The sequence below is a fragment of the Neovison vison genome, chromosome 6 (genome assembly GCF_020171115.1).
Source record: "Neovison vison isolate M4711 chromosome 6, ASM_NN_V1, whole genome shotgun sequence".
Classification (NCBI taxonomy): Eukaryota; Metazoa; Chordata; class Mammalia; order Carnivora; family Mustelidae; genus Neogale; species Neogale vison.
Window position 1 is genome coordinate 107219582 of NC_058096.1, and position 137390 is coordinate 107356971.

General features: G+C 50.5%; 7 protein-coding genes, 2 non-coding genes and 1 pseudogene across 19 annotated transcripts in view; 7 read left to right on the forward strand and 3 right to left on the reverse strand.

Annotated features, from left to right (window-relative positions):
- The window catches only part of PSMD2 (proteasome 26S subunit ubiquitin receptor, non-ATPase 2), a 9510-nt gene extending 187 nt beyond the window's left edge, over positions 1-9323 (forward strand). The window contains exons 2-21 of the mRNA XM_044251903.1: positions 409-465; positions 821-985; positions 2092-2213; positions 2392-2616; positions 2896-3054; positions 3204-3348; positions 3540-3600; positions 3862-4008; positions 4622-4728; positions 4925-5052; positions 5278-5365; positions 6350-6512; positions 6620-6721; positions 6901-7046; positions 7301-7384; positions 7608-7776; positions 7865-7959; positions 8176-8302; positions 8725-8843; positions 8983-9323. Of these exons, the coding sequence (XP_044107838.1) occupies positions 409-465; positions 821-985; positions 2092-2213; positions 2392-2616; positions 2896-3054; positions 3204-3348; positions 3540-3600; positions 3862-4008; positions 4622-4728; positions 4925-5052; positions 5278-5365; positions 6350-6512; positions 6620-6721; positions 6901-7046; positions 7301-7384; positions 7608-7776; positions 7865-7959; positions 8176-8302; positions 8725-8843; positions 8983-9165 (2592 nt within the window). The 3' untranslated portion in view covers positions 9166-9323. The remainder of the gene's footprint in view (positions 1-408; positions 466-820; positions 986-2091; positions 2214-2391; positions 2617-2895; positions 3055-3203; positions 3349-3539; positions 3601-3861; positions 4009-4621; positions 4729-4924; positions 5053-5277; positions 5366-6349; positions 6513-6619; positions 6722-6900; positions 7047-7300; positions 7385-7607; positions 7777-7864; positions 7960-8175; positions 8303-8724; positions 8844-8982) is intronic.
- A 4263-nt stretch (positions 9324-13586) lies between these two features.
- Positions 13587-33327, forward strand: EIF4G1 (eukaryotic translation initiation factor 4 gamma 1). Of its 6 annotated transcripts, none has more exons than XM_044251904.1 (34): positions 13587-13702; positions 14523-14579; positions 14804-14897; positions 15197-15283; positions 15786-15806; positions 16384-16560; positions 16785-16884; positions 17973-18085; positions 18897-18989; positions 19194-19260; positions 19533-20363; positions 20646-20734; positions 20830-21016; positions 21356-21489; positions 21622-21783; positions 21951-22139; positions 22338-22535; positions 22757-22903; positions 23351-23587; positions 23778-23882; positions 23992-24151; positions 24355-24455; positions 25065-25167; positions 25410-25512; positions 25726-25958; positions 26305-26423; positions 26544-26716; positions 27247-27372; positions 27534-27615; positions 29342-29440; positions 29552-29686; positions 29790-29871; positions 30014-30154; positions 32699-33327. In XM_044251904.1, exons 3-34 carry the CDS (start codon positions 14838-14840, stop codon positions 32881-32883), a joined length of 4839 nt encoding a protein of 1612 aa, XP_044107839.1. In that variant the 5' UTR covers positions 13587-13702; positions 14523-14579; positions 14804-14837; the 3' UTR covers positions 32884-33327. The 6 variants fall into 6 exon arrangements, with proteins under 6 accessions (XP_044107839.1, XP_044107841.1, XP_044107842.1 ...); XM_044251906.1 differs by having other exon boundaries at positions 21954-22139; XM_044251907.1 differs by lacking the exon at positions 15786-15806.
- Positions 20420-20488, forward strand: LOC122911072. The gene has a single exon (XR_006385397.1). It is a non-coding gene; the product is annotated as a small nucleolar RNA SNORD66 (small nucleolar RNA).
- Positions 24201-24276, forward strand: LOC122911071. Its single transcript, XR_006385396.1, has one exon. It is a non-coding gene; the product is annotated as a small nucleolar RNA SNORD66 (small nucleolar RNA).
- A 637-nt stretch (positions 33328-33964) lies between the features above and the next one.
- Positions 33965-42790, forward strand: FAM131A (family with sequence similarity 131 member A). Of its 5 annotated transcripts, XM_044251915.1 has the most exons (7): positions 34077-34139; positions 35329-35389; positions 36386-36528; positions 38702-38795; positions 39261-39443; positions 39605-39721; positions 41043-42790. In XM_044251915.1, the coding sequence occupies exons 4-7, from the start codon at positions 38726-38728 to the stop codon at positions 41516-41518; spliced, it is 846 nt and encodes a 281-aa protein (XP_044107850.1). In that variant the 5' UTR covers positions 34077-34139; positions 35329-35389; positions 36386-36528; positions 38702-38725; the 3' UTR covers positions 41519-42790. The 5 variants fall into 5 exon arrangements, with proteins under 5 accessions (XP_044107849.1, XP_044107850.1, XP_044107851.1 ...); XM_044251914.1 differs by lacking the exon at positions 35329-35389 and having other exon boundaries at positions 33965-34139; XM_044251916.1 differs by lacking the exon at positions 36386-36528.
- CLCN2 (chloride voltage-gated channel 2) lies at positions 42739-56946 on the reverse strand. Of its 2 annotated transcripts, XM_044251910.1 has the most exons (24): positions 56739-56946; positions 54320-54476; positions 54036-54167; positions 53539-53667; positions 53319-53452; positions 53136-53213; positions 52968-53046; positions 52745-52870; positions 52561-52645; positions 52365-52466; positions 51204-51288; positions 50909-51064; positions 50453-50522; positions 50114-50224; positions 49675-49888; positions 49241-49374; positions 48818-48990; positions 48582-48696; positions 48305-48378; positions 48025-48084; positions 47835-47873; positions 47555-47659; positions 43454-43540; positions 42739-43322 (listed from the first exon to the last, which is right to left on the reverse strand). In XM_044251910.1, the coding sequence occupies exons 1-24, from the start codon at positions 56808-56810 to the stop codon at positions 43128-43130; spliced, it is 2712 nt and encodes a 903-aa protein (XP_044107845.1). In that variant the 5' UTR covers positions 56811-56946; the 3' UTR covers positions 42739-43127. The 2 variants fall into 2 exon arrangements, with proteins under 2 accessions (XP_044107845.1, XP_044107846.1); XM_044251911.1 differs by lacking the exons at positions 42739-43322; positions 43454-43540 and adding an exon at positions 43547-44677.
- A 1800-nt stretch (positions 56947-58746) lies between these two features.
- POLR2H (RNA polymerase II, I and III subunit H) lies at positions 58747-62127 on the forward strand. Its single transcript, XM_044251918.1, has 5 exons — positions 58747-59010; positions 59936-60019; positions 60103-60196; positions 60734-60817; positions 61759-62127. The coding sequence occupies exons 1-5, from the start codon at positions 58938-58940 to the stop codon at positions 61874-61876; spliced, it is 453 nt and encodes a 150-aa protein (XP_044107853.1). The 5' UTR covers positions 58747-58937; the 3' UTR covers positions 61877-62127.
- Positions 62128-65530: 3403 nt separating this feature from the next.
- Positions 65531-69200, reverse strand: THPO (thrombopoietin). The gene is made up of 5 exons (XM_044255123.1): positions 69115-69200; positions 68751-68878; positions 68365-68451; positions 66395-66562; positions 65531-66152 (listed from the first exon to the last, which is right to left on the reverse strand). Exons 1-5 carry the CDS (start codon positions 69125-69127, stop codon positions 65571-65573), a joined length of 978 nt encoding a protein of 325 aa, XP_044111058.1. The 5' UTR covers positions 69128-69200; the 3' UTR covers positions 65531-65570.
- A 3690-nt stretch (positions 69201-72890) lies between these two features.
- Positions 72891-81729, forward strand: CHRD (chordin). The gene is made up of 23 exons (XM_044255124.1): positions 72891-73038; positions 73287-73390; positions 73881-74010; positions 74160-74288; positions 74381-74480; positions 74604-74691; positions 75053-75194; positions 75309-75449; positions 75535-75617; positions 75694-75841; positions 75993-76099; positions 76223-76342; positions 76971-77127; positions 77451-77671; positions 78150-78263; positions 78586-78858; positions 78949-79042; positions 79158-79214; positions 79505-79608; positions 80062-80164; positions 80624-80778; positions 80949-81048; positions 81310-81729. The coding sequence occupies exons 1-23, from the start codon at positions 72891-72893 to the stop codon at positions 81360-81362; spliced, it is 2871 nt and encodes a 956-aa protein (XP_044111059.1). The 3' UTR covers positions 81363-81729.
- A 42144-nt stretch (positions 81730-123873) lies between these two features.
- On the reverse strand, positions 123874-125852 carry LOC122910113 (annotated as a pseudogene).
- Between the last annotated feature and the right edge of the window lie 11538 nt (positions 125853-137390).

A 137390-nucleotide genomic window follows, 5' to 3' on the forward strand; every position in this document is an offset into this window, starting at 1 on the left:
TGGGATCCGGCGGAGGAGGCCGCGGGGCTGAGTCACCGCGGCCCCGCAGGCCTTGGGCCCGACTCTAAACGGCCTCGCAGCGTCCGGGAGAGGGCGGATGGGGCGATCCTCGGGGCTCCTGGCACTCTCTGTCCCTCATCCTCATTTCGCGCTGTCGCCTCCGCCGACCCCATCTGCCCTCACCACCGACTCGTGAAGTGAGCCCGGGCTGGTCATTGTCACCGCTCTTTTTTAGTATGGCACTCAAGTGGTGTGGTCCAGCAGCCAAGGTGCCATTCCTGCTCTCTTTCTATGTCCACCTGGTCCCTCCTAAGGAGGCAGGTTCACTCTCTACCTGCCCCAGGGTGAATGGGAGGAGGATGTGTTTGGGATTTCTTCTCTTGATGAACTTCTTCCCCCAACCCTCAGTCTGAGGAGGACAAACAACTTCAGGATGAACTGGAGATGCTCGTGGAACGACTGGGGGTGAGTCATGATGTTGACAGGAGTGGGTACATATTCGGATCTTTCCTGCCTATTTGTTTTATTCCATTTTGGGGCAACAATTCCTATTTGAGGTATGAGGAAAGATGGATTGTTAGGGTTGCATTGTGTTGCTGTTGTGGGATAAGAGAATTACAAAAGATATTTCAAGCTACAGAAGTAGCTTTCTAATTCTACTCTTAACTGGGATCATTTGTTTCGTACCAGGCAATGAGAAGGGAGTTGGGGAATCACAGATGAATAAGACACAGTTACTCTCTTAGGGGAGTTGTTTGTTAAACACTTCTGTGTTATGACTTGAGAGATGTGACTCTCAGCTCTGACATCTCCTGATCAGGAGAAGGACACATCCCTGTACCGACCAGCCCTGGAGGAGCTGCGGAGGCAAATTCGATCTTCTACAACTTCCATGACTTCTGTACCCAAGCCTCTCAAATTTCTGCGTCCACACTATGGCAAACTGAAGGAAATCTATGAGAACATGGCCCCTGGGGAGAATAAGGTAAACTGTTTCAGAAGCTGGTGGAGGCCTAGCTTAGGAGTTCCTTTTCCTCTAGACTGTGGGGCTCATGGAGAGTCAGAGGAAGCCTAATAGACCTGAAATCCATGCTGGTTGAACTGAGCTGTCATAGTCAAAGTACGGACATAAGCGCTGACAGAAGGATTGCCTTCTTAGAATACACTGTTTTCTGCCATTTATGGTGGATCTTGGGTTTGTTTTTTTTTTTTAAAGTAATCTCCGTGCCGAGGGTGGGGCTTGAACTCAACGACTCCAAGATCAAGAGTCCCGTGCTGTACTGACTGAGCCAGCCAGACACCACTCATGATCTATTTTAAACTTATGTTTAACCTTGATTTTTGTTTCTTTTATATTCTGTGTACAGTCATTTGTTTTCTGTTTCAGTTTAGAAAACTTTGAACTAGAAAACTTGTTTTCTAGTTCAGTCACTTCTCTATTAATACAACAGTAATCCAGGAAATCTTCAGTCAACCTAGACAACTGCAACAGTCTCCTAATTGGCTGCTGCCTTTTTGTTCTTGATTTAGGTTGTTTTTCATATAGCAGTCACAGTGACCTTTTTAGACTGTGAAAATGTCTGCTTAAAACTTTTTAATAGTTCATAATTGCATCTAGAATAAAATTCAGAGTCTTCATTTTTCTTCATTCTCTCCTTGTTACCATTCTTCAGCCATATTGGTTTAAAAGGGAGATAGCAACATCAACCTTAGGGTTATCTTGAGGCTAGCTTAGATAAAATATGTAAATTTCTAATACTAAGTTGGGGGGATAATTACAACTTAATTTGGGAGATAGTGACCATAATCTTAACTCCATAATGTCCCACTCCCCTTAACCTGGATTTGACTTTAAAACACTGGTTTCTTTTTTTTTTATTTTTTTATTTTTTTATTTAAGATTTTATTTATTTTTTTGACGGAGAGAGAAATCACAAGTAGGCAGTTAGAGGGGGATGCAGGCTCCTTGCTGAGCAGAGAGCCTGATGTAGGGGCTCGATCCCAGGACCCTGAGATCATGACTTGAGCTGAAGGCAGAGGCTTAACCCACTGAGCCACCCAGGTGCACCTAAAGCACTGGTTTCTTTACAGCGTTTTGCTGCTGACATCATCTCTGTTTTGGCGATGACCATGAGTGGGGAACGTGAGTGCCTCAAGTATCGGCTGGTGGGTTCCCAGGAGGAATTGGCATCATGGGGTCACGAGTATGTCAGGTAAGACCTTTCCTTCTTAAGAATCCAAAGGGGTTCTGAGACATAATTCTGAGTTCTTTCTTGGAGTATCAGAGTATTGCATTTCCCAAACACTGAATTCCTTGGGTCACAGAAGTGCTTCCTGTGAAGCTGTGCCTGTGCCCCCTCCCCCCACAAATGATCTTGGTTCTATCCATAGGCATCTCGCAGGGGAAGTGGCTAAGGAGTGGCAGGAGCTGGATGATGCGGAAAAGACACAACGGGAACCGCTGCTGACCCTGGTGAAGGAGATTGTCCCCTACAATATGGCCCATAATGCAGAGCACGAGGCCTGTGACCTGCTCATGGAAATCGAGCAGGTGGATATGCTGGAGAAGGACATAGATGAGAATGCGTATGCAAAGGTCTGCCTCTATCTTACCAGGTGAGCGAGCATGGTGGGGCTGGGTGGAAGGCCTAGCCTCCTCAGCATTTCCCTCTCAGTTGTTCCTCCTTTGTTCTCTCAGCGCCATTAACTGCAGTTGATTTGTTGAGGTGTGTGAGCTTGTTGAGGAAGGAGACTTCGTTTCTCCCTAGTAGTCAAGCATCTAGCACAATTCCTAGTATATAGTAGGCATTCAGTATTTATTTTGGATAAGTGAATTAAACGTGGTAAATGAATGCGTGGAACTTCCTGACTGCTTTGTTATATCTCTCTCTGTAGTTGTGTGAATTACGTGCCTGAGCCTGAGAATTCTGCCCTGCTGCGCTGTGCATTGGGTGTGTTCCGAAAGTTCAGTCGCTTTCCTGAAGCTCTGAGATTGGCGTTGATGCTCAATGACATGGAGCTGGTAGAAGACATCTTCACCTCCTGCAAGGATGTGTATGTAGGAAGGAATCTGGCAAAGGAAGAGAGGAGCTCATGGATGAGGCATTTGCATGAAGAACTGGGACCTGTAGTTTCTGGTTAAGGCATGAGGGGCTTTTCTTAATGGATGGGGACTGAATAGATGTGATGGCTATCTCCCATAGGGTAGTACAGAAGCAGATGGCATTCATGCTTGGCCGACATGGGGTGTTTCTGGAGCTTAGTGAAGATGTGGAGGAGTATGAGGACCTGACAGAGATCATGTCCAATGTACAGCTCAACAGCAACTTCTTGGCATTAGCTCGGGAGGTGAGACTCTGCCCTTTTACATCAGGGCCTTTTTGTTTGTTTGTTTGTGGTTCTACCTGGCATTTCATGTCCCTGACTATAACTTTGACTAGACTCCCCTTGGTTAGAATTGGCCATTCAGTGGGATAGCAGAAGAGATGGTAGTGGGGAAATAGTGGGGGAGCAGTTGTGACTCTCTGACTTCCCTTCAGCTGGACATCATGGAGCCCAAAGTGCCTGATGACATCTATAAAACCCATCTAGAGAACAACAGTGAGTAGCCATCTCCATGTGTGTGAGGACTGGAGGATTCTTAATTATGTCCCTTGTATTTGGAGTGATGGCTTGGCCTAACATATTTATATATCCCATAGAGCTAAGAATTCACATGTACCTTTTCTCCAGGTCACTGTTGGGGGCAAAGATAGAGCATCCCAAGTGGCCAGTTTAGAGCCAGAGATCAGCTACCATGCTTTGTCTTTCTTGCCCTACTCTAAACCCTTTTTCCTTTCCTTTCCTCTCCCTCCTGTTCAGGGTTTGGGGGCAGTGGCTCTCAAGTGGACTCTGCCCGCATGAACCTGGCCTCTTCTTTCGTGAATGGCTTTGTGAATGCTGCTTTTGGCCAAGACAAGTTGCTGACTGATGATGGCAACAAATGGCTTTACAAGAACAAAGACCATGGTATAACTTTATTTCTACTTTATCTTTGTGTTGCTTTTTTTTTTTTTTTTAAAGATTTTATTTATTTATGTATTTGTCAGAGAGAGAGAGAGGGAGCACAAGCAGGCAGAGGCAGAGAGAGAAGCAGGCTCCCCGCTGACCAAGGAGCCCGATGTGGTACTCAATCCCAGGACCTTGGGATCATGACCGGAGCCGAAGGCAGTGGCTTAACCAACTGAACCACCCAGGCATTCCAATCTTAGTGTTGCTTTGATCATGTCTTTTTCTCTTTTTATTTTTTTCAAAAGATTTTTATTTATTTATTTATTTATTTAACAGAGATCACAAGTAGGCAGAGAGGCAGGCAGAGAGAGGGGGGAAGCAGGCTTCCCGCTGAGCAGAGAGCCCGATGTGGGGCTCAATCCCAGGACCCTGAGATTATGACCTGAGCCGAAGGCAGAGGCTTTAACCCACTGAGCCACCAGGCGCCCTGCTTTGATCATTTCTGTTATCCTTCTAGGTTCATGTGTTAATGTGACAGGGATCCCCAGGGCTGTATTTTTACAGAGCTCTTTGTAATAATTTTCTCAGGGTGGGGCCATTTTAAGACTAATAGTTTTTTTTCTTGGTATAGGAATGTTAAGTGCAGCTGCATCCCTTGGCATGATTCTGTTGTGGGATGTTGATGGTGGCCTCACCCAGATTGACAAGTACTTGTACTCCTCTGAGGACTATATCAAGGTTGGTCTGGGCATACCCCATTAATGGGGACATTCTCCTACCATGTTCTAGGGCCCTCTGGGCCTCCCTTTCATTGGTAAGGTCTACCTGGTTTTTAAGTCCAGTTAAGGTGGAAATTGCAACGAAGTCCACATTGTATCCATTGTGGAGGGGAAGGTCGAGTAGCCTGAGTGAAGAATCTGTTTGCATTTTGCAGTCAGGAGCCCTTCTAGCCTGTGGCATCGTGAACTCGGGGGTCCGGAATGAGTGTGACCCCGCTCTGGCACTGCTCTCAGACTATGTTCTTCACAACAGCAACACCATGAGACTTGGTTCCATCTTTGGGTAAAGCTTCTTGCTTCTTCTTGTAGTACTTGATTTGTAAGCTTTGTGAAAACAGGAACTGGGTCCTTTTCACCTTTGTATTGCCGAGGGCTATGACCCTGTCTATTGAATATTTGGCTCTTGGTGATTATTGAAATATTGAATAAACGACCAGTCCTCTTTTTGTTCTTTCCTTGTCCTGTCCTTTGTTGTGTGTCTGGGACTGCCTCTCCCTGGCTTTTGCAGGCTAGGCTTGGCTTATGCTGGCTCTAATCGTGAAGACGTTCTAACACTGCTACTGCCTGTGATGGGAGATTCCAAGTCTAGTATGGAGGTGAGGAGAGAATGTTGGACATTTAGGGGAGGTAGGGAAGGTGCTCTGAGACTTAGCACTCTCTGTGTAAGTAGTGAAAAAAGTGTGTGTGTGTGTACTGTGTGTTTATGGGGGTGTGTGTATCACTTCAGTGAAATCTTTTGGAGCTAGAATTTTAAACCTCATGTGGTATTGAGGCTAGAGAGGTAACATTTTGGTATTGAGTTCCAGCCCTTGGGGCCCGTGAGGAAGTAGTCAGACTAGAGTGGGGAGTAACTCAATTCAGCTTGGGGTGGCTGATTCGGTCTCACTCATTGTTTTTTTTATCGGCTAACCTAAAGCTTTCTTTCTTTTCTTTTTTTTTAAAGATACATTTATTTTAGAGAGGGTTCGTGAGTGGGGGAGGGGCAGAGGGAGAGACTCTTCAAGTTCAGGCAGACTCCCTGCTGAGCATGGAGCCCATCGCAGGGCTTGATCTCATGACTCATGAGATCATGACCTGAGGCCAAACCAAGTCTCAGACGCTTAACTAACTGAGCCACCCAGTCACCCCAACCTTAAATTTTCTTAATTATGCAGTCATTCTAGTGATAGGTACATATGGTATGGTGGCTAAAAGTACAGCTTCAGTCAGAAAGACCTCAGTTCAAATCATGCCACCTCTGCTTACAAGCAGTGTGATCTTGGACATGTAACTCAATTTCTTTAGGTTTCATTTTTCTCATCAATAAAAAACTAAAAACAGCAGGACCTGTTTCATGGGGTTGTTGTGAGGGTTAAATGTTAATAGTACGCAAAACAGTTGGTATAGTGGTTGATACATAGGAAATAGTCAGTGATTGGTTGCTTTTGTTACTTTGAGTTACCATCAGAAAGGGATTATTAACTAGTGTGGTTACAGTAGCCTGTAGGAATTGACTGCCTTGAATCAAGATAGATGCCTTGAATCAAGATAGATAAACAGCTACTTAATTACATGTATGATACTGATTTTCCTATTTCTAGGTGGCAGGTGTGACAGCTCTAGCCTGTGGAATGATAGCAGTGGGATCCTGTAATGGAGACGTCACTTCCACTATCCTTCAGACCATCATGGAGAAGTCAGAGACTGAGCTCAAGGACACCTATGCCCGTTGGCTTCCTCTTGGACTGGGCCTCAACCATCTGGGTGAGGGGATGTCTCTCTGGGCAAAGGCTGACAGTAACTGGATACAGCAGGGGGGCCTATGTGTCAAAAACTGTACTAGATGGGAGCACTCTTAATTTGTCCTACAGGCAAGGGCGAGGCCATTGAGGCAATCCTGGCGGCGCTGGAGGTTGTGTCTGAGCCATTCCGCAGTTTTGCCAACACGCTAGTGGATGTGTGTGCCTATGCAGGTCTGTGTCTCTGTGCTTCCCCAGGGACTGCTTATTTCTCTCTTGGACCTTCCTTCAGATTGATTCTTCTTCTCAGTTGTTCTGATCTGCTTTAGATTCTTTAGCTTGTTCAATTCTGGAATAAGCTTTCTTTTGGTGCCTTGTTTTTCTCCTTTGTCACCCTTACCACCATGCCGCAGGCTCTGGGAATGTACTGAAGGTACAGCAGCTGCTCCATATTTGTAGTGAACACTTTGACTCCAAGGAGAAAGAGGAAGACAAGGACAAGAAGGAAAAGAAGGATAAGGACAAGAAGGAAGCCCCTGCTGACATGGGAGCACATCAGGTTCTGTGGGCAGCTGGGCCCTCTCTGAGTTAGGCTCTGAGCAAAGATAAGTGTGTAGGGGTGCAGGAGAGCTGGGTTTGGGTTTATTTTAGCGCCCCTCTGGGTGGTGCTGTGTATTGAGATGACATGAGGCTGGGGTTTGTATGTGAGGCATAAGGATGAGCCCCTACAGCACAGCTTTTTCTTCTTAACACGGGACTTGAGTCAAGAGTGAATTTTTTGTTCCCCGAGCTTATTGGGTTCCTCAATCGCAGGGAGTGGCTGTGCTGGGGATTGCCCTTATTGCTATGGGGGAAGAGATCGGTGCAGAGATGGCACTACGAACCTTTGGCCACTTGGTGAGTATCGCATGGAGAAGATTGGAATATACTGGTTTTGGTGCCTGGAGATCCCCCAGAGGAGACTTTCCTGATGGGTTTTCTCTGGGGAGAAATAGTGTTTTTGCTATGCCTGTTCTCCAGAATTTGATCTAAGTCCCCCTTTTACCCATCAGTCTGTTCTTATAACTGAGTTTGTTGTACTGCTTTCTGTGATGCTTTTGGCATTGTCTTTTATTACCAGCTGAGATACGGGGAGCCTACACTCCGACGGGCTGTACCTTTAGCACTGGCCCTAATCTCTGTTTCAAATCCACGACTCAACATCCTGGATACCCTAAGCAAATTTTCTCATGATGCTGACCCAGAAGTTTCCTACAACTCCATCTTTGCCATGGGGATGGTGGGCAGTGGTGAGTATCGGTCAGAAAAAGATCAGAAATAGCTTGAAGGAATGTTTGAGACCTTTTTTTTCAACTCAGTAATGGTTAACATTTCCAGGTACCAATAATGCCCGTTTGGCTGCCATGCTGCGCCAGTTAGCCCAGTATCATGCCAAGGACCCCAACAACCTCTTCATGGTGCGCTTGGCACAGGTAAAGAATAGAACTCTTTTCCTTTGAGAGTACCAGGGGGACGTGTCCATGGTGATGGAAGGTGGGGGACATGTAGTGACATGAGGGGAACCTTGACTTTGGCTGGGAGGGAGGATGTGAGTGAGTTGTGGATTTCTATATGGCCAGGTTAGTTGACACCTCTTCAGATGTGACCCTTACTTCTCTTTCTCTCCCTCTCCGCCCCCCTTCCCCCAGGGCTTGACACATTTAGGGAAGGGCACACTCACCCTCTGCCCCTACCACAGTGACCGGCAGCTTATGAGTCAAGTGGCTGTGGCTGGACTGCTCACTGTGCTTGTCTCTTTCCTGGATGTCCGTAACAGTGAGTTCCTGTCAAGACTCCTATAGTGGCACGTGGCCCCATCTTCACCCTTACTTACCAGGGCCAGCTTCTAATTGTTAGGTCCCTACCACTCTGGGTTCCTGATGTTCTTTGGGCCTATGAAGGGCCTTATGAAATTAATCTCCCACATTTTTGTTCTGGCCCACAGAAATTGTTATTTTTTGAGGATGAAGAGCTGAGCCCAGTGTCTGTTCCTAAGTGATTGAGGGAAATTAATTATTAAGTTTGAAGTCTGTGGGCAGAATAAGATGGGAGTATCTCTGGTTTGTGGTACCATGTATGAGGGGAGGGGTGTGGGTTCAGCTGAACCACTGAGGGATTAAGAGTCAGGGCTGGAGTGGGAACCGAGATTTCAGGCCAGGCCTGCCTGGATGCATGTTTGTTCTCTGTTCTTCCTTCAGTAATCCTGGGCAAATCTCACTATGTATTGTACGGACTGGTGGCTGCCATGCAGCCCCGCATGCTGGTTACATTTGATGAGGAGCTGCGGCCGCTACCAGTGTCTGTCCGTGTGGGCCAGGTGAGGGGTTGAACGGATGGGAGGGCTCTCGAACTTGGAGAATGCACACGTACCTGCTTCTCTGAAACTGGTATGGGCAGTGGGGTATTGCTGCACTCCCATCTGCTACACCCACCCTTGCAATTTTCTCACCCTACAGGCAGTGGATGTGGTAGGCCAGGCCGGCAAGCCTAAGACTATCACGGGGTTCCAGACACACACAACCCCAGTACTGTTGGCCCACGGGGAGCGGGCAGAATTGGCCACTGAGGAGTTTCTTCCTGTCACCCCCATTCTGGAAGGTTTTGTTATACTTCGGAAGAACCCTAACTATGACCTCTAAGTGGCTGCCGGGGACTCTGAGCTGCCACTGTTAGGTCAGTGGACCATGTTCCGCCGCCAGCCGTGAACACTGCTCTAGACCTTTAGGGGAGTTGTTAACCTCCTCTTATTTTGTTACTGAGTGAGATAACTGTGTTGAATAAAGACCTTTATCCCCAAGGTCCCTCCGTGTGTGTTTTCTGGGGTATTGTGGCTGGAGGCCAGACCAGGGTGGGGAGTTGATGTGAGAAGCCATTGTTTATAGCAACCCTGAGTCTAGGCTAGCAGGGAGCCTGCCCTGAATGGAACAAATTAAACTCCTTGCCCTTTTCCTCTCTTTCCTAATTATCTTAAAATAGTGGTTCGTCTTTAGGGGCATGAACCCTTGAGAAGCTGATCAGTGTAATGGATCTTCTGATCTTCTTTCTAGGAGATGCATATACACAAATTTTAATACAAACTGTTACAGATAACTTTCTGAGGAGCTGTGGATACTATTCCCACCCCTAGTCCACCAATGCACACCCACCTCAAATTCATCATTCCCTGACTCAGGGCTGAGGATCCCTGTTCTAAGAAGCAGCAGTCAGTCAGTCTTTCTAACTTCTGTGCTACTGAATGAAAGATTTTTTTTTTTTTAAGATTTTATTTATTTATTTATTTGAGAGAGAGTGAGAGAGCACAAGAGTGGAGAGAGGGACAGAGGAAGAAGTAGATTCCCCACTGAGCATGAGCCCAATGCAGGGCTTGATTCTGGGACCCCCAGATCATGACCTTAGCCAAAGGCAGGTGCATAACTGACTGAGCCACCGAAGTGCCCTCGAAAGGGACATCATTGTCTCCTGTGATCCTCTTTCTCTTGGAAGGCTGCTGTTGGAGAGATTTGATCATGTTAAATTCTATGCTATCTTTGTAGAAGCTGGGTGCAACAAAGGTTGACCCTGACCTTCCTCTTAGTGTAGCAATGGGGAAAAGGAGTAGTCTCCTTCCTGGAATGCAATCACTTTCAATCTTCAGTGCTCCTTCCTGGTGAGGTTGGTATGAGTATAGCTATGCTGCCAGTTGGGGCCTGGACCCCTATGGATGCAGTACAGAAGAACATATGGCCCTGCCAGATAATCATAACTAACCAACACTTTCTGAGGGTTTAGCTTCTGAGCAGTGTCTGGCACTTAATAGGTCTTCTATAAATCTTGAAACATTCAGTGATCTCATAATAGCTTTAAGAGGTAGGTATAATGCCTATATTTTGGTAAGGAATATAAAGTTTGGAGAGAGGTTCAGTAACTTACTCAAGATCACATAGTAGTGGTAGAGCCAGGATTAGAGTCTAAGTTTGTTTGACTCCAAAGCCTATGCCCTTACAAAATTGATTCGTGTCTGTAGCCATGGAGCCTTTCAAGACCCCCTTGTAGTCCAAGGTCTTGGCTAGCTGGAGAATGGCAACTTTGGATTAGTGTCTCTGTTGTCTTATCTCTGTTCTTCTTTGGCAGTCTGTATAAAACCTGTATAAAAAGTTGAAGTACTAGACTTGGGAGTCAGGAGACCTGTCCAATCCCCTTAATGGGATTTTCTGTGTTCCTGAGCAAATCAGCATGTCTGGTGAGCCTCTGTTCCCTGTAAAATGGGGATATTGTAATTGCCTTCCTTGATATCCAATGGTGGTGATATAAAGATAATTTGAAGGGGTGCCTGGGTGGCTCAGTCAGTGGAATGTGTGACTCTTGATCTTGGGGCTGTGGGTTTGAGCCTCATGTTGGGTGTTGAGATCACTTAAAAATAATTTTTTTTTTTAAAGATTATTTACTGTAGAGACAAAGTGCATGGTGGGGAGGGACAGAGGAAGAGGGAGAGAGAAACCTAAGCAAAGTGAGCACTGAACATCAAACCTAACACAGGGCTCGATTTCATGACCCTGAGATCACAACTCAGCTGAAACCAAGAGGTGCCCCCAAAATAAAATCTTAAAACAGAAAAAAGACAAATTAGAAAGTGATTTGTAGGGATACCTGGCTGGCTCAGTTGATGGAGCATGCAACTCTTGAGTTGCTAGGTTGTGAGTTTGAGCCCCATGCTGGGTGTGGAGCCTACTTAAAAATTTAAAAAATTAAAAAAAAAAAATTAAAAAAATTTTAAAAAAGGAAAGTCATTTGTAAACTGTAAAACAGTCTAATTAAAATGATAATTCTTTTGCAAATCAGTGATTTTCCTTTAGAGTAAAATTTTCATAATGACTTAAACTTTCACATTCAGTCATTCATTCAGCAATAAGTATTAGTGGAGCGTTACTCTGCACTGAACATTAATTTGTGGGGATGCGAAGATCTCGCAAAAAAAAAAAACCAAAACCCTTTCCTTAAAAAGCTTACTAATGGAAAAGAAAACAATTATGATACATTGTTATTGATACTGTATTGGAGTGTGAAGAAGGTACCCTGGAATCATTGAAATAGAGCTTAAGTGCCTAGGTAGATCAGGGGAAAGTTTTGAGGGAGATGAGACCTGGAGGAAGAGGAGTTTGTCCAGAGGGAAAAGGTAGAATATCACTAAGGGAGTACTAAAGGAAGGTAGAAAAGCTATTTGTTTTCAGAAACCACGGCTAGTTTGCTTTGGCTAAGTGTGCAGGGCCAGGAAAAAGTGTAGTAGGAGATATAGTAAAAGAGACACAGACTCAGATCAGGTTTAGAAGAGCTTTGTTCTCAGAAATTGACTATTTCTCAATGGAGACCACTGAGTGAGAGTGGGAAAGTGGCATAAGTTATCTGGGTTAGGAAGCTCACCATGGAGGCTGGGAGACCAGGCAAAGGGAATAAATGCCTTCACTAGGGTATTAGAAGTGGGGAAGGGCGGAAGAAAGATTTTTTAAGTATAATAGGACTTGAATTTGATCCAAATACCAAGAGGACCTGGTGACTGATTAGAGGTAGTACATGGATGGGAAGGAATGTAGGATGAATCCTAGATTTCCAGGTTAGGCACTATTCATTGGAAAAGAATACACGGGCACCAACATGTATGGGGGTGAGGTGGAAGACTCCTGAGTTGGGAGAGATGATCTTTCTATCTGGGCATACACATTTTGGGGGGGGGCAGACACAATTTGAAATGCCTGTGGGATGATCAGGTGGAGATGTCTTTTAGGTGGTACCTTGTAACGAGTTTGAGAGAGAGGTTTCACTCAGTTGGCATGTAGGCAAGTAATATGTGTATATATATATATATATATATACTTTTTTAGTAGTCGATTTTTATATATTAGTTTGATTAGGAGAAAGAAATTAGAAGAGTAGAGAAAGGAGTCATACATGACAAAGTCACAGAACCAAAATGAAGAGTCAGAGAACACTAGATCTGCATTTTCATTCTCACTATGGTTCCTCCATGAATCTATTTTGCTCTCGGAGCTTCAGTTCCTCACATACACAATGGGAAGAATGCAGTTCGTTTTATAGGAAATTGTGAAGATTGAGATCACATCGGTCATATATATTAAGTGACCACGTTTTCGTTGGTATGGAGAAAATGTTTTCTTACTTTTGAGATTATATGTGTGCACATGAACACACCCACAGTGCACAAGAGGGTCTTTGCCAGGTACGTAGGCACTGTTTCAAGCCCTTTTCACAGGAATTAACCCCTTTAATCTTAATCTTTAATCCAATAGTGTGGAATTTTCATTGTGAGAGTACGGTGGTTAAAAGCTCAGACTGTGCCAAACTGCTTGGTTTCAAATCTTCCCATTTTACAACAGTTATTAAGTAGGTATGTAGCAAGTACATGCCGGGGAAGTAGCAGAGTTTGGATTAAAACCCAGGCTATTTGAGTATGTGAATTTGGCTGTGGCTCTAGGACGATTCCTCCTGGTGCCAAAAGTCTTTTGGCTGCACGGCAGGAATTTTGGGATTACTTCTTCCACCATTATTCTGAACTTTCCATGATTGACTTTTGTCCCTCCCACGTTAGTGGCTGATCTTTTAAGGCAAATTTTCTCGTACGAATTCCTTAGAATGTTTCAGTCCTTTTAGCTTAGTATTCAGTTTAATAGGTATTTCACTTTATTTTCAAAGGCTGCATAATTTTTATTTCTTTACGTATTCGTATCATGATTTATTTTGGCAGGACCGAGTCTTTAATTTCGGTATTCTCAACACGCTCCCCACCCCGCCCCGCCCCGTCCCGTCCCGTCCCGCCCCGCCCCGCCGCCGCCACCACTGGCCTAGTACTTAGTATGCACTCAATAAATGCCTGTTCAAAGAATGAATGAACTAAAAGAACAGCGGAACAGAGACGCAGAGGGGGGTCGGTCTGGAAGTTCCAAAGTTCGGGAGGGGACAAGGGGGCGGGCAATGACTGTCACATGACGAGGCGGGGCAAATCGTCTGTACTCCCCGGCGCCGAGCGCAGCTCCGCCCTCTGCGCCGGTCACGTGGGGGCGCCGGCTGCGCCTGCGGAGAAGCGGTGGCCGCCGAGCGGGATCTGTGCGGGGAGCCGGAAATGGTTGTGGACTACGTCTGTGCGGCTGCGTGGGGCTCGGCCGCGCGGACTGAAGGAGACTGAAGGTAAAGCCGCCATGTCCGGGCCCGACCCGGCCCCCCCACCCCCTCCCCCCGCATCCGCCGCCATCCGGGCCGGGACCGGCCGCCCTGCGCAGCCGCCCCGGCGCCCTGGCCCCGCGGCCCAAGCTCAGGCCCCGACCCGCCAGGGCCCGATCCCTGGCCCACGTGTGCCCGGCCTGGCCCGGCCTGACTGCTGGGTGGGGGTGGGGGAGCGCGGGGCCGGAATATGCGGTCCCCGTGGGCTGGTAGGGTGCCGGGTTCTCCGGCCGCGAAGTGCCACCTCGGCCTGACCCGAGGGGGCTCCGCGGGCGCAGGCACCGCGGCTCCCGGCCCACCGCCCCCTCCCCCCTTTGCGGCCCGGCCGCCGGGAAGTGACACGTTGTTCTTTGGCACTGGCCGGCGCTGCGCAGGGAGGGCGCAGGGGAGGGAGGCGGCAGCGGCGGGCAGGGAGGAGCCCCCGGCCCCGCCCGCCCTCCGGGCCGACCCTCACTTGCTAGGAACCGGCTCCTCTTCGGCCGCCGCCCGCCTGGCGTTTTACGGCCCGACTCCCGCCCTTCCTGGCCTCCACTCCTGGGCGGCGGCAGGCCTCCGTCTGGCCCCGTGAGGGTGCCCCCGCGGCCACCCGCAGCAGGCGTGCCTTGTGTGCCCCTGGGCCTGGCCCCCGAACCGGGTGTCCCCAGGTGGGGGGTGGGGACACCACGGCCGAAGCTGCTAGCTCCGTTTGTGATCCGGGAGCCTGGAGCCAGCGAGACCTGGAATTTCCGGTCTGGTTGGTCTTGGGCCCCGCGGAGCCAGGTTGATACCCCTCACCTCCCAACCCCAGGCCCTCGGATGCCCAGAACCTGTAGGCCGCACCGTGGACTTATTCTTAACCGAGGGGGTGAGTGAGGGGGCTGTTTCAGCAGACCAGGGGGGTGGTTGGAGGTGACGCGGGTTTGACAACGTGTTGGTGGGGAGGTAAGATGGCTCTTTTCTGCTCCTTCACCCCCTTCACTCCTCTGGGACTCTGTGTGGGACCCAGCCCTTGCTTCATCCCCTCCCCCACTCCCATTTGCCTTAAGCTTGGGTCCCTTCCCCTTTCCGACCTCCACTCTTTCCTAACAGGTGCTGGGGGGACCCTGATGTGGCACCAAATGAAATGAACAAAGCTCCACAGCCCACAGGCCCCCCACCTGCCCCATCCCCTGGACTCCCACAGGTAATTAGGGAGGAATTAGTAGAGACTGGGATGGGGGTGGGGGAGATCGGGCAGCTGGTCAGGAACAGGTTCCAACCTCTGGATTTTCCCACCCCCATCTGTGTCAGGGCAAAGTGCAGTTTCCTGCTGCCAAATTGAGACAGGGCCCCTGGGCTGTTCTCAGGGGCTGTCATGGGGAAGAGGGGGCATGTGGACTGCTGAAGCTCCTGCCACAGGTCTGCTCCCCTTACTTTACCAGCTTAGGTTTCTGCCCCACCCGGGTTTCCCCTCTTGCTGAACTCTGGTCTCCCCCCCTTCAGCCAGCGTTTCCCCCGGGGCAGACAGCACCGGTGGTGTTCAGTACGCCACAAGCGACACAAATGAACACGCCTTCTCAGCCCCGCCAGGTGAGGGGCTGTGGGGAGGGGAGTAGGGGGCCTGGGTGGGAGCCATGGAAAGTTTAGGCCAGTTTTGGGCCTAGGATGGAAACTCTGGAGGCCCTGTACCTGCCCCAATTTCCTGACAGTTGCTTTGTGTTCTTTCATGCGGCTCTGCACTTCGTGCTGTTGATTACTTACGGTGGGCAGCCCCTTGGGGAGTATGGAATCGGTGGGGGTGGCATTATTAGGGGTCCTGGTGCCTTGAGAATTGGGAGCAGTGCTTTGGGCCCTGCTGCCAACTCCTGTTTTCCTCTTTCCTCCTTTTGCTAGGGGGTTGTGAATGCTCCATTCCCCTTCCCTTCTTTCTTTTTGCACTATGGCGAGATAATCACTCCAGCTGGTTCTTGCCTTTCTCTGTTCCCTAAATTCTTCCTCACTAAGTGGGAGCATTCTTGTCCTGCTTCTTCATTTTTTCTCCCTCATCACCTTGGGGATAATTTTCTTCTTTCCTGTCCCCATGTGCTCTCAGGGAGGATTCAGGTCTCTGCAGGTAATACCCCTTTGCTAATCCTGGACCCTCTTGTGGTCTCGCCCTTAACCTCCACCCTAGTCCAGGGCTAGACACAGGGACCGGGTCTTCAGGGTGGGGACACGTCTGCTGTTAAGGTTCTCAGTCTGACGCCGAGTGATGCATGTTAGAGGCTAGATCTTGGCAGAGTGCATATCTGGGAACTGGGAGACTGTTGCATGTTAGTGGTTAGCTCCTCTGTACCTTAGGGTGGAGCAATGCATGCTGGGGAGTATGTTGCCCAAAAGGGCTTTACTTAGGCATGATGCATCTGGGTATTAGGGAGCCTTTGCAGAGGGGTAGCCTGGTAGAGGTGACATGAGAATGCACGGCAGTGAGGAAGTAAATATTCATGGAGTGCAAAGCGCATACCTGAATGTGGAGGTTACATGTGAGTACCAGGGGCCACTTAACCATCAGTTGGTCAAGTGAGTTAGGATTGGCCCTTGTGCTCCAGAGCCCCCAGTACTTCTCCCCAGATGAGAGACATTGTGGAGTGCCATTTTGCTGTCCCATTTCCTCCCTTCCCAACACCAACTGCCTTCCTTCCTCTTGACAGCACTTCTACCCCAGCCGGGCCCAGCCCCCAAGCAGTGCAGCCACCCGAGTGCAGAGTGCAGCCCCCGCCCGCCCTGGCCCAGCTGCCCATGTCTACCCTGCTGGATCCCAAGTAATGATGATCCCTTCCCAGATCTCCTACTCAGCCTCCCAAGGGGCCTACTACATCCCTGGACAGGTGAGGTTGGTGGCTTGGGGGCTGGAAGCCTCGGAACCTTAAACCCCAACCCTCCTCTCCCCTACCCTGACCTCCAGTCCCGTTTCTTCTGCAGTGGTGGGACTTCCTTCTCATCATTGCCCACAGTGTCTTGTCCTGTCATACCTTGCATTCTCTTTGTAGTCTGATACGGTACTCATAGCTCCCTCAACTCCTCTCCCCTCCTCCTCCCTCTTTCCCATCAGGGGCGTTCCACATATGTTGTCCCAACACAGCAGTATCCTGTACAGCCAGGAGCCCCAAGCTTCTATCCGGGTGCGAGCCCTACAGAGTTTGGGACTTACGGTAAGCAGAGGAGGGAGTGCGATGGGAGTGAGTCCCAGGGAGCATCTAAACTCACCCACGAATTCCTAGCCTCTTCCTAGGCTCATTCCTCGGTCTAAAAACGATAGAGTTAGTAGGTAGTAGGGATCGGTGCTTAATGTGAAACTGCTGTTGGGTGGAGGGGTGGGGGGACAGGGAGCATTTTATCCTGTTGGCGAGAGTTGGGAGTCCTCCCTGTGTCCAAGGCACAAGTTTGAGGGTCTCTTAGTAAGCATTCCCCGTGACACTTGTTCCATGGTTGGTGGGAGCCCATGTAACGTGGATTTGGGAGGTTTTGTAGCTGTTTTTCATTTATGTTCTAGGGAAGGATTAGTCTGTTCTTTATGGCAGTGGTTTCCAAAATTTTTTGATCATCTATCAGGAAAAATTTTGAGTATGTACCTCTAATACATGTATGTTTTTGTTTGTTTATACACATGCATCATTTAAACAACACACTTAATGTTGCTTGTTAAAAACAAGTGGAGATTACGGATGAGATTAAAGAACACATCCCATTTTGGAGACCATTGCTTTAAGGAATTAATTTTTCCACATCCTGGGCCTGGTTCATAATGTTACTCTTTGTTTCCTTGCCCCTTAGTAAAGGGCTGGAGACTGGAACTGAACTCAGGTTGAGTGGAACAGGGTTGGCAAATCTGTCTTTCTCAATCCCAGCCAAAGACCTGATTCTGTTTCAGGTTAAGTAGTTGCTGCTCCCTCAGAATACATGCGTGTATGTTGCTGGGGGTTGGGGGCATACATAATACCTTATAGGGTAGAAGTGAAATAAAAGTCCTGGTAGTGGTAACTGGTATGTGGTGGGGAAGGAGTGCCTGTCTACGAGGTGTATGTCAGTGTCAGGAATTCTTATAAACGCAGTTCAGACTGGTTCCCCAGCTTTGATAGACACCTAATTCCCTTGGGCAGGTGGGTGGGGCAGGGCAAGGGGCCGGCTGTGGGTGATGAGAGGTTCTGGGGATGGGAGGCGTTCAAGCAGTCGTTTGTATATGGCTGGGCCCTGACGCTGCCGCCATTCTTCCTTTCTGTGTCTCTCCCCCTCCCCCAAGCTGGCGCCTACTACCCAGCCCAGGGTGTGCAGCAGTTTCCCACTGGTGTCGCCCCCGCCCCAGTTTTGATGAACCAGCCACCCCAGATTGCTCCCAAGAGGGAGCGGAAGACCGTGAGTAGCAGCAAGGGGCTCTGGGACATCTGGGAGAGGGAGAATCAAGGTCAGGCACATTGTGGGTCAGGGAGCAGAAAGTTGAGGAAGGAGATCTTCAGCTGGGAGTGGTTAGAGAATGGAGATCTCTGAAGTGCTTAGTTTCTTTGTACGGACTAAGACTTCAGTGTAGAAGTGGCTCATGGGAGGACTGAAGAGGCTCCTGCGGGGGTTCCTTAGAGACCCAGGTTCTGGGGGTCCATAAGATCTATGTTTGGTTTTACGTTTCTGGTGGCTTGTCTTGGAAATCGTTTGTTTTCTGTGGCCCCACCCCCCACCTCCCAGTCCTGGAAGCTCTTGAGGCCTCCGCCTCTGCTCAATCCTCAAGCCCTGGGCGTGGTGCCCAGAATAGGGTGCCAGGGCTGGGGAAGCCGCTGAGTCACCCTGGCTCCACCCACTGGATCTGGGCCCTGCCCCCAGAGATCAGGCAGACTAGCCACAAGTGAGCTGTATGGGTGCTAGATGGGGGTCCTGGGCCCCATGGTGTGCAGCCAGTGACTTGGGGACTGCTGGTGGGGCAGGGCTGATGGAGGGAGGGGCATTGTGATGTACGGGGCTGCTCTGTGAGGTCAAGGGTCTCTTAGGGGTTGGGGGCCAGGGGAGGGAGTACAAGATGAGCTGGATGGGTTGACAGTAGAACTCATGGGGTTTCTGGCACCCACCCACCTTCCCAGTGGGGGGTGGGGGGTTGGCCTGGAGTCTTAGGAGTGGGGCAGGGTGGAGAGGTGGGCTCCTCCTGTTTCCTACTCATCCCGGAGCTTTCTTTCCCCAGATCCGAATTCGAGATCCAAACCAAGGAGGGAAGGATATCACAGAGGAGATCATGTCTGGGGCCCGCACCGCCTCCACACCCACCCCTCCCCAGGTATTGTCTGATCTTTGCGTGAGGCCCTGGCTAGGATGGCTGTTCTGACCTGGGTTGCCAAGTCTTTTGATCTTTTCTTTCAACTAAGGGATTTCTTTCCCTGTTTTCCTGGATTTTTAGGCAGAGTTAAAATAGCAATGGCTCTAGTAGAGAAGGGTTGTGGGCCTCTTCAGGGCAAATTTGGTAACCCTTTGTGTCCTGCAGACGGGAGGCGGTCTGGAGCCTCAAGCTAATGGGGAGACACCCCAGGTTGCTGTTGTTGTCCGGCCAGGTAAGTGAGCAGGTAGGGCAGAGCTTTTATGGGGACAAGGAGGGTGACAATTTCACATGCTGAGGAGGTGGAGTAACTTGACCTGGGTGCCAGAGAAGAATGGGTAGTGGGATTTTGCGAATGGACTAGATGTTGCGTGAGAGGGGGAAAGGCTAAGGTGGGATAAGATTGCAGGGGTGGGTGTTAGGCTGGGAATGTTTTGGCTGGGAGGAGGGGGGACAACATCAGTAAAGGCCTGCCTTTAATGACTCGTCTTCTTTCCTGTGGTGTAGATGATCGGTCCCAGGGAGCAATCATTGGGAGCCGGCCGGGCCTGCCTGGCCCAGAACACAGCCCTTCAGAATCCCAGCCTTCATCACCTTGTCCGACCCCATCACCACCCCCAATCTTGGAACCGGGGTCTGAGCCTAATCTCGCAGTCCTCTCTGTTCCTGGGGACACTGTGACAACAGGGATGATCCAGATGTCTGTAGAAGAATCCACCCCTCTGCCCCGTGAACCTGGGGAGCCATATTGCCTCTCTCCAGAACCCACTCCCCTCGCTGAACCCATACTGGAAGTAGAAGTGACACTTAGCAAACCGATTCCAGAGTCTGAGTTCTCTTCCAGTCCTCTCCAGGTTTCCACCCCCTCTGCATCTCACAAAGAGGAAATTCTTCCTGAACCAAATGGCTTGGTCCCATCTGAGGATCTGGAACCAGAGGTGGAGTCGAGCCCAGAGCTTGCTCCTCTCCCTCCCCAAGCTTGTCCCTCTGAATCCCCCGTGCCCATTGCTCCAACTGCCCAACCTGAGGAACTGCTCAACGGAGCCCCCTCGCCACCAGCTGTGGACTTAAGCCCAGTCAGTGAGCCGGAGGAGCAGGCCAAGGAGGTTCCCGCATCAGTGGCTTCCCCCACCGTCCTCTCTGCCATTCCGGCTATGGCTCCTCCAGCTACTTCCCCAGCTCAGGAGGAGGAAATGGAGGAAGAGGAGGAAGAGGAGGAAGAAGGAGAAGCAGGAGACACTGAGGGTCAGAAGGGAGGAGAGGAAATTCTTCCCCCGGAGAGCACCCCTGTTGCAGCCCACCTGTCGCAGAATTTGGAGGCAGCAGCCACCACCCAAGGTAAGGTGTGGCTGGATGATGGAGATGGGGTGGGCTGGAAAGCGTGCGTTTTTTTTCTTTATTGATGACCTCTCATTTGTGCCCACCATATCTGGGTCATAGAAGCCCTTGATGGAACCCAAGAGATAAAATTCCAAGATTAAGGAATTTTAAGTCTCAAGTGGTGTGATGGAAAGAGGAAATACTGTAGAGTAGTTGCTTTTTTCTTTTTTAATTTCCCCAGGGATTAGGGGTACTTCGTAAGTTATTCGTATTTTGTTACCCACTCCCCCCTCCAAACAGTGGCAGTGTCTGTGCCAAAGAGGAGACGGAAAATTAAGGAGCTCAATAAGAAGGAGGCTGTAGGCGACATTCTGGATGCCTTCAAGGAGGTAAGGGAGCCAGAAAGTAAGGGAGGAAAGAGGACAGAGTTTGGGTATGAACACTAGTCATACTGCAACCAAAACGGAATATCCTATGTTTACAGGTGAGCTCAGGAGTACCAGAAGTGGAGAATCAGCCTCCTGTGGGCACCAGTTCTGGTCCGGAGCCTGAGGGCAGTAGTGCACCACCGAGGCCCGAGGAAGCAGACGAGACCTGGGACTCAAAGGAAGACAAAATTCACAATGCAGAGAACATCCAGCCTGGGGAACAGAAGTATGAGTATAAGTCAGGTATGCTGGGGCGCATGGGTGGCTCAGTGGGTTAAGCATCTATCTTGGGCTCAGGTCATGATCCCAGGGTTTGAGATTGAGCCCTATATGGGCTCCCTGCTCAGTGGGGAGCCTGCTTCTTCCTCTCCCACTGCCCCTCCCCACCCCCCATGCTTTTTCTCTCTCTCTCTGCTCACTTGCACGTGTGCACGTGCGCACACTCTCTCAAATAAGTAAATAAACCTTAAAAAAAAAAAAAAAAAGTCTGATATCCTGAAAGAAAGGTTCAGAAGGGTTGGGTGCTGTTGCCAGGGCCCTGAGAGACAAAGGTATGATTGGTTCATCTCGTCTTCTTCGTAGATCAGTGGAAGCCTCTAAACCTTGAGGAGAAAAAGCGCTACGACCGTGAGTTCCTCCTTGGCTTTCAGTTCATCTTTGCCAGCATGCAGAAGCCGGAGGGATTGCCCCATATCAGCGATGTGGTGTTGGATAAGGTTGGTAGGCTTGAGGGGGAGGGTCTGTTCGGGCTTGCTGGCTGGCTGGCTGGCTGGGGGAGGGGCCTGAGGTCTCAAAGAGTAGTCAGGAGCCATAGCCTCTTTCTCACGCCTTCCCTGTCCCCTTTGCAGGCCAATAAAACACCACTGCGGTCAATGGACCCTCCTACTAAACTTCAAGGCATAAATTGTGGTCCAGACTTCACTCCTTCCTTTGCCAACCTTGGCCGACCAGCCCTCAGCAACCGTGGGCCCCCGAGGGGTGGTCCAGGTGGGGAGCTGCCCCGAGGGCCGGTGAGTGGGATTGGGCTAGAGGGACAGATGGTCAAGGGGGGTGAGGGGATGGCTCCCTTGTCCTGCTGAGGGGAGGGGGCATCTGCCCTGATACTGTGTGATAATAGCACTGTAAAGGGTTCTGCTGACTTGCTCTGTGTCTTCACTCGTCCTTACCCCTTGCTTAGCAGGCTGGTCTGGGACCCCGGCGCTCTCAGCAGGGCCCCCGAAAGGAACCCCGCAAGATCATTGCCACAGTGTTAATGACTGAAGATATAAAGTTGAACAAAGCAGAGAAAGCCTGGAAACCCAGCAGCAAGCGGACAGCCGCTGATAAGGATCGAGGGGAAGAGGATGCTGATGGCAGCAAAACCCAGGTACTGGCCAGTGCTGCTTTTGCTGTTTCTTCTCTTCAGCTCTGCTTTCTGAGCCAGCTCTGCCCTCTTTGTTTCTGTCATTCTTACCACTGGTGGCTACTTGAGTCCCATACCACCCTCTCTCATCTCTCCCACTCTCCCACCGACCTCTTCTGAGAACCTCACTGGATTCTGTGTCTTTTCTGTTCCCTCTCCCAGGACCTGTTCCGCAGGGTGCGCTCCATCCTGAATAAGCTGACACCCCAGATGTTCCAGCAGCTGATGAAGCAGGTGACGCAGCTGGCCATTGACACTGAGGAACGCCTCAAAGGGGTCATTGACCTTATCTTCGAGAAGGCCATTTCAGAGCCCAACTTCTCCGTGGCCTATGCCAACATGTGCCGCTGCCTCATGGCGGTTAGTTTCCGCTGTTACTAACCCTTGTGGTCTAGTCTCCTCCTTCTTTTCCTAAGACTTCTTGAGTTCAGCTTCTTGGTTCTCTTCCAGCCTGTGCTGTTGATGGCAGGCAGGAGGTGGCAGAGTGGGGGCCAAGGGTCTTCCTGGGTTAGGTAGCTAAAGACTCTGGGAGGGTCTGCCTGCTCGGGACCCATCTACATGTGATGTTCTCTGACGTACAGCTGAAAGTGCCCACTACAGAAAAGCCAACAGTGACTGTGAACTTCCGAAAACTGTTACTGAATCGATGTCAGAAAGAGTTTGAAAAAGACAAAGATGATGATGAAGTTTTTGAGAAGAAGCAAAAAGAGATGGATGAAGCTGCCACGGTGAGGAATGCACCAAGTGCTCTGCCCGCCTCTTGCTGCTCTGCTACGTGCTGGGGTGGAGGGTAAAAGGGGGCTGGGGGCGATGGTATTTTGGGGGCTTTTCTGCCTTAAGGCAGGAATGCTTGCTGCTAGGGTTGGGAATCCAGATAGTGGAGGAGAGAAGGATTTTATTTTTTAAATTTTTATTTATTTATTTATTTATTTATTTAAAGATTTTATTTGACAGAGAGATCACAAGTAGGCAGAGAGGCAGGCAGAGACAGAGGGGGAAGCTGGCTCCCTGTTGAGCAGAGGGCCCGATGCGGGGCTCGATCCCAGGACACTGAGATCATGACCTGAGCCGAAGGCAGCAGCCTAATCCACTGAGCCACCCAGGCGCCCCAAGAGAAGGGTTTTAATCCAATGTCTGGGTACCTCTCTCATGGATTTCTGTCTTATAACTGGCAGGCAGAGGAACGGGGACGCCTGAAGGAAGAGTTGGAAGAGGCTCGAGACATAGCCCGGCGGCGCTCGCTAGGGAATATTAAATTTATTGGCGAGTTGTTTAAGCTGAAGATGTTAACAGAGGCGATAATGCATGACTGTGTGGTCAAGTTACTTAAGAACCATGACGAAGAGTCCCTTGAATGCCTTTGTCGTTTGCTCACTACCATTGGCAAAGATTTGGACTTTGAAAAAGCCAAGGTAGGGGTCCTGGGATGTGGAGTGGGACGGCTGAAGTGCCTGGGGTCTGCTGTTGGCTCACCAGCTCCTTGCTGGGCTGCTGTGTGGCCGCCAAACCCCAGTGATGGAGCTGAGGGTCTGAGGAGGGGCCGGGCCTGTCGCCGGGGGGATATATTACCGGTTTCTGACCTGATCCCTTGGTCTCTTCTAGCCCCGAATGGATCAGTATTTCAACCAGATGGAAAAAATCATTAAGGAAAAGAAGACTTCATCCCGAATCCGCTTTATGCTGCAAGATGTGCTGGATCTGCGACGGGTGTGTGTCCTTTCCTTCCCACTGCCGGTCTGCTTCCTGTACATGGTGCCCCGGTTCCCGACATTGCTTCAGATACGGTGACCTTGTGACTGGTCTTCTGTCCCCGCAGAGCAATTGGGTGCCACGCCGTGGGGACCAGGGTCCCAAGACTATTGACCAGATTCACAAGGAGGCTGAGATGGAGGAGCACTGGGAACATGTAAAAGTGCAACAGCTGATGGCCAAGGGCAGCGACAAGCGTCGGGGTGGCCCTCCAGGCCCACCCATTAGTGAGTTTGAGGCTCAGATTAAGGAGGGGGCAGAGTGAGGGGTTATGCTTTCCACTGATGACTTCCTGTTAGTGCCACGTGTCTGGGCCACTGAGACCACATGATGGAACTGAGGATCTGAGGAAGAGGGGCTGGGGGCGGCCCCAGGTGATAGGGTGCTAGGAGGTACTCATTATTGCAATATGCTCTTCTCTTTGTCCCAGGCCGTGGCCTCCCACTTGTGGATGATGGTGGCTGGAACACAGTCCCCATCAGCAAGGGCAGCCGCCCTATTGACACCTCACGACTCACCAAGATCACGAAGGTAGGGGGGTGTATTGGAGAGGGTGATGGTGGCCGTGGGAGGGTAAAGAGTGATCAGACAGGCACTGAGCCTAGGTTTGGATCTTGGTGCCCTCACTCTTTGAAGTTGGAAAGGTGGCCACTGAATTTTTCCTCTTGGACTAACTGTTAGCTTGCTAGAGACAGGACTGCCAACTCAAGGGGGTGTATTCACGTTTGTCTGAGCCAGTGATCAGCAAACTCAGAGTGCAAATCCGGCCTATTTCTTGCTTCTCTATATTCCACAGCTAACAGGTGGCCTTTACGGGTTTTTAATGGTTGAAAAGAATAAAGTAGATGATATTATGTATTATAAAGTTACACAGAATGTCAATTTCAGTGTCCTTGGTTTTATTAGAATACAACCATAATCATTCTCCTTAAGTATTATCTGTGACCACCTTTGTGCTATAGTGGCTGAGTGGAATAGTTGAAATAGAAACTGTATGGCCTGCAGAGCCTAAGGTATTTACTATTTGGCCTTTTACAGGAAAAGTTTGCCAGGCTCTTGGTCTAGGCTGTTTGCTACTGTGTAGCAGTGGGCTTTGGCCAGATCAGATTCATGACTTCTCCATTCCATTTCCTTCCTCAGCCTGGCTCCATTGATTCTAACAACCAGCTCTTTGCACCTGGAGGACGATTGAGCTGGGGCAAGGGCAGCAGTGGGGGCTCAGGAGCCAAGCCCTCCGATGCAGGTATGGAGGCCACTGTAGAGAGTTGGGTGACTGTTAATCCTCTTTCTTGAGGGCAGAGCCCTGGTTGTAGGGGAGGCTTTTGGTATAGTGTGGTTAGGTAATAACAGGAGGTCTGTGCTTGGGACTAGGGACTGAAAGAACTGTTCGTGTGGGGAGTAGGACCAAATGTCCTAAAGTGCGAGTAGGAGATAGAGTGGAAGAAAGTAGGAAGAGAGTTTGATCTGGGCTTTCTGCCTCCCCAGCATCAGAAGCTGCTCGTCCAGCTACTAGTACCTTGAACCGCTTCTCAGCCCTTCAACAAGCAGTACCTACAGAAAGCACAGATAGCAGACGTGTGGTACAGAGGTGAGGTTTCCTGGGTGCCTTTTTTTCATGCGGGGCGTACTGTGATTGGTCTTCGGTGGTTGCCATAGGAATTCTCACACCTGTAATGCTCAGCACCCCTAACTAAATTCGGGCACATTCCTGATGCTAGGAACTAGGCCCGATGATAGCTATATGAGGGGGCTTAGCCTAGGCAGTACAAGTGAGAGGTGACATGCCTGTTTTTTTCTCCAGGAGTAGCTTGAGTCGGGAAAGAGGTGAGAAAGCTGGGGACCGGGGAGACCGCCTAGACCGGAGTGAACGGGGAGGTGACCGTGGGGACCGGCTCGATCGCTCTCGGACACCTGCCACCAAGCGGAGCTTTAGCAAGGAAGTGGAGGAGCGGAGTAGAGAGCGGCCCTCCCAGCCTGAGGGACTGCGCAAGGCAGCTAGCCTGACAGAGGATCGGGACCGCGGGCGCGATGCCGGTAAGGGGCTGGGAGAGGAAGGGAAAGGTGTGGGTTTTGGACTAGCCAGTCTCCAATCTTCAGAGCTCCAGGCCTTTCTTGCTAGGAAAATTAGAACCAAAGAGTCTCCATGGGGCATCTGGGTGACTCATTCGGTTAAGTGTCTTGCCTTGGGCTTAGGTCATGATCCCAGGCTCCAAGGATCCTGCCCATGACCGGCTCCCTGCTCAGTAGGGAGTCTGCTTCTCTCTCTCTCGTTCTGCCCCTCCTCTGTTTCTCTGCTCTGTTTCTCACTTTTTCTCTCTCGAATAAATAAAGTCTTAAAAAGAAGAACTAAGGGTTCTCCAATCTGTTCTTCCCCCTGCAGTGAAGCGAGAAGCCACCCTGCCCCCGGTGAGCCCCCCAAAGGCTGCACTTTCCGAGGAAGAGCTGGAGAAGAAATCCAAGGCCATCATTGAGGAATACCTCCATCTCAATGACATGAAGGTGGGCAGTAGGTGGGGTCTGAGTGACAGCAGAGCGGGTGGGACATGTGCTGGTAGGCATGGAGCATGGGGCCGGGAGCAGACGGTGACTGCCCTCTCCCTCCTTCCTGCACCCCTGCAGGAGGCAGTGCAGTGCGTACAGGAGCTGGCCTCCCCATCCCTGCTCTTCATCTTTGTGCGGCATGGCATTGAGTCAACACTGGAGCGCAGCACCATCGCTCGGGAGCATATGGGGCGGCTGCTGCACCAGCTGCTCCTTGCCGGGCACCTCTCCACTGCTCAGTACTACCAAGGGTATGCCTTCTGAGGGCCTTCTACTTTGACATACCCACAGACTTCCCGCCTCTGTAGGACCCATGCAGCCTTGGATAAGAGTGGTTCCTCAGCCAGCCTGGTCAGCGTTACTTCCGGCAGGGGTAGGGTGTACTGTGCAAGGACAGAGTGTGCTATAGCTTGAGATAATTGCCCTATGTTTAGGAAGTGTTCTCAAGGGGCCCCACAGTTGATCCTTTAACAATGCCATGTTGCCCCAGAAGGAGAGTTGGGCCCCGGCTTGCCTTTGCTAGAAGGCCTTGGCCTTTTTTTTTTTAAAGATCTATTTTTATTTGAGAGAGAGAGGAGAAAGAGAGGGGGAAGGTGGGAGGAGGGGCAGAGCGAGAGGGAGAGAATCCTCGGGCAGAGTCCCCTCTGAGTGTAGAGCCTGCCACAGGGCTCTGCTCCGGAACCCCAAGGTATGACCTGAGCTAAAATCAGGGAATTGGACACTCAATTGACCCCTAGAATGGGTACCCCTAGAATGCCCTGACTTTGAATTCCATTTGCAGGCTGTATGAAATCTTAGAATTGGCTGAAGACATGGAAATTGACATCCCCCATGTATGGCTCTACCTAGCAGAACTCGTAACGCCCATTCTGCAGGAAGGTGGGATACCTATGGGGGAGCTTTTCAGGTAAGCCCTCTTTAGTGGGATTCAGGGGAGGTAAAAACAAGAAAGTTGGGGAAGGAGGCATATATGGCAGGTCCAATGCCTGGGTTTAGGGAGGGATGGGGTAGTGTACTGAGAGAGCTTTGGAGGCTATCCACACTCACTGTATTTTTCTTTCTCTTTAGGGAGATTACAAAACCTCTGAGACCCCTGGGCAAAGCTGCTTCCCTGTTGCTGGAGATTCTGGGGCTTCTGTGTAAAAGCATGGTAAGTGAGAGCCTTTGGGGGACATTTTGAAACTTCTCTTCCTGCCGCGTGGTTTTGGCCAGTTGCCGTGACCCTGATGCCTTATGGTCCTTTGGTGGGATGGGATTAATGGTGATGGTAGTGCTGTGTTGGGTACTGGGAAGAGGAAATGTTGAGGCTGGCACTCTCAGACCAGTTCCTGTCATGAGTTCTGGGCAAGACTAGAGGAGACTGGCAATCTAAGACCCTAAGTCCCTGATTGATTGAGTCATTCATTCAACTAGCATTTTTAAAAAATTTTTTTATTTTACTTTTTAAAAAAGATTTTTATTTATTTGACAGATCACAAGTAGGCAGAGAAGCAGGCAGAGAGAGAGGGGAGGGAAGCAGGCTCCCTGCTGAGCAGAGAGCCGGATGCGGGACTCGATCCCAGGACCCTGAGATCATGACCGGAGCCGAAGGCAGAGGCTTAACCCGCTGAGCCACCCAAGCGCCCTAGCATTTTTTTTTTTTTTTTTTTAAACATTTACCAACCACATACTAGACAATGGGAATACCACAGTGAATAAAACACAGTTAGGAAACGAGCTGGAAGAGAGAAGTAAGAAACGGCTTAATAAAAACAGTGTGAAATAAAATAGAATGGAGTGTCTTGAGTATTGTGAGGTTGCAAAGGAATGTCTCTTTGGTGATGTTCATGACGGAAAGCTTTCCCAGAAGGGTCCTGGAAACTGCTTTGTGAAAGTTGGTGGTGACAAGCAAATGTCATGGAGAGATGGAGAGACGGGAAAGGCAAGTGGGTAGGGCACTTTGTGGTTGCCAGAGCTGGGAAGAGCACTTTGAAGAGTTTAGCTGCCCCTGGGGCCTGGACAGATGAGACTTGAATGGAAAGGAATTGTTCTCTCAGCATCTTATTTATCCTTTTAGGTAGAAACCTGTATTCGGGTAGTTTGTGTTTTGAAAAAAGAGAGGCATATTGAACTATGAGTATTTCATTGAACCTTGGTACAGCATGTTGTAGGACATGTTATTGCTACACTGTTAAAACACTTAAGGTGGTTCGTTTAGATGTATCAATTGTGAGACCATTCAGTGGCATTAGGTTTAGCATCTTTAAAATTCAAACTACGATTGTCTTACTAAGGGTTGATGTCCTCATTCTGAGTATGTTTTGTTACAAACAGTAATAACGTTCAGAATCTTTTGTCCCCTCTCAAAATGGGCTCAGACTGTTTATGTGGGGATTGTGGGGGATATATCTGCTTCTCAAATTTTCTGGACCTGGTAACCAAAAAGGCATATTTGTTAGAACTTGTCCTCTCCTGTGAACATTTGTTTGCTTGGAATAATGAAAAACTAAGCTGTTTTAGAAAAAGAAACATAGAGGAGTGCGGAAGGCTCAAATGAGATTTTTGGATTTGGTTGTTTATACCTTTGTCAGTAAAGGTAATTCTATGAAAGCTGAATGACCTCTTCTGTAGAGGTTCTTAGGCTACCCTCCACACCCCGGGTTCTTAGCACTGGGGTAGATGATTTATGTCTTTGGGTGGACATATTATTTGGCTGATGTCTCTGTCCAGTACTCACCTGTAGGCATGGAGAGACTGTGCCTGTTTGGCACCTCTGTAACATCCTGAGCACCTAGTGGGCACCTGTTGGTTTTTCAGTAAATATTTGTTGGGTGACATTTGTGGAGCTAGGTGTTTGAGGGAGAGAAGGTTGTTGAATTGGTCTTTCATTTTTCCAGGGTCCCAAAAAGGTGGGGACGCTGTGGCAAGAGGCTGGACTCAGTTGGAAGGAATTTCTACCTGAAGGCCAGGATGTCAGTGCATTCGTCGCTGAACAGGTTTGTGCCTGAAGTTCGGCTAATTCTAGCATTTGGGACTGGCCATTCTTCTTCCTTTTCCCTCAGCACACTCACATGGTGCATTTACCTCCTGACTGGGTCTTTTTGTAGAAGGTGGAGTATACCTTGGCGGAAGAGTCAGAAGCTCCTGGCCAAAGGATGCTCTCTTCTGAGGAGCTGAGCAGGCAGCTGGAGAAGCTGCTAAAGGAGGGCAGCAGTAACCAGCGGGTGTTTGACTGGATAGAGGTAGGTTTCTCCTGGGAGAAATTGGAGGGAGGAATAAAGGAGAGGAGTTCTTCTTGGTGTGTGGGTAGAGAATTTATGGGCCATTTGTTTCTCTTCTGCACAGGCCAACCTGAGTGAGCAGCAGGTAGCATCCAACACACTAGTTCGAGCCCTCATGACAACTGTCTGCTATTCTGCAATTATCTGTAAGAAGAACCAGGGAGATGGTGGGGCAAGGGTGGGCCCAGCAGACAAATGGTGGGGGGGAGGTTTTTGTGTTTACCTCCTAGTTGTGGACCAGGCTGAGGGTGCATTAGTCCACTTAAACTCTTGTCTTCTTCCATGTAGTTGAGACGCCGCTCCGAGTGGATGTCGCGGTGCTGAAAGCGCGAGCGAAACTGCTCCAGAAATACCTGTGTGATGAGCAAAAGGAGCTGCAGGCGCTCTACGCCCTCCAGGCCCTTGTAGTGACCCTAGAACAGCCTGCCAGTAAGAGCCAGGCCGCAGGGCGTGGGGATGGGGGTGCTGCCAGAGAGTGGGGGGAGTCATGGAAAGGGCCTCAACCCAAGAAAGGGGGGTGGTCCCTGGAGAGCAAAATGCCCTGGTAGTTGATTTCTTCCCCCTGCACGGGTTTGTTTCCTTGCCTACAAATGGAAGGTGTTAAGACTCAGCTTTGAAGGCTAATTGCCATTTTTTGCTTAGCCAGCTTTTAGATGCTAGGAGCATGGAGGTGAGAAGTGATTACGATTTCTAAGGACCAAGTACTCTTGAGGCCTGGTGGGGGGGCGGAGAGGCTTTTCTTTCCTTGCCTCATTTAATTCGCACAACTATCATCCCCTTTTCCATATTGGGAGACTGAGATTTAGGTTAACATGCCTGAGAGTGTGCATTCGGCAAATAGGTATGTGCCAAGGTACTGGGACTTAGGCAGTAATTAAGTCAAGCTCGGTTCTTGTGTAGGCATGGAGTCTTAGCAGTGGTGATGAGTGTCGTTAGATGGGTCCTGCGGGGTGCTCTCCGGGGACACCTAGTGTAAGGGATAATGAGTAGGAACTGACAAACCAGCCCAATGACAAATGGGAGGGGGAGACTTGAAATGAAGGAATTGTGTGTAAAGGAAGGCCATGAGGCAGAAAGGACTTGACATAGCAGTAGTTGTGTGTGAGGCGAGATGGGGCTGGAGAGATAGACATGGGCCAGGTCCTGCAGGGCTGTCTAAGCCATGGGACAAATTTTGCCTTCAGCCTAAGGCTGGGAAAAAGGTTTGTGGGATTTTAAGTTTTTAGATCATCCTGGCCATTAGTAAGTAGAAGAGTGGTTTGGAATAGGGTGAATGTGAACATGGTAAGAGCAGTGAATTAGGAGCAGGTTGTGTTTTGGTGGCTCGAACTTATTGGTAGGGGAGCTGGGAGTTGTGTGGTTACAATTAAAACATAACACTGACGTGGCAGGAGAGGTCATAAGAGCGGGGAAGTTACAGGACTTCCAGGATGCTCTTTTTAGCAGGTGAGGGGATGGTGTGGTACCATTTGCCTGGGGGAATTAGGAATGTTGGATAATGAGTTTACAGTCCATGGGTGGAGGTGATCAGAGATGTCAGGTAGACAGCTGGGTATGGGAATTCATTTGGAAAGGAAGAAGTCAGGGTTGGTGGCCAGTCACCAGAGGATATGGGATTGCCTGAGGGAGAGTGGTGAGAGCCTGGGATAGAATGTTGAGGAAGTGGAGGACCCCCAGGTAGGGATTAGAGGAGGACAGGGCCCTATGAACAAAGTAATTTTAGGAGAGGGAAGTGGTCTGTAATATTAGGTGCTACTTGAGAGTTCCATAGGCGCAGACCTGAACATTTAGGGCCTTTGGAGTGTTAAAACATGGAGGCCATTCTGGCATAAACAGTATTTGGTAGAAGAGGGGGCAATGTGGATTGAAAAAAACTGAGTAATACCTGACTGAGACAGGAAGAAAGGAAAATAGCAAGTGTAGACAGAATCTTTGAGATTAGTTAATCTCGTCTAAAGACAAATCTCTTGTTTGGTTGTAAGAGATAGTGGTTGTAAAGGAGGCCTTTTGTGTTTAGATGGGAGGAACTTGGGCTCAGAAATAAAGGACAGGGTGGATAATTGGGTAGGTCCTCAGGGTGGGTGTGCATGGAATTTAGAACACAAGTTTGGGATAACTGCTCTGCTGCTGTAGGATGGGTCTGGGGAGCGGTGTTGTGGATTTGAGGGTGTGTGTACCCTGAGGAACATCCTGGCTTGCAGCTTCTCGTAGATGGCTGTAAGCATTTCATCTAGGCCTGGATTCCAGATCCGAGGCTTTTTGTATTCAGAAGAAAACGTGTTTGCTTCTTGGGCTCCCTGTGCTTTCGGAAAGTTTGGCAGTGCAGTGTGGGGTTACGGGATTGTTGTGTTCAGTGCTTCTAGGACAGGTGCTTGGGAAGGCTTAACTAGTAGCCAGGATGTGTGGAGAAAGAGAGTCAGAGAGCAAGGGGTGCTGGAGTTGAGCCTAAAGAAATTCGGTAGGAAGGGGACAAGAGAGGATGTTCCTGGCAAAGGATGCAACACATGTAAAAGTCTCAAGGCCAGAGAGGATTTGTATGTTCAGGATATGTGTGGAATATAAGAGGGAATTGGGATCTGAGTTTACCGGCATCTATAATGGGGGCCAGTGAACATTCCAGGTTATAAAGCCTTGACTTTGGTGAGTGATATATCTGGGACTTAATGTCATTCCTAATTTGAGGAGTACCAATTCTGTGTATAGTTTTTCCTTATTAAATATATCATGAGTGAAGCTGCTGAGGTGAAACTTGGGTAGGTTTGTAAGGTTTTGCTGTGACTCATTACCGTGCACCCTCTCTTAGAACATGAGAATAACATCTTGTTACAGACCCACCTAGTCACTCTGGGATGGTCAGACACAATTATCAGGATGGCAGCGCAGGCCCCTTGTTTTAACCGCGGAACTTCGGAGTGGAGTGGGGTGGCTGTGGGCAGCACTCCTTTTAACTGCTCTCGTCCTGCCTGCTTGCAGACCTGCTTCGGATGTTCTTTGACACGCTGTATGACGAGGATGTGGTGAAAGAGGATGCCTTCTACAGCTGGGAGAGTAGCAAGGACCCTGCTGAGCAACAGGGCAAGGGCGTGGCCCTTAAATCTGTCACAGCCTTCTTCAAGTGGCTTCGTGAGGCAGAGGAGGAGGAGTCTGACCACAACTGAGGGCGGGTGGGGCCGGGGACTTGGAGCCCCATGGACACTCGGATGGCCTGGCCAGCCGCCCGGACTGCAGGGGGGGCAGCAGCAGCGGCGGTGGCAATGGGTGCCTGTAGTGCGATGTGTCTGAGCTAATAAAATGGCTGAAGAGGCAGGATGGCGTGGGGCTGCCTGGGGCCCCCCCTCCAGGATGCTGCCAGGTGTCCCTCTCCTCCCCCTGGGGCACAGAGATATATTATATATAAAGTCTTGAAATTTGGTGTGTCTTGGTGGGGGGGGCACCACCGCCTGCCCCTGGGGTCCTTTTTTATTTTCTGAAAATCACTCATGGGACTGCCGTCCTCGCTGCTGGGGGCATATGCCCCAGCCCCTGCACCACCCCTGCTGCTGCCTGGGCAGGGGGAAGGGGGGGGCACGGTGCCTGTAATTATTAAACATGAATTCAATTAAGCTCACTGCCTCCCTGCTTTATGGCCTGCTCCCTCTGGAGAAGGGGTATGGATAGGTGGGCAGCCTCCTTTCCAGAGCTGGCGCTATAGCACTGTTCCCGGCAACCTGGCACCCCTCTTTTCTTTTCCCCTGTCCATGATTGTGGGGGGCTGTCGGAGGGTCACTGTCCGGGAGGGTTCACCCTTGAAACGGACATGGTTGGGGCGCCCTGTTGGTTAGTGGAGGAGAGACAAAGAGCTGTGGGGTGCTTCCAGAACACAATTGCTAGACTTACTGTCCTAGAAGGCTGTGATACAGGCCCCTGTGTATAGAGGCAGCTCTGCGTTTCAAGCTGTTAATAGCCAGAGAAGTCCTTTATGGCTTCAAGGTCTCATCTGTAAAAGAGAGTGGGCTGGATGCAAGGAGTCTGACCATCCCCACGCGGCGAGCCTGGCATCCGGGGCCCAGTGAGTTCCCGCCCACCCTTTTCCCTCAGGGTTGCTCCGCATTCGGGCCTGGGATGTGAGGACGAGGTGTTTCCGGGCTCGGCCCTAGGCCGCCCCTGCGTGGCTGTGACGTTTTCGCCCCGCCTGCCTTGGGTGGTGACGCGAATGACCACGCCCCCGCGCTGACGTCACCGGCCTGGTTCCCTCTCCGGGGAGCGACGGCGGACGCGCGGCTCCCACCCCCTCCCCTCTCACGGGTTCTCCCCTCCCCGGTGGCGGCCGCGGCCCGACCCTGTGGTAGGCGATGGCCCGGGCCCCGAGCGCGGGCTAGCGTGCCTGGGTGCCCGGCCATGGGCTGTATCGGCTCTCGGAGTCCGGCGGGTCAGGGTAAGAGGTGGAGGCCGGGCACGGGTTGGGGAATTGGGCTGCGGCTGCCGGGTGCGCGGGCCGCGGATGGGTGGGGGCCTTGAGGAGGGGGCCGGTGTCGGGAGAGGGAGGAGCCTGCACCCGGGAGGCGGGCCAGACAAGAGGAAGGAGAGGGCAGGAGCGGAGAGGGGGCCAAATCCACTCGGCTTCGCTGCCACGGCCTGTCTGCTTCTGGGCTTTGCAGGCTAGACTCGTGGGCTTTCCACCTGGATTCCCAACCCCAGGGTGGGGGGCTAGGAGGCGCACAGCCTTGGGAGGGGCAAGGTGTCCATGGCGACTGGCCTTCCACACCCACATACTCGTCGCCCCCACGGCCCACACCTCTCCTTTACTCTGCCCTGGGAGTGGCTCTGGTGGGAACCTGCCTCTCCTAGTTGTGTCCCAACCCCCTTAAGGGGGCAGTCTGCAAAGCCCGTCAAGCACCCCACTATGGAGTTTTTGGCTAAAAACTTAATCTCCTTCCTTCAGAGTCAGATGGCTGATGGAGGAGACTGAGGCCCCATTTGGGGCACCTGTGAGCTCCTGATCACCTTAACTGTTTCAGTTTCCTTCCCCCACTCCCAACAAAAACAAATCATCCTACCTTGAGAAAGAGGAGCTGAGAGAGAGGCCATTAGGGCTTCTTAAAACTGCTGATCCCTGCTGCTTGGGTCTTGGTTCCCATTGATGGTGGTGCACTCTGGGGCCTGGCCTCAGTCCTTTGCAGCTGAGGTCTACCAGCCTACTTTTCTTAAGTGTCATGTATTTCTCCAAGCCTGAGGCCAGGTGGGGAGTTGTGAGGTTGAGGGCTGGGTTTATAATGGGTCCTGGGCTTCCAGGGCAGGTGGTCGGTCATACAGGCCTTAGTGTGGTTGGTACTTGAGATTCTTTGGAGCTAAGTCTCTGACTGAGATTTGTGCTTTCCTTGGGTTCCCATGAGGAATTATGGGATTTGTAGTCCTAAATTAACCTCATGACTTTTTGAAGTTGAGAAGCTGCAGGCGGCTCTGATCCTTCTGGCCCTACTAAGGCTTGAAGTTCAGGAAGTCATTCCCTCCTGTAGTCAGGAGAGAGTTTTGCTGACCTCAGAAATGGCTTTGAGAGCCCTGATAAGGTACCAGCTGGGGGCCAGGGATGGCCTGTAACCTTGTATCTTCCTTCTGGTTGGTAGCGTTTCTGGGGACCACCAGCTGGCTGAGGCTCAGGGACAGAGACGGCTGCTCCAGCTAAAGGTCAGTTGTGATGTACATTGCCTGTTGGCACCGTCTAGGGGATGGGCCTCAGCTTCCTGAGCTCCAGAGAGCTCTGCTGGGCCCCTTGTACTCCCACCTCCTCAAAGCCAAGAGGAAGGAGTGTTCTCCTTATGTGACTAGGCACAGGTTCCAAGTGGGGAGGGGACTGGCTCAGCATCCGGAGCCAAAATAAGAATAGAACTGGGAGCTGAGCCTGGAGCGGTTCTGGGCTTTTGGTTCTCTGCATCAACACAGCCAGCATGCCTATGATTTCTGTGCTGGGCAAAATGTTTCTGTGGCAGCGTGAAGGACCTGGAGGACGATGGACTTGTCAGACAAGTCGCAGAGGTGAGACCAGCGACTGTAGATGTGATCTGGGAGGTGAGGGGAAGCTGAGGGATAGGGTCCTCAGGTGGCAAAAGGAAAATTACTCTGGCTTAGATATTGGGAACCAGGATGAAACAGGAACAACCAGGCTGGGGCCAGATAGGGCATCAGGAAAAAAGCTTTAGGCGACTGGGGTGAAAGAAAAAATGGGTTTTTCAGAAGAGAAAAGAGTTGCGTACCAGCTGATGCTGGCGAGAGGAAAGAACCAAGAGAAGGCAGGCACCAAGCCTGTAAAGGGTCCAAGGCGGTGGTGGGGAGGAGGATGGCGATGGTGGTGGAAGAACGCGGTGTGCTTTCCAAGAGGAATGGATAGGCCGAGAAACCCAAGACTGAGAATTTATGAAGTTTAGGTTTCATCCCTAGGGTTCTGATGGCAAAATATCTCCAGAGGAGGAAGGGGGCCCACTGGCTGCCACAAAGTGGCCCCAAGGGCCTGAAGGTCAGGAATGTGAAATAGGGGTTTTCAGAATTGTGGAGAGCACCAGGTGGTTGCTGGTATTCCGGGAGGTGGGGGATGGGTGAGGAGAAATGATATGGCAGCACCGGATGAAAATGGGGATTTTGGCAGAAGTGGGAGCCCAGGTGAACAGCCTTTCCCCCACCCCTCAGTGGCCTCGGACCCCGCTTGGGCTGTGGAGTGGATCGAACTTCCTCGGGGCCTCTCTCTATCTTCCTTGGGATCTGCTCGGACCCTCCGAGGCTGGAGCCGGTCCTCCCGCCCTTCCTCCGTGGACAGCCAGGACTTGCCAGAGGTGCTGGGCCCCTGGTATTGGTAGGGGGAAGGGGGGCCGCATTCACATGAAGGGGATCTGTATCCCCCACCCCCGCCTCGCCAGCCTGCTTCTGGCTCCCTTTTCCTGCGAGCGGAGGCGCTATCCGGCCGGCGGGGCCCCAAGACCGCCCCCGCGCCGGTCTGCTCTGCTCGGCGCGGTGCCAGCGGGCGGGCTTTGCTCCCGCCTTGGGCGCTGACGTCAGCGCATCCCAGGCCGTATCCCGGGAGACCCTGTTGCATGGTGATGGGTTGCCAGGGAGACACACACCTTTTCTCTGGGCCTGGGCCGCAGCTGCGCGGAGCGCCGGCACGGATGGCAGTGGCTGGGGGCAGTGAGGGGAGGGAGGGAGAACAAGCCAGGAAACACCCAGCAGGTGCTCCTCCCCCCCCCCCCCCCCCCCGGGCCTGGCCGGAAGCTAACGGCGCCACCCTGGGGCCCCTGTAAGCCAGGTACTGAGGCGGGGGTTGGGGGGGGAGCAGAGGGTGGGGCTGAGGTCGAGGGAGCAGGTGGAGCCCCTCTTGTGAGGGGTGGGAACCTGATCAGGAGAGCTAGGCAATTCCGGGGAGGGCACATGTGCCTCTGACTTCATTCATTCATTGAGGGAAACATTTGCAGGGCTTGCCAAAGAACACTGAACCAGGTGTGGGGTGGAGGTAGGAAGCCAGGTGAATCAGAGACAGGCCCTGCCATCCCAAGATCCCTCAGGAGAGATGCAAGGGCAGTGCTGGGGTGGGGGTGGGGGCTACTGAAGAAGAGACAGAGAAAGCTGGACTGAAAACCTAACAAGAGGTGACACTTGAGTCAGGCCTTAGACGGTAGGGAGCATTTTGTCAGACAAGGATGGCGTTCTTAGCCCAGGGGAGAGCTGGGTTCCTTTGCCTGGGAGGCAAGAGGGCTGTTTGCTGACAGGGAAGGTGGAAGTGGGTTTGTCCTGGGCAGAGGAGCTAGGTGGCAGATTCCAAGGCCTGGAAGGGGGCAGGAGGTTCAGAGTGGGCTCGCTCCTTCAGTGCCTGACTGTGAAGCTAGCACTTCACTGGACAGTGGAGGAGCCCAGAAAAGATTTTAAATAAGGACATGTGACCAATTGCACTCCGGGGAAGATTATTTGTTTACATTTATACTTTGCCTCATTCACTCAGCCTACGTATTTAGGAAGGTTACTCTGTACCAGGCCCTGTGCTAAACACTGGGGTCACCAAAAGAGACCAAATTCCTCTGAGAGCTAGAGACCAGTGAGGGGCACCAGTGACCAATAAGGAAACACACGAAGTAGACCAAGATTACACACACAGGGTATGTTCATAGAGTATGGTGACTTGTTACAGAGGGAGGATGGACAACTGGTACAGTAGCCAGGAAGACCCTGCTGAGGGTATGTTTCAGCCAAGACCCAAAAGATGAGAAAGAGCCAGCCAGCCCCAGGGGGAGGGAGGGGAACACTTACACAACATTCTAGGCTGAGAAAATCGCATGAATTGAGGGAGCTTGGGGGGGCCACAGCTGTGCTAATCTGGACATGGGGTATTGAGGGCTTGAGGGAGGGAGGGCAGTGAGAGTAGAAAGGATGAGCAAGCTTAGGGGAGAGTTGTTGGTAAATCTGACGTTAGGAGTCAGGCTGAAGGGGCCAATGGTTGGGTGATACAACGTTAGGAAGCAGGGCCCGATGTGGGAAAGGTACTGGGTTTGGTTTTGGTCATGCTGAGTCTGTGGCTATAGAAACAGCTAGAAGACTGAGATGTCTGAAGACTGAGAGGAGGAGAGGGGCAAAGAGGAGAGAACCTGAGGAAGTCCTTGATGGTGTAGCTTTCTCCCTTCCCCCTTTTTTTCCTTATCAAAAGCCCCACTCCATGGTTCTTGACTTCCCAACCTGCCTCCTTCCTCTGGGAGCTGGGAAGATGGGGCTGGGGGTGGCAGCTGCAGTTCTGCTCCTTCAGGTCAGCCCGAATCTCTGCTGCTCCTTGAGAGAACATGGCTTGCTGGCCCTGGCTTCTTACTGTCCCTCTTACATATCCCAGCAGCCACTGGCACATATGTGCTGTCCTGGCGTCTCTTCCCAGCTCCTGTATCCCCATGACACCTTGGGTGGGCTGTGGGCATGGAGGAGAATGCCGTGGTTGCTGGAGCACTGACCCTCTGCTGCTGTCAACCCAAGGTGAATGTTGGAGACACAGTCGCGATGCTGCCCAAGTCCCGGAGAGCCCTAACCATCCAGGAGATTGCTGCGCTGGCCAGATCCTCCCTGCATGGTACGCACCCATCTCCCATCCCTCTGGCCAGTTTGTCCTTCCTGCTTCCCTCCACCCCCCCTTTTTAAAAAGATTTTTATTATTTATTTGACAGAGACACAGCGAGAGAGGGAACACAAGCAGGGGGAATGGGAGAGGGAGAAGCAGGATCCCTGCCGAGCAGGGAGCCCAAAGCGGGGCTCGATCCCAGGACCCTGGGATCATGACCTGAGCCAAAGGCAGACAGACCTTTAACTGACTGAGCCACCCAAGCGCCCCTGTCCTTCCTGCTTCCTTTTGCACATACCCTTCAGGACTGTATCCTGTGAGCTCTAGCTGGGATCTCCCTCTTCCTCCCCTTCTTAGATGCAGCTCAGCTCCCTCTGCCCATCCAAAGGCACATGTGGACCCTAACTGCCACCACCCTTCCACATCCCTCCATGGCCTGTGCCCTTAGCAGGCTTCCTCCTCCTGCCCCACCCGCAGGTATTTCTCAGGTGGTGAAGGACCATGTGACCAAGCCCACCGCCATGGCGCAGGGCCGAGTGGCTCACCTCATTGAGTGGAAGGGCTGGAGCAAGCCAAGCGACTCCCCTGCTGCCCTGGAATCAGCCTTTTCCTCCTATTCAGACCTCAGCGAGGGCGAACAAGAGGCTCGCTTTGCGGCAGGTGGGGACGGGTCAGCCACATGTTTGTCATTGGGATGCTCTTCCCACAGCTCCATCTCTTCTCTCTCCTGTCTCCAACCTGAGCCCTGGTCTTAGTTCTTCAGCTAATTAATCCTGCTAATGAACCTTCTCTGCTGATAAATTCTTTGGCCTCCCTGACAGGCGTGGCTGAGCAGTTTGCCATTGCAGAAGCCAAGCTCCGGGCATGGTCTTCAGTGGACGGCGAGGACTCCACCGATGAATCCTATGATGAAGACTTTGCTGGAGGAACTGACTCAGGTGAGGGAGAGGCAAGCAAGGCCAGTACTCCCAGCTGGTGGGATGGGGGCACTGCCTGAGAGGCCTCGTGATTCAGAGCTCAGTCTTCCGAAGGGGAGGGTGGGGGCAGACCCTGTCCAGGCAGTCGTTGACCTTCCAGGGGGCAAGAGAGCTAGTCATGCTCATGGGTGAGCAGTCAGCAACTGCAAACCAAGTAGTTCCTTTTGCACACATGCTGAACCTTCTCTGCCCATCTGTGCTGTTGGGCCTCGTGGTCCAGAGACCTCGCTGACACCTTCTGGGCGACTACATCTCTTGGGGCGGTGGGGGGGGTCTGCTGTGCCTTGACTTTTTGTTTCGGGGGAGCCCTCTGGCAGCTGTGGCAGCACAGATGGACCGGCAATGTAGCACCTCCTAGGGCCTCGGCCCCAGGCAAACAGGAAGGCATGCTGGGCCCGGACTGCCCACAGGGCTCTGCTGGCTCAGGCTCAGCCTCCTTGAATTCCATCTGAGACCTGTCTCTGGGCTGTTCTCTGGGCCAGTGCTTGCAAAGGGGACCCTGCAGGGCTGTGCAGCTGTGCACGGCCCTCCTTTCATCTTCCAGTTCCTGGACCACATGGCTGACTTCTTCTGTAGCTTCTGGGCTCATGCCTCACAACACCGCCCCCATCCCTGTATGTCTTTGCCTTTGAAGACTGCCTCCACCAGCCTCCACCCGTCCAGCTAATTAACAGATTCTCCAGGGCCAATCCAGGAGAGCAGATTGGCAATACATTAGACCTCTGCTGTGGTCCAGAGGTGACTGATTTGGGTGCCTGAGGCCAAGACGGAGCCTTGAACCACAAATGTTCTTGTTTGATTGAGTTCCAGGTCTGCTTTGACCCCTGGTATAATGATAATAACTTAACATTTATCCAAGGCCACTGCTACCCCACATAGAACCTTTATGCAGATTAGAAAAAAGCACCTGTTTCTCTGGCAGGCACAGCCCCATGTTAGGCCTCGCTGCTGGGTGAGCAGAGTGTGGGCTGAACTCCAGTCCGCCACTCACTGCCTTGGACAGGTTTCCCTTGTGCGGGGAACCAGCAGCACCACCGTGTGTGGTATTTGTGCATTTATCGCCCTCTTACTGTATGCTATGTTCTTTTATATTGGATTCCCAAATTTATTATTAAGTTAACAGAGGCACTGAGAGGTTAAGTGACTTGCCCAAATCTACCCAGCTCCTACCCTTTGCCCCAAAACTAGTGGTGCCGAGGCTGGAGCAGGGAGAATGTGACTTCCAGGTGGGCCGACTGAACCAGGGCAAGTAGGACTATCTTCTTTTCTCTCTCCCCTACAGAGATGGCCGGACAGCTGCCTCTGGGGCCCCATCTCCAGGACCTCTTCACTGGCCACCGATTCTCCAGGCCTGTGCGCCAGGGCTCTGTGGAGCCTGAGAGCGACTGCTCGCAGACCGTGTCCCCAGAGACCCTGTGCTCCAGTCTGTGCAGCCTGGAGGATGGGTTGCTGGGCTCCCCAGCCCGCCTGGCCTCCCAGCTGCTGGGCGATGAGCTGCTCCTCGCCAAACTGCCCCCCAGCCGGGAAAGTGCCTTCCGTAGCCTGGGCCCATTGGAGGCCCAGGACTCACTCTACAACTCGCCCCTCATGGAGTCCTGCCTTTCCCCCGCCGAGGAGGAGCCAGCCCCCTGCAAGGACAGCCAGCCTCTCTGCCCGCCGCCGGTGGGCAGCTGGGAACAGCAGCGGCAAGCCTCTGATGTAGCTTCTTCTGGGGTGGTGTCCTTAGACGAGGATGAGGCCGAGCCGGAGGAACAGTGACCCAGATCATGCTTGGTGGTGGCATGTGGCTCCCGGCCACCGCTGGGGGCAGAGCCTCTGTGCCCAAGTGCGGGCGAGAGGCTTCCGGCAGAGCTCCAAAGCCTAGAGGGCTCCTGGGAGCGCTCACTCCTCCGTTGTGTGTTTTGCATGAAAGTGTTTGGAGAGGAGGCAGGGGCAGGTTGGGGGCGCATGTCCTGCCCCCACTCCTGGGGTTTGCCGGGGGTTGCCCGGGGCCCCTGGGGCATGGCTACAGCTGTGGCAGACAGTGATGTTCATGTTCTTAAATCAAAAACGCCACATACACATTTCCTCCTTGGATGATGTGAACCCCTAAGGGGGTGGTTGTGACTGGGCCTTGTGGGGTGGAACAGGAGGGAGCCCGGCGCCCCCGCCCCCTTCCCCATGCCTCTCTCTTCTCTGCTTCTCTCCACCTCTTAAGTCCATGTGCAGTGCTCGATAGAATTCCCCTACCCCAGGGTGGGCTGGCTCTTACCCTCCTGGAGCCTAGGCTTGAGCCGCCCCCCAAGGGCCCCTTGCCCAGCTGGGCTCGTGCTGTGCTTCGCCTCTCCATCATCTCTAAATCTTCTTCTTTTTCCTAAAAAAAGAGGGGTTTTGGTCTGTTCTTTCAGTCGGGGTGTTCTCTGGGAGGCACTGGATTGATGAAAGCATCTACTCTCCACCCTTTTCCTGGCCCCTTGTAGGATGTGTGGGCAGGGTCCCAGCGGCTCCCAGCCTATCTGGCTGCCCCATACCCCAGGTTCTCCTTAGAGCCGAGCTGGGAGGAGGAGTGGGTGGCCCTGGTTGCTGGGGAGCCGTAAGTGACGGCCATGTTCTTCTAGAGAGGACCACAAGGGGGCCATGCGGGTGGCTGGGCAGCTGTCTGCTGACGCCTGAGCCTGGCAGGAACTGTGCCAACAAGTGACAGTCATATGGGAGTGTCTCTCCTTGGGGAAGGAGGAGGGTAGTGCCTTTCTTGGCTGAATCCAAGGCCAAACTACAGTACCAAGGGCCTCTGCCCCAGCTAGGGTTTGATAACTGAGCAGTAGCAGCTCTGTGGGTCAGGTATTCCATAGACACTGAGCTCTGGAGCTGGATGGCTGTGGGGGCTGTGGGTGGCTGAAGAATTCGGAGCCTTGTAGGCTTTGGCAGGTGAGACGGCCCAAGGTAAGAACAAGAGCTGATGGGCACAGGCATTCTATACATAAGTGGCTCATTAGGTGTTTATTTTGTTCTATTTAAGAATTTGTTTTATTAAATTAATATAAAAATCTTTGTAAATCTCTATATACATCTGGTCATTGGAGGAGGTTCCAGTATAAACCCATCTTAGTTCTACCCTTTTCCCCCTCCAAGGGGGAGCAGGGGTCCAGTGCCTCCACCCATACCCTGCCGGGTGGATGCTGGTCTTCCTGCCCATGGAACACTTGCTGCAGGTGGGCACTCAGAGTCCGGGGAGGACGAACCGGGAGGAGCTTGGGACCCCCCAGGCCTGGAAGGGGGGCTAGGGCTCCAGCCCTTAGTGTAACCACCTCCTTTCCCACGGCAGAAGGAACAGGAGAGCTTCAGGATCAGCACGGCCACTGCCATCCCAGGCTGCCCATCTAAGGGTTCACTGGCACTTATCATCGCTGTCAGAAGGGCTCCCCTCCCGGGGGAGGCCATGATGGGAGTGGGGCCCCCAGAGTGCATGCACCTCCGTGGTCTCTGTGTCACTGCTGCTGGTGGCGCTGTCACGGAAGCTGGCAAGGGGCGGCCGCACTTTGACGCCCTGTGCTGTGACGGAGCCCTCAATTGCCTTCCGGAGCTGGAAGGGGGAGAGGGTCAGATGTGCAAACTCCAAGCTCCGTGCTCAGACTCCACCCCTCGGTGGGCTGGACGCAAGCCTGCATGCCTTTTCTGAAGCAGAAATGGTTTAGTGGCCACTGATCATCTCACCTCCTTTAAAGTGACAATCCCAATGAGTCTGCCGATACTGGTGACATAAGCATGGTCCACTCCCAGTAGTGAGAAGATGGTGTGAGTCTGTGGGGTCGGGAGAAAACACACTGGACATCACGCGCAAGGGGACGGTTTTAAATCACTGGCCAGAGCAGCCCAGGACAAGGTGGGGCTGGGGGAAGGAGGGGCACCCTAGATGGTGGGGGGATAGGAGAACCACCAGAGGGAAAAGAAGAATGAGAATGTTTCCACAGCCAAGCCTCAGAAACATGATAATGGTTATCTTTACGTTCCTTATGTTGATGAAGAAACAGAGGAAGGATTCTTCGTCCCATGTTAGAATAAAGGATGACGGAGGAGAGAACTGTCAAATATGACACCTAATGATTGGCCAGGCACTGCTAGGTCTTTCTGAAATCAGCAATTAATTTCAGTCCTGTTCCGAGACGTAAGGATGCTACCCATCCTGTGGGAGAGGCAGCACGAGCTCAGTGGTGAAGTGACTTCACAGCTCCAGAAGGAGCTTTCCCTCATGCTGCCAAAGGAGGAAGTGTGACATCAGTTCTGCACAGGTGTCCAGTCACAGAGTGTCCCTGCCCTTTAAGGCCATCAGCCCTAAACTCTGTGCCTCTCACCCCCACTTTAGTGGCTGACACATGCTTCCCATTTGCCTCCAGCTGGCTGGCTGTTGGAAGTGGCCCCTCTCCCTGGCTCTGACCGACTGTCGTGGGTGGAAGCACTCCATGTCTCACCTATAGTTCGGCTCTCCCAGGGCTGAGTAGCATCCCAGGTGCTGTTCAGACGGAGCCTGAAGTCCAGGGAAGCGACAGCCATCCACAGCCTCCCATGTCTTTCTTGGTTTGGGCTCTCCCCCCAACTTTCACATGTAATCCCCAACGGCTCAGAAATTATCAACCAGTTCCCCTTGTGTCCTAAGTAGATTTTCTTGGGCCAGATGTCTTGAACAACACTCTCCTGATACAGCACTTCCTGGAATTTAGGGCCTATCACTTATTACTGTGTTTTGAGTGTACTTGTAAGCTTCTTGGCTTAGTGTCTGAATCCAAATGGGCATTAATAACCCAGCTTTCAAGTACCAGTTACTCAGAACTCAGTATAACTGTCTGAAAGCTTTAAAAATATTTTCTTAAACAGTTACTAAATTTTTTTTTTAGTAACGGACTTCCAGAACTTAACTCTCCAGCTAAGGCATGACCGTACCTACAACAGAAGTTAGAAGTTCAGTGTTAGAACAGCTTCTCTGTGCTCCTTTAATACCTTTATCATAACTGTCCTATGGTTATTAGCAAATTCTTCCTCATATCTAACTTGAATCCTACGTGCTGCATGTTTCCTTTAATTTCCTCCTCTGACTTCAAAGGGAAATATACCATTATGAGATTTCTTGTCTTAATAATCCCCTAACTTTGTCTTCTTATGGTTTAATTATCCCTCTATCTTCTCCCAAGTATCCTATCAGATCATTCCCCTGAATTTTTCTTTTTTTTCCACAGCCCTAGTGAGAATGAGCTTCTGTCTTTTAGGTTTGCAAACCACTGGTCCCGGGCAGTCACCAAGCACTGCTGATTTGCTTTCGGAACATCTTGGCCATTCTCTCTGATGCCCTCACCATCCTTACCACAACATCCTCTTGAGTTCTGTTTTTGGTCTCCCTTCCCTCTAACTTGGCTCTGCCATCCTCTGAGCTTTCTCAAACTTGAATTAGAGCCCAGACTCCCCAGAATGGCTCACAAGACCCTTCCCAAAGCCATTCCAGCTGGTCTTTCCAGCCTCAGGTTCTGCCAGGCCCTCCAGCTTATAGCCTCACATATTCACTCATCTTTTTTCTCAAAACATTTATTTCTTATACACGTCAACCCTTCCTTCACTACACTACCTTTTAAAATGTATAAACAGTGATAGGAGACATTCCTTACATATACTCAACTCCTACTATGGCCAGCACTGGTCTAAATATCCTCTATCAAGTCCTTCCTCCAAAGAAAAACCTTTGACAGAGTACTGATCCCCCTCCTACTGACAAGGAAAGTGAAGCCCAGAGAAGCTAAGAAATTCACCGAGGCTACACAGCCAGCTTACACATGGTCAACTGAGGATTTGGGTAAAAGCCTGGCAGTAGCTTTGGCAACCTTGCCTCCCCCACTGCTTGCCTGCCTGCAGATGGCCTCAGAATGAAAGTGGCATATAGCTGGTAGGGCTGGTCTGCTCTAGTCTCCCTGCTTCCTAGTTTCCAATGAATTCTCTCTCCTCCTGAATGTTCTCCTCCTGAACTTGATTAGGCTACTACTGATTGATTCCTCAGGCCTGCAAGGACGTTTTGAATTCTAATCTTTTATGTTCTTATCGCGTCCAGTTCTTTGTACTTTTGTTAGTCGGTTCCTCAAAGGCTTCTTCTCTTCCTCTGATTTTTAAGTTTGTAACAAACACCTACTTTGTTCTTTTTCACTTAAATTTAATTAGACACCAGGAAGCCCATTGGAGGGCCTGCACATCTCGAGCTTGGGAACAGTGAACTGACAGGGGGAGGGACAACAACGTAGCCTTCTGAAAGAATCCTGGGACTGGGGCCAGGAAATCTGGGCTCTGGGCCTCATTCTGCTGTACTGACTCAGGCAAGGGACCTCCTCACTGCCTTAGTCTCCCCGGGTATTAATTAAAGTGGTTAAGTCCCCAGGCTTTTGGGTCAGGCCACCTTGGGTTCCAGTCCGATTGTGCTGCTTACCAGCTGTGTGACATTGGGCAACTTGCTCAATTTCTCTGCATCTCAATGTCCTCATCTATAAAAACTGGAATATCACAATATCTATTTCACAGTCTTGTTATGAGGATTAAATTAAACATGAAGAGCTGAGCAAGTGCCTGACACATAGCAGACACGAAAAAAAATGGCAACATTATTATCACCATCATCATCATGGGATATTTGAGGACTCAGCAGGATGACAGAAAAACTTTAGAGGTTTTAGGAAGAAAGGCTTTAAATAAAAACTCAGTATATTCTCAGGCCTATGGATTTTCCTGCAGTTGCGCTGTAGTTTCCCAGTTACTCTGATCTGAGATCTTTACCCAAAAGCTTATACATTCCTTTATTGCCTTTTGCTTTTTTTTTTTAATACCTTTTGCTTTTCTGTTTCTTTGTGCCCTGTGCTTTCTGGCCCAGCCCCTGCTTGTCTGAGATAGGCTGGCTCTTAGGCACAGTTTGTACCTCGGCTAGCTGCCGGGGCTGCAGATCTTGGGAGCCTTCCTCTGCTGCCTGTCGGCAGCCCCCATATCTTGGAGGCGTGCACGGTTTAAATCTGTCAACAATCGAGCTAAAATACTTGGGTTTTTACCCCAGCACCCTCCCGGGTTTGCCCGCATTCCCTTAGAAGCCTGCAGGTGCCTGCTGATGCAGTGGCTCCGTGCTGGTGAGACCCTACCCTCCAGTGTTGGCCTCTCCCTCCACCAACCTGTCTGCACTCAAGTTTTCTCCCCACTTCTGCAGGCTGTCTTGCCCTTCTCCTGAGCTAGCTTCCTGGTTCTCTACCAGTTTTCCTTTGGCCTACATTAAGTCAGACTTTCTGGGGTCTGACATTCCAAGCCCCCCACTAGGCGTTTCTCAACTTTGTTTATCTCTTCTCTGCAGTGTCCCCACCCCTACTTGGATGTTTGTTAGCTTGTTTATTGGATTTTCTTGTCCTGCTTGTTTCTCACCCATTTTTTTCAGCGTGGGTGTATCAGCCTTATTGGGTGCTGGCAGTCTCCCGCCTGGCTCTGACCCTAGCCTGGCCTTCTGGCTTCCACCCAGCTCAAACCCTGTCTTTGTTGCTGCTTTGGTCCAGAGTTCCCTGGGGGCAAGGCTGACCAGAGGAAAAATGATGCCTGGCTCCACAGTAGGCAGGAAAAGGCTAAGGGGCCCTGGCTCCCGGCCTCCCATCTTTTGAGGCAGTGTGTCTGAAAAACATCTCAGCAAAGAGCCTATCCTCTGCTGTCCTGTTTTCCCCCACTGGCCTGTGTCTAAAGCTGCGGGAGGACCTAGATCCCCCCCAACCCATGCTCCTGAGAGCCCAGGCCAGCCCCCGGGGCCCTGGCCCCTACCTTGTGCAAAGAGGTCCGTTCTACCAGCTGGAAGGGGGCAGGGTCAATTTTGCAGTCACTGAAGTTGACAGGTTCATCCAGCTGCTGTTCCTCCCACTCCAGAATCTGAGAGTATGAGACCAAGAGGATTAGGGCAAAGGTGCCAATATCTGCTCTCACCTCCCTGAAAGCAGGCCTGCCCCTTTTCCCATCCCATGGTCCCTCCCATGGGGACAGCGGCAATGATGATGACTACATACTCCCAGGCAGAATGAGGGTCCAGAGTCCAGTCACACCTTACCTCCTCAGGGCTCATCTCTCCTTCCAGGTCTGAGTCACTCTAGGAGAGAGGGAGGGAGGCTGGCAGCTAGTAGCTGGGGGGAGGTGGAGGAAGGTGTAACCTCCCACCCCAGCTTGGAGAGGCTGATGCCCTAGACCCCAGCCCTCCCTGGCTAGTGCTCCAGAGCTGCAGGAAGGAAGAGAGTGCTTACCGCCAGGGAGATTCGGACCCGCTTCAGCTTGCGCTTGTCACCTGATTCCGACTTCTCCAACTTTGTTAGAGCCAGAGAGAAGAGGAGTTGATGTTACAGGGAGGGAGGTGAGGGTAAGCGGCAGAGCTGAGAGGAAGGGCACGCAGCAGGGACAGAGCTGACGTCTGGGAGGGCAGAAGGGCAGGGAGAATGGAGGAAGGCTTTGCAGGGTAAATGGAGAGGTAGTCTCAGTGTCAGAGAGAGCTGGAAAGAAAGAGACAGAGAGACTCCAACCACTCACCTCTGAAGCAGCCTCGGGGGGTGGACTGCCACAGAAGAGGCTCCTGAGAGCGATGCCTGCCTGCTCCATGTTCCCTGTGTTCCCAAACACAAGGCGGGGGGGTGGGGTGGGGGTGGCAATGTCATCTCTGAGGGAGAGGACCAGCAGGAGGTGAGGAGGGCAAGAGGAGGGTGTCCAGGTTCTACCCCAGGCCTGTCTGGACAGCCTCTCACCTGGGCTGTGATCAAGTAAAATCTCAGGGTTGGGTTCTGGCTCTGCTGGTGGGAGGCAGGCTCACCTGTGGGACTCTCCCCAAGGTTCACGGTGTTGCTGGGCCCCCTCTTGAGAGCAGGTTTCAGGGGCTTGTGAGTGTCTCCCCGGGCTGCGGGGAAACCTGAGTCCTCTGTGTTCACCTACGAGGGCAAGGAAGGGGCTGGTGAAGGCTATGGCCCCAGATTGCCTCTATGTCGCCCTCCCAATCAGTCTACACCACATTTACAAAGTTTGTGTGCCTGTGGCTCTTTTCCTCCTCACCTGGAAGCGGACAGAGGCCTCAGGGCTGGGGGGACTTTCCTGATCAGGAGGTGGAGAGGTCTGGGCAGCCCGATGCTCTTGCGCATACTGCCGCCGGCGAGCTGGGCTCAGCTGGGCCGCCAGCAAAGCCACCACCTGTGAGCGCTCAATGGAGCCCAGGAGGATCATGGACTCTGGACAGAGCAGGAGCGAGGACTCAGTAGCTGGGCGGGAGGTCCTCCTACCCAACCCCCTGGCCTGCTTTCACACCCCCAGTGTGGCCTTGGACATAGGCCACATACCAGAGGGAACTTCTGGATGGCAAATGCTGGCCTGATCCCTTTGGAACCAAGGACACTGGTTCTGAGCTTCCTGCGCTCTCCCCCTTCCTGAGTGGCAACCCTGGGAGATGCCACTAGCACTGGGGTCCCCTCCTGCTCTCACCAGGGGACTCTACGAGGGCCAACATGCGGCCCTTGGTCCTGTGCAGAGCCAGCCGAAGGTCTCGGAAGGTACAGCTGAGGGCCACATAGGGAACGTCCCGTACCATGATGTCCTCCACTCGCATCCGGTATTGTCTGAGGACAGACGGGAGGCACTGGGTTTGTGCTCACGATGGGTAGGGTGGCCCAGAGCACTACATCCCAGGGCCTTAAAGAAGGCCCTAAAGCCTGCAGGGACAAGAGCTAAAAGGCAAGGAGTATGATCAAGTGGGGCCAGCCATGGCCTCCCCCACATTGTGGACGGGGCAGCTCTGGCCAGAAGGGAGCAGGACAGCTGGTCTTCCAGCTTCGCTGGCTGAGGATCTGGCTGGAGATGGGTCTGAGGGGTCCTCCCGACCCTCACCCGCACCCCCCTTGTCGCCCAGCCCTCCATACTGGTGGCGGCCCCAGCCCAGCTCAGGCAGATAGGGCAGTTTCTTGATCCGGATGATGCTGTCATAGAGTGAGGGCTGTAGGCTCTGGGCAACGGCGTTGGCCAGGATGACGGCGATCATGACGGGTAGGATGTGGGCGATCTGGCCCGTGAGCTCGAACACGATCACAGCCGTGGACACTGTGTGTGTCACTGCTCCTGCCAGGGCGGCCGCCCCTGGGGAGAGGCACCCTGAGTCTCCTCAGGGTGCCCAGGCTCCCAGAGGACCCTCCCTGCCCAGAGATGGTCCTCTGGGAGCTTCAGAGCCACCCAGTTACAGATCTGGGAACTGGCTTCTGCATCTGAGGGAAACCTGGTTTCTGCCAGCAGGGGGCACCAGAACCTCAGACACGGTGGCCAGGCCAGGGGTCTTCAAGACAGGTGGGGCTCCAGAGCACTCACCCACCACTGCATAGCCCCCAGGAACGATCCGGTAGGTGCTGCCGTCAGTGTGAATCCCGTCTGGGAACCAGGCAGCCATGCTTTCGCCCACCAGACGCCCGAATGCTGCTCCTTCAGGGAGGGGGGTGGGAAGAGAAACAGGTAGTGGAGGGGGAGGGTGGGGGGCACTAGGAAGAAAGAGGGTCAGAAGGTGGGGAAGGGGCCAGTGGGTCACTCAGTACAGGGGACAGTCAGGGGGGTGGGGGCTGGGGCTGGACCAAAACCCACTCCCAGGCAGAGAGGGGACGGTCGGCGGGTGGGAAGGGTGCAGGTAAGGACAATAGGCAGCTGAGGACTCACCAATGACAAAGACTGGCATGAAGGCCCCGCAGGGCACTGGGATGGTAGTGGCCAGCGCAGACATCCAGAACTGTGGGCAGTTGGCCGTTCAAACAGGCAGGAGTCCCCGCCAGGCCCCTGACAGCCCCTAGTTCCACCCTGAGGAGCCTACATTGCTTATTATCCATCAGGCACAAATTTCCAGCTCTCCCAGAATCCCCCAGAGGCGAAAGAAGGAGGAGGACTCCAGAACCAGATGGCTTAGGTTCAAATCTCACTCTGCCATCTCACTCTGGGCCAATTATGTAACCTCTTTGTGCCTGGACTTCCCATCTTTAGGACAGGGCTACTGACAGTTCCTTTCTCACAGTACTGTTGTGAGGTTTAAAAGGGATTACCATAAGGGAAATACTTAGAACACTGTCTGTCACCTGGCAAGCCCAGGTCAGCATTAGCAACGTACGTAAAGAGTCCTACCTTCATGAGAATGAAGACGACCAAGGTGAGGAAGACGTTGGCACGTGGCGGGCTCCAGGCCTGTGAGGTTCCTGGTGGCTCGAGGTCCTCCACCAATCCCTGGCGGACCCACGTCCGGTTGTCAAACAGGGTGACCAGAGTTTCTTTCTGAGAGAGCTACAGGGGAACAGGCGTGCCTCAGGCCGGCGGAGAGCCAGCATGAATGGTCTCTGACCCACAGGAGAGCAAAGGCTGTTGGGTTTAGAAGGGATATACCCCAAGGCAAAGCCCAAGTCTCTGTTCTGCCTGGATTTACCTGTCCGGCCATGAACTGTCCAAAGCCAGGGGGGAAGGTCAGAGTGGAGATGAGCAGGGTCACCAGAGCCGGGAAGAGCAGGCGTCTAGAGACGTGGGTTTCATAGCATCAAACTCGGGCGGTGTAACTACTACAGACTAGTGACAGTGGTGCCCTCACACACCTCAGGGATGACGTCACAGTGGAGTCCTGGCCCTCACACAGAAGCAAGCACACAGTTGTGAGAGAAGGTCCCCTTTGCTGTTCCTGGTGTGATGGCCCCAAGGGAGAGGGCTGTCTGGGTTCTTATCAACCCAAATGTCTCTCTGTCAGCTTGTAACTCCTCAGGTAGGCAGCAGAAAGGCCAATCCATCCCCCCCCACAGCCCTCTCTGGGACACCTCTGAGCTGTGACTCCTCCGCTGTTCTCAGGAGCCCCAGCTGAAGGGTGCAGGGTGCATCATGTGAGTGTGGAGAAGTTTCTGCCTCTGTCTCTCTTTCTGTGGTGACTTAGAGTGAAGGTGAGTGTTGGAGAGAGCTGGGGTCACTCATGAAGTTGACCAAAGGTACCAGAGGGAGCAAGTTCAGTGGGCTGCCCTTTCTCTGAAGGACATCAGTCCCAAGAGAAGTCACGTCTCAGGCCTCCCCACTCCTGATCCTCAAGGTCACAAATGAGAGAACTGCACTCTGAAGATTAAAAAAAAAACTCACCTACCTCCATGCTTCCACAGCGGGAATTAAGACTCAAACTCTCTCCAGGGAGCACTGCCATCTGGCCAGGCCAAAGCCAAGGGCCTAAGGAAGGCTTAGTCTTTTTTTTTTTTTTCTTAATATATACTTTTTAAAATTTTTATTTTTAAGTACTCTCTACACCCAATGTAAGGCTCAAACTTACAACCCTGAGATCAAGAGTGGTATGTTCTACTGACTGAGCCAGCCCGGCACCCCATGGAAGTCTTACTCTTTAATCTAAAGTGCCTCGACGAAAAATCCAGGAAGTGCCAATTCTGAAGTAACCTATAAAAAGCCAGAATGTTCAATCATCCTGGAAAACACTATTGGCTGCTGTTCTCAACCAAGTGCTAGCTCACCAGCACCTTTAACTGCTATCTGCCATCTCACGGGTCTCTGGCCAACCCCCCACCCCCAACCCAGAGAGGCCTAAAGCCCAGATCCAACTCACTTCTTCATGAGGAAGCGGTTGATGGTTTTCTGCTTCCGCATCACCTGCACAATCTTCCTGTTCAGGTAGACGAAGAGCGCTCCCCCAAAGCCACTGGCAATACTGGAGAGGGGAGAAGCACCAGAGTAAAGGGGGGGAGGTCTTCCCTCTTTCAGCTCCTCGTCCCTGATGCACCCTGGTTCCCTGAGCTCCTCACCCAATGACCGCAAAGGCTGGCAGCTCCTGGAGGTCGAAGGGGAAGTCAAGCCGGAACCGGGTTTTGAAGAGAGCCGTAATGGTCTCTGAAAGGAAAGCAGAGGTGCGGAGGGAGGCAGGTGTACTGTGTGGGCCCCTCTGGAGCCACCTCAGGGGATCCTCTCAACCCCCCGTTACCCCCCCACCTTCATCACGGTTCCAGACTGCCAAGACCCGGAAGATGAAGGCACTGAAGGTGGCAGCAAAGAAGCCTCGCCAGTAGTTCCGCACTGCGAAGAAGGTGGACGTGACCTCGATGCTGAACAGGACGCCTGCGTGGGTGGGGGGGCAAGGCACAGTGCCGCCTGAGGCCTGGGCCCAAGGAGGGTAGGCCAAGGGCAGGGCTGGGGGGCTTGCCCCACTGCCTACCTCCAATAGGTGCCGCAAAGCAGCAGCCTACACCCACGGCACAGGCGGCGGCCAGCATCTCTGTGTTCCGGGATTCATTCTGCCAAGAGCCGCGGTGGTGGGGATGGGTGTCAGCATGGCCCCCACAGCCCACCCTGTCCCTCTACCTTCTCCCAGGGTCCCCCTCACCTCATAGATGCCCCCGAAAAGGGAGAGGAACTTGCTGAGCAGGGCAGCACACATGCTAGCGATATGCACAAAAGGGCCCTGGTGGGTAGGGACAAGTGCTGAGTTGGTAAGGGACACACCCTGACCCTGGCCTGTTTTCTTCTCCCCCTGGGAGGGACTCCTTTAGGCCCAACCTGGGGTTACCTCTTTGCCAAGGGGCATTCCGCTGCCCAGGGCACAGGTTAGCCCAATGACCTTGGCAACAAAGGTCTTCAGGGTGAGGTATTCCTTCAGCACCACACCCCGCAAGATGGTCTTCATCTCAGGGATGCCGGAGCCTGCACAGGTGATGTCCCGGGAGAGTCACTTGATGTGGCCATTCCAGGACTTCTCCTCCCTGCCCTCCCCTTCTCTCCCACTGTACCAACAGCCTGAGGAGCCAGGATCTGTGTGAATCCAGCTGAGAAAGTGATGAGGACGATGGGGTAGGTGACCCAGGCCAGGTACTGGAGAAAGAGGCTGGTGTTCAAGCCCCGGGACATCCACTGTTGAGCTGCAGGGAGAAGATGAGCTACTGGACCTCAGGGGTACACACCCAGTCCCCACCTAGCTGCTGTGACATACTGATATGGCAAGCTATCCCAGGGAATGCCAATCGCAGAGAGCCTAGGCACAAGGGGTAGAGAGGGGACCCTAGAGAGCATTCATGGGGCCAAAGATCACAATAGGTAAGCTGGTCAGTTGGGGAGGGGAGGGAAATTGTGGCCTATGGGAGGGGCAGGGATGGTGCCTGAACAAGGGGCAATTAGGCTGGCTGGGGAAAGTGGTCAGGCACCAAGGAGCCAAACTACTTGGACAAGTGTGGCATGGAGGAAGCAGGTTGCTTCTTCCCATCTGCTGCCTGCCAGCCCTTGTCCTTACCCTGCAGACAGGCAGCGATGGCATAGTCCATGGCCCAGCTGACCAGAGCCATGAGGAGCCCCAGCAGGACCAGGAAGATCCAGTCTTCACCAACCCTGGACACCAGGAACTTATGGCAGCGTACGGAACAGACTGCGAGCAGGGCAGAGAAGAGTGGGCAGGCTAGCACCAAAGTGCTCCTACCTCTGCCCCCCTCCCAACCTGCCACCTCCCAGTGGGTAGCTCTATGGAACCCACCCCCCTAGGCACAGCAGCGAGGTCTCCTGCCCCAACCCAGGTCTCACTGCGGCATCGGGCGCAACGGCTCTGTCCATATTCCAGAAGCTCTGGAGGAGCCCGAGAGGAAGGTGGACCCCTCCAGGTCTCGGGCCCTCCCAGGCGAATCCGAGCAGCTTCCTCTTTGGCAAAGGCCCCAAGGTCCTGAGTATACCGGCCATACATCTGAGCAATGGGGAAGATGGGGGCATCAGCAGATGTGGGCTGAATGGGGACCACTGCATCAATTCCCCTTCTCCCAGCCACCACACTATATGCCTCCTTGACTTGAGGTGTGGAAACAATGCACACTGTGGACTGTGGGGGCTGTGTTGGCCAGACTGATGGGGACAGCCAAGGTACAGGGCACATTGCTGGGGGTGGCAGAATAATTGGTCCTCTTCTCCCAGGCCTGCCTGGGAGCATGGAGGAGGAGTGGGAGGGAAGTCCCCAGAGGAGGAAAAGATGGAAAAAACCTAAGGCAGTCCAAAAGTGGGAGGAGGGAAGGTCAGAGAATAAGGGATGGTCAAGGACAGAAGGGTAACAACAATGAGGGCCTCAGGGAGCTGGGGGCAGCTGAGTTGGGCCTAGGAGCAGGCGGGGCCTCAATCCTTATCACGTTCCTGCTGGGCTTCTAGCCTGTGACCAACACCGCTGCACCCTTCCCACCCACCCTAATCCTCTTGTCCCCATTCTCCACCCCTACCTCCCCCCAACTGGCCTCCCAGCCCAGCTGGGAGTGGAAAGTCTCTGGGTGGGTGGAGAGTGTTGGGTGGCCTTAGCCCCTACTCTGGAGCTGCCCTGAGTCCACTGGTGGGCTGGGGGGTGGCAGAAGCAGATGGCTGGGCTGTGACTGGGGATGCTGGGGTGCTGGGAGGGAGAGTCGCTGAGCCTCAGCTAGACCTGCCAAGCTGGGCGTGTGTTGGGGGGCGGGGAGGAGTAGATTCCGGCTGCCACCCGCAGAGCTTCGGGACACAAAGGGCTCCTGTTGGGGCTGGGGTTGGTGGGGGGGGGCGAGGGAGGGAAAGATAGAGACACACAGAGAGAGAGAGTGATAGAGAGGGAGGAGAGGGAAGCAGAGAGAGGAGAAAGGTAAAAGAGAGCCCAGAGGAAGAGGCAGAAAAGAGAAAAGAGGAGAGGAGAAAGGAAGAAGGAAGGAGGAAAAGAGAGAAAGAGAGTACAAAGAGGCAGGACACAGGGCATGAGGGGGAGGTGATAGGGTATGAGAGAAAGACAAAGGGATTAGAAGGAGAAGGGGGAGAGGCTGGAGCAGAGTGTTGGGAGAGAGCCTGACCCTGAGGTTTCGTTCCAGAGATAGAGACCAGGCGGAGGAGGTAGAGATGGGGCTGGTGCAACAGACAGACACCATTTCAGAGGTCAGGTGCCTGGCTTCCTTGCCCAAAGCCCCATTCTCAGCCAGTGCAGACTGATAGACACCTCCCCCACTAGCCAAGGCTTGCCCCTCTCCCCTTGCTCCACCCCTGCCCTTGCCACCTCTCCCTGTCATCATCCTGTTTCATCCAGTCTTTCTCATAACGGGCACCTCCCAGCCCCAGCTACAGCCCAGGACCTCTACTCCTGGAGACATTCCCTCCCTGCCTCCTTCCTGGGCAAATTCCAACCCAAGCTGGTAAATGTGGCCCACTCTCTTCCCTCGAGACCGGGTCCTCTGCCCTGTGACACAAGAAGGGGCAAAAGGCTTTGGAAACACTAAGTTACAAGGGCGCCCATAATCAGCTCACAGCCCCAGGACCCCTGCTTCTGAAGAGGTCAAGGGACACCCCTGAGGTGGGTGGGGGCTGGATACCCAGAGTCAGCATGGACAAAGGTCCCCATTCCCACACCCATTCCTGCTTGACACATCCTCCCTAAAGTTCCTGTACCCCGGGATGGCAGGTCACCTCTTCCCCGGAGAATCCGGAGGGGTTCCTGCCAATGCTGGGTTGCCAGCCCCCACAGGGGTAAGGGCTGGGGCTGGGTTTGGGTCTGAACATCTTTCTACACACTCTTGTTTCTACTTCCAGCATAGTGCCAAGCACTTAGTGGGGACAGAGGGAGTGTCTCGGATGGTGGAAACGGGAGGGAAAAGAGAACAAGTTCAAGGGTGAGTGGTGCTGGGAAGGGGGTAGTGGTGTGCTGAGACCTCAGCCCAGGTGGTGAGAGGGAGGAGCAAAGAAAACGCGTATGCTGGGGTGGTAAATGGAAGGACACCTGGGATAAGCACCTGATGGCCTTGTCCTCTGCAGTGCCCCCCGCCAGCCGCCTCGGTTGCATGCAGCTTTCTACCCTTTAGCCTTCCAGCCTCTCAGGCCCTCGAGCCTCAGTTTCCCCAGCTCAGAAGGCTAGGGCGGGGTTAGGGTAGCCCCCCCCCCCCCGGGCCTCGCGCTTCCAAGGGTAACCCGGAGCAACGGTCCCCGAGTGTGCTCCCGAGGGCTCGTCTCGGCTTACCAGGGTCTGCTCGTACTGCAGCGCCCGCGGCTCCATCCCTTCCGCCGCCGCCGCGGCCCCCGCGGCCGCCATCTCTGCCTACAGCCCTCTGGCCTCCCGCTGTGGCTCGGGCTCGGGCCCGGACTCCGATCCCAGCCCGCAGAGCCCCCACCAGCAGCCGTCCCGTCCCTGCCGCCCCGGCGGCCGAGTGCAGAGTGCGGCGGGTGCCGGGCGGGCGCTGCTGGCTCAGCCTCCGGCTCGCGTCCCCTCCTCGGCGGGCGGGCCGAGGGCGGTGCCCTCCGCGCCGCTCCGCCCGCCCGCCCATCCACTGGGGCCGGCCCAGCCGGGCGGGGGTCTGCGTTGGGGCCGCCTCCCGAACTGCCGGGAGGCGGAAGGGGGAGCTTGGAACGTGCTACCTGGTTCCCCCTCTGCGCGGAGGCCTGGGACTGAGAGGGGCGCTGGGGGCTAGAGTGGGGGCGGGGCCGCTGGCACGTGGAGGGGCCGAGCCCGGCCCGCGGCGCCGGGAGTCCGGGCTGGAGGGGCTGGAGGGGCTGGAGACGCCGGGGCGGTAGGGCCTGGGGCCGGGGCTGCAGGGCCGTCTAAATCAGGCTCTGGGCTCAGTCTCTCAGAGTGGAGCCCACTCTGGCTTCTCCCGAGGGGCCAGCGGCTCAGACGGGCCTGGCAAGGCCCCTCTGCTCTGTCGAGGGTGAGAAGCAAAGGTGTGTGTGGGGGGGGGGGGACCCAGGGGGCGTTCGCTAGGCCTAGAAGGCGGGGCCGAGGAGGTGATGCTCAGAACCGAGACGCTCGGTCTCTCTCATTCTCCTCCCTCCTCCTCCTCTTTTCCGCGGCTCCCTAGGAAGTCGCACCTGGAACAACCCGGCCCGCCGGGTGTTCCCGGGTGGAGGTGGGGAGGGAAAGTGAAGGGGTGAGGCTCGAGGGAAGAGATGTCTAGGTGCTGGCGAGGCCTCCTGGAAGGCGGGCGTGGGGGTACAGAGGTCGCTTTTTCCTGGCAGGGCCCAAGGAGAAACTCGAGTAGCTCCTGACGTCTCGCCACCATGGGGGAACAGAGGCGAACAGCCTGCTGGGGCTCTGCGTTCTCTCTCAGGGTCCGGAGGAGGATAGAGCAGAGGGTGGGGTGAGCACAGGGTGGATGGGCAATGTAGGAGCTAGTGCTGGGGGAGAGGCCAGTGCACAGGAAACAGGGAGTGTGCGGGACGACGCAGGACCAGGATGAAGGGGCATGTGGGAGGCAGAGGCAGTGCCAGAAAGGAGACAGTGTGAGAGGAGCCAGCACCCAAGAGGAAGGGGCAGTAGAAAGGAAGAGCCAGTGTCTGTGGGAGAGGACAGTGCCTGCATGAAGGAGCCCATAGACCAGCGTCCAGAGGGAGAAGGCAATGGTGCGGGAACAGGTAGTACCAAGCTGAAGGGGCAGTGCTCAGGAGGAGAGCAGTGCGATGGGGTTAATGCCAGGCTGAAGGGGCGGAGTGGAAGAGAGTAGGGCCCAGGGGAAGAGAGCAGGTAGGGAGGGTACAGTACCAGGGGAGGGGACAAGTGTAGGCTTTCCTCTTCCCCATAGTGACATCATGGCAAATTCCCAAACTGGACGGACCCGGCTCGGGTGACATCCAGCAGGGCCAAGCCGGTCAGGTCCTAGCCGGGCAAGGCCTCAGTGCCAACTGGGGGGGACTGGGCTCTGCGCCCTGCAGGGTCAGCGCGCTGGAGGCGGAGTTCTCTTCTGCCCGCCCCCGGCGCGGACTGTGCCCTCGCCGGGCACGCAGACCAGCAGGTTAAGGCTTGGGCCGGGTTTCTCTGGGCCAAGGATCAAGGCCCCCGTGCATTCCAGTCTTCCCGACCCGGACTCTCAAGAGGGCGCAGTAGAGCTTCGGCGTACAGCTAGAAACGGCGCCACCTCGGCCGGAGGTGGAACTAATCGTGTCCCCGCCCCTGGGGCGGAGTTATCCGGCCCTGAGACCCGCCCTAAACCCTGAGACCTCTAGGAAGGACTCATTCGGGGCGGAAGTTGGGAAGCCCCGAAAGGCAGGCGGCGGAAGTAGTGGCGTTGCTGAATGTCCGTGCGCATGCGTTGACCTAGTCCCTCGCTGCCGCTCTGTAGGCGCTGTCTTTCGCTTCTTCTGTCCTTTACTACAAGTGAGGGGGAGGGTGTACCCCTAGGCGTGGTCGCGCTCCCAATCCCTCTGCTGCTCTCGTGGTCACCCTAGCATGGCGGGCATCCTGTTTGAGGATATTTTTGATGTGAAAGACATTGACCCGGAGGGCAAGAAGTTTGACCGAGGTAAGGTGTCCGGAGACATAGGGGCGGTTTAGAGGAAGGGGGTAACCTCCTCGGGGACACGCCCCTGGGCCCCTTGTCCACCCACCCACGTGGCCTCCCCCTACCGGCAGTTCCTGATACAGGAATCTCCCTCAGGAGACCATGTATAGATGAGAACACGGAGACCCCGAAAGCGGCCTGGCTTCACACAGGCCGTACCGTGTGCCTGGATGGCCTTTTCTCATGGTGCTGGTAGACTGAGCATCTTTCTAATCGCTTCCACTCTGTGGTAGTCGCCGTACCGTGCACCTTACACACACTTTGTCCTATTACTTTCAGGAGCCAACATGAGGTAGTTGGTGTCTTACCCATTTTGTTCCGAGAAGTTAAGTAACCTACCCAAGGCTGCACAGTGAAATAGTCCGACTTCAGAGGCTATATTCTTGTATTGTCCTAAGAACCTTAGCTTAGAATTGACTGCTTGCTATACAGCTTTTTATTCTGTCCTTGATCACTAATCATTCCTCTTTGGTGTCTCTTCCTTTGCCTGGAGACCGAGATGTTCTTCAACACAAACACCAGTTCTTAGAGTCCTGGTAATCCACTCAGCACAGTATCTGGCACAGAAAGACAAAACCTTTGGATGAATGAATAACTTGCCCAAAGTCAGTTTATTTCTTAATCACCTAGGCAGGCCCAGAACCAGGATATTATTGATTGCCAGAGGACCTTTGATTCTTTTCTGGGATTCTGTCCACTTGCCATACTTTTCTCCCCTGTCCTCCTGGCATATGTCTGCACTTCTTTGGGAGCAGATGAGAGGCTAGTGGATGCAGACTGGGTTAGAATGAGTGTTCAGTTACATATAATCCTTCAAAGTGGGGTCTGCCAGGTCTGCCCTGGGCTTGGCAATTACCTATGTGGCTCTTTCCTTGCTTCCCTCCAGTGTCTCGACTACATTGTGAGAGTGAATCTTTCAAGATGGACCTGATCTTAGATGTAAACATTCAGATTTATCCTGTAGACTTGGGTAAGTATTGAACACAGACAATAGCAGGAAGCTTTTTTTCATTTCAGCTGTTCTTCAGTCTCAGAAAGTGCCATGATTTTCAGGTGACAAGTTCCGGTTGGTCATAGCCAGTACCTTATATGAAGATGGTACCCTGGATGATGGTGAATACAACCCCACAGATGATAGACCTTCCAGGTGAGGAAATGAAGAAGGGAGTACTTGAAATATGCCTGAGGACTAAGTAGATGAGTGGTATAGAAGGACCCTTATTTAATTTGTGGAATAAGTGATTATCAGTAGAATCTGAGCAACCGTAAGGAAATTGCAGTACTCAAGATTTCAGACAGCCAGGTGTTTATCCAGGGCAGTGATTACATGCTGTGGGTTGTAACTTACTGATGGCTGAAGAGATGACCACTCAGTGATCCAGGCTGTGTGAACCTTGCATCTTGGGAGAGAGTTTGGTGTAATGGAAAGGCTTTGGAGTTCCACTGAGTTCACATCTCAGGCTTACCACTTACTTGTTGAATAGCCTTAACCTCTTGTAGCCTCAGTTTCCCTGTCAGTAAAGTACAGATGGTCACACCTTGCTCATAGGGTGGCTGGGAGGACTAAATGGCATTGTGTTTGGAAAACATCTGTTAGAACGTTGACACTTAGTTACCGTTTTTAAAGGGCTTTTTATTATTGTTAACTACTTTGAAGAATAACCTTGCCACTGCTGTTCCACAGGGCTGACCAGTTTGAGTATGTAATGTATGGGAAAGTATACAGGATTGAGGGCGACGAAACTTCTACTGAAGCAGCAACTCGTCTGTAAGTGCCATGGTCTTGTGAGAACCCTTGCACCCCAGCCCTGTTCTGGTAATCTGAGCTCTGCTATGGAAATTTGCACCACGCTTCATGTTTCCTGGGTTTGGTCTTTCTCCCCAAGGCACCTCAGATCTAGGTGGGACCCAGAAAGAAACTGTTGTGGAATAGTTTCCAGTCAGAAATGTAGGCTGCTCACTCGGCCCTTTGTCAGGACCTCAGGGCCCAAGGGTCCAAATGAGAAACTGGTGATCTTGCTATGTGAAGGGCAAAGGAAGGTTGCTTCCCTAAGAACTAGATGCAGCAGTAAGGGATTAAACTGCTAGACTTTCTTGTTCTGTTTATTTGTGTGTGTTTTGCTATTCTACAATCCAGTCCCTACTTCTTTCGTTTCCCTGCCCAACTGTTTTCCCTTTTCTGTAAAATCTTATTAAAACAATATGTACCCTTTGTAAGAAATTTGAAAAGCAGAGACGTAATGTGAAGAAGCAAAAAAAGTCACCTATAATTCCATACCCAGAGGGAATCTTTTACATAAACATTTTTGAATATTCTAGTTTTTTCCTGTGTAATTTTTTCTTTGAGATTACCTTGTTTATTACAATGTTTTATTCTGCTCTTTTAGCTTTAAGTTATGTAAAACATTTCCCCTTGTCTGTTTAAAGCTTTTCCTAAACATTTTAATAGCTGCATAACATTCCAGTAAATGGATATATCTTAATTCATTTAACTATTTCTGTCATCCTGGGTGTGTAGCAATTTCCACTTTTTGTTGATAGAAAAGAACACCTCTTTGCACAAATCTTTGCCTTCATCCTTCTCTGAATTTTGGTTCCTAATGACAAACACTAGAAGAGTACCTCCTTTTCTTAAAAAAGGGATGGAGAGCCACTGGGTCACTGCCGCTCCAGAGCTTAAACTCATGAGACTGGGGCCTTCCATTTCAGCTCTGCCTACGTGTCCTATGGCGGCCTGCTCATGAGGCTGCAGGGTGATGCCAACAACCTGCATGGATTTGAAGTGGATTCCAGAGTTTATCTGCTGATGAAGAAACTGGCTTTCTGAAGCACACAGGAAGCCAACCTTGCTGCTTAGTCACTCAGGAGTTGGACATCCATTCAAGCCTGAGGAGCAGTTACTACTGACCATCTGTTCAGGAAAGGGCTGACTGAGTGGACGGCCACTGGGGGTGCATCTTTAGGTGGTCTGGACTCAGAGGACTCAACTTGCTTGTGAAAGACCCAATGGGAGAGCTTAAAACAAATCAGAAGTTGTTTTGTGTATATGATTTTTTAATTAAACTTTACTTTTTCAGACTCGTTTCCCCAGCTTAAAAAAAAAAAAATCTTTTCTATTACCCTAAAATCTTTTTTTTTTTTTTCCAATTTGTCTGTAGTATATTTCTGGCCCACAGCCAGATAATCACATGTCAATGTAGGATCTATTCTGGCCTTTTGGTATCTGGGTTTAGGGTTATCTCAGCCTCCTGGTTGCCTATCCTCATTTATTCTCTAATGTGATTTTCTATCTGGGAGAGAGAGTATTGTGCTTTTGGCTCTTGAGGGCACCCCAGGCCCGGAAGATACCACCCATTTGGCATAGAATTTTGAATTGGCAAGGAGCCCTGCTTGTGTCCTTCCAACACTTTCAGTCTCTTAGGAAGTCAGATCACGTTGATTTGAATGAGTCACTTGCATAGCCTGGAAATGTTCATTTTTGTGGAAGCTTTGGGTGGAGGCTTTTAGATACTGGATTGGGACCTGACTATGAAGAAAGTAGGAAGAGCAGATTTGGTGGTTGTAGGAACAGGGGAGTAGCTAAGTGTCTGCTCTGCGTTCCATTGGCGACCTGGAGGGAGGGTAAGTGGAGCGGGGCAGTGGTGGTGGTGGGAGGGCGTTCCTCACCAGTGACACTGAACAGGCAGCTGCTGCACAGACCAGTGAAGTGGACAGGGCAGCAATACCAATGAAGTTGGCAGTCTGGCACCAGTACCCAGGACAATGGAGCAGCCTGACTACAGTCACTAACTTAAGGGCAAGAACAAAATTGAGGAAGTGGTGATGCTTACTAGGACTCCAGCATATGAGGCTGGCTCTTCAGCCTGGCCTTTGTGGTCTCTGAGAAAGTATACTGGACTCTCATTTCCCCTGAGAAATTCAGGATAACAATCCAGAAAGATGGCAAGTGTGTATTAAGCAGTTCTCTCTTTTGATCTCCTGTCTTTGCCTCGGAGCTGGTCCCCCTGCTGGGATGCCCAGGGGTTTTTCCTTCCCCATCGTTTTCAGGTCTTTACATGAGGTGTTAGAAATTGTATTTAGGGAAATGGGTTGAAAATGAATGATCTCTGCAGGGGAGGAGGAAAAGGTATTTCTTCAGTTTACTATGGGGTGGGGGTAGAAGATACACTGGGGGTTGGGATGAATTTTTGTGGAACCCTAGAACTTTTACCTGGAGTTAGATTTTCGGGGGTGTCGGAGAAGGATGGATTTTGCTCAGAGTCTGAACCTAATTATAGTAATAGTTTGTGGGGTAGCATAGAGCACTATCCTGGCTGCCCTAGGGGCAGAAGAGAGAACTAGTGTTCAGTCGAATAGAGAGAAGGGTGTTCTGGTTCTAACAGGTTTTTTGCATTTTGTGGACAGGGTAGAAGGGGTAGAATCCACCTGAAGACATTTGGGGAAGGGTTGGGAACAGCTTAGTTCACACTGAAAAAGCCCATGAGTTATTTGCATTTGCCCTAAAGTAGGTCAAATGCCAATCCTGGAGGTACTTAGCTGGCTGTATACATCCTGCAGTTTTGCTGTCCTTGTCTCTCATCTGACTGGTGAGAACCCTGAAGCCTTTGCCTTTGGTCCCTTTGGCTCGTCTTGTCCCGGTTGCTGACTCTTTCATGGGCCACAACATTCTTCATTTGATCATTACATTTAGCCTAGGTTGGTATTTCAGTAAATTGCAATTTCCACTTACATTCCCCCTTGATGGCATGCTGGAGTTGGTAGTGTGGAAGAGCTATTCTCTCCCACGCAAAAACTGACACCCTCTGAAATGTGAACACTTTTGAGCTTTGTATATTTGTCGATTCCTTCTCCATGGTGACTGTTCTGTCAGTGATGGGAGAGGAGATGTCTAAACTGGTCACCCCATCCAGGAGCTTTGGTTTTCTCCTCAGAACTTTTTAATTGTTGGTGTATTTCCTCCCTCAGAACTTAGATATCTTTTCTAATAAACAGAATCACTGAATGATCTGTTGGACAGTGCACCACACTTGGGACTGTATGGGCTCTAGTCAGCCCAGGCTGTTTCTTCTTTTCTTGCTCACAGGCTGTGTGAGCATTGAATACGCCTGGCTTCTCTGAGCCTGATAGCATTCCAACCTGACAGAGGTGTGTGAGCACTATAAAAGGTAACCTACATAAGGCTCCTGGCACACTGGCTTTCATTCTTCTATTTTGGAATACCTTTAGTGGTCCTGGGGTATTTGTGGCAGTGTCTGGAACTCTGGGATCTTGGCTCTTTTACCTACCGGGTAGTTTTTCCTCTCTGGGGGGTTGGGGGAAAGGAAGAGGAAAAGGCTTCTGTGAGTTTTCCTGCAGGAGCCTCTGGAGGTAGGGTTGAACTTTGCCGTGGAATTTTTGCTTGGGGCCGTATAAACCTTTTCGTAAGCATCAGGGTGGCATTTATTTGCAAGGCCCCATAAGCCTGGGTTCTTCTCTAGAGAATCCTTAGCAGAGTTTATAGTGGTCACATAGGGCTGCTTTTTGGATACTGTGGACTTCTGGGAATTGGGAAATGAGGCTTCAACTTGTACTTGTCCCTCCCGCTGTGTGAGCCCTGGGAGAGTGACTCTTGCCACTTCCTGCACTTCCCCCTGACCTCCACAGGAGGGAGGCAGGAACCCGTGCCTGCTGAAGCTTCCCGCTGAGTTGCTGAAGCTCTCCCTGTTTGCTCAGCTGTCACATCCAGGTTTTGTCTTGACTGAACTGTCTGCACAGCCTTACCTGGGGTGTGAGGCTCTCCGAGGCTTCCTGTTAACATTTTTGGAGGGGAGGGAAGGGGGAGATCTATTGCTCCCTGAAGAACCTCTTTCCCTTGCTTTTCAGTTAGCTTTTGGGTGTTCTTATTTCTTCTTTATTTATTTAGGCTCAATTTTGTTGATTGTGTAGAGACAGCCTTTCTGAGAGACAACCTCACATTCATTTTTCAAGAGTCAGGATCTCCTAAGAAAAGGAGATCAGAGTCTCACTGAGAATGACAATAAAGGGGATAAAGAGACTGACCTTAGTTCTGAGTAGAAAACTGAAGTTCTTTTTCCCCTGTTTTTTGACATTAGCTTAGGGTCTATCTCCATTCAGAATTGTATGCAGAATCCTTTGCAGAATTGTATGAAAAAGAGCTCATAGAGAATTAGTAAGTTGTAAATTTGTGCAGAAAATAGACCAAAGATAACTAGCTACTCTGGTGAATATTATTGACAGTTTAAAAAAATAGCTTCTGAAGTTTTACAATATCCAGTGAAAAATGATCCCCTTTTCTGTCCCGTGTAGCCCCCTTTAGCAGGACTTTGGGTTTCAGGTGAAAGCAGGTAATCTGATATAACATGACTCCCAGGGCCTGGCTCCCAGAAAGGGAACTTTACATGGAGACAGTGCTGATGCTGGCAGGGCCAGAGTACCTTTCTCCTCCTGAGACAGATAGATTCTGGAAGGGAGGGTGGGCTGCAATTAGAAGAGGACTGGTCCAGTTGGGTGTGGCAGAAGGGTTAGGAGGGGGAGGTTGGAGCCGGCCCTGGAAGGGTGGGTGAGGTGGGTGAAGGAGAAGAGAGTGTGTATTGCCCAGTAGGAGGATGGGCTAGGGAAGGAGAATATCCAGGCCAGAGGTCAGGGGGCAGGGAGTCCATGCCTGAAGTTGCTGGAGGGATATCTGGGGCTCCTAGGGCTGTAGGTAAGGGTCCAGGAAAGAGTCCATGAGTTCCAATCAAGGGTCCGTGTGTCCTGTTTAGGTGTCCAGGCATTTGGTCTAGGGACCTGGAGGTCTGGTTCAGCAGACCAGGAATCTTGGCTCTGAATCTCTGCAGCCTCTTCAGAAGTCCAGAGCCAGTAGTTCTGGCGGAGACACTGGAGTTTGTCTCCAACAGTCCAGAAGTCCTGTTTGGGAGCTTGTGCAGTGTGAGGAATAGAGAGGTATTGCTTGGGACAGCTGTCGTGGGTAGGGCCTGCTTGGCACAGAGGGTGGGCCCTACTACAAGCAACAGGAAGCGCACCTTTCCTCGGAGCAGTTGTTGGAAGGTCAGGAATATGGCACTGGGATCCTTGTGAATTGTGGTCCTGCCCTGTGGAGGAAGCTGAGGGCAGAGGATGGGCCTGAGGCCAGAGACCTGGGCCAGGTATCATGCCTCCCTCGTTTCCAGGGAAAGATAAGGTGCCAGCACCCAGACTTTATGGCTGGAAGCGAGCACTCCTTAGTTGGCCAGCTGTGCTACCCTCATGATTCTCAGAATTCACCTTTCTGCCCTTAGGTCTCCTAAAGGGAAGGAGTCAGCAAAGGACAAGTTTCTATAGTCCCCTTGACTCAGGACTTACTTACCTGGGTTCCAAGGAGGCCCTGCAGGGCCCCAAGGAGGAGGCGGACCTGTCCAGAAAGCTGTCCCAGGAGGGATGAGAGGCAGGTGGGTCCCAGTTGGGTCCGTGCTGCCATTACTCCCTCCAGCAGAAGGGCTGCGGCTCCCAGAACGTCCTGTGCCTTGGTCTGCTCCTGCAAAAGAGACGGAAGGGAGACGCGGCCTGCTTCAAAGGGCATGCTAATAGCGGGTGGGGAGCCCGTAGGAGTAGCCAGCGGAATGAATCATAGGAGCTGAGAATTGGACAGGACCAAGGTCCCACCCAGCACAGGAATTCCTTCACAGTCTCCCGACAATTGGTCATCAGCCCCTGCTTGAATAACTCCAGTGTCCGGTAACCCAGCCTGGCCCTACATTTAATTTCAGTCAGAAAAGCGCCCCCCCCACCGCCCCGTACACTATGTTGGAATCTGTGCTATTACAGTTTTTAGCCTCTGGGTTCTAGTGTTGCCAATCTACTCTTTCTGCTACAAAATCCTAGGATCATATGATTTTGTAAAAATTGAACATAGAGATGAGACCATCCCAAAGATCATAAAGACGAAGGAAAGGGGTTTACTGATCAATGGCAGAGCTGGAACTGCAAGGGATCCCTAAGAACTGCCCTTTGTCCCTGGCCCAGGACCGCCCCCACCCCCAGAAGACCTGAGAGGAAAGAAAGGGGATTCTAGGGATCTTGAGGGTAGAAGAGCTCACCTTGCAAGGAGTGCTCCCTCCCAGGAGGTTTCCTGAGCCCCAGACTAAAGCAGGTCCAGCTATAGCACAAGACTTAACCACTTTTCTCCAAACTCATCAGATAGGCTTTTTTTTTTTTTTTTTTTTTTAGCCATTCCTCACATAACATGTTTTCTAACCTCTCTGTTCAGGTTGCTTCTTCCTTCTGGACACATGCTAGTTTCATATGGTCCCCCTGAATAAATTAGCATGTGTTTAGAGGAGGATATACAGTACTCAACTCCTTACTCTTAAGTCCAGGCCACTTAAAGGTTTTTAGGAATATTTCCACAGGGTGGGTGCTAAACACCTAAAGCCACCAAGAATCACTAGCTTTTCAAACAGCTGCTTTAATAGTGTTACCTGCTAAGTCTGAGCTTAGCTCAGTCCTCCCAGATCTTGCTCATAGTAAGTTCTAGGGCCAGAAGTTTATATAAGGGGAAGTGGGGGCATTGTGGCCTGGAAGCTGGAATAGGACCTTCCTTGATTACTTTGAGTAAATGTGGAATTTTTTGTATATCTCTGCTAAATTTTACCTTGTTTTTGATCTAGCCTTTCAGCAATGTGAAACTTGATTCTGTCTCTTGCTATTTTACCTCTGCTTCCCAGTTTTGTGTCATCTGAGTATGACAGACCAGTCTTACTTCTTCATGGCAGCTTAAGTTTGCACAGGAACAGGTCAAAAGCATGGCCATGAGAGACTTCTTCTTCTTCTTCTTCTTTTTTTTTTAAGGATCTTTTTAAAAGATCTTAAGATTTTAAAAAAATCTTTAAATATTTTTTTTTTTTTTTTAAGATTTACTTATCATTTGACAGAGAGAAAGAGATCATAGGTAGGCAGAGAGGCAGGCAGAGAGAAAGGGGGAAGCAGGTTCCCAGAAGAGCAGGGAGCCCGATGCGGGGCTCGATCCCAGGACCCTGGGAGATTGTGACCTGAGCTGAAGGCAGAGTCTTAACCCACTGAGCTGCCTGGGTGCCCCACCATGAGAGACTTCTATCTAGCTTTTCTGGGTGCTCAGCTTTGAATCCATTTTCACATACTGGGACCACAAGCCGTCATCCAGAGGATATCATTACAGTCGAATGTAGATTAGTTTAGGGTGGCCAAGCCAAAGGTGAGAGATTTTTAGGGAGCTCAGGGATTTTGAAGAAATTGTGGGAAACAGTAGAAAACTGATGAAAACAGGAGTTAGGGAAACCAAAGGAAGGATGGCTTTCTTACCTTCTGGGTTTTCCATTCTCCCAAGCTAAAGTCCACAGCAGGCAGCAGGACAGGTGTGGACAAAGGGTTAATGTCTGGACACTGGCTCTATTGAAAAAGATTGGTGGTGGGGTAGGGTGGAGAAGCTCAAATAAAGAAGGGGGGGTATGGTGACCCAGTGACTAGGATAGACTTCCATGAGTAATAGATATCCAGACCAGAGCTTTTAAAAGTAGACTAAATTGCAAATCGTCATCCTTGTCAAGGAGTGGTGATGGGGAGGTGGTGGTCTTACCAAGGACAATATGGGAAGAACAGTGATCAGATCAGGGAGTGGGAGGGAGTGATGGGAGTGAGGGTGTCTACCCAGGTAATGGATAGAGGGGAGAGTGCTGGGAGATTCTCACCAGTCTGCTGTGAAGGGCATGGGAGTCACGAAGCAGTTTATTTAGGAGACGGGGGTCACAGGCAGGAGGAGCCGGAAGGCACAGATCCAGTCTTGCATTTAGGAGAAGCATGACCACGAGGAGCAGTTCTGAGATGAGGAGAAGTGAGGTTGAAAGGGTGGATAAGGAAGAAATCATTGTCAGGTGGTAGTCCAGAAATTCCCAATTAGGACCCAGACCTGAAATCCAGGGAATTTACCTTTCAGAAGCCTTAATCCTGGTGGATTGGGTTCCCGCAGCCCTCCACCCTGGCAGCACATCTCCCTTCTCTTCTCTCATTAACCCTGCTTTGATTTGGCCTGAGATCCCGCAGGAGTTTTCTTACCAGTCAGCTCCATTCTGGCCAGGCTGTCTGGTAGGAGCGGCTCCCTGGATGGGGCCTCTCCCCTGAATCCTTCCTGGGGCCATGGAGGCGGCTTGGGCTCTGGCACTTCTTGCACGGTGGGGGCACAGGTGGGCTGAGGAAGAGGGTCTGGAATCTATCCTGCAAGTGCCAGGAATAATGAGCATTTAATCAGGTGTCAAGGAAAAGACTGCCTGGCTGGGGGAACAGCTGCTGGGAGGGCATGAGATGCGGACCAGCCTCAAACTGCTAATGCTCTGCCTGCTCCCAGGTCCTTGCGACTACAGGGTATGGTGTCTCCTCTTTGTCAGGGTTCCTCAGTGGACCAGATGTAGGGCTGCTGCCCCTGCCCCTGCTGAGAGAAGCAGGACAGAATATGGACACACACACACACACACACACACACACACACGTCGTAACTGGCCTCAAATTCTGAGCAACCGTAGTTGTTTGGTTGGAGAAAATCTGGGATGGGGAGAGGGAACCAGGAGTATTGTGGCATAAGCCTGGGAGGAGAGGTTCGAAAGTGGGAAATAGGGTCAGGATGAGGAGCTAGCAAACATGCAAAGCATTGAGGGGTAGCTGGGGGAATGGGGCTGAGGAGGGGACTTGGGGGAAAACAAAAAGGACTACTAGGGGTTGGTGATTGCAAGATTATGAGAAGGTGGTATGGGAGCAATTAACTGCTCGTTCTCTCTCCATTTACTTCCCCCCATAAGCCTCTTGAAGTTTTTCTTTGCACTCCCAGTTCTAAAATACTGGGTTATCTGAGGCAGAGAAAGGGGCTAACAGTCCTGGCACTTCCCACCTGAGGTAAAGTTGCCCAGCAATGGGCACCTGCTGAGTGAGACACCCACCTCTCATGGCTTACCTCGCCTTGGACACCGGTGTCACCATAACCATCCCCTAGCCCACATCTTCCTCCCTGCCCCCTTTGCAGACCCCTTCTAGTTCCTTCACAGGACCCCCCACATGGGCTCCTCCTTCTTTGACAAGTTGTGCAAAGAGGCCTGCACCTGATTCAATATTGGGATTTCCTGTAGGTCTGTCAACATGCATGAGCCCTCCTCCCACTACCCTCTCCTTAGGCCCAGCTTCCCCAGCCCCAAGATTCAGAGCCTTAAACTAACCAGGAGCAACTGGGTAAGAATGGAGATTGGGCCCGTGTCCAGTTTGATGCTACATGCCCTAAGCCCTAAACGCACCACCTTTCTTATCTTCTCCCTGGGCACATGTCCCCTTTCCTTAGGGCCAGCCAGAACAGTGCTATATTCCTCCAAGTCTGTGATCAGTCCCTCAGAACCCAGCACCCCACCCCCTACCACTGCTCAGTCCTGCTCAGTCCTGCTCCTCCCATTCTGGGAAGGCTACACTCTTCTCGACAAAGGTCAGTGCCTGTAGGTTCCAGTTTGCCTGCCCCTCCCCCAGCTGAAAGCCCAATTCCTCTTTCCTGTCCTTCCTACTCTCGATTAATTCCAAACTCTGCTTGCCACTCACCGGGTGGAGAAGGGCTCCAGGACCCAGGTGCACAGCAGGCAGCACTCTGGGGAGCCGATGGGTAGGAAGACACGTAGTGTTGGGGCACAGCCCCTCCACAGCAGTAGGGTCACAAGCCTGCCCCGGACACTTCTGTCCAATCAGAGAGCAGAGAGCCACCAGATACCGGCGAAGGCCGAAGGCCCCCGGAAGTGACGCCTTCTCCTCCCACCTGCACTGAACGTGGAACCCCTGCCTGGACCATGGTCCACTAGCAGAGCCCAGCTCCTCCACCCACACACACCACAGGAAGGATTTCAACAGGGAGATCCATCTTCTCCTAGGAGATGGGAAACCTGGGACCTGGCTGGGGGAGGAGATGGGAGGGGAACAGGTCTTTTTTCCCAGGAGAAATCTGGCAGGACGATTTTTGTTCCCACGTAAGAGGCACGGAGATCTGGTTCTGGTTTTAGATTGGTGTGTTTTACAGTTCCTGACCGGCCAAATTTCTTTTCCCTGGACAACACACCTGCTCCTGAGACCCCCTAGGGCTCTTGCTTTCCTGCCTTTCTCTCCTATAACCCTGTGGGGGTTGAGTCTTCGTCCCCCTTTCTCAGTGGGAATGTGGGTATTGCCTAAGTTGGGGAATGACCCTGTTATTGGTCAGTGTTATAGGAAAAGGGTTTGGACCATTTGAGAGGATTGCAAGGTGAGGGGGGCACGTAGGGGGTGGTTAGGCTGGGCTCAGGTGCCCCTCTGGGGGGGGGGTCAGTGGCTCAGACAGCTAACACCATTTACCTCTGTGCCTGAGCTCTCCTGAGCTTGCCCTTTCTCCCTCTTCCATCTCCTACCATTCCATATGTGACAAGAGGAATAACCAGGCCCATGTGTCCCTGTCTTAGGAAAGACAGCTGCTGAACCTCCCCCGCAAATACCTCCTGCTGGCCCCCCTCTTCCTTTGGCCCTGGTTCTAGTTCCTTTGCTTTCCCCTCAATCCCAGTCTCCTTACAGTCTCTGTCCTCAGGGGCCTCCTGGCCTGACCTTGTTCCCATCACCCCCCATCCTAGTTCTTCCCCTCCTGCTCCTCCTACCAAGGATGGGGCTGTCAGCTAAGGAGTATGGCCTAGATCCCGGAATTCTCCAGTTCAGCCAGACGAGATGCCTCCTAAGATTAGGAAGGAGGGTGCTGGGATGGCTGGGAGGATGGTGGGCTAATGGGTGTGGGAGGGGACAGGGAGGCAGTCATGACCAGGAAACCAAGACAAAGGAGGTTGGGGGTGGGATGGAGAGGCAGAGGGTCCCCAGGGTGAAGGGAAGAGGGTGAGGAAGAATGTCAGGGTGGGGACAATGATGGTTGGATGGGCCTGCAGATAGGTTACCGACAGGTTACCGTAGGGAGGGAAACACTGTCACAGACAGCAAGGGGACTCTGTTTCTGGCTAAGTCCCTGTCCTCGGGAACAGCAGATTGAGGGAAGACCTCAGAGAAGAGGTAGGGCCACAGGCCAGGCAGTGAGTGTGGGTAGTGTGGGGTTTGAGAGGTGCTGTGGGCCCACAGTAGGGGAGATCAGTTGATGGGCGTTTTCTCCACGTTGTCATCCTTAAAAGACAAGTCTTCATCTTTCCGGCAGGAACGGAGTACTAGCCCAGTGGCCGGCACAGGCCTCAGGCCCGGCCTCTGCCCCTCCCTGGCCTGGGGCTCCCGTCTTGGACGGGACACGCACCTCCTGGTGCAGCCGCCCTGTGGCCGCCAGCTGCGGGGGGCTCCAGACCCGCCTCTTCTCCCCTCTTCGCGCCCCCTGGTCCCTCCCCTCCCCCCTCCACTCCCCCTTCCCCTCCAGCCCCTCCCTCCTCCCCTGCCCCGTCCCAGCCCCTCCCTCCCCTCCCCCACTCGCGATCCGGGCCGCTGCTGCTGGGCCGGACCCCCCGGGCTCAGCCCGGCCCCTCGCCGAGCTGCCGCCGCCGCCCCGTTTGCTGAGGAGGAGGCCCCCGGCCGGGGCGCCAAGCGCGGGGCATAAAACGGGCCAGAGCTGGCGCCCAGGGCACTAGAGCCGCGTACGGCCCGGGTCAGCGCCCGCCCGCCCGCGCTCCTCCCGGCCGCTCCTCCCGCCCCTCCCGGCCCGGCGCCGACTCCCGCCGCCCGACGAACCCCTCGCCGCACTGCCCGGGCCCTGGCCCCGGCCCCCTCCCGCCGTACCGCCCCCGGCCCGGCCTCCTCCCACCTCCCTCCTCCCTCTCCTGCTCCCTCCTCCCTCCCGCCTCCCCAGCTGTCCCGTTCGCGTCATGCCGAGCCTCCCGGCCCCGCCGGCCCCGCTGCTGCTCCTGGGGCTGCTGCTGCTCGGCTGCCGACCGGCCCACGGCACCGGCCCCGAGTCCCCCGCGCTGCCCATCCGGCCCGAGAAGGAGCCGCTGCCCATTCGGGGAGCGGCAGGTAGGTGGGCGCCCCGGGGGACGCGCGGGCACAGAGTCCGGCTCGGGGCAGGTCTGCGCCCGCCCGGAGGGGGCGCCGGGAGCAGGTGGCTCAGCACGGCGGGCGGCCAGGAGGGTTGGGCTGGGGTCGCGAGGCGCGTCGTGGGGGGGGGGCTTGGTGGGGGGGGACCCAGGGCCCGGCCGGCAGCTCCCAGGGCTGGCACACCGCAGGAGCGGGACAGCGGCCGCCAGCCAAGCCCGTCCCCGCAGGCTGCTCCTTCGGCGGGAAGGTCTATGCCTTGGACGAGACGTGGCACCCGGACCTAGGGGAGCCCTTTGGGGTGATGCGCTGCGTGCTGTGCGCCTGCGAGGCGGTGAGTGAGCCCGAGTGCCGTGGCCGGGGCCTTTGCGGGTGGGGGAGCGCTGGGGTCCCGGGATGTCGGAGTGGAGTCGGAGCTGCTGTGAGACAACAGCGAGTCTGCTGCAAGTATTAGGGATATGTAGCTCTATGGAGATATATATCTATATATCCATATGTACTTTTTTCCTGGCAGAGAAAGTTGGGAGGAAGCCCCCCTTCAAGTCTCAGGTGCTGACTGCTATTGACCGCCCACTATGTGTCAGGCTCTTTTGCCAACGGTTTCTCTCTCACTGAACTCCTAGAATAATCCCGCTAGATACACACTATGACTTCCCCCATTTTCCAGATAGGGACCCTAAGGCCCAGAGCGGTTGGCAGTTTGTCTAGGGTCATGCGGCTTGTAAGAAGCAGAGTGGTCTGACTCCATGGGATGAACTTGCTCTCGTCCTGCCACCCTCCCCATCTGGCACTCCCTTGGTTTTCCCCGTCTTCCCCACAAGCAGCCTCAGTGGGGTCGCCGAGCAAGGGGTCCGGGCAGAGTCAGCTGCAAGAACATCAAACCCGAGTGTCCAGCCTTGGCCTGCGTGCAGCCTCGGCTGCTGCCAGGACACTGCTGCCAGACCTGCCCCCAGGGTAAGGCCCTGGTGAGGGGAGGGGAGGGGAGGGTGGCCGGGCAGTGATACTTGGTCCTGAGCCAGTGGCTGGGGCGGACAGAGCAGACGGACGGCCAACTGGCCCTCCTCGTGCCCAGCTGAAGCCCTGGTTTCCCACTCCGGGCTTAGAGCGCAGCAGTCCTGAGAAGCCGCCAACGGGCCTGGCCTTTGAGTATCCCCGGGACCCAGAGCACCGCAGCTACAGTGACCGCGGGGAGCCGGCCTCTGAGGATCGGGGGAGAGGAGATGGACACACGGGTAGGTGTGGGCCAGGCAGGAACTGGAACTATAGTTGCCCCCGCCCCGTGGCCGCAGCGGGTGACAAAACTCCAGACATCTTTTCCTCACAGACTTCGTGGCGCTGCTGACAGGACCTAGGTCGCAGGCCGTGGCAAGGGCCCGGGTGTCTCTGCTGCGCTCCGGTTTGCGTTTCTCCATCTCCTACAGACAGTGAGAAAGGGGAAGGTGGGAGGAGGGGTGAGCTGGGGACTGGGGAAGGAGAGTTGGGAAAGGCCGGTGGAGCAGTTCCTGGCCCAGGCTCAGAGCCCATGCTCACCGGACCCTCATTCCCAGGCTGGACCGCCCTACTCGAATCCGCTTCTCAGACTCTGCCGGCAGCGTCCTGTTTGAACACCCTGCTGCCCCCACTCAAGATGGCCTGGTGAGATGATGCCATTTACTAGTGCTTATCCAGTCTGGGCGCTGTACTGAGAACATGCTCTGCATTGTCTCTTTGGGTTCTCACTGCAGCCCCGTGAAAGGAAGGCACTGACATTATGATGCCCATTTTACAGATGAGGGAAACTGAGGCTCAGTAGCAGAATATGCTTTGCTCAAGGTCACAAGCTAGTAAGTCACTGAGCCAGGATTTGGACCCCAGCATCTGGCTCCAAGGCCCCTTCTTAAGCTTCCTAGGAGGGCACAGGGCTCCTTCGCATATTCCTTCTTCACCAGAGCTGGGTCTCTCAGCTGGCCTGTGTTGCGTAAGGTCTGAGTGGGGCCTTCTTGTCTCTCTGCTCCAGGTCTGTGGGGTGTGGCGGGCAGTGCCTCGGTTGTCTCTGCGGCTCCTTAGGGCAGAACAGCTGCATGTGGCGCTTGTGACACCCACTCACCCCTCGGGGGAGGTCTGGGGGCCTCTCATCCGGCACCGGGCCCTGGCTGCAGGTGAGGGGAGCACAGAGCCCCTGTGAAGTTCTGTATCTTCTGTATCCCCAGGAATAGAGTGGGCTGAGGAGGGGACTTCCTGATGGGCTCTCATGGTCCTTCCTTCTCTCCCAGAGACCTTCAGTGCCATCCTGACCCTAGAAGGCCCCCCACAGCCTGGCATAGGGGGCATCGCCCTCCTCACTCTCAGTGACACGGAGGACTCCTTGCATTTCTTGCTGCTTTTCCGTGGACTGCTGGAATCCAGGAGCGGGGGTGAGTGGGATGGGGCAGGCCATGTGAGGAGTGGAGGGAGAGCTCTGATCCCTCAGAGGCCTCCTCACATGTGTGGCCCTTGCAGGACCGGCCCAGGTGCCCTTGCAGCTCCAGATTCTACACCAGGGGCAGCTACTGCGAGAGCTCCAGGCCAATGCCTCAGTCCAGGTGAGTGAGGGTCTGGTTCTTGCTGCCACCTGCTCTGGCCCCTTGCCGCACCAGCCACACCTTGCTCTGTCCTCAGGAGCCAGGCTTTGCTGAGGTACTGCCCAACCTGACTGCCCAGGAGATGGACTGGCTGGTACTGGGGGAGCTCCAGATGGCCCTGGAGAGGGTGGGCATGCCGGGGCTGCGCATCAGTGGACACATTGCTGCCAGGCAGAGCTGCGATGGTGAGGCGGGGTGGGCCATGGCACCCCGGGCACACGCCACTGACAGGCACAGACACATGGCCAGGGTGGGTATGGGAGGAATCCTGGGGGCTGGGGAGGGATGAACGGCCGTGGGGCAAGCCAGCCTCCACCTTTCTGATCCCCCCTGCAGTCCTGCAAAGCGTCCTTTGTGGGGCTGACGCCCTGATCCCAGTTCAGACAGGGGCAGCCGGCTCAGCCAGGCTTACACTGCTGGGAAATGGCTCCCTGATCTACCAGGTAAGAGTCAGCAGCTGCCCAAGATGGAGGGCAGCAGGGCAGGGTGGGGCTTTGGCCTGCCCGGTTCAGACCTCCAGCCTTCTCTGCCACTCCAGTGTGCCCTCCCCTACTGTGCCCCCCCAGGTGCAGGTGGTAGGTACAGGCAGTGAGGTGGTGGCCTTGACCTTGGAGACCAAGCCTCAGCGGAGAAACCAGCGCACTGTCCTGTGCCACATGGCCGGACTCCAGCTGGGAGGACACACAGTGAGTGCTGTCTGCAGAGCCAGGCCGTGGGCTGTGCCCAGGAGCTAACAGCACAGGGGTGTGCAAAGCCAGGTTGGATGAGCAGGGAGGTTCAGAGTCAGTCATTCACTAACAGGTTTCTTTCATGGAAGTATTCATTCCCTGGGTGCATTTTTAGGGAGCCTCAGGCTAGGGACTGGGATACAAAGAAAATCAGATGTGCCCCTGTCCTCAGCCATGTCACATCAGATGGGAGGCAGAGTTGGCTAGGGAGATCATATCATTAGAGATGTGATAATGAGTGCCACTTACCGAGGCTTTCTCTGTGCCATATACAGCACTGATTGCCTTCCTTGTATGATTTTTGATCCTCATGGTTCCCATTTTACAGATGATGAAGTGAAGTATCAGAGAGGTTAAATAACTCTTTAAGACTTTTACATAGGTAAGAAGTGGCAGAGGAGGGACTCGAACCCGGGCTCACGAGGTGCTGATCCAGTTACGCATGTATGTTGCGTGTAACATGGGGCACAAAACATGGAAAGGCATTCAGAATCTCGGGCTTGTGTGAAAGCTGAGGAGGGCTTCATCTGGAACCTGGCAGGCTGTACCTAGGGCTCTCATCCTTCCCTACCCCTGCCCCTCGCAGGCTGTGGGTGTCTGCCCTGGACTCGGCGCCCGAGGGGCTCATATGCTGCTGCAGAATGAGCTGTTCCTGAACGTGGGCACCAAGGACTTCCCAGATGGAGAACTGCGGGGGCACGTGTCTGCCCTGCCTTATAGTGGACACAGCGCCCGCCATGAGAGTGAGTGCCCCAGGGCTTCACCTGCCCTCTGGTATCCTCAAATCTGGGACTTGGGTGCCAGGGGGCCAGAGCCTGGTGTGTCTTTCTCTGTGCCTGAGCCCCTGGCTGGCATCTGGAGAAGGTGGGGGTGTAGATGGTGCCCCTGCTGGGAGACCCTCTCCATGGCCAGGGCGCAGGGGTCTAAAACTTGCTGCCCCCCAGCCCTGAGCCTATGGACAGTGTCTGCCAACGTGTGGAATGAGCTTCAGGGGAAGACAGGGACGAAGGGAGTGGCTGCTCTAGGCTACCTCCTCATCGCTCACCTCTCCTCTGTCTGGATCCAGCACTGCCCGTGCCCCTGGCAGGAGCCCTGGTGTTACCTCCTGTGCAGAGCCAGGCAGCAGGACATGCCTGGCTCTCCCTGGACACCCATTGTCACCTGCACTATGAAGTGCTGCTGGCTGGGCTTGGTGGCTCCGAACAGGGCACTGTCACTGCCCACCTCCTCGGGCCTCCTGGAATGCCAGGGCCCCGGCGGCTGCTGAAGGGATTCTATGGCCCAGAGGTGAGGACCTGGTGGGGGATTGAAAAGATCTGCAGTTTTTTTTTTTTTTTTAAAGCATGGAGGGTTGTGCAGGCCTGTGGCTGGTGTGGGGGGTGGAGAGCATGTACCCTGGTATGGCAGAGCCGACCTGGGCTGGGAAGTCAGAAAGCCCTGGCTATGAGTTTGACTCAGCCTTTTAGTATCCATTCTCCTTCCTACGTCCCTCTCTGGCAGGATCTCTTGAACCTCCAGGGGAGCGGGTCCTCCCTGAATGGGGGTGGGCTGCGGGGACTTGGAGTCAGAGACCCCGCAGCCCACCCCCATTGAGGGGGACCTAGTCAGAGACCCGGCTTCTGAGCTCCACACCACCGCTAATGGGCTGCACTTCCCGGAAGACCTTATTTCACCTCCCCTTGTCTCAGTTTCTCATCTGTGAACTGAGAAGGGGAGGCATAGCTCCAGAGCGCCTTGTTCCCGCCCCCTCTCCTGTGTCTCGCAGGCCCAGGGCGTGGTGAAGGATTTGGAGCCTGAGCTGCTGCGGCTCCTGGCCCAGGGCAAGGCCTCCTTGCTGATCACCACCAAAGGGAGTCCCCAAGGGGAGCTCCGGGGGCAGGTGGGCAGGCAGCGTGGGCCGCTGGGGTGGGTCAGAGTTGGGCGGGCACTGTGTATTCTTGCCTGAGTCACTCACTCTCTCTGAGTCCTGGGGGTGGTGGTGTCACATTCCCAGGCTGGTTGGGAGGATGAAGCCTGACAAGTGTCAACGACAAGGCTGGCAGCAGCTTACCCTGTCCCTGGTTGCTGGGGGGAGATTTCTGGTGCTAATAGCATCTTCCCAGGGGTACTCAGAGGTCGAGGTGGCTTGGGCAGGTGGGCTGGCCGCCGGTGGAGATGCGAGGAGGAGCCCGGGCGCTTCCTCAACTCACCTCTCCTCCCAGGTGCACATCGCCAACCAGTGCGAGGTAGGCGGCCTGCGCCTGGCAGCTGAGGGGACTGAAGGAGCATGGGCGGCTGGGGCTCCCGATGCAGCAGCCCCGGCACTGCCCCCACTGCCTGCTGTCCTGGGCCCAGACACTCCCGCGCCAGCCAAACCAGGCAGCCCCGGGCGCCCGCGAGACCCCAACACCTGCTACTTTGAGGGGCAGCAGCGTCCCCATGGGGCTCGCTGGGCGCCTAACTATGACCCGCTCTGCTCGCTATGCACCTGCCAGGTAGGACGCAGCCAAGGGCGCACTGAGAGGTCTGGGTTCTGGGGCAAGCCAAGTCCCAGTCAGTCCCCCCACCCAACCCTCTCTTTGCAGAGACGCACAGTGATCTGTGACCCCGTGGTGTGCCCGCCGCTCAGCTGTCCCAGCCCGGTGCAGGCACTGGACCAGTGCTGCCCTGTGTGCCCGGGTGAGTGTCCCACCTGAGTGGAAGGGGTAGCGGAAGGTTCACCGTGAGGGATGAGGCCTCTGTGGAGGGAAGGGGTTAGCCATTCTTGGCCTTCACTATTTCTTTGGCCCCACAGAGAAACAAGATGTCAGAGACCTTCCTGGGCTCTCCCGGACCAGAGACCCCGGAGAGGGTGAGCTGGGAGTCTGGTGCAGGGATGGGGAAATCCAGTGGAGCTGATGGGTGGGACCAGGAGGGGTGCTAAAGAGTGAGAACATATATGGGAGTGAGTAGAGGGAGGCTGAGGGGCGCAGATTCCAAAGGACATCTGGCAGGCTTCATTAGAGTAGTTGGTTTGCAAGTGGGCCCTGGGGTCAGATTAGTGTGGGGTTGGCCCGAGACTCCAGCCTTGATTGTGGGCCCAGCCAATGAGCTCAGTACTCATGGCAGCTGGGCACTGTTCCCCCCCCCCACACCCTCCAGGCTGCTATTTTGATGGCGACCGGAGCTGGCGGGCAGCGGGTACCCGGTGGCACCCCGTCGTGCCCCCATTTGGCTTAATTAAGTGTGCTGTCTGCACCTGTAAGGTATGGCCGCCCAATCCTATCTGGTGCCATAACCCAGCAGGGGCTGTGGAGATGGGGAGGGGGCTGCTGAAAGAGGAAGGCCCAGCCTTGGTGAGGAAGGCTCAAAGATGAAAACACTAAGAAAAGTCCTTTGAGCTTGGAGAGTCAACTTCCTGCAGGAAAAGGGAAGGGCTGACATGGCGGTGAATTCTGGCCCTTCCCGCTGACTCGCTCCATAGAGCCCTGGCCTTTTCTGTACCTCCCTGAACTCCCCTTTCTATTCCTATAAGCAGATAGGGGAGTGGCTGCCTTGAGGGGCTGCCATGAGCATTTGCGTTCAGGTGTAGAAAGCACCAGTCCAGGCTTCTGAGGGAAGGGCCATGGAAATACGACATCTGAGGGATGGAAAAGGAGAGGGAGGAAGCAGGAGGCTCCCCTTCCTTTCTGACACTCTCCCTCAATGGATCCCTGCAGGGGGGCACTGGAGATGTCCACTGTGAGAAGGTGCAGTGTCCTCGGCTGGCCTGCGCCCAGCCGGTCCGTGCCAACCCCACTGACTGTTGCAAACAGTGTCCAGGTGAGGGGGTGGGCACTGGGGCTTTCCTTGGCAGGTGAGGTGCTTCACTGCCTTGTCCTGGGTGAGGGGGTGTGTGGTGAAGGTGGATGGAAGGGACTTCTCAGTTAATTCAGCATTTACTGAACCCTGCGTTGTGCCTAGCCTGGGGCCAGGGCTCTAAATGCGTTTGGAAAGAATGTGCATGGGTTTATTAGTGGGCTGTGATGGGTTCTGGTTACTGCCCCATCCATCCATCCTCCCTCCCTCCCTTCCCCACTTCAATCCAACTATCCAATCATCTATTCATCCTTCCCCCCATACATCCATCTTCTCATCTAAATTTGTCACCTACTAAGTACCAGAAACTGCTAGGTGTTGGAGAGTCAAAGACAAATAAAACCTGGGTGGTCCTTGCAGAACTCACATCTGCTGAGCTCTTCCTCCTTCCCTCCCTTTCTCTCTCTCTCTCCCTTCCAACAGTGGGGTCAGGGGCCCACCCCCAATTGGGGGACCCCATGCAGGCCGATGGGCCCCGGGGCTGCCGTTTTGCAGGGCAGTGGTTCCCAGAGAGCCAGAGCTGGCACCCCTCAGTGCCCCCCTTTGGGGAGATGAGCTGTATCACCTGCAGATGTGGGGTGAGTGGAGAGCGTGCCTTGTGTGAGGTGGGCAGGGAGGGCCTAGCCTAGAGTGGAGAGACCTTTCCGGGGAGGGCAGGCTCCTGGGAATGGGCTTCCCTGAAGAGGCTGAAGGCTGCTGTGTCCCTGTGCCCCTGGGTACCCTCAAAATCTGCTCTGTTGTGCACCAGGCAGGGGTGCCCCACTGTGAGCGGGATGACTGTTCATTGCCACTGTCCTGCGGTCCAGGGAAGGAGAGTCGCTGCTGCTCCCATTGTGCACCCCGGCGGCGTGAGTGAGGGGGCTGTTGGTGGGCCTGGGGAGGGAAGGCAGCACCCGCCCCCTGCCAGGGAGGGAAGGTGGCACCTGCCCCCCTGCCAGGAGCCATGCTATCTGCTTAACCAGTGCCCTTTCATTCTGCCACACGGCAGCCTTGTGGACTTGGTCTTGACTACTCTTTCTTTACAAATGAGATTTCTGAAGCCCAGAGGAATTAGACAGGTAGACTAAGGTCACAGAGCTCCAAAATTTACTCCCTTCTGTCTCCGGCAGCCCCAGAGACCAGGACAGTTCCAGAGCTGGCGAAAGAAGCCGAAGGCTCCTAGGGAGCAGCTGGAAGGCCGCCTGACCAAGAGGACGGGGCCTGGGCTAGGGGAAGGACTGGCGCCAAGGACCCTGCATTCTCCTATGGGAAACCCAGTGCCTTTGGCCCCTCTTTTCTGCCTCTTCTCCCTCCCCCCACTACCTCTGGTAACCACACCTCCACAAGGGGAAGGGGCAGCCAGGGCAGACCAAGGCCACAGCCACTCGGACTCCCGCCCTGTCACCCTCCAGCCTCTGCCTTGGAAACCCAACTCCTTTCTTTCTGTACAGAATGTCACTGGCTTGTTGGGATTTTTTAATTTATCCTCACTCAGCACCAAGGGTCCCCCCACTTCACTCCTGCTGCCCCTGAGCTGAGCAGAGTCATTATTGGAGATTTTTGTATTTATTAAAACTTATTATTATTATTATTTTTTTCCAGTCTCAGGGTAAAAGTCGTTTCTTTGTGACCAGGGACCTGAGTGGAGAAGGTCTGAGAGTGGGAGCCCTGGCTCCAGGGGCTTCCCTCTGAGTCTTGGGGAGCATGCAGAGATCAGAGAGGGAGAGGGTTGGTGCAGTCGCTGGCTGGCCCAGATGCCCCAGTGGAGCTTGGGGCTGTTGCTGAGATGGACCAGAGCCTCAAGAACTCAGGCAGACGCAAATGTGGTTTCCCTGGCCTACCCATAGATGGCATTTTGCTGACCCCGTGTTTAAAGTGGCTCCAAAGAGAGAAACAAAAGTACCACCAGCCTCTATCTTCTTTGTCTCAAGGGAGGCAGCCACGACCCTGTTGTTCTTTTCTGGAAATGAATTGTGTTCCAGACCAGTTTGGGGGCAAATCTGGATCAGAATGGACTGGAATCAGCCTGGCCTTGTTCTTGGCTGAGCTTATCTTGGGACCAAGTGCCGTAGAGTAGGATAGGACCCCTCCCCGCCACCTCCCCTTCCTGCCATCGGCAACCAGACATGCCTGCAGAGCTGGGGTGAGGGAACGAAGGGTATCAGGATAGAGAGCAAGCAATGTATGTATCTGCAGATCTATCTTCTATATAAACGATGCGGGGTAAGGTGAGTATGGCATTTTATGACCTAGTTGGGTATTGGGAAAGGGCGATCATAGCCTTCTTGTTCAGGGTGAGGCATGCCCTATGTGCTTAAGAAATTATTGTCTTCACCCAGGGAAGCTCCAGTTCTGTTAACTAGCTGAGTTACCGGACCTTCAGGAGTCCTTGTTTCCTTTCTGTAAAAGTGCTATCTCCCTCGCAGGATTCGATCAGAGCCTGTGACTCCCGCAGCTCTGTGCGTGGCGAACATTAGCAGGAAAGGCACTGTGTCTGAGGTAGGGTTCCTGGAGCTGGCCTGGAAGGCAGGGGTAAATCTGGGGAAGACTGTGGTTAAGGGTTTCAATTATGAGATATTCTGCTGAATGCCCAGGGGGTGGGGGAGGCTGTTGGGAGACGAAGGGACGATAAGGATGGGGGAAAACTGGTCTCAGGCAAGAGCCCTGGCTATCCCATGCTGTCCCAGATCCCCCTCACAGGGGGATTGTGAGGGTCAAATCGGGAAGACAAAGCAGCAGGGTTGGCATGGGCTGAACACAGGGAACAAAGCATGGGGCCAGGCGTGGTGGGATGGAGGGAAACGGATGTGCTGACGGTATTGTTCTCTGTGGAGAGGGAGTCTTGAGGAAAGAAAGGTTGAAAGGAAATTTTGATCCTTTGATTTGACATGAGTTTGCTACCGATGCTCACAAGACCCGAGGGTGGGCAGAGGCAGTGAACATCCATAGGGTGGCTCCATGGGCTTGCCCCAGGGACCCTGACCCGCATCAGGACTTCAGAGCCGTGTCACGGGTTGGCAGCCGGGGGCCCAGGCAGAGCAGTGTTCGCAGGCAGCAGTTCCTGAAGCACCCCTTCCATCATAGCCTGTGTTCTCCTCAAGCCTGGCTAGTCCCCAGGCCTTGCTGAGCCCCAGGAAGGTGGTGTGGTGACCACGGAAGGCCAGCCCTGTATCTGAGGAATGCCGCAGGCAGACGGGAAGCCCTGACCTGCAGAGACCTCAAGAGGGCACCCCAGCCATTCCCCTTTAGGCAACCGCACAGACTCAGAGCCCTTTGTCTTTCAAACTAGAACACCTGGGGAGAAGCCCATTTTCCTGGGTAGCCTGTGTCCGTGTTTCAGAACAGCTGCTGGTAGGATTTACAGTTTGATCTCTCACCATGGGTCAGTCAGGCCTTCTGCTTTGCTGAGGGTTTGACAGGGCCTCAGGGCTAACAAGAGATGAAGGTCGTACATGGTTGTGGGGTGGGGGGTGCTCTGCGTGGCCAGGGGAGGGATGGACGTGGTTTGGACACATCTGTTTTGTGAGGAGAAAAAGCCTTCATGGACAGCCTTCCACTTTTCCACTCTGACTTCCGCTTTCGACTGGACTTGAATGGTGGCTTGTGCCGGCTGTGGTGACACCATCTGGCATCTTTTTGTGTCACATCCAGATTTTGGGGTCAGGTGAGGAAAGCCCCTTGGAACTAGCGCATGGTGGCACTGCCGGCAGCTGCCGCTCCTCTCTGGGGCCAAGTCTCTGAGGAGTGTCCATGCAGATATTTGAATAATTAATGGTGATGACTTAGGAACCCAGTTTCTGAGCCCTGCCAGTGGACGCTTGAAGGTGTCTTGGTTCCCTGGAGGGCGGAGCAGCGCCTCCTGGGCATAGGGCGTCTGGGACCTACTCTCCTTCCATTTGGGCACCATTTCTGTGAAAGCCCTCATTCCAGAGAAGAACTGGTTGCCTTCAAAAAAGTTTCAGAACAACTGTTTTAATGCGTTCCACCTCTTTTTATGAAGATAATGGGAAACAGAAAAAATGTGACTCTTCTGACACAGTGAAAGTGGCAGAGGGGGAGGGTTCATAAGTCATAAAGTCGGGATGAGGAGGGAGCTCAGCGGGGTGGGCCAGAAGGGACCCAGTTTAGCTCATCATATTCTAGGTAGTCAGAGGCAGTGTGCGCAGGAAAAAAGCACAGAATACACATGGACTATCAGAAATGGATTGTTAAAGATGATGAAAGGATCGTATACCTGAAGCGGGTAGAATGTCGTGTACCAGTTACAATGCAGTTAAAAAGAAAACAACACACGGGGCAGGAATTCTGAAGGGACTGTGTAATGATTATGCTCTGAGGGTGGAACCGCACCCTTATGACCCTGTTGGTCTTTGATATGTGTTTCCATGAACCAAAGGAGCTGCCAGAATTACTTTTATTCATCACAGAAGTAAATCATTGGGAACAATCATGGTAACACATATACGTAAGGAAGAAAGAAAAAGTTGCCTGTTACAAAGAATTTTAACCCCTGGGTAACAACTTCTCTTTAAAAATCCCCCTGGGTGTTTTTTAAGTTTTAGTTTGCCCTGCCCCCTCCCTGGGTCCCATCCCTGCAGCACGTCTGTCCCCATTTGTGAAGTGACTGATGACTGTCCTTAACCCAGTGGAGGGTATTTATATGATGACCTCTGGAGCTGGAGCACAACTAAATTTGCACAAATAGGGAAAGCAGGAAATTGTATTCAAGGGAAATATGACCCTTTGCATTTAAAATGCCGGGGAGGCAAAAAAACCAGAAATTCTGAAAAAAATCCTCACCAACTCAGAGAACTTGGCAAATTGGCATTGGGTAATTTGATCTTCAGCAAATTGATTAGAGCCCACCAGTGGGGTCCCAGCTCCTCAGCAGATGGGTATTGAGTCGGTCTGAAGGCTATCCCATCCTCATGTGGGCAGCGGAGTTTGGCCAGTGGACCTGTCTCCTGGCTGGCCAGGGCCCCAGCTGTCCCTGGGGAGGAGTCATTCCCCATGTTTTCTTGTTCTCTTGCCTTGGCTGGGCTGGCTTCTTGGCTGAAACGTAGCCTCCTCCTCTTTTGGAGTGCCCTGTGCCTGGCTGACTCCTTGGTCCTCCTGCAGGGACAGAGACTCCTCACTCTTCATTTGTGTGGTGGGACCGGGGCGGTGGGGGAAGGGGGAAGGTAACAGGTAATAGTGGAAGGGGAGCTGCCAATGAGCACCCCACTGAGTCACTCTCCATGTGGCGGGGGGCGGATCTGCATCTGTGTTCAGCTTGGGTGCTAGGAAGATGGCTCTGCCACAGTCAGGTTCTTCCAGCTCTGTAGCTAGTGGACCAGCTGAGCCTGGCATGGCCGGTGAAGCAGCACTAGAGACTGGCACAGGTGGCCATGGCTGTGACTTTGTATACTCATGGCGAGGGCACCCTGGGGAGCCATGTTCACTGCCTGCTGCCGCTGTTACTCTTCCTGGTAGCTCTTGGTGGACTGGGTGCTGACTATTGAGGTCCTGGTCCGTTTTCAGGACCTCCTGACCAGCCCCTACGATAAGGGGTGATGAGGGAAGCAGGGGCGAGCTGAATCTTTTTGGATACTTTTGGGGAGCGGAGGGATGTGCATGTATGTATGTGGGCACACACACACACGCACACACACACACATGACTGAAGCGTGTTATGAGGGAGAGTGAAGCATCCATGCTGCATTTGTCATTTATGTCTGTGTTTGTTTGAAAACTGAATCTTCAGTTGCCTTTTGTTTCTCTTCCATTCTGCCTTCCATGGATCTAAAAAAGCGAGGAGCTCATTCTTTAAAACCCAGACCTTCTTAGTCCCTTCTGCCTGCTAACTGGTAGCAGTAGAGGTCTCTTCTTTGTAACGATCTGGACAGGGAGTCAGGGGACGGTAAGCAGCAACACAAGAGTCCACAGAGAAAGGAGGCCAGGGAGAAGCATCCCATGGAGAAGTAGCAGAAGGTCGTTAACTATGTATTCTATCTTACAAATAATCAATTTACTCACTCTTAAGTAGCTACTAATTGCATGCAAAAGGCACAAACTGATTCCTAGGGGTAGTTTCTTCCTACCATCCTCATTCCCCAGGCAACCAATCGGTCCCTTCCCCAGAGCCCTACTGTTGCCTATTTCTTGCATATGAGAAAGTCTTCTAAGAACACAGCTGTGTAAGATCCAAGTTTCAGTTGTTTGCGTTGTTGTGATACCGACCAGTACTTTTCAAACTTTAATGTGCATATGGATCGCCTGGGGACCTTGTTTAAATGCAGGTTCTGATTCTGGAGGTCTGCGGTGGGGCCTGGGATTCAGCATTGCTGACAAGCTCCCAGGCCGCACTTCTGTTTCTGCTGTTGGTCCAGAGCACTCTGCAAGTCGCAAGGATGTAGACGGGTCCATCAGGCTGCATTTTCAACAGTCTGCCCTGCTGCCACTGTCTCAGAGCACTTGATTCACTCAGCATCTTTCTTGTGCCGGTCACTGTTCTACGCACTGGGGACTCAGCAGGGAATTACACTAACAAAAAGCCCTGCCCGGGTGGAGTTTATAATCCAGTTGGGGAAGGCAGTCAACAAGTGCAATAAATGGGTCAAATATACAGTGCGCCAGAAGGAGATGGGAAATTTGTGCTATGGGAAAAAAATAGAGTAGGTGAAGGGAAAGTGTGGGAGGAAGCTCTGAGGGTTATTTGGATAAGGACGGTCGCAGAATGCTCTGGTGAGGTTGACATTTGAATAAAGACTTGAAAGAAGGGAAGGAATGAACCATGAGGCTATGTAAAGATTTTTATAAAATTATGAATGGAGCTAAGTTCCTTATCAGGAGAGGAGAAGGGAAGAGACCAGCCATAATTATGCAATACATGCGAAATCTATGTGTCTGTTGATCTTTAAACTCCAAGCGAAGGGGGATGCTGGGGGAAAAAAAAGGTCCCTTGGAATATTACAGAGAGAACTGGACCGCTACAAGAATGGAGGATAGGTTCTTTATACAATTGTATTAAATCTCTTCTAAGGCTTGACTTATATACTATGTAAAGGCGAGATAGGAGTTGAGTAAGAGTTAAAGAAATATCTATCAATAGGTACCATTAGGTCACATACATTCGTGGGTCAATTATGCCTGCGTGAGTTTGCTGACAAGATACCACCCACCCAGGCAGTGGCAAATCTGGAAAAGAAGGAAGAAGGGAGGAGGTTCTACTCAGGAAAGGAACCTCACAGTAAAATCTCTACCAAGCCAGAGGTTGTGATTTAAGCACATATTTTGTGGTTGGAAATGTTAGAGGCCAAAATGTCACATGAAACATAGAGAGGTTTCCAGGTTGGCAGACAAGGCAGGCTGGAGTTCGAAAGTCTCACTGAATGCCACCTAAAGAAGTTCCATGCCAGAAAACAGAAACGGGCTCCCGGAAACCCCGAGGAAAGGGGCCAATGTGAAAGAAGAGAGCAAAAGAAAGAGGGTGGGGTTGGGGGAGGGGGAGGGAGGTACCAGGTAGATTCCGCTTAGCAGGGCAGACTCCAGATGCTGGAGGACAAAAAGATGCCTCGTTCTCCCCCAGCAGCTCCAGCAGCTGGAATGAGACCAGAGCCAGCTGGTCCTCCCAGGGGAGTGAGGAGCCCACCTGGGGAGAGGGCTAGCACCTTTCCTTCCGACCACCCCCACCAGGTCCCAGGAGGTCTAACCCAGAGCTACTCTCAGGACTTATCGTCCTCCTCTCCCCTTGACACAAACATTACTGCACCTGCTGGCTGATGCTTGAAATCCTTTAGTCGATGTTTTTCTTTCCACGACTGGAAGATGGGAATTTTAAAATGCAAACGACTGGTTAAGGTATTAGGTCATCTGCTAGAGTCTAATCTTACCAGTCAACAAATACAAATGATTGTGGTCAGATCCTGTTCCTTTTTAACAAGGAGAGGGTTAGAAAAAAGGTAGAGGATGGATGACTGGAGGGTGGGGAGGGAGGGCAACAGGGACTTGATAGGCAGCCCTGGGTGGGGTGGGGACAGTGACAAGGGTGAGGGCTATTTACCTTTAGGTGCTCTGCGGAGGAACAGTTGCTGTGGGGGGGGAATTTCTGTCTTGCACATCTGTGCACTCTCCCCGCTTAGCGGGAACTTCGCCACTCAGACATATGATTCACATCAACTATGTTTTTCATGAGTTTTAGAGGCTTTTTTTTTTTTTTTTTTAGCAAGGCTGAGGTCATTACGAAGGAACTTTTTTCTCATAGATTCCAACTGAGGTACCAATGAAAGTGGCACCATCGGAGACCTTCAGAAGTGGCTTTTTTATTTTCCCTCCTTCCTCCAGAGATAGATGAATGAGGGGAATTCCTGACAGGATAAAACAAACAAACAAACAAAAGTAGTGTTTTATTTTTGTCTGGTTATAAATGTAATGATTCTTCCCTGGAAAAGTTTTGGCAAACTGAACAGTATAAAATGAAGGAAATTTAATGTCAGTTGCTTAATAAAATTAAAATGCCAACTCAGAAATAATCCTCATTTACCTTTGATTTTTTTTCCTTAATTTTTTTTTTCTGAACATTAGTAGACCATGATTTATTTGAGCGCCGCAGATGGTATTTCTAGTGAACCATCTTTTTAAATTATAAAAATAATGTTGCTTGAAGTAGAAAATTCGGTTAAAGAAAAGCCTGGGAAAAATCCTTTGTAGAGCCTACAGAGTTTTTTGGTCTTTTCTTCCTTGAATCTGTTTTGTTGAGTTTGCCCTGTGTTTATATTTTTATTTTTATTTATTTTTTTTAAATCTTTTTTTTAAAGATTTTATTTATTTGTCAGAGAGAGAGAGAGAGGGAGAGAGAGCGAGCACAGGCAGACAGAATGGCAGGGCAGGCAGAGGCAGAGGGAGAAGCAGCCTCCCCGCCGAGCAAGGAGCCCGATGTGGGACTTGATCCCAGGACGCTGGGATCATGACCTGAGCCAAAGGCAGCCGCTTAACCAACTGAGCCACCCAGGCGTCCCTGTTTATATTTTTATATCCCTCTTTTCTTCGCTTGGCCCTGTTATCACACATCTCATGAGCTTTGATTCGGATTGTCAGGCTTTTGAGACAATGCCGGTTTTTCCCCATCTGTGTGAAGCCGGAGCTGGTGGCTGAGGCTTGAGTGACATCTTGGTGGGACCAACTTGGCCCTCTTTTGCCTTTCAGGGTAAGGATGGGCAGCTACTTGAAGAAGGAATGAGTTGGGACACCTACATTGAACCACAGTGGGGGACGGGAGGCTGGGAGCTGTGAGGAGCTGGAGAGCGGCAGTGAGAGGGAGTCAGGATGTGAAGCTGGGGGAGGAGGCGCCGCTCCCCCTGAGGTCAGTCAGAAGCTGCTCCAAAGCCAGACCAGCTCTCTCCACATAGCTGTGGTTACCTTAATAGTTTGCAACATGTGTATTCATTTTGGTTGCCAAGAAGACTCAGCTGAGTGGATTTGGGCTCAGTAGATGACATTTCGTGAGGAGAAGGGAGGCACTTGTGGGGAGATGGCGTAGGGAGGAGGGACCTGCAGTGTAAGGAAAGTCCGCTCTGTTGATGACCCTTTTGGTCACTTGATCTCATTCACCTCAGCGTACTTGTTTGTGAAAACTTATCAGGAATACACAGTGAGTCTTGAACTAGCAGCAGCTAGGTATAGTGGCTTGAATCCGAGGCCTGGCATTTTCTGGCTGTGTGAACCTTGGGCAAGTCATTTGACATTGGACTGAGCCTCAGTCCTGCAAAATGGTGATAATAATGGCTAGCTCCCTGATCATTAAAAGGACTGTGGAAAGGTATGTAATGGGTTTGGCACAGAATTGACGCTGAGTGACAACACTGTGGCTGGATCTGATGGGTGTGAGAATCATCAGGGAGGTGTCAAGGGTTCCCTGTGTCCGAGAAAGGGTGAGCTTATTCTGGGGTGGAGGAAACTGAGTGCTCAGGTGTCCATTAAGTGAAGGGACAAAACTTACTACTGTGGGTGTGATCACAGCCTTTCCTCTGTCAAAGAGAGTCCTTCACAGCCGGCCTATTCCTCATTCCCCCTCCCAGCCCAGAGAGGCGGCATTCCTTCTCGCTGGGAGTGAGGCTAAGCCCATCTGCCTGATCACATGGTGGAGAAGCGGGGGTGCCGGGGGTGAAGGCTGCAGGGCTGGAGGTGGGAAGGGTTGAGAAGTGTGTGAGTACAGCAGAGCAGAGACTCTGACACGTCACTGTCAGCTGTGCTTACGGGTGGCCTTTCATAGTTTTCAAGGTGTGAATAAAAAATGGGATTCCTCTTTTGTGGTAGAAAATATTTAACATAAAATTGATCATTTTAGCCACTTTTAAGTGTACAATTCAGTGGTATTAAGTACACTCACAGTGTTGTACAACCGTCACCACTATTCACTTCCAGAACTTTTTCATCATCCCAAACAGAAGTTTTGTACCTGTTAAAAAATAACTCCCCATTTCACCCCCTAGTCCCTGATGACCTTAATTATACTTCTGTCTCTCTGGATTTGCCTATTCTGGGCACCTCGTAGAAGCGGAATTGTACAATATCTGCCTTCTGGGTGGGGCTTATCTCACTTAGCGTAAAATTTGAAAGATTTCCACTGCAGGTGTATTCCACATTTTGTTTATCTGTTCCCCTGTTGATGGATATTTGGGTTGTTTCCACCTTTTGGCTATTATGAATAATGCTGCTATGAGCTTTTGACGTACAGGTATCAGTCTGAGTCCCTGCTTTCGATTCTTTGAATAGCTAGCTAGCAGTGGAATTGCTGGGTCATATGATAATTTCTGTTTAACTTTGGAATTCCTTTTTAAGGGCCTCTGCTTGAGTATCTTTTGTCTTTATTCTATTTCTCAAATCCTTTCATTCTATTTCAGCCCCTCCCTTTCTTTATCTCAGGCCACTGATTTGTCTGAGACACCGGATTATTTGTCTCTGCAGAATGATCCGCAATCTAGATTTCTTTATTGCCTCCTCGTAGTGCCTTTTAGTTTGTTCCTCCATCCCCTATATTTCTCGTAAACTAAAAGCTAAGTACAGAGCCTTGATTGGATTATGGTTCAGGTTTTCCACAGGACTATTTCATAGGGGCGCTCTTTATTTCCCTTTTGGGTCGTATCCAGAGGCGTAAGTTGTATTTTTTTAAGCATAAATCTCTGAGCATGAACCTACCAGGTATCTGGGCTTGTTAGGATTTCGAGTTTTTGAAGCTGCACTTCATGGGAAAGGAGTATGGCCAGCAAGTCACTGTCAGTGGCAGCAGTGGTCCTCCTTCAGGGTCCCTGGGGAGAGTGTACCCTCTCCCACCCAAGCATCCTCAGGACCTGGCCTGGCCCAGGGCTCTGCACCCTGGATAGAAGGGGAGAGCGGGGAGGGGGTGGGCACACTCACCTCTGGGCTTTGTACACGGCAAATTCATTATGCTTCGTGAAAGGAGCCAGACTCAAAAGGCTACATACTGTATGCTTCTACATGTATGACATTCTAGAAGAGGCAAATTATACAGACAGAAAAGAGATCAGTGGTTCTCAGGGCCTAGGGCTAGGGGAGAGGTTGAGCACACAGAAATGCAGCAGAATTCTTTGGGGGGTGATAGAACAATTCTGTATCTTGATTGTGGGAATGTCGACTTGAATGTATACATTTGTTAAAACCTCTCAGAGTTGAAGACTTAGAAGGATGAACTTTATTTACCTATAGTTTAGGTAAATCATACTCTAATACGAATGGGAGGAAAAAATTGGTGGTGTAGAGACCACTTGTTATTTTTAGGTTGCCAATCAAATCCCCCAGCTCTCTTCACTCCTGGGAAGATCGCCTGGGTGATCATCCAGCTCAGAGATCACCCACTATCTCTGAGTTCTCTGCTCAGTCCGCTGTGCCGTCTGAAGGGACCACTTGTCCCTCTCTTTGGAACAGCTGTGACTGGGCAGAAGAGTTGGGCTCAATCAGCTGGATCCCTTCTCCTGGGGTTTTGAGTCATGAGAATATGTGACCAAAGGTTTGAGGCTAGTGGCAGGTGAGTTTCATTGTGTCAACAGCAGTAGCATGTGGACGGATGTTGGTGCCAAGACCTTGACACTCTTCTTACTGCTCTCCAGAACGTCCCTTCTTCTTCCTCCTTATCCTAGCAATTCCTGTTTTGCTTACAATGACAAGAGTTAGTTTGTTGTGTTTATACACAAATCAAGAAACTTGATGTACAAAGCGGGCAAGAGCAGGTAGAAATGAGAAGGAAGAAAGTAGAGGTAAAGATGGGAGAGAGAAACAAGAAGAGAAAGGTTAGTGGAGGTGGCAGAGTCGAGTAAGGAACCCAGGGCAAGCCCGTCAGTGCTGACCTGGGCTGGGAAGTCAGAAAGCCCTGGCTATGAGTTTGACTCAGCCTTTTAGTATCCATTCTCCTTCCTACATCCCTCTCTGGCAGGATCTCTTGAACCTCCAGGGGAGCGGGTCCTCCCTGAATGGGGGTGGGCTGCGGGGACTTGGAGTCAGAGACCCTGCAGCCCACCCCCATTGAGGGGGACCTAGTCAGAGACCCGGCTTCTGAGCTCCACACCACCGCTAATGGGCTGCACTTCCCGGAAGACCTTATTTCACCTCCCCTTGTCTCAGTTTCTCATCTGTGAACTGAGAAGGGGAGGCATAGCTCCAGAGCACCTTGTTCCCGCCCCCTCTCCTGTGTCTCGCAGGCCCAGGGCGTGGTGAAGGATCTGGAGCCTGAGCTGCTGCGGCTCCTGGCCCAGGGCATGGCCTCCCTGCTCACCACCACAAAGGGAAGCCCCCAAGGGGCAATGTGGCCCAGATACTGCTACATTGCAGGCAGTAGTATTGGACTCCCCAGCCATTGTGTTTCTTGAGCTGCTGGTAGGCTTGGAGCTTTGTTACATGCTCATTCTGTCCTTCCTGGCATGCTGTAAAGATACAACGAATAACAACGGCTGTCATTTATTAGGTGCCTGCCTGGTGCCATGCTTTCTGCATTCCAGCCACAATGCCCTGGGGTGGGTACTGTCATTCCCACCTTACAGAAGAGGAAACTGAGGCGTAGAGAGATTAGATAAGGCATACAAAGATACACTGTTCTTGAGTGGCTGAGCGAGAATTCTGTGGAACATGGGTTCAAGGCTCAGTTCAGTTTTAAGGAATTTCAGTGCCCAGGGTCCAGGCCTCCCCCGAGGAGGGCTTCACGGGGTCTCATACGGTTCCTGGCATTCTCTAGCACATTGTATCCGTTTCATTGTAGGTCTTCAAGATGTCTGCAAGGTATGGATCATGTGGAGGAGGAGTTCGGACCTGGGAGCTTTTCTGAAACACCTATGCCTGGCCCTGAGACCAGAGTCTCTAGGTAGGGGGAGAGGGTCCCGGCAGCAACGATTTTCAAAAGCTCCCCAGGGGCCCGTGCTGCAGGCAAAGGACGGGGAGAACAGCAGGACTTGGCGGTCTGGTCAGGAGCTGTGCTGGCTCTTCCTCAGTGCAGAGCCATCCTCCCAGCAGCCCGTCAGGGACGCATGCAGTAACCCGGGTATGCTGTGGTCATAAGCAACAGTCCCAGTCTGTTGCCTTGCCCTTGAGAAGACTGTCCTAGCGTGGTACTGGAGGACTCAGGGAGCTCCCACAGAAGGCTCCTACACACCCTGGGGCTTCTGGGCAAGGCTGTGGGTTGTTTGCTCAGTGTGCTGGGTCAGTTGCTATCCCCTGCCGAAGGTAGGGCCACGACCTTCTCCTTATCATGTTTCTCTAGGTGTCCTAGAGTCCAGGAGGGCAGTGCGTCTGTCCCAGTTAGGCTTGAGCAGCCCCCTGCCACTCAGCCTCCTGCTCCTCGGTTGCTGCATCCCCAGCCTCTCTGCTCTGTTGTCTTCTGTCTCCCACCTCCCCGCCATGGCTCCTTTCCCTGCTGGCTGCCAGTCACCTCTGACCTCTGGTCTCTGGCTCGCCATACCTGGCCTTTGGTGCCGGGTGCCCATGTGCAGAAGACACACCCTCACCCTCTGTCTTTGGGTCACGGGGCAATGCTTACTCTCCCACCCAGACCTAAGAGCGCCTTGTCACCTATCCCCAGGTCTCTGGGGTTCCCAATCCTCCTACTTCAGCTTAGCATTTGGAAGGGGAAGTATATGTATGTGTCCCATGGTTGAGTTCCTACTGGCGGCTTCTTCTCCCTGACCCCTGGCCCTGGTTTTACTTTGCAGTCCCTGGGATGAGGCATGCCTTCTCCTCTTTCAAACTCACCATCATGACCATTTCCTGAATGTTTACCATGGACGGAGGGGCACTTTAAGAGCTTAAGGCACATGAGGTCCTCTAAACAACCCCATGAGGTCGTTAGTATTAATCATCCCATCCCCCTTTGGCAGATGAGGAAAACCAGGTGCATAGAAGTGACTTTCTGAAGTAACACAGCTGAGTAGTTCCTCCTGATATACCCGCCCTCTGTGGTTATCTCAGATCCTTGCCAGCCAGCAGGAGGAGGGAAAACAGAACGTTCAGGAGCAGTCTCCCAGGCACCTTGATCTCACTATTGCCCCTGACCTTCTCACTATGCTGTGGGGTCTGGCCCACTTCTACCCTCCTGGTGACTTCTTTCCTGGGGTTCCACTTATGTGCCTCTGTTGTTATGGGATCTCTTTACCACCCACCCACCTGTGCATTACCCCCCATGTACACCCTAAATGCGATTAGAGTTCAAGTTATTTCCCATGGGGTGTCAAAAACCTCTTTCAATATCTCCGAGCATTTTTGTGACAATTTAGTTGGCACGAGGGTACCTACTGGGTGCTGTCCCTTAACTCCACAGGCCACAGCATGCATGTATGTGTGTGTGAGTGTGAGTGTGTGTGAGTGTGTGTGTAAGGTAAGAAGCCAAAATGTTCATAATCGTGATCTCTGAGTGTTGGGATTCTTGCTGAGAAACATCTGTTGTTTTTCTTTACACTTTTTGCTATACCAAATAAATAAATGTGATCTGGGAAAAAAATTTAAAGGCATATAAAGAAGGAAACTAAAATATTTACTTGTAATCTCAGAATCCATCAATAACTACCGTTGAGATTTTGGTATAACCATCTGGACTCTTTCTTACGTGCTGTAGGTGTATATAATTGGGGTGGTCTTGCTTTTCTGGTCACAAGGAGCAGAGACCATTCTCAGTAAGAAAGACCCAAAGGAATAGATGTGCTTGGGGGAAGGGGATTGCTAGGCCTCCTGAGGCTGTGAGGGGCCACATATAGCTCTGGACAGGGCTAGGCTCAGCTCACCTTGCTTGCCCAGACCTGACCCCTTCTCGTGACCGTGGGGGCACCTCTGTCAGCCCGCTCATTCCCCAGTTGCTCGCGGACATGTGGGGTAGGGCGTCCGCCAGCCGTCTTTGGCCCACACCTCTTTGCCCAGCAGGTGTGAGGTCCCAGCTACGTCAGCGGGTCTCCTGTGGGTGGATCTGGGGCCATGAGGGGAGGAATCCTCCTTTCCCTGGCCCTTCCCAGGGCCTTTGCACCTCTAATGGGGAAGAACTAGATCCAAACAGAGTCAAAAGGTGAAGAGAGAGACAAAGCCTGTCACATGGACACAGCTGCACCTGAAGCAAAGCCTTCTTTGGCTTCCCAGCAGATAAGCCAGAGTGTCCCTTTTCCTCCGGTTGGTTTGAACTGGGTTTCTGTCACTTGTTTCTGCATGAGACTTGACCAAAGCCCCTAATCTGGGTCCATCTGCTTCAGTTCCCTCTTTTGGATAGTGGTCTTTGCTGCCTTTCCAAGCACGGGGTGGTGTACCATTGCTGGGGTGTGGGAGGGTAGGGGGCAGTTATAAATACTCAGTCCCAGCCATGCTCAGAGACTCCCTGTCTGTGTGGGAGCCCCAACTCACTCCGGGGGAGTTCGGCTTGGGAATGGAGTCACACAGGGAAGCTGTTGGTGAACCACCTCTGTGGGGTGTGGAGAAGTAGGTGGGCAGAGGAATTTGCAGGCAAAGAGGGTCATTGTGAGCCAGGCAGGAACACTAGAGGTATTTGGTGGGGGACAAAGTGTCCTTATGCGATGGGCACATTTTTGTGTGGGCAGCAGTATCACTGATGCCTTGGTTTCTCTTGTCCTGCAGATGCCTGGGCCTGTCTTTCACTGTGGCCCCTTCCTCCTGTCCCCCTCCTCTGGGCCCTTCTGTCCCTTTCCTGGGCTCTTCCCCATCCACCGTTCTAACCCAGGCCCTGCCCAGTAGAGACCCTGCCTTCTGGGTTCTTATCATCTAGCAAGAGAGACTGGAGGTGTGCCTAAAGTCCATATTACCCGGAGCAGGAGTCATGAGGACAGCATGCGAGGTCCGTGGAGGTCTGGAGAAAGGCTCCCAGCTGGGGCAACAGAGCACACCTGGGAGGAGGTAGCATTTGAGCAGAGCCTGGGGGAATCTCTAAGTTGTAGACACTGCAAGTGAAGGGAGGACCCCAGAACCCTGGCATGGAAAGCTGCAAGTGGGGAGAGTGGGGTTGGAGAAGGGCTATGAGTTAGGCATATGAGGTTGGACAGACAGGCCATGGCTGCCTGGCTTGGAGGTAAACTGTCTTCTTGGCCAATACTGCCCTTAGGTGTGGGGAAGCAGCTCCCTGCCCCTAGTGGGGCCTCAGAGGGCCCAGTGATTTTGAATACCTTCCTCAGGATGTTTAACCCCTCCTTGGGTGTCTGGGATGGGAGTGGTGCCCGAGCTGGGACTAGACTTGTGTAGGTCATAGTATCCAGAAGCCTGTTCCCCTCTGAAGACCATGAGTAGCCAGAGCTTCCATCCTGGTAGACTCCATGCCAGGACCAGGATGCAAAGGATCCCTGGACCCTATACCTCTCCTTTGTGGTGTTTCTGATCCTCTGCTCCAGGTGTGGGGGAACCAGAGGCCCTGAAGAGCTCCAGAACTCATACCAATGGTGTTGTCCTACGGGCCCCTCTTCTAGGAGGGCAGCCTGCTGAGCAGATGGCCCCTGCTAGCCAGCACAGTATCTTTTTGTGGGATTCCATGAGTTTGAGTCATTGGGAAACAGGACAAATTCAAGGCTCTGGGCTACCGATGGTGAACTGCCTGCCCTCAGGCTCACCTGTCCAGCGGCTCCCCAGTCACAGGCCCTCCTCAGGGCTGCAGCACCCACATGTGGTGGGTGTCGCAGCAAATGTCCCCTGGGCTCTCTTCCAATGGCATCAGGGCATCACCCCAGCCCTCCCTCCGTGGCCTCTACATCCCATTTCACGCAGTCTTCTGGGTGTTACTCCTCTCCTCCAAGGACTTCGGTACTAGGTCACCACAAGGGGTCTTTCCCATGCAAGTCTTCACCTGCTGTAACAGTTATGGTGAGTGTGAATGAGACTCTTCTTTTCACTCTGGCCATGGGGCCCCTCACCTTGCCTTCCCATGGTCTGCAAAAGGTAGGGGTGTGGGCAATCGGAGAAAAGACAGGATTCTGGGAATTCAGTGAATATGGCCTAAAGAATTCTAGAGAAGTTATGGTCGCAAGATGTGCTTTTCTTGGTTATGCTATAAAGTTCCCACTGGTAAATGTAACATAATCTAAAAATTCATAGTTGCTCCTATTTTTTCTTTGCATACCCTGGGTGACACTCGTATTTGTGACCACGTTCCAGGAAGCACCATTCCAGCCTTTGAGAGAGTCACTGGAAGCCAGCTCTCGGGGCCGTGCTGTGGGTGATGCAGCGTCACGAGTGGTGACGGAGGGGGGATTAAATACGTGGGATTAGGGAATGGCAGAGGCAGGAAGGTTTATACTGTTTCAATATAAATGGCTTCTGAAGAGCCAAGGTGTTGAGGGCAATACCAGCTTTGCTATCTTTTCCTCCCAGTAAAATTCGTGAAGTTAGCCATGAATGACAACTTCTTTGACCATGAACTACATCAAGAGAAGGTTCCTGGGCTGGACAGGAGGATGGATATTATGGGGAATCTTCATGTACTCTGACCCGACAATAATCAGTATAGCTCACGTGGGCCCATGAACTTTGGTAATTCATTATACAATCAAACTGCTTACATCAACAGGGGATCCTTAAAAATTATTTGCCTAGAGTCTGCATACTGTAGGGGTGGTCCTGCCTTGGGGAGTACCTGAGAGACCGCAGGCCCTACCTCTCACCCCCGTGGGCCACTGCATTCATCTTGGCCTTGAACGGTCATTGCCCTCCCCCAGGATCCAAGGCCTGTGCCGTGCCTGTGTGCCTGCCTGGCCCCATGCACCGGGTGGACTGGGGGGAAGAGATGCATGATGGCATAAGAGACCTGGAGTGAAGGATGTAAAGGTCACAAGTCAGGAGGATGAGATTGGTGAGGAAGGCATGTGGTCAATATTCTTGTTCTCTGTTCAATGTCAATACTAGAACATTACTGGCTACAACCTCATCACATTCAGCCCCCTTTCTCTGGGAAACTCTCATTGTTGAGTGGTCCTGAGCCCTGGGCTGACTAGGGTTGGGGCTCAGGGATGGTGTGTGTGTGTGTGTGTGTGTGTGTGTTCACACCTGCAGACTGCAGCCCTGAGCTGATGTAGAGAATTTCCAGTTTACGTTGCCAGCAACAAGAAGGCAGACTTTTTTTTTTCTGGTATTCTTTCTGGGGCATAAATTGCAGCTGGTGATAAAATTTGTTCAATGTCTCTCGCTACTAAATCACATTGGACCACACAAATGCTTGGCCTGGGTAATCCTGGTAGACCTATGCCAGAGGGACGGGTGGATGGGGGGACATACATGCCGGGATGACCTGGCGGTATCATACAAATGGCCCGGAAACTGGCGTCTGTTTTCTCCTTTCCCTTAGTGATGACAGGAGTAGGTCACGATGAACAAGGGGCATTCCCTTTGGTACCCTGTGTTCAGAAAGACAATGTATGGCTCTGCGTGTCTTATTACCATACTGAAGAAAAAGTGCCATCATGACTGGGTCCAGCAGAGCATTAGGACCCTTGGTTATCTTACTAAGACTCTCCAAAAAGACAATGAAAGCTCTTCATTCTGTGTTTCTTTTGGACTTGTCCCTCTTTCCCAAAACCAAACACATTGGCTTTCTAGTTCAACCACATGGAAGGGCCTATACTTGCCAGGAAATGGCCTACTGAATGTGAAGTTTGGCCCAGTTTATTACCTGTGTCGGAATGCCTACCCTGACTTTTCTACTCTGGTTGGATTGGCCTTCTTGCTCTTTTCCAAACATGCTGGTCATATTCTCACCTCAGAGCCTTTGCATTCGCTTTTCTATCTGCCTGGAATGTTCCTCCCCCATGTCTCCACCTGGCCTGCCCCTCCTTCCATTGTCTTCCCTCAGATCCTACCTCTCTCTGGGTCATCACTGTCTATGTCCTCCACCCAAAGACCACCAGGAACCCATCTGCAGTGGAGCACACTGGATTTATGGCTGGTGGCAGTGAAGGAGAACACAGACCACGGGGCATGTGGGCTGCTTAGGATTGGGATGTCAGAAAGGGCCCATAGGGCTTGGGCTTGATTTTGTCTAGATTCATCACGGTCACAGAGTGGCCTTGTCTGATGTTGATGTTCTGTGAAATTGTTTATATTCAATAGGAGAACACCACAGCCTGGCTGTGAGTGCCAGGCCAAGATCCAGGAGCTGCTTTTCTCTTCATCATCCCTGAATCCCAGCACATGGAACGGAAACTGGAGGAGAGGACGGCAGGTGTGGAATAAAAACACATTGCATGAATGGCTGAAGTTTGTTTTTGGCAAGTTCTTATTCCCTAGTCAAGTGCCTAGTGGGAAGTCCCTCTTCGGGGAAGCCATCCCTGACTGTCCCAGGCTGGCCCCGATCTCTGCTCCTGCTGTACTCTGTGAGTCTCTTTAAAGCGGTTCTCAAAGAGTCCTACAGGGAGAGTGGGCAGGTCCTTGTTCCCACCCAGCTGTGAATGTTCTGAAGGCAGAAGTCATCTCTTTCCCTTTAGAGCCTTGGTGCCCAGCACAGGGCAGGTGCCTAATAATTTACAGACTGACCTGCTGTTTGCCCATCTTGGCTGTGCTGGAGTTGCGCATCTGGCTGAGGCTCCAGCATTCCATGTGTGTTCTCTGAGAGCATGTCTGCCGTCCCCTGAGTGGGAAATAGTTAACCAGGAGCCACCTAGGCACCAGCAGCCAGGGGTATGTTTGTGAGTTTGCGGTTCTCAGGGACAGCTTTAGGCTGGAGGACTTTGGCCCTTTTGTGAGGCCTCTGCAGCGTGGACTCCATCTGGGCCTGGCTCCTGCTCAAAAATCTCCCCCTTTCCTGCTACCCAAGACCCAGAGGAACCTGATCCAAGCCAGCAGGTCTCGGGAATGGGGTAGGAAAGAGCCATAAGAGTCCGGCACCTCCAAAACAGGGGCCTCAAAAGGGGATACAGAGAGTTGTCCGATTATCTGGTTCTATCCTCACGGCAACCCATTAAAGTGCATACAGTATTGTCCCCCTTTTTTTAAAAAAAGATTTTATTTATTTATGTGACAGACAGAGATCACAAGTAGACACAGAGGCAGGCAGAGAGAGAGGAAAGGAAGCAGGCTCCCCGCTGAGCAGAGAGTCTGATGCAAGGCTACATCCCAGGACCCAGTTAAAAAAAAAAAAAAAAAAAAAAAGGCCAGGGATCCATGTATAGGGATCATAACCTGAGCCGAAGGCAGAGGCTTTAACCCACTGAGCCATGCAGGCTCCCCTTACCCTTATTTTATAGATGAAGACATAGAGACACAGAGAGGTTAAATAAGTTGCCTGGAGACACACAGCTAGTAAGTGACAGAGGGGGTATTCAGAATCAGGTCCATCCAGTTCCCAAACTCGTGTTTTGGACTACTGCACAGACTGTATTCCCAGAGTCTTCTGTGTGGCCTTGATGTGGGGGTTCTGGACATTTGAGTGAAGGAACCCATTCAAAGAGCTCTCTAGACCCAGTATCCTCTAGAGTCAAAGTTCTGATACTCCAAAGGGTCAGGCAGGAAGTAGCCACCTTCACAGAACAGCCCTGAATAGGATGGGCTCTGTTCTGGCACAGTGCGGGAGACAGCAGAGAGAATTCCACTCTGGGGCTTACCTGAGATACTCGGGCTGCCTTTGTAGTCTCCACAGGTCCCAGGCCAGCTTGGATGGGATGTGGGTGGAAAACCTTAACTCCTGTGGGTATTTCCCTAGCTGCAGACACTGCAGCTTCCTCATGTGGCCACCAGGAAAAGGTTCCCCTTCAGTGGTCCACTGGTCCCAGGGCCACTCCCTATTGTTATCTCCAGGCCCGGTTCTGCTCTGAGGATGGAACCTCCTTCATCCTGAGGAAGAAATGTGTTCCTTCAGGACCACTAGTTTTCAGACAGTATCCCTAGCAAAGTTCATGTGTAAAAGCCTACTGCATTTTTATGAGATGATCTCTTTTCTTCCATTTAAAAGAGGGAGACATGGGACTTCTCTGTAGGTAGGGCGACAACGCAGCTCAGTTCTCAGTTTCTAGCCATGATGGCATGGTGAGTTCATGTTCTGGCCTACTCCCTCTGTTCTAAATACATAGAAATAATAAACAAAATAGAAAAAAAAAGATAAACAAAAGGATATACTTGAGTCCAAACCAAGTTGGATATCTCTGTATATCAGAATTAGATCAGAAATGCAAAGTGGTGAGTGAGGTTTGAGGGCCTGGTGGACCAGGGGTCTAGAAGCAGCCATAGCTGCCAGAGGCGTAGCTCCAATGAGCTCAAATGCTCCATGCAAGACGGAGAACAGCCAGGTTCCTTGAAACCAGGGGTGGGGTAAAACTCCCTCTGCTTGTGAAAAGAAGCAAGTTAAAAAAAAAAAAAAAAAAAGCCAGCTGTCCATGTATAGCCTGGGGCTTGAAATGTGGGAAGACTAAGACAGACTTTTGACTAGGAGCTGAGCCAAGCCACCCTCTGGCTATGTGCCTGGATCTGTGATCTCATACCACAACAGAGTGGGATCCTGAAATGCTATTATAGGACCTGGTTTTCAAATGGGCCTGGGGTCTCAGCTCAGGACAGAAACAGAGCAAAAATTTGAAGTAAAAACAAAATTAACAAAATTCTCCAGTTCACTGAGGTTGTAAACCAAAATTCATGAAAAAATACTTTTGGTGAGAAAAACAGTCAACAGAATCAACATTCTACATTAAATGATTTTTGTGGAAGTCTTATAAAGAATTGAAAATAATGTTTAGGATACTTAAAAAGGCAAATTAAGGCTCAGCATCTTTTGGAAATTACCAGGATATGAAGGAAGCAGATAGAAATGAAATGAGAATAAGTAGGTATAAAAGAGTTGATTAGAATCTTGGAAATCAAAACTTTGCTCACCAAAAAAATTAATTAATTAATAAAATAAACAACACAGTAGACAGAATAAACTGAAGACTAAACACAAAGAGAGATATAGTGGCTTAGAAGACTTTAAGAATTTACACTAATACTGTACACAGAAATAAGGCTTAAAAATATTTAAGAGCAGTTATGAAACATGAAGGATAGCTTGTAGGCAAGACAGCGTATGTCCAACAGGAGTTTCAGAAGAAGAAAATAAAGGAATCTCAGTGAAGCAGTATATGAGGAAGAAGTAGAAGAGAAATTTTCTTTGGAAAATTCCAGAAAATCAAAGGCAAAGAGAAAAAGACCTTGCGATAGACCTGAGAGAAAAGACAGATTACTTACAGAGGAACTCCTGGCCTCAGCCAAATCCAAGGCCAGAGCTGTTGGAGTCATTAACTTTGAAGTGCCAACCAGACTTTTATACCCAGCTAATTTATAGCTAAAATGAAAAGCGGAAAGAGACATTCCATTCATAAAAGTACAGACCTTCATTGAAGGAATTATTATAGGATGTTCTTCAAGAAGAAAAATAAACCCAGAGAGAAAAGAAAGAATACAAGAACAATGTTAAGTACAGAACTTGATAAAAATATGTTGATAAATCTAAATGAGCATAGATTGTAAACAAAAAACATTCTCATTTTTATTAAAGATAAGCATATTTTAAAAAGTTGCTTCACTCCCTAAGGATGGCCCCCAGTGATCCTTGTCTCCTGGTAGTCATGCCCTTGTGTTGTACCTCTCACACGGAGTGAGGCTGACCTGTGTGATCCATAGGATATCCCAGAACATATTGCTTATTGGATATCACAGGTGTGTGACATCTGAGGTTAAATGATGAAAGGCATTGCTGCGTCCACCTGGTTTCCTCTAGTCTCAGTTTCTCTGATGGAAGGCAGCTGCCATGTGGTAAGGGCCTCCAGGAAACTCCAAGGAGAGGTCTGTATGGTAAGGGCCTGAGGCCTTATGCTAACAATCAGCACAAATTGCCAGGTATGTTAGTGGACCATTTCCGAAGGGGGCTCTTCAGCCTCTGTCAGGCTTTCAGATGATTACAGCGTTGGCCATCCTAGGAGACATTCTGAGCCAGAACCACCTAGCTGAGCTCTTGAATTTCTGACTCACAAAAACTGAGTGAGATAACAAATGTTTGTTGTTATTTTAAGCTGATTAGCTTTGGGGGTTTTGTTGTACAACAATAGATGATTAAAACAGCTTAGAGTGAAAAATTGCAGCCCCCATCCCATCTTACCCTACCCCAGTTCCCAACCCCTAAAGGCAAACAGTTTTAACTCTTTAACTAGTATTTTGTTGTTATTTGCCTCTATTTATTTCTATGTATCTTATTTATATTTTTCTTATTTTTCATTTTGGTTTTTAATGAAATTTTAAGAAGAATTTATTTATGTATTTATTGAGAGAGAGAGAGAGAGTTGGGGAGGGTCTGAGGAAGAGGGAGAGAGAGAATCTCAAGCAGGCTCAGTGCTGAGCATAGAGCCTGACATGGGGTTTGATCCCATGACCCCATGTTCACCACTCAAGCTGAAACCAAGAGCCAAAACTCAATGGACTGAGCCATTTTTCATTGTATTGTATTGTACTGTATTGTATTTTTAAAAGATATTATTTATTTGAGAGAGGAGAGAGAGAGCGTGAGCAGAATGGAGGCGGGCAGAAGCTGAGGGAGAGGGAGAAGCAGACTCCTTGCTGAGCGGGAAGCCCAAAGCAGCGCTTGATCCCAGGACTCTGAGATCATAACCTGAGCTGAAGGCAGATGCTTAACTGACTGAGCCACCCAGGCATCCTATTTTTCCATTTTAGATACTACATATTGATTTCCTATTATGGAAGATGACGTTATTTTTCTCCCTCCCAAGTCCCCTACACCTTGCTGTGCAAGGTAATTCCTTCATACTTTTTAGTTTTTTAGTGCTTATACTGGTATAACCATATCAATACTATCTGTAAACCTTGTATTCTGTTACAGTAGCAATTCTTTTCTTGTATAACTTTTTGTTTTCTCTGGTGATAATAATGGTCTATCTTTTCATTTGTTTAGATTTCACGAGTGACTCATTTCCTCTCAACATGCCTGAACATGTCAGGTAATGTATGAACTTCCTCTTTTTCTTGGGGACATCTCCTAGAACAGTATGTTCTTCTGCTTCTGTCCGGGCTGGCTACACTCTAGGTCTGCTGTACAGCTGTCTTACTGGAACATCCGTTCCCTATCACCTTGGGGAATCCCTTAGCCTACATCCTGTGTCTTGTGTCTTCCTGTTTGTTGGGTTTAGTCCCTCATTTTGATGGAGCATATTCTCCGGTGGCCTTCTGACCAAGGGTGCATAAGACCTAAGCACGTTTTTTTGAGAGCTTTCTTCTCTAAAATGTCCAGTCCGGTCACACTTGAGTGACAGTTCAGCTGTAAATGTAATTCTGGGTCAGAAATAATTTTCTCAGAATTTGAAGACACTGCTCCTTTATCTTTTAGCTTCTGGTGTTACTGTTAAGAAATTCATTGCTATTTTGATTCCAGATTTAAAAAAAAAAAGATTTTATTAATTTGTTTGAGGGAGAGAGAGAGAGCACAAGCAGGTGGAGTGGCAGGCAGAGGGAGAGGGAGAAGCAGACTCCCTGCCCAGCACCCTGGGACCATGACCTGAGCCAAAGGCAGATGCTTAATGGACTGAGCCATCCAGGCACCCCGATTCCAGATTTTCTGTGTAGGATACTTTTTTCCCTCTGGAAAAATTCTAGGCTTTTTCTTTTATTCCTGTTGTTTTGATATGTAATGATTATAAACTTTGGTGAGGTCTTTTTAAAATTAATTGTCCTGAGAGCATGGAGACTTTTACTCTAAATATACATATTCTTTCTTCTTAGAAGTTGAATTAATTCTTTGATACTTTTCTCCTTGTAAATTTCTTATAATCTGGATATTGGATGTTCTGGATTGATCATTCAAAGATTTTATTTTTTCTCTCCTATTTTTAATCTTTCTCTCTTGCTTTCTCTGTTCTACTTCCATGGAGATTCCTTGGCTTTATTTTCAAAACTCCTGAATTTTTCATTTTTTTCTCTTATATTTTTATTACTTACTTATCTCTGCTTATCTCCCTAAGGATATTAATTAAGGATTTTAAAATTATTTATTTATTTTTTTTAAAAAAGATTTTATTTATTTATTTCACAAACAGAGATCACAAGTAGATAAGAGAGACAGGCAGAGAGAGTGTGGGGTGGGGAAGCAGGCTTTCCACTGAGCAAAGAGCCCGATGCGGGGCTCGATCCCAGGACTCTGGGATCATGACCTGAGCTGAAGGCAGAGGCTTTAACCTACTGAGCCACCCAGGCACCCCAAATTATGGATTTTTTATTTTTTATTTATTTTTGTTTTAAAGATTTTAGTTATGGATTTTTTATTTATTTGTCAGACAGAGATCTCAAATAGGTGAAAAGGCAGGCAGAGAGAGAGAAAGGAGGAAGCAGGCTCCCCACTGAGTAGAGAGCTCGATTTGGGGCTTGATCCCAGGAGCCTGGGATCATGACCTGAGCTGAAGGCAGAGGCTTTAACCCACTGAGCCACCCTAGCGCTCCTAATTATGGGTTTTTAAAGCAGCCCCCCCCCGTTCCCAATTGCCCTTATTTCCCCAAATTCCATTTATGTATGTATGTATGTATATGTCTTCACAGAGGAAGCTCAAATGTCTGGTAATCCTTGCTTGTCAATATCTAGGATAAAGCATTGAACAGCTGAATGGAGGCAATGTGTACATGGATGGGGCTTATCTGGGTGGGTTTCATTCTAGAATGTCTGGATGGGCCATTTTCCTATGGGCCCCCAAATGTCAATATGTAAATCTTTTCTCTGTGGTTGGGCAGATTCCCCAGAGAGGAAGTCTTCTAGATGTCAGCCTGCTTGCCATGTTCTGGGAGCCCACTGGGATAATCCCTCTCATACAGATTTTTAAACTAGTCATCCTATATTTAGTTGCACCCACATCCCTACTCTCAGGGACACCTACTGTCCACAGTTCCTAGGACTTTTCAGGATCATGCACACTGTTTCAGTTTGCTCCCGCATTTCCTATATGGTTGGCTTTGGTGTCAGCTTCTTCTAGCATATTGGGTTTGCTACTCAGATTTTCAGATTCCAAATTTTTTTAAAAGATTTTATTTATTTATTTGACACACAGAGAGATCACAAGTAGGCAGAGAGGCAGGCAGAGAGAGAGAGAGGAGGAAGTAGGCTCCCTGCTGAGCAGAGAGCCCCATGCGGGGCTCCATCCCAGGCCCTGAGATCATGACCTGAGCTGAAGGCAGAGGCTTAACCCACTGAGCCACCCAGGAACTCCAACAGATTCCAAATTATTGATGTCCTTTTGTTCCATACTTTTGTGATTCTATGCCCTTAAAAAAATAATTTTAGAAGGTTTTAAAATAGAGTTTTGGAAAGGAGCTGGGGTAACTGGAAATCTGCAACTTTTTTCTATAAATAATAGGTAAACTAAAACCTAAGCCTTCACTATTCAGTATGGTAGCTACTAGCCACATATGGTTACTGGGCAACTGAAATGTGGCTAGTTAAAAATGAGATGTATTACACTTACAATGCAATAGGCATTGGATTTCTGAGACTTAGTATGAATAAAAGAATATAAAATATATCATCAGTATGTTATAATATCGATTGCATATTGAAATTAAAGTATTTCAGAGATATTGAGTTAAATAAAATATATTAGTAACTTTTTTTTTAACTATGTAAAATGTGGCTTCTATGGGCACCAGAGTGGCTCAGTTGGTTAAGCATCTGCCTTTGGCTCAGGTCATGATTCCAGGGTCCTGGGATTGAGCCCACATTGGGCTCCCTGCTCAGTGGGGAGCCTGCTTCTCCCTCTCTCTCTGCTGCTTCCTCTGCTTGTGCTCTCTTGCTTTCTGTCAAATAAATAAATAAAATCTTTAAAATAAAATAAAATGTGGCTTCTATAAAATATAAAATTACATATATGGATTGTTTTTTATTTCTATACGAAAACTCTGTTCTAGATGACAAAATATTAAGGATGTGTGTAATAATCAGGTAAAGTGTGTAAATGTTCTTGGGCGCCTGGGTGGCTCAGTGGGTTAAGCCGCTGCCTTCGGCTCGGGTCATGATCTCGGGGTCCTGGGATCGAGTCCCGCATCGGGCTCTCTGCTTGGCGGGGAGCCTGCTTCCTCCTCTCTCTCTCTGCCTGCCTCTCTGCCTACTTGTGATCTCTCTCTGTCAAATAAATAAATAAAATCTTTAAAAAAAAAAAAAAGTGTGTAAATGTTCTTGATGTACAGGAAGAAGAAAATGGAAAAACTTTAGATTTGTTAGAATACATTATGATTAGATATAAAAATTAAGAATTAAAGATGACCTGAAAGAATTAAAATACAATATATATCTTCCAAACAAAAGAAGAAAAATAAGAGAATATAAAAAACTTCATCAGTCTAGCAGAAAACAACAAAAATTATTGAAGTGGAAAAGGAGAAAAAGTTATTAAACAGAAACAAAATAAAATGATATTAATACATTAAAATACTTAGGTAACCACTTTTTATATAAACAGATTAAGTTGACCAATTAAATTCAGAAATGATCAGAATGGGTAAAAGCTGATGAACCAAACATATGCTGTTTATAAGACTCATGTCAAAACAGAACCAAATAGAAAGGTTAAAAATAATATGATGAGAAAACATGTACTGTGCAAATATTATTCTAAATATTATTAGCATGGTGTAGCCATGCTAATATCAGACAAAATAAAGGCAAAGAGCACAAATAGTGAAGGAATAAAAGGACATTATTTTTCCCTATTATACAATAAGGAAAGAAACAATTAACCAGGCAGAAATGACTATCATGAACCTCTATGCTCTTAACAGTACAGCAAAGATTGATGGAATTATGAAGAGAAATGAACACATTTCATAACAGTATATCTTATTTTATTTTATTTTGGTTTTGTTTTTGCTTTTCTTTTTCTAAATTTTTTTTAAAAGATTTTATTTATTTATTTGACAGACAGAGATCACAAGTAGGCAGAGAGACAGGCAGAGACAGAGGAAGAAGCAGGCTCCCTGCTGATCAGAGAGCCCGATGCGGGGCTCGATCCCAGGACCCTGGGATCATGACCAGAGCTGAAGGCAGAGGCTTAACCCACTGAGCCACCCAGGCGCCCCATCTTTTTCTAAATATAATTTTTTGTTATTTTTTCCTCTTTCTTTTTTATTCATAACAGGAGATTTGAATACATTTGCTTCATCTGTTAGGCAAAAATCTAGTAAGTGTATGGATGATTTTCCCACAAAATTATTAAGCTTAACTTAATATGTGCAACAAACTTAAAGCATATATATTCTTAAGGTACTCATGGAAAAATTATGAACTAATAACTGCATACCCACACGAGAGAAGATGTCAGTCAACATCATGCAAATTGTGTTCCTTGTAAATTAAAGTAAATCAGAGATTAATGATAAAAAATAGTATGAGGGACGCCTGGGTGGCGCAGTTGGTTGGACGACTGCCTTCGGCTCAGGGCGTGATCCTGGAGTCCCGGGATCGAGTCCCACATCAGGCTCCCAGCTCCATGGGGAGTCTGCTTTGCTCTCTGACCTTCTCCTCGCTCATGCTCTCTCTCACACTCTCTCTCTCTCAAATAAATAAATAAAATCTTTAAAAAAAAAATAGTATGAGATCTCTCACATGTTTAGAACTATAAAAAGTCACTCCTAAATAAATGAGTTAAGATACCACAATGGAAATGACCAAATATTCAGAAGTAAATGATAACAAAAGTACTACATGTCAAACCTTATAGGATAAAACAGAAGTATTTCTAAATTTTAAGGCATTTATACAAATGACAGATTTAGAATTAATTAAGCAATTGGTATAATGAGCTAGAAGAGTATAACAGAGTTAACCTAAGGAGAGTGGGGAGAATAGTAAAAAATAACGGAAGTTAATGAAATAGAAAACAAAGAAACAAAACCCAAATTGTGGGTCATTAGAAAAGAAAAAAATAACAAAAAGATAAACTTTCAGCAAGACTTGTCAAGGAAGAAGAGGAAACAGTCACAAATAGACAATATTAGAAACAAAAATTGGCATAACCAAAAATAGAAATTTTAAAAAGTAGTGGGAGAGGGTAGAATAACTTTATGTCAATGGAAGTGAAAACATGGAGGAAATGGACACTTTTTGAAAAAAATGTGAATAATCTTCAGCACCACATCAAAAACATATGATGTATTACATGCTGGTTAACTGAACATAATAAAAAAATGTGAACATCAAACTTGACCCAAGAAGAAATAGAAAGTTTGAAATAACCAATAATAATTATATATTAATCAAACATTTCCCCCTTCAAAAGACATGAATTATACAGGAAGGTTTCCCTGAAGCTTCAAAGAACTGCTTCAGAGAATTAAACCAGGGATTTTAATTTTTGAGGTAATTATATTCTTGATACTAACCGAACAAGGTGGGGTTAAGAAAAGAAAATGATAAACCAATCTCACTGGTGGCCAACCTCCAAGATGGTTCCCAATGACCTTCACTCCCGGTCTTCATATCTTTCTGTAGTACTCCACCACCCTGAATCATGGCTTGTCTGTGCATCCACAGGACATGATGGAAGTGACAGTGTGTAACTTTGGAGGCTAGTTCATAAAAAAAACCTAAAAACATTCCAGTCTCTCTGCCTTGAGAAAGTTCGTGTCATGAACATATTCAAATATCCCTATAGAGAGAGCCACACAGTGAGGAACTGAGACTTTTGCCAACAGCCAGCACCAATTTGCTGTTCATGTGTGTGGGTCATCTTAGAAGTGGATCCTCCAGCCATAGTCAAAACTTCAGATGACGGCAGCACTGGCCAACCATCTTAACTGCAACCTCATGAGAGACCCCCAAGACAGAACCACTGGCTAAGTTGTTCCCATATTCCTGAGCCACAGAAACTGAGAGATAGTAAGTGCTTATTGTTTTAATAAGTTAGTTTGAAATAACGGCTATGCAATGACACAGAACTGATATCATCACTTAAGCACCTGGATGAAAAGGTCATAAATAAAATACTAGGAAGATGAATTAAGTATAGTTAGAGTTTATCCCAGAACGTAAGAATGTTTAACCTAGGAGAGTTTATTAATGTGATTTGCTGTATTAAAAAATTAAAGGAGATAATATACAACTGTCTTAATAGATGCAGAGAAAATTTGATAAATTTGATAAAATTTTATACCCATTCATGATCAAACTTACCAAATTGGGAATAGAAGGATGCTATTTGAACATGATAAAAGTTATCCACCAATAATCCACAGCAAGTATACTCACATGGCAAAATTTCAGAAGCATTTCTTGTAAACTCAGGAATAAAACAAAGGTGCTGGCTCTCATCACTCCTTTTCCACATTGGAGAACCTAACTTATGCAACAGTAAAAGCAAAAAAAAGAAGAGGTGTAAGAATTGAAAAGGAAGAAATGCCAAGTATTCTCTTTTACAGACGGCAGTTGTCTACATAGATAATTCAAAAATAATTTACAGGTAAACTATTAGAAGTATTAAATGAATTCATCAATATTGTTGAACACGGGGTCAACAGAGAAAAATTACTGGTCTTCTTGTTCATCAGTCATGACCATTAGAAAATGTAATGGGAAAAAGATCTCATTCATAGTGGAGATACAGTATGAAGTACCCAGTGATTAATCCAACGGAAGACAGGAGAATTTTTATGGAGGAAATTATAAAGCATTGTGGGAAGAATACAAAAGAAGACCTGAAAATAAACGAAGAGACTTATGTTCATGGATCTGAAGACTCAGTGTCCTAAATATTCCAATGTCTCCCAAATAATCTATAAATTCAACCAAATTTCCATTAAAATCCCAATGAAGTTTTTTTTATGTACTTGACAAACCCATCTTAAAATTCATACGAAGAACAAGAACTAGATAATTTTGGAAAAGAACACAAGGAGGTGGGATGGAAGGAAGGCTTAACCTAGACTTAGTGGTGTTACAAGGGAATAGTAATTAGAGAGTGGGGTGGTGATCAGAACAGAGAGCCCAGGAAGAGACCCACGCACATATGGAAATACTAGCTGGCATTTCAAATCCACAGGAGAAAGAAATTACTTTTAAAAATAAGTAATGCTTGGAAAATTGATTATCCATACAGAAAAACATCAAATTAGATTCCTAGTCCCATACTCCAAAATAAATAACCAGAAAGCGCATCTTTAAAACTTTTAGAAGAAATATGGAGAGTTCTTTACGACCGTTGGGCAGGTAATGATTTCTTAAATAGGAGACAAAAATAAATCATAAAAGGAATGAATCACATTTTACCTGTTTTAAATAAACAACGTCTTTTTGGGGCCCCTGGGTGGCTCGGAGGGTTAAGTGTCCGACTCTTTGATTTCGGCTCAGTTCAAGAGCTCAGGGTTGTGGGATCCAGCCCCACCTCAGGCTCCATGCTGGGAGTGGAGCCTGCTTGAGATTCTATTTCTCCCTCTCCCTCTGCCCCTCCCCCTTTCTCCCTCTTGCTAAAACAAACAACAAACAAACATTGTCTTTTCAAAAAAGACATCTTAAATAAACTCAAAGATAAGCCTGAGGTGGGGGGTGTGGGAGGTGGGTGGGGTGGGCGGGGAAGGTATTTGCCACACAAAGAACTGACAAAAAATTAGTATCTAGAATTTGTAAAGACAGCCTACAAATCATATAGGAAAGAGATCAACAATACAACAGAAAAATATGCCTAGAATATGAAGAGGCAATGAAGAGAAGAGGAGATCTGAATGGACAACTTCACTAGTAAGTGAGGAAATAAAAATTTAAACTACCTGAGATGCCATTACACACCCAGTAGATTGACAACAATAAAAAAGGGATACTACATGTATTTACCAGGATGTAGAGGACATAAACAGAAATTCTCACAGGCTGCTGGAGGGAGAGTAAACTGGTGTGATCACTTTGAAGAACAATTTGGCAATGTCTAATAAACTTCATATGTGCTTGTCCTTCAGCTGTTCAATTTCTAGAGAAATCCTCACGTGCGCACAGGGAGAAATGTATAATACATGGGTGAGAATTCATTACAACATTGCTCATATTAGGGAAAAAATGGAAATCGTCTGTGTATCCATCAACGGGAGAACGAATAAATAAAGGCGATACTACAGAGTAGCGAAAATGCTACATGTATCAACATGGAAAAATCTCAAAAATGTAACGCTGAGGAAAAAAATCCCACTTTATCAAATGACATACAGAGTGTGATAAATTTTACATGAAATTGAAAACATGGATATTATATATAGTTACACATATATATTATAGAGTATAAACATATAAGGGAAAGATAAATATCAGAATTCCGTAGAACTGGGGATTGGGGTCTTGAAAGTAAGATATGTTAGTGTCTGTACTTCTCTGTTGGAACTGTTACAGTAAAAAATCACAATAATACAGATCTACGTGACTGTTGGTTCAGATTGGATGACTCCAGAGTTCCTTGTGTGTGCGTATTTCATGATGCTGGGGCTCTCCCCTAAATCCTGAGCTCTCTCAGGGGTATTGTCTTTTTCCTTTTTTATATTCCTCAGGCCTAGCATAGAGTCGATGTTGAACTGTTTGTTGACGGACTGACTGACTGATGGACTGAATGTGTAAAAGGAGAAAGAGGGGAGTGCGAAAGGAGGAAGGTTGGGAGGAGGATGGATGGAGAGACCAAGACAATGCTTTGACTGCTTGCATCTGATGTGGTCTCCTGTGGAGAGAAGTAGCTCGACTTCAGAAAAGCCAGGGATAGGAAGGAACCCAGTCGGACTTGAGGCATGACTGGAGGGAAAAGCCAAGGATGTTTCCCAAGCCGCTCCCCGGGGGGATGGGGCTGGTGAGTCACCACCTGACATTTGATGTGTCTAGAAAGGGCTCCCTGAAGGACACATCGATTTGAGAAGGTGTTGCGTTTAATGTTAGACAGTGTTGTGAGACCTCCAGGCATAATTATCCAGTTTGTACTAGGATATCTGGGTCTATGGCTTAGAAGTGAGGCCAAGAGGGCCACAGCGTGGATTTAGTTGTGTAGGAGAAAGACAGCGCATAGTGTGACAGTGTATATAGGCTTCCCTGGGGAAGACCCGAAGAATGAGGAGGCCTGGTGGCTGCAGACAGACCTTTGGGAGGACCAAACATGTAAGGACTGAGTAGAGAGAAAGAATCCAGGCAGGGAGGCTGAGACGAGTCCAGAGAAAGGAGTGAACAGGAGAGGTGAGGCAGTAAGTTTAGGAAAGAGAGTGGGTCAGATAAGGAAGAAGGATCTGGGAAGATAAAAACTGAATAGGGTCCTTTGAATTTGGTGAAAGAAGGATAATTGTGGTCATTGGGGAGGTGGAGGGGACACAGATTGCACTGTATCCTAGCCACGGTGAGCTGGTAGTGAGCAAATACGGAGACAATCTCGGAGCCCACTTTTCCCAGGTGCCTGGACTTGAAGGGTGGGGAGAGACAGGTCACCGAAATCACAGGCTGGGTTGGGGTTTGGACAGAGTTGCCTCTGAATAAACTCAGGGAGGGAATCTGAAGAGAGAGAGAGGTTTAACGTGTAGGAGAGAGGGAGTCATAATTAATGAATCAAGGATTCAGTAGAAATGTAGGAATGAGGGGTGCCTGGGTAGCTCAGTGGGTTAAGGCCTCTGCCTTCGGCTCAGGTCATGATCTCAGGGTCCTGGGATCGAGCCCCGTATCGGCTCTCTGCTCAGCGGGGAGCCTGCTTCCCCCTCTCTCTCTGCCCGCCTCTCTGCCTACTTGTGATCTCTGTCAAATAAATAAATTAAATCTTAAAAAAAAAAAAAGAACTGTAGGAATGTACTAATACTAATAACAATAATACTAATTGGTACTAGAAATACTGATACTAGCAAACATTTATAGAATACCTAATACATGCAAGATGCTATTCTAAGTGCTTAACATAACTCTAACTCATTTAATGCTTACAGCAATTCTGTGAGGGAGGTACGATCATGACCCCATTTCACAGATGAGGGAACTGAGGCACTGGAAGGCCAAACCATTTCATTACCATTTCTTGAGCTATTTTTATTTATCAGTAGTATTGCTGTTGACCACAGTTCTGTAATATATTAATAGGTCAGTTCTACATAGTAGGTTTAGTAAGAACACAGAGGCAGTAAGGACACAGCAGGAGAGTTCCCCTTGGTCTCTGATTTTAGGGAGAAGTGGGGGGAGGGGGATGTGGACACAGGGGTGGGTGTGGATATCGAGGAGAGAAGTCAACAGGAGTTCAAGGCAGGTCAGGCCAATGGGCTCGATTTCTTTGGCAAAGTAGAGGAGGAACACATTTGTTGTGGAAAACACAGGTAACAATAAAATAAGAATCCCAAGGCCTTGCTGTAACTACTTCAGGCATTTCGTTGTGTTTCCTTCCAAAATGTTTTCTAAGCATACGTATACAGGCTTAAATACATATCTGGGGGAAGCCAGTCCTTTCTTCTGATGAGGAGAATAAGAGTCAAAATAAACACACCCAACAGAATCCAAACCCTGTAATTTTGGAGTTACAATCAGAACAGTTCTGTAAAGAGTAGATAGCGGTTTGACCTCTCTCCCCTCGCCTGGGAAATCTCCCTACAGGTTTTTAGTGATGTGAGCCCCAGCTAGCCCCTCTTCTGGCATGCCCAGGTTTGTGGCTAGAAGAAGCCAGGCTGACTTGCACTGAGTATTGGAAGGTCACCTCTGCAGGAAGGCAGCAGAAATGCTGATCTGCGGATCGTTTCCTTGGAGAAATGTTTCAGACCTAAGTATGAATTAAGCTTAATCTTAGTGGCAGAGTAACATACCTATTACGAGCCAATTGCATGTAGAAACAAAGACAAAACAATATTTATACGCGTGGTTTTGTTTTGTTTTGTTTCAAGGTGGATTGCCCTAGTTTAAGTGTGTGTGTGTGTGTGTGTGTGTGACTTTACTTAATGAGGAAGTATCAAAACAGATTCTGGCTTCAGGGATGTAGTCCCCAACAGATGTGAGGGTGAGATTGAATGGGGCTTCCTGGAATCACCAAAGGGAGCATCCAACTGATGGATGCCCAGTGAGTGGCCCAGTTGTCTGGGGCAATGGCCCTGGGTATGATAATCCCATTTGTATCTGGAGGGTGTAGAAGACTGGCCAACAGATCCCTGGCAGAGGACCGAGGGGCAATGAAGGTGAGTGGCTCTGAATCTAGGAAGTGGAAGGGGCTGGACCATGTCCCGACCCTACACTTTGGGTCAGCCTGAGGATAAGTAAGGAGAGTGATCAATGGAGCCCAGCACCCAAACTGCACATTTCCAGCTGGTCCTTCAGAAGTCCTTGTTCAAGCAAGAAGGCCGCTTTTATGTCCATCCATCCATCCATCCACCCATCCATCCATCCGTCTTTCTTTCTTTCTTTTCTCTCTCTCTTTCTTTCTGATAAGATTTCATTTATTTATTTGAGAGAGAGACAATGAAAGAATGAGTGGGGGGAGGGGCAGAGAGAGAAGCAGGCTCTCCGCTGAGCAGGGAGCCTGATGCAGGGCTCGAGCCCAGGACCCTGGGATCATGACCTGAGCCAACGGTGGACCCTTAACTGGCTGAGCCTCCCAGGTGCCCAAGAAGTCTGCTTTGATATAGGTAGCATCCTGCTCTACATAGTCCTCACTGAATACTATACTGTAAATATCTTTCCATATTATTCAGTGCTCTATGTCATGGTGTTCAGTCACCACTTCATTGCGGGTGGACAGTGGCTTAGGAGCTAACCCCCTGCCCTGGAAACTCCCAACAGACTGAACCTCCTTGGAGACCAAATGAAGCCCATCCTGGGAGGTGGCCCGGGCTGTCTCCTCCTGCTCCTATAAGGACCAGCTAAGTCAGTCCCGCCAACGCTTGCCTCTCAACACCTTCTGTGTGGTTCCGGACCACCTGTTGAAGTCCCAGCATGCCTGGCTCTGAGTCTCAGGGAATCACTGAGAAAAGGAGGCCCAAGCAAACTGAGAAAACACTGAGGCAGAGGCATGGCTGAGATCCCAGCACAGAGCCCCGTCCTCCCGCAGTTACAGTCTTGGCTGAGCTGGGCCCTTTCCTTACAGTGTTTGGCTTGGATGCTAGACTAGGTGAGTCAGCTCTCCCGGCTCCCTACTTCGAGTCAAAGTCACATTGAGATGGGGTAGTTGCCAGATCAGTACAATTACCGGTCTCTCCCACAACCCAAGTCCTCCCAGCCCTCTCTCTGAAACTAGGTCCCAGAATGTGTCCTGTGGGGATGGGCGCGGGGCCAGGCCACAGGAGCTGACCTCCACCAGCTCTATGGTAGATAGGAGCCTCTGGTGGTGACTTGGGGCCTGGGGCCTAGATGAAGGAAACACTCCCCTCTGTGTCTCCAAATCCTTCATCTGGGCTTGGGCTTGGGGCCAGTGAGCACACACCTCCCAGATGACACCGGTCAGAACTGGTTGTCCATCACGGACTGCTGGGGTGACCTTGGCGTTCCATTTTTAAGCCCTAGAGATGAGTTTTCCTCATCTTTAAAATGGAAAATGCTCTCTGTACTTAAGAACATAAAGAAACAATGTATAGAAATGTAACAGGGCCTTTAAAACTAAAATTTTCATAAGGCACTGATATATATTATGGTGGTGAAAATCCAAAGTGGGATGCCAAGTCACCCCATGGAGAGATTTTTCTAAGGAAATAGCAAGACTCTGTCCCAAGACTTTTGAAACCCCCTGTTCACATTGAGAGTCTGAGAAGGTAGAGATAGAGGAGGCGGGAGCATTTCCTTGAAGAAAGCTGGTCGGGCTGCCATCTTGGACACCGTGAGTTCCTGGTCCCACAGCTCAGATCTAGGGAGGGTGAGTGTCGGCAGCGGTGCTATTCCAAGAGCCGAATGTGTGACCCCTGCAGCAGAGGGGGGGGGGGATTGCCCCGGCTCTGGTCCCACCTGGGAGATCTGGAAGGTGCTCTCACTAGCTGCTTTGGTAGGGCAGCTGTTATCATGTGGAGACCAGCCTACTACTCAGAGTTCTGGGGAATGCAACAAGCATGGGCTACAGGAACTAGCTAAAGGCTGGAGCTGCATGCCTGGGGGCTGAGGAAAGGGTCTCAGATGACCCCCAGAAATGAGGCTGAACTTCAGACACATCCCCGGGTTTGAGAGAGCTCCTGGAGAAAGAGCCGAGTGGGGAGGCTCAGGGGAGGGCATTCAAGCACTGGGTGAGAGAGAGGCAGAGCTTAACATCTGTCTGGCAAAAAAGCCTGAAGTCAATATACAGCTGTTGCTGCCCCTTCCCCGACGGCTCCCAGAGCCCGCCAGCAGTCGTAGCCATGGCAACTGGCTAGGGAGGCCGCTGGAAAAAGAGAGAAGAAGCCAAGTTCTCTACGTTGTCCCCACGTTAGGCTCCCAGCTGGGCAGGCCCGGGCTGGGGGAGGAGAGCACAGAAGGTAAAAATAAGTCCAGGGTTTTGATGAATACCTGGCATTAGCATTCTCGTTTCTGAACTGAGTCTGTGTTTGCAACCCAAAGTGACCACGGACCCTCTCCTAAGAAGGAAAACATCGGGCCTGCTGGAGTTGTCATCCAGGCGGAAGGGTCCCTCCCGGAAGGCTCTTGGTGCAAGGAAACAGCACACCAGTCATTTAGGGCTCTGAGCACAGTGGTTGGCCGTGGGACACACACAGCCATCCCCCCCTTCCCCACTCACTCATGGGATGGTCTCTGGTGCACCGGGCTTTCTGGCCTGGACACACCTCTCCAGCTCGTATGTTATGCCTGAAGCAGGCTGTCAGAATGTCAGGGCCAACTTCTCTTGGCGAAAGCCAGTTCTTGCCACCCATTATCTTGAGCCTACCTCCCTAGAAGAAAGATGGCCATCTTCCTGGGGGCGAGCACATGAAGTGTTTTTCCTATTGCCCAGATGGGGGCAGTGCTGCTCAGAGTCCTGCATGCACAGAGCAGCCAGGCTGACTAATTAACCTGGGCCATTAGGTCTTATAAAGTCCTCACAGGCAGACTTAAAGTCCCTGCCCCACTGGTTGCTCATGTGTAAAACAATTTAATAATAGTGTGCATCTCACAGAGTTGAGAGTATGAAAGGAAATCGTGCATTTGATGGAATCCTAGGAAATACCTAACATTCGATCGTTTCTTACTGTCCAAAAATGGCAATTTCAGATGGTTCGCCCTAATATGTAAACAATATTTTGTGAACTCTAAATTGTTAGTTATTGTGTTAAACAAAACAGAAGCCTTCCATCCATGTTCCCTAATGAATCTCTAGAATTCTGTTTGCAGGACTGGCTCAAAGGCCAGCCGGCCCACAGACAGCTCGAAATTAGCCACTGTGCAAGATCTCCTGGTACCCCGAGGGCTCCCTCTTGCTCCTTGGTCTCAGCGCAAACACTGGTACAGACCACAGGCCCTTCCCACCCCAAACACAACACCCTCCTATGATCATATTTAGAAGGTTCACTGCCTTGTGTCCAACTACATGGACATTTATTGTATCACCCTGCTTAGGGCTCTGGGTAGCTTCTCAGGTCGGAGGACTTGAGCTTTTCAGGTCTGACGAACACTCCTCCATTTTTTTTTTTTTTTTAAGATTTTATTTATTTGTTTGACAGAGAGAAATCACAAGTAGATGGAGAGGCAGGCAGAGAGAGAGAGAGGGAAGCAGGCTCCCCGCTGAGCAGAGAGCCAGACGCGGGACTCAATCCCAGGACCCTGAGATCATGACCCGAGCCGAAGGCAGCGGCTTAACCCACCGAGCCACCCAGGCTCCCCTCCTCCATTTTTTTTTTAAAGTATCTCGCATCAGATTGAAAAAATCTGACTAGATTAAAATGAGAAACTTTTGTATCAAGACCCCCCCCCACTATAAATAGAATAGAAAAATGATTCAGGGGGGTGAAGGGTGGGTGGAGAGGATGAGTGAAGGTGGTCAAAACGTACTGACTTCCAGCTATAAATAAGTCACTGGGATGTCACGTACGGCAGAGCCACCATAATTAATACTGAACTGCCTATTTGAAAGCTGCTAAGAGAGTAGATCTTGGAAGTTCCCAACACAAGAAAAAAATATTTGTAACTGTGTGATGACAGATATTAACTAGGCCTAGGGTGGTGATCAGTTTACAATATATAAATATCAAATCACTAATTGTATACCTGAATCTAATATAATGTTGTATGACAGTAATGGCTCAAAAAAAAAAAAAAGATTCAAAAAGACAAATAATGGAAGAGGAATCCTGAATGGCCAATAGGCTATGAAAGGATGGTCAAACTTACTAGAAATCAGGGCCATGCAAATACAAACTTTGATGAGGTGTGATTTCTCATCCATCAGACCAGTAAAATTAAAGTGTGAAAATATTAAGTCTTGGTGAGATTGACAGAAAATGGGGACAGCCATATGCTGCTTGTTGGAGTATAAATTGAGGAGCTATTTGACAGAATCTAGTAGAATTGGGCTTGTGTATATCGAATCACCCTACATTTCTACTTCTAGATGTAGGCTTGGAAAATTCTCACCCATGTATAAAGCACATATCATTGCATTGTTTCATTGTTGCATGATAGTACAAATTTGGAGCTACTCCATAAATCCATTTATAAATAAAGTACTCTTTTTAAAAATGTGGTATAGTCAGTAATACAAGGAAATATTCTATAGCCATCCAAGAGAATTAACTGGAGAGGGCTAAAACATACTGCTGAGTGAAAAACAGCGTACTGCAGAAACTCAGGTACATATACTATCATTTAAGTAAAATTAAAGCCGACAAGAACCTCATATATTTTGTATATATAAAATGGGCTGGAAAGAAACAGACAAATTCATGATGGTGATGGCTGCCCTCTGGAGCAAAGAGGGGGCAGGGAATTGATGTCAGAAGGACCATCAGCTTTATCTTTGGTTTTATTTCTTTGAAGGAATTACTTGAAGCACATTTGGTAAAAAAAAGCGGGAGTTGTCAGTACTGACTGATGGGAACACAGTATCACAGTATTTTCTGCTCCATTTTGCAGTTTTAACATTTCTTTAAAAATTCCCCTCTTGGGGTGCCTGGGTGGCTTAAGTGTCTACCTTCTGCTCAGGTCCTGAGATGGAGCCCTGCTCGGTGGGGAGCCTGCTTCTCCCACTCCCACTCCTCCTGCTTGTGTTCGCTTTCTCCCCATGTCTCTCTCTGTCAAATAAATAGATAAAATTAAAAAATAAATAAATAAAAACTCCCCTCTCTTCTGTTTTCTTCCTCTGGAACATCTATGAGAGGGATACTAGAGTTTCAAATTCTATTGTCCCGATCTCTGAAATAGATTAATTTGCATTTTTCTTCTCTTCTTCCAGAAGAATCCCTCAGCCCAAATTTTCCAGTACAGTAGTTCTTGTAAACGGTAATTATTTTGTTATCAGCTCACTGGCTTAATTTTTTATTTCTTTTGCTGCATTTTTTTCTTATTAAGAATTCTCATTGGTTCCTTTCCCTCACAGCTTGTCTACTCTTATTTCTTGGATGCCAGACCCTCACTTATTCCTCTGAGGATCTGAATTATATTTAAGTCTTGCTAAGATGACACTTTGCTCCTGTTAAGTTCTTTTTTATCGTCTTTTCTTCTTTCACAGTGCTGGCCTTACTCAAATGTTTGCTGACTGTTGCCCTAGGTAGCTGGTGGCCTTTGGGGTTGAGAGGCCATATTGGGCTCTGTGTGGGGCAGCAAGGCGAAGGGGAGGGTGGGACCTGGGAACAGGGTGTGGCAGAGGCTGGTCTGGTGGGTGTGGGCACTCTGGTTTCTGGCAGGCGTGGCACAATGCCTAGTCTCTCTGACCCAAGCCCGGATACATCAAGTTGCCTGGAGGGAGATGCGTGAGTGTCTGACTGGCTGTGATTGTATTTATGTGGGCAGGGGTTGGTTTATAGAGACCAAACACTGCTCTTCTCCGAAGTTCCCCTTTTGAGTTGACCTGGTTCCCTTTCTCTGGCATGGTGCTCTCCTTTCCACGTTCTGTTCTGTGTTTTCCTTCTTCCAAATGACCCCATCAGGCATTCTCCAGCTTCTGATCCCTCAAGGGACCCTTTCATGGCTGTGAGTTGCAGATTAAAAAGAATATCTTGTCTTTCATTTCTTAGGAATGTATCTTATTTATGGTCCACCATCTGTGACTCTCAAGCTGAGAAAGAGAGCTTAGGGTTAGCCCTGCGGATTTGGGAGTCATTTGAATAACAGAAAGCTTGAAGCAGAGGAGGGAAAAAGATTACTCAGAACCTGTGCACCCAGAGAGGAAAAGCCAGCCAAGGAGAGAATTTAGGAAGTTATCCCTACTTACCAAGTTAGGATAAAATAAGGAATCGAGGGGAAGGAGACTGGGAGAAGGGCAGAGGTGGGTGAAGGATGAAGCCTGCAGGGGGTCGCAGGATCCGCACTGAGAAAAGGTCCAAGAGCAGCCCTGGGGTTGCCAGGGCCTCCGTAAACTGCCTTCCCAGAGGGGCGGGGCCAAAGCTAGCAGGAGCTGGGGCGGGGCGGGGCTAAAGCTAGCAGGAGCCGGGGCGGGGCGGGGCTGGGTGAGGGCTAAGCTCAGGTCCCCGAGGTGGAGGGCGACGGGCTGAGTGGAGGGGGACTTGCCAAGGTGAAAACCAGCCCGGAGGGGGCTCTGGTGGACCTTGGGAAACGTCCTCCATGGACCTGAGGGCTCCTGATACCCACATGTTCGTAATCTGTCCTTTTTATAGGAAGCGGATGGAATTAGCAGAGTGGATAATTGTTTCTATTTGTAATGTGTATAGCAAGAAGTATACTGGAAATATTGTGCTTCCCCATTACAAATCCATCTTTGTTTAGGAGGAGTCTTTACTTTTTTAGTTTTCATGAATAGGGGACATGTTTCCATTTGACTTTGAATGATGCAAGAAATACACTATCAGGTGTCACAATTTTTGCCCTGGGAAAAGTAGTACCAGGTGTAGTAATACTTTCTGTTCTTGGAGCAGGTATATGGCTGCTGTTCAGAGCTTGATCATGCTCTCCAGAAAAGACTCCTTTCTGTTTACTGTCACCAGAAGAACCATCCAAACTCTGAGATGCACAACTGATTTGGCACAGGGCCAGATTGGTGGGGTTAGTATCTGGGTACTGCTTGGTACCGTGAGAGAACATTTAGGGTGTATGAATCCTGTGACTGGACATTGAGTCTTGAAACTGTCTCCTCATTGCTACGAAAGGACATTACTGCCCAGCCCAAAGAGGAGAGTCCTGTCTGATTTGGGCAGATTATTGAAATTGAAGGAACGATGGGGCAGAAAAGGGGAAATTTAAAACAAGATCCTAGGGGCACCTGGGTGACTCGTGGGTTAAAGCCTCTGCCTTCGGCTCAGGTCATGATCCCAGGGTCCTGGGATCAAGCCCCACATCGGGCTGTCTGCTCAGCAGGGAGCCTGCTTCTCCCTTTCTCTCTGCCTGCCTCTATGCCTACTTGTGATCTCCGTCTGTCAAATAAATAAATAAAATCTTTAAAAAGAGAATAAAACAAGATCCTAAACACAAGGTTCCAAGAGGGAAAGCAGGGCAGGTATAGTGGACATTAGGGGTTCTTCTTTAACTTTTGAAAAATTCAGATATAGTTGACACGTAACATTATATTAGTTTCAAGTGTACAACAGGATTCAATATTTGTATGTACTGTGAAATGATCACCACAAGCAGTCTAATTAACATCCATAACTACACACACAATTGTGTGTGTTCGTGTATGTGATGGGAACTTTCAAGATCTACTCTTAGCAACTTTCAAGTATTCAAGACAATGTTATTCCCTATCGTCACCACGCTGTACATGTCATCCCCATGATTCATTTAGTTTATAGTTGGAAGTTTGTACTTTTTAACTCCTCACCTCTTTTCCCCGCTCTGGGAGTTCTTTTTTTAAACAAACAGCTTTATTGAGGTGTAACAGATAATCAATAAACTTCATAGTTAAAGTGTACAATTTGATAAGTTTTTTTTTTCTTTTCAGTTTAGTCTGAATAAAATCCAGCATAAATGTATTATTTAGTTCTGTTAATAATGGCTCAGTGTCTTTGTTCTGACAGCTTCCTAAAGACAAACCACAGTCTGAAAAGTTGTCATTTTGGGCTTAAACTGCCCTGAAAGAAGAGACAGTGAAACTTGCCTTTTTGTTTTTATTTCCGAGTCTCCAGATCTTGCAAAGCCACTTTCTCTGACTGACGGGGAGCCGTAGCAGCTGATCCAATTTGAAACAGACATGGTTAAAATGATATCAGCCAAGCTTAGTGATCTGGAGGTCCCCGCTTATCTTCATGGTATCAACTGCTGATGACGCTTAAAGGCGGTGGTAAAAATAAAAAAGTTGGCGTCCATTTACAGACACTCTGAAATATAAGTGCTCACAAAGAATTTCCACCTTGAATGACTGGTCCGGGATGAATGGAAAGTAAGGGATGGCTGACTGTTCCTCAGATACACAAGAATTTTTGTATTTTGAACACAGCTTTGCGTCCAATTGCCACATTGGCAGGAGGGTCTTCCGAGTCACCAGAGGTCAGTCTGATGGCAAAGCTCTCCGGCTTGAGGTCTACAATGCCCACCACCAACACCTTCTTGGCTGGTCTCATGCTCCTTTAATGTGCCCACAAAATGGAACTAACAGTCGTGGGAAGTACCACAATCTCTTACTGGAGAGCCCAAGGAGTTGTTTAAATGCCCATCATCTAGTTTTACTACTGCATCACCGTGGGTCACAGATCAGGCCAGCCTCTTGCACTGGGACACTTGGTGGAGAAGGGAGGGAGGGCAGCCCGGAGGAGGCAGGGGATGTGGGACAAGGAGCATGGGCAGGCGGGGATCCAAGGCAGTCCTGAGCAGGGTTGGGGAGAATTCAGACACTTGGTACAGCGTTTGGTAGAAGGCGGCCTTCTAATTTTAGGTATTCAGATAGATCTATCTATCTTTCTATTGGGGTATCACATTGTCATTTTAATTTGCATTTCAGGTGGAGTTCTTTCAATTTACGGTTTCACAAACATAATGAGAAAGCTAAGTTGAGAATTATTCTGCCCAGTTGCTCTAAGAATAAACAGAAATGCTTAAGAAGCATAAATAATGAATGAGCTCTAATAACTATTCTGAATCTTTCCTCTTTAAGCACTGGCTCCCATAGGAAGCTAGCTGAGGCCTAAGAGGAATAAATCTACTTGGTCACGTGTAACTCTGTCTTCCCTCTGCTCCAGGGGCCCTGCTCTGCTTTTCTGTGCTCTGAGAATTTCTCCAGCCTCTGAAGGAGTCAGAAGGAACCTTCTGCCACACCCAGGTTTTTATGATTACAAGTAGAATTTGAGCATTTTGCTCAATGTTTAGGATTAAGGACAATTATCATGAACTAACTTTTTTTTTTTACTTTAGGCAATAGCTCATAACCTCATTTGGGTCTTGGCTTCTTTTCTTTCTTTCTTTCTTTTTTGTTTTTTATTAAAGATTTTTGTTTATTTATTTGACAGACAGAGATCACAGGTAGGCAGAGAGGCAGGCAGAGAGAGAGGAGGAAGCAGGCTCCCTGCTGAGCAGAGAGCCTGATGCTGGATGCTGGCCTTGATCCCAGGATCCTGAGATCATGACCCGAGCCAAAGGCAGAGGTTTTAACCCACTGAGCTACCCAGGCGCCCAAGGGTTTTGGCTTCTTTTGAGCACCAGAGAGGAAGTCAGGAGACGAGAAAGTAAGGAGGGATGCCTGGATCCAGCTCTAGCTAATGCTGTTGGACGGATACGTGCAATGCTGGAAGACAGGGAGGGGTTTTCCCTTTCAGTTATCCTATTCAAAATGTGAGTGGCAAGGATTGCCACTGGTGGTGGAAAGAAACGCTGGAAAACAGAGTAGGGGTCTGGGGATCAAAGTCCTGTGGACCTTCTGTCTGCCCTAGAGCTTTCAGCAATTCAAGTCACTACATCCTGTCTCCTGTTTGAGGCAGTATGGGTTGAGCCTTGGCACCAGCAGCTGAAATCACCCCAGCAGGTCTGGGGGGTGAGCTGTAGAGCACAGTGTGCCTTCTTCCTCCCAGAGAGCCAGCTTGCACCTAAGCGGTTGCCTCCAGGCACACCTGCTGCTACCACCTCTGGCCCTGCTCCTTTAGTGGTATTGGGAGGAGATGGAGCTTCCGGGGCCTGGGACACTTTCCCAGCACAGTAGAGCCCAGGGTAATGGATGATCAGTCTGGGAGTTAGGTGTCCCATGAGACTGTCCATGCCTCGGCCACCCGTTGGCTTGGGGGGAGGCTGGCAATGTGAGTACTCTGCCTCTGAGGCACGTGCCCCCGTCAGCTGTCAGCATGGGCCCCTGACCCCAGCTCTGCAGCCCACACAGCAGCAGGAGGGTGCAGGCCCTCTCTGGAGCACCAGGCCTGCTCCCAGGGGCTTGTGGACCCGCCTGGCTCTTCTCTGACTCAGCAGGCAGGGCCCCAGGTTAGGGCAATACTTTCACACCCCGACTTCACCCCCTTCCTCAGCCCCGAGCTTTCCTCCAGCCTGGGCAGCAGAAGGATGCCCGGGTGGACTTGGCAGGACTCCATGGACGGGACTCGACAGTACTTACTATCACTTCTCACTGCTCCAACTGGAGCGCCAGGTTGCACGGACCCAAACCCAGGCTCACCACCTTTCACAGCCAAGGTCCCGACCCTGCTGGAGCCCTTGGGCAGCCGCCTTTCCTCAGGTCTTTGGGTGTCTCCAAGGGCAGGGGTGTGGCTAAGTGCCTGGCCGTGGTGCGCTCCGCAGGGGTGCTGTTTCCTTCTGAGCCTTCATTCTGTGGCTGGGTGGGCCCTTACGCCTCTGGCCAGGCTGCCCACGCCCATGCCCGCAGCACACGCCTCTGCTGCATTCCAAGGGCCTCTTCAGGCCACAGCTGCCCCTGCCCCCCAGGGCAGCCGCTGGGCACCGACGTCTGCCCCGCGCGCCCCGCGCGCCCCGCGCATTACTCTGACCGCTGATGGAAAGAGCCTCGCCCGCGGCTGCTGTCTTCCTGTGGGTGAGTGCTTGCTGGGGCTCCAAACGAAGTTTTGTAGATTGTGCATTGTCCACTGTCCAAGAAGTCCACTGTCCAAAAAGACGACTTTTTTTTTTGGTCTTGATGTAGCTTCCTGAGGCCAGGAGGACTGAGCTGGTGTGTATTCAACTATCTGGGGTCATGAATATTGCACCCTGAGCCACTACCAACCTTTGGGGGTCATTTCCAGCCTGGTTTGCTCTTCCCGTCTTTTTCACCATCATGGGAAATTCTCTCTGAGGCGACCTATTTCCTCGGCACATTTTAGCATTTGTCAGCCATTGTGCCCTGTCTGAAATTGTCCGCAGATGTTTAAGCCTCCACCTTAGTAAACAATGATAATATAAAAACACATATTTTTGTATGTGCTTTTACATATATGGCAGTACATATACACATACACACATGCACACACAGATACACAGATGTGTGAGTCAGGATTCCCAGAAAAATAGAACCAGTGGTGTTATATATATACATATGGTACATACACACCCTCCCCATATACAGCATACTGTGTACCATACCTGTATACTATATACTATTCTATACTGTATTATGGCATATGTATACTGTACATACTGTATATGTGTATATGTATGTGTGTGTGTATATATATATAGCGAGAGATTTATTATAAAAAATTGGCTCCTTGGGGGGCGCCTGTGTGGCTCAGTGGGTTAAGCCGCTGCCTTCGGCTTAGGTCATGGTCTCGGGGTCCTGGGATCGAGTCCCGCATCGGGCTCTCTGCTAGGCGGGGAACCTGCTTCCCTCTCTCTTTCTCTGCCTGCCTCTCCGTCTACTTGTGATTTCTCTCTGTCAGATAAATAAATAAAATCTTTAAAAAAAAAATTGGCTCCTTGGATTATGGATGCTGAGAAATCCCATGCAAACTGGAGAGACAGCAGGTGGTGTAGTTTCAGTCCATGTCTGAAGGCTTGAGAACCAGGAGCATCAATGGTGTAAGTCCCAGTCTCGGACAGGAGAAGACAGATGCCCCAGCTCAACAGACTGAGTGTGAATTCTTCCTTCTTTTTGTTCTATTTAGGCCCTTCGCGGATGGGATGAGGCCCAGCCACATCGGGGAGGGCAATCAGCTTTACGCAGCCTGCTGGCTGAAAGGCTGATCTCACCCTCCCGGACATACCCAGACTAATGTTTAACCAAATTTCTGAGTGCTGGTAGCCCAGTCAGACACATAAAAATTAACCATTACAAGCCTCTCATCCTTCATGTTAAATAGATCTTTTTGGAGGAGAGATGTCAGATGACTCTTGATCTATGTATGCATTTTCCGGACCAGTCAGCAACTGTGCTGTACTGTCCTGATGTAAATGTAGGGGCTTTAACATTAGGGAGTTGGGATCATGCTAACCATTCAATTTTTTTCATCTTTTCTTCTTTCTGAACTCATTTATTTCTCACAACTCATGACCTCACCAAATATGATTTTCATTTAAATTACAAATTACTTTTCATTAAAATTAGAAAGCATATAACTTTCCACTCTAAATATAAAAACCTGTCATTACACACAGGACTATAAGGAACACAGACATCCAGTGTTCAATTATCTTTCTTGCTAACCTTCTCAATTACTGCTTAATTGTTCATGGTTTGCACAAAGCTAGAGTGGATTAAATCATCCCTTCCATCAGAAAGCGAATGCTCTCAATACCTTTCTGGGCCTTTAATTAAATATGTCAACACACATACATGTTGCCTCAATTCTAATCATCCTAGAAAAAGTAATACAAATAATAATGGCAATTATTACATGCTAAGGCACTGTTCTAAGCACTTTGCATATTTATCAACTAACTTAATCTTTACAACAACCCATCTGATGCCCATTTCATGGGTGAGGAAGCAAAGCCCAGAGTAGTAACTTGCCCGAGGTTACTGGTTAATATGGACTTCACCTTGGCTACTGTCTGCTAATTCTAAGGGAGGGCTTCCCATACCTAGCATCTGTTTACTTCTGCATCTTTCCCCCTCTGCAAGAACAGAAAAAGAAAGAACATAGCTGCAAATATGCTACATAAACTGGTACTCATTTTTCAGTCACAATCTGTCTTTCTCTTTCAAGTTTTCCTTCTGAGAAACTCCTGAGCCCACTTTAGGAGTGACCCCCATATAACGCTTTGTCACTTGGTGTCCTCTGGTGCAAGGATGTCCTGAGGCCTTGTCACTCCCCGAGGCTGGGAACCAAACCTTGGTGAGTGAGCTCCTTGGGATGTCACAGAGGCACATCCTTGGGGACCCTCCGTCTGGAAGAGGGCACAGTTGGGGGCCACTGGGAAGGCAGCCAGGAGGATTCCCGAATGGGAAGGGTGTGACCTGTTTGCATGTTGGGCTCTTGGTTGCAGTGATTAATCATGAAAGGAGAGCACGGATCCCTGTAGATATTAAGAACCATGAGGCTGGTGAGAGGCTGGGCATGTCTTTGGGTCAGCACGAGTGGTGGTGGGGCCACTGATGCTTGGTTTCTTTTGCCCTGAAAGGCCAGGACCTGTCCTTCTGCATGGGCCCCTGGCTGTACACTCCCTTTCCCCAACTCTGAGCAAGGCCCTGCCTGGAATGGACACTGTCTTTGGGTTCTTGACATCTGGCAAAGGATACCAGTAAGGACATACCCACAACACAGAGCTGGGAGTGGAGAGGACAATGTGGGAAGCCAGTACAGATTGGGGACAGAAATACTCGAAGTGGGGAAAATCAGCAGAGAGGCACCATTTGAATTGGGTCTTGAAGGTTAGACGTGGCAAGCAGAGGGAGGGCCCTGGGGTGGGAAATCACAGGAGTGTGGGCTCAGTAAGGCTGAAGAAAGGAGAACAGTGGGCAGAGGGAGAGGCTAGACAGGCATGTCTGGGCAGCCTGAGGAGGCCTTACCTGTTGGACTACCCATTTCTATAGGGCCAAGAGCCCCACAGCCCAGGGCTAAGTGATGGTCTGGACAGGGGCTAAACAACTGAGCTGGGCCCCTCACCCCACCCCAGGCAATGCCCAGCAGTCTCTTCTAGGGCCTATTTCCCGTGTTGTCTCTTGAATTTATGCATTAGGTGGTCAGAGGAGGACGAGGGATGTCTAATGGTGTGAGGGACCTGGGACGGAGCGGGAGAAGAGACCTTAGGTTGTGGGGAAGAGGGAATTGGTGGAGAAAGATAAAGCACATGGGCCAGTATCTTTTGGGAGAAGGTGAGCAGCTAAAAGAGATGACCATCCTGGAAAGCAGGGCATCGTCCTAAGCTACTCCCTTCTTTCATCCCCCAATCTGTCAGTCATTCTTCCATTCGTTTCTACCTCTTGCCAACAAGGTAGTGCAGCTTTAGCTCCACTGAATTCTGTGTAGTTTTTGAGAACATTCCCATGCTTTGCATTGTACCGGTCTGGGAACACTTGGTTCCCTCCATCTGCAAAATCCCCTCCCACCTTACCATCTTGGTAAACTCCTACCCAACACCACTTTATGAACAGGAGAGATGGCTCCATGCTTTGATGGCACCCTGAACAGGCTTGCACAGAAACAGCTCTCAGATGGTCTCACCACCGTCTGTGTGGCTGCCTGCAGATGTTCCTGTCAGCTCTTCGAGAAAACACTCACTGCCCCTCTGCCAAGAGCATGGTGAGCTGACAGCTTCAGCTGTAGCCTCCTTCAGAATCAACCTCGGGCTTCAGCTGAGACCACATTCTTTTCAGGTGGTGTTATAAGGCCGGCCGTTTTGGCGCTAAGGCTAGCCTTCTGGAATGGGCAAGCCTGGGCTCCAGAGCTTCCCACCAGGCAGGCTGAGACCCGAGCAGGTCTGCACTGTAGCTGGGAGTTCTCCCCACCCTCTCTGGCGTCTGCTGCCTTCTTCTCATAAGTCCTCTGCCCCAGTGAGACGCTGGCACTCCTAGTTCCAACTCAGCATCCATTTCCAGGGAGGGTCTGAGTAAATAAGATGGAGTTTAGGGACCAATCACCCGAACACCCAGTTGGCAATGAGGGCCACATCCCAGGTGTTAGGTGAGTATGGACAGGCCAGCATGAGCTGGTGGTCCGTGTTTAACATTTCACAGGTGAGATGCATGGATGGGGAAGAATGATCCCCTTATTGGGATGATTCAGGCACTTGGAGGGTATGCAGAGGAAAATCATATATATGTAACTGATAGATATATGTTATAGGTAAAATATTTATAAGTATATACACACATGTGGATAAGTGGAAAGAGATAGTTGCATTGGTGGCCTACAGGTACATAATGAAAATCTGAGAATGGTTAACAAATGAAAACCAAGTGGAAGAGCCAGAAGGTGTCTTTGACATCTTACAAAGAATCCGTCATCTCACATGGTTGGTAAAGGAAAAAGCTGAAAATGAAGCCCAGGAGTTAAAAGGCAGAGTGGCTGAGCACCAAAGATGCTTGAATGCTCAGCCAATGAAGATCTGTAGGACCCTGACATATGGGATGGGGACTTCTAGGTGGATATTCTGGAAGATTCTGAATCCCGGAAATTCTCTGGCCCTCAGAGCCTAGAGAGGTGGCTCACCGGTTACATCAGAACTGTGAGTCCCCAGCCCTATGTGGGGAGACAATACCAAGGTCTTCCCCCTTACATAAGGCAACAAGGATCCCCAATTTTTTTCCACCTCTAACTCCTTTCCTGACTGCCAGCCGGCATGAAGTCATGGCATAATTTGACTGGGGACATGCTGGCCTGATGGAGGAAGGGGACTAGAGCCCAAAGGAGTCGGGAGATGTGGTTCACATATACCGGTGGGGCTGGGAGTGCTTGTGGGCCTGAATTTGTGGAGAGTTGCTGGACTGGGTGAGGGAGCTACAAGACACAGGACTTCACCCACTGGCAGACCCCAGGAGAAGGTGTAAGTTCATTGCTAGGATGACTTCTCGAAGTCAGGTAAAGGCTGTAGCTCAGGTTGAGGGAGGTTGAAATGTTTGAATTGCCAGGAAAGATAGTAGAGGAAGGGGCCGAAAGGCTCAGGGAAATGAGCAGGCACTCAGGAATGGATGTAGTATGTTAGGCGAGAGGATTGTATTCTCAAGGGAGACTGAAGAACACACCATTCACCAAGGCCATGACTAAGTTACTCACTGGGGTCCCTCCCCTGCAGGCCAGGACTGATGCCAAAAGAGGCAGGCAGAGAACCTGGATCACTGAAGTTATGGCTGTAACGATGGAAAGTTCAGTGTGACAGTCATGGAGGTCTGATCTTTGGAGAGTTATACGAGGGTCAAAAGAACACCATTTCCTTAGTAGAAAATAAGTGGGCACCCAAAAGTGTTTTGTACGTATATATGCGTGAGTCATCAAAGGAGACTAAAAATGAATGAGTGGGAGACTAACAGTGGTTACCCCAATAAAAAGTCATGATGTCTTGCCAGGTTACTGGACCTGAGCCAGTTTTCAGACCGAGAACCTGTTGACCAAAGAGGTGGCTGGAACACCTGGGAGAGTCCCACAGTATCCTGGCAAGTGTGAACTTTAACCATTCCTGGTCCTTCCCCAAAGGAATCTACATTTATTATGGTAATTACCCCCTGGGGAAAGGATAATATTCAGACATTTCAAGGACTGTTGTATATAGGGTCTGAATTAATGCTGATTCAGAGACCTGAAATGTTATCATGGTCCCACGTTAGTATAAGGGCACCTGGAATCCTTGCCAAAGACCCAACTTACAGTGGCTTTATTGTGTCCACAGACCCATCTGGTGATCTATGTAATTGAGATTGGCATTCTTGGCAGCTGGAGTAAGCTTGGCACTGGAGCCTTGCCCTGTGGCATAAAAGCTACCAGAATGGTGAAGGTCAAATGCAAGTCTCTGAAACTGCCCCCTACCCTTCAGCCAGAATAGTAAGTCGAAAGCAATGTCTATCACATCCTGAAGGAAAAGGCAGAAATTAGTGCCATGCTTAAAAATCAGAAGGAGGCAGAGAAGGTGGTCCTTGTCTTAGTTCTCCTTAAATCAGCAGTCTGGTCTCTAGGGAAATGAGATGGATTCTGGAGAAGGTATACAGCCTACTGAAAACTCGGGCAAATGGTAACCCCAGTCACAGCTCTCCTGTCAGAGGTGGTGTATTTGCTGGAGCAGATTCCTAAAGGTCTCGGGTACAACGGATGCAGCCGCCAATTTAGCAAATAGATTTTTAGCTATCGCTGTCAGAAAAGGTCAGCAGTAATGTGCATGCGTACGGAATGGGCAATAATGTTCATTTACAGTTGGTCCGTCTGTTCATCCCTTCACCTTTTGTCTTCACATAGTCTGAAGAGATCTGGACTGTCTAGATATTTAACAAAACATCACATTGATCCCCAGTGTGCATGATATTATACTGATCAAGCCGGATGAGCAGGAGATGACTAGGGCTCTTGGTGAGATTCATGTGACCCACTGGGTGGGGGAGAATAAACTCCCCAGAGATTTAAGGACCTGCCTCATCACTAAAAATGCTAGAGGGCCAGTGATCAGTGGTGCGCCGAGAGAGTTCCTCTGAAGTAAAGACAAATGATTGCATCTTGTCCCGCATACCACAGAGAAAAAAGCACAGCACCTCGTGGGTGGGTTTCTTTGGGTTCTGGAGGCAACAGACTCCACTCCTGGCATATACTATTCTAGCCCATATACCGCGCAACACGAAAGGATGCCAGTTTCGAGTGGACCCCAGAGTGGTCAACAAGTCTGCAGCAGGTGCGGGCTGCAGCGCATGTGCCCTGCCGCTTGGGCCACGTGACCAGGCAGACCCAATGGTGTCGGAGGTATGGGTGGTGGGAAGAGCTGCCAAAGGAAGTCTTTGCCAGCCCCCGTGGGAGAATATAGCAAGTTGGGGCTCTAGGATTCTGGAGCAAGGCCAGGCCGTCTGCAGCAGAAAATAGTGCTTGGGGTGCTACAGAGCCCCCATGCTGCGGACAGCTGGGGGCTGTCAGATCACCCGCCTCCTTGCACTTAGCAGCACGTCTTTTCTTGAAGGAGGATCTGAACAGTGCATCTTCCTGGTGACCAGGGGGTTCAGACTCCTTAACACCCAGGACGTGGGTCTCACCGAGGGGAACCACTGGGACAGCATAGGCGGTGGCTGAGGGTGAGGGGCTTTAGAACGAGTAGCAGGGGAGGGAGACAATGGGTACCCGCTGTGGCCCCAAGATCCACTGTGGTGGTGAATGGGGTCTCTGTGGCATCCGCCTGACTTCCCTCTTGTAGGTTTCCCTAAAGAAGAGGGCCTGCAGGGCCCCAGGGGAGCAGCTCCCCTCTTGCGTGTGGAGAGGTGGGTCTGTGCAGGAGCTGGGCTCTGAGACAGACTCGGAGCCGCGCTGCTTGCTTCTCCTTCAACAAACTGAGAGCAGCCAAGTGAGCAGACAGCCTCAGCATTGGGGTCCATGTCAAGGTCAGCTTCGGCTTTTGAACTGAGGTCATGCTCTTGCAGGGGAGGGGGCAGGGGTTCGGCCAATGACTGAACATAATGATAGGATAGAACCTGGTTGTTTCCACCCAGTGAGGGACTCTTCTAATAGGAAACTGTGGACATCTTTTTCCAGTGGTCCCCTAAAGTGGCAGAAACGTTGTCATGTCAGCATTGTGCTGGCTGTGGACCCCCAAACCATTTTCATCTCTTTTCTTTCATGACATTACTTGCAGATGAACCTTGTGCTCTCCCAACTCTGAGAGACCTCCACTGGTGCAGTTGGCTGGGTATGTCCCCTCTGATCTCTAAGAGCACGGGTTTTTCCCGCAGGGGCTTTGTACTCGATTGCGGTCTCACTGACAGATCAGCATCAGCGGGATGCTCAGCTGGGAGGGAGGAGGGGGAAGGAGTTCAACAGGAGAAGCTCAGGCAGCAGCAGCCGGGGTTATGTTGATGAATTTGCGGTTCTCAAGGACAGCTTCAGGATGGAGGACTTGGGCTGCCAGGTGGGGCCTCTGTTATGTAGACTCCATCCGGGCCTGGCTCCTTTCCTGGCAGACCCTCCCCTGCCTCCCTGAGGGCTGGATGAAGGAGAGACTTTCGGATTAGGTGCCAAGGACTGGGGTGGGACGAGGCCACGAGATCCCCAGCACCTCCCAGAGAGCAGCTGTCTTCCAGAGAGCAGCTGGTGCCGCTGAGAGACAGGAAGCAGGGGACAGCATTTCAGAGTGTCAGGGCAGAGGGACCCTCTGTGGTCTGGCTGTTAAGAACAGCCAGTTGCTGAAACCATCTCTGTGCACTGACTCGGCCATTAAAACTAAAAGCATTAGGGCAGGGAGGGGTCATTTTATCAGAGGACTTAAAAAAAAAATTGACATACAAGGTATTAGTTTCAGGTGCACAACAGTGATTCAGGGGGCGCCTGGGTGGCTCAGTGGGTTAAGCCGCTGCCTTCGGCTCAGGTCATGATCTCAGGGTCCTGGGATCGAGTCCTGCATCGGGCTCTCTGCTCAGCAGGGAGCCTGCTTCCCTCTCTCTCTCTCTTTCTCTGCCTGCCTCTCCATCTACTTGTGATTTCACTCTGTCAAATAAATAAATAAAATCTTAAAAAAAAAGAGTCAACAACAGTGATTCAGTATTTATATATAGTGTGAAACGATCACCACAGTAAATCTAGTTAACCTCTGTCACCACACATAGTTTCAGGTTTTTTAGCTTGTGTGGGAAATCTTTACGATCTACTCTCTTAGACACTTCCAAGTGTGCAAATTCACTATTATTAACTATAGGCGCCCTGCTTTGGATTACATCTCCGGACTTATTTATTTTCTATCAGAGGTCTTTATGGTCACACAGCAGGACTCCAGAGGGAGGAGAGATCAAGGAATTAAACGACCTCCCTCTGCCTCTCTAGGCAAGGCACAGATGCAATGGGAGAGGGGGCCCCATGAAGGGCCCTGTGGATAACTGTCCCCAGCTGCTCTTTATAATTATTGTCATTTGTTCTGTTAGAGGGAATCATGTGAAACTGCCATTTTTGTAGGTCAGGAAACAGTGAAATACTGGTAATTTTATTTAGATCGACTTAATATAGAGAGCTGAGTTTAGGTTAGGGGTATATGTATTCCCAGGCAAGGGTAGCTATTTAGGGACCTTCCCACAGCCAGTATTCCCCGAGCGCCCCCTACAGACCAATCCTCGAACAGAAGTCCTACCATGCTTTCTCTGATTCTATTCTCACGGTGTCCCAAAGGGCAAGTAAAATTATTCTCTTTTTCAGATGAAGAAAGAGAGGCAAAGTCAAGTATCATGTCTAGGGACAGACTTAAGTCAGTCTGACCTACAAACCCATGTTCTTTTTTAAAATTTTTAATATTTTATTTATTTGAGAAAGAGAGAGCACAGAGGGAGAGTAGAGGGAAAGCAGACGCCCCACTGAGCAAAGAGCCTGATGTGGGGCTCTATTCTAGAACCCTGAGATCATGACCTGAACCAAAGGCAGGCGATTAGCTGACTGAGCCACCCAGGCACCCCTAACTGACTCCTACACTAATGTCCTGCCCCCACCCCCACACCAGACATTAGAGTTAAAGGACTTCAGAGAGCTCTGGACCGAGTGGCCTCTATGTGATCATCAAGGTCAGATATAGAGTTTGTATGATCTAAAGTTGATACAGCTTATGGCCCTTTTTAAGGGGTGGGGAACCCTTTTACAGATTTTGTAAAAACAGCTTAGTCCATACGAGCATTTGCTAAGGCCTCTGCCCTGGCCTCAGAAGGGACTTGTGCAAGGGACGGATGCTGAAGCTTAAGCTTCATTATCGGGGTTCTGATGCCCCAGGGGCTGGACAGGAAGCAGCTGCCTTCACAGAGCAGGCTCAGCAGGGTGCTCTGACCTGGCACAGCAAACCTGAGTCCAGCACGCTGGCAAGTTCCACCCGAGACCCAGGGAGATTGTAAACACACAGGCTCCAGGTGGCCTGTGCCTCTTCCAGAGGCCAGGCTCTGAGGAGTGTCCAGGGTCTGCGGGGGCGGAGGGTGTGCTTATGTGGAAAACCTTACACTCCCTTGTCGGCATTTCCTTAGCAGCGAGCCCTGCGGTTTCCACTTATGGCCACAAGGGGGAGCTGCTCCTCCGGCAACTGTGACGAGCCCCGTGCTCCCAGGCTCCCTCCGTGGCACCCACTGTCCCTGGACCACTCCCTTCTGTTATCCTCCCGCTCAAGTCCGCGGATGAGGCCTTGCGTGCATCCTGGCTTTCAAGGAATAACCCACAGGAGTGGGGATATAGCAGTTGGAGGGAACCTGTAGATTTTACCTGGATTATACTGAGGACATTTGTCTTCCTTCAGGAGCCACTGATTCTTTAGAACATTCCAGAAGTAAAAACGAGCTAAATGTTTAAACTAGAAAATTAAATTCACGTTTAACTCAAGTTTAAGAATAGAGAGCATCAAATGATTGTGTAGGTACATCTGGATTCTGTGCTATGATTTGGAGAGGAAAACGGTCAGGCTCCCAGGAGGGTCTTGGCCCTGCCCGTAGTCTCTCTCCTCACAGCTGTGAGCTCCTGGAGCCCAGGACTGGGTTTTGTTCATTTGATAAGCCCTGACCTCACACACCCTTCCCGTCATGCACCAGCGAGCAGAGAAAGAAGGGGACAGAAAATGGGGGGGATGGAAATCATGAGCTGGAGACTGCGGCTTATTCAACAGAACTTTGCTCTCTGCTGGGCTTGAGAAATAAAGACGAGACGGGATATAAAGGTAGATAAGTTGGTATTCCTGCTCTCATGTAACTCACTTTCTTGTGAAAAAGAGAGACGAGGCCAGTAA

Coding starts and splice junctions, on each gene's coding strand:
- EIF4G1 (XM_044251904.1), top strand. CDS start 14,838: ATGAACAAAGCTCCACAGCCCACAGGCCCCCCACCTGCCCCATCCCCT. Junction 18,086..18,896: donor CCAAGAGGGAGCGGAAGACC/GTGAGTAGCAGC, acceptor TTCTTTCCCCAG/ATCCGAATTCGAGATCCAAA. Junction 22,536..22,756: donor TGTGCCGCTGCCTCATGGCG/GTTAGTTTCCGC, acceptor TCTGACGTACAG/CTGAAAGTGCCCACTACAGA.
- FAM131A (XM_044251913.1), top strand. CDS start 35,650: ATGCCTATGATTTCTGTGCTGGGCAAAATGTTTCTGTGGCAGCGTGAA. Junction 36,529..38,701: donor ACAGCCAGGACTTGCCAGAG/GTGCTGGGCCCC, acceptor TGTCAACCCAAG/GTGAATGTTGGAGACACAGT. Junction 38,796..39,260: donor GGCCAGATCCTCCCTGCATG/GTACGCACCCAT, acceptor CCCCACCCGCAG/GTATTTCTCAGGTGGTGAAG.
- CLCN2 (XM_044251910.1), bottom strand. CDS start 56,810: ATGGCGGCCGCGGGGGCCGCGGCGGCGGCGGAAGGGATGGAGCCGCGG. Junction 50,225..50,452: donor CATGCCAGTCTTTGTCATTG/GTGAGTCCTCAG, acceptor CCCTCCCTGAAG/GAGCAGCATTCGGGCGTCTG. Junction 49,889..50,113: donor TGGGGGCTATGCAGTGGTGG/GTGAGTGCTCTG, acceptor GCCTCTCCCCAG/GGGCGGCCGCCCTGGCAGGA.
- POLR2H (XM_044251918.1), top strand. CDS start 58,938: ATGGCGGGCATCCTGTTTGAGGATATTTTTGATGTGAAAGACATTGAC. Junction 60,197..60,733: donor ACAGATGATAGACCTTCCAG/GTGAGGAAATGA, acceptor GCTGTTCCACAG/GGCTGACCAGTTTGAGTATG. Junction 60,818..61,758: donor ACTGAAGCAGCAACTCGTCT/GTAAGTGCCATG, acceptor CTTCCATTTCAG/CTCTGCCTACGTGTCCTATG.
- THPO (XM_044255123.1), bottom strand. Junction 68,452..68,750: donor ATGCCCTTCACAGCAGACTG/GTGAGAATCTCC, acceptor CTTTTTCAATAG/AGCCAGTGTCCAGACATTAA. Junction 66,563..68,364: donor GAGAATGGAAAACCCAGAAG/GTAAGAAAGCCA, acceptor TCTCTTTTGCAG/GAGCAGACCAAGGCACAGGA.
- CHRD (XM_044255124.1), top strand. CDS start 72,891: ATGCCGAGCCTCCCGGCCCCGCCGGCCCCGCTGCTGCTCCTGGGGCTG. Junction 76,343..76,970: donor TCCAGCTGGGAGGACACACA/GTGAGTGCTGTC, acceptor TGCCCCTCGCAG/GCTGTGGGTGTCTGCCCTGG. Junction 79,609..80,061: donor GTGCTGTCTGCACCTGTAAG/GTATGGCCGCCC, acceptor GGATCCCTGCAG/GGGGGCACTGGAGATGTCCA.